Source organism: Siniperca chuatsi, linkage group LG8 (genome assembly GCF_020085105.1).
Source record: "Siniperca chuatsi isolate FFG_IHB_CAS linkage group LG8, ASM2008510v1, whole genome shotgun sequence".
Taxonomy (NCBI): domain Eukaryota; kingdom Metazoa; phylum Chordata; class Actinopteri; order Centrarchiformes; family Sinipercidae; genus Siniperca; species Siniperca chuatsi.
The window spans coordinates 24497046-24638619 of record NC_058049.1 but is presented as its reverse complement, the minus strand read 5'-3'; the positions used below and the strand labels follow the sequence as shown (position 1 = coordinate 24638619).

General features: G+C 40.7%; 9 protein-coding genes and 3 non-coding genes across 22 annotated transcripts in view; 7 read left to right on the top strand and 5 right to left on the bottom strand.

The window, feature by feature from the left end:
- st3gal5 (ST3 beta-galactoside alpha-2,3-sialyltransferase 5) overlaps positions 1 to 12743 on the bottom strand; it is a 14266-nt gene extending 1523 nt beyond the window's left edge. Inside the window, exons 1-8 of one of the 2 annotated variants that reach the window (XM_044206263.1) lie at positions 12174 to 12743; positions 9742 to 9770; positions 9171 to 9287; positions 5867 to 5990; positions 4026 to 4235; positions 2950 to 3080; positions 2502 to 2688; positions 1134 to 1292 (exon numbers count right to left, since the gene is read on the bottom strand). In XM_044206263.1, coding sequence (XP_044062198.1) covers positions 1134 to 1292; positions 2502 to 2688; positions 2950 to 3080; positions 4026 to 4235; positions 5867 to 5990; positions 9171 to 9202 — 843 coding nt within the window. In that variant the 5' untranslated portion in view covers positions 9203 to 9287; positions 9742 to 9770; positions 12174 to 12743. The remainder of the gene's footprint in view (positions 1 to 1133; positions 1293 to 2501; positions 2689 to 2949; positions 3081 to 4025; positions 4236 to 5866; positions 5991 to 9170; positions 9288 to 9741; positions 9771 to 12173) is intronic. The other variant, XM_044206262.1, reaches the window with a different exon arrangement.
- Positions 12744 to 12881: 138 nt separating this feature from the next.
- polr1a (RNA polymerase I subunit A) lies at positions 12882 to 37481 on the bottom strand. The gene is given in 38 exon segments (XM_044206254.1): positions 12882 to 13309; positions 14086 to 14250; positions 14360 to 14477; positions 15329 to 15529; positions 16199 to 16480; positions 17419 to 17526; positions 17704 to 17833; positions 17995 to 18149; positions 18462 to 18493; positions 18496 to 18596; positions 19065 to 19232; positions 19526 to 19725; positions 19881 to 19981; positions 20485 to 20608; positions 21732 to 21897; positions 22569 to 22651; positions 24689 to 24841; positions 24969 to 25067; positions 25974 to 26132; positions 27286 to 27368; positions 27536 to 27719; positions 28029 to 28178; positions 28366 to 28557; positions 31226 to 31372; positions 31507 to 31614; positions 32359 to 32586; positions 32748 to 32870; positions 32960 to 33121; positions 33283 to 33424; positions 33732 to 33849; positions 34403 to 34483; positions 34702 to 34790; positions 35294 to 35379; positions 35588 to 35698; positions 36032 to 36181; positions 36359 to 36454; positions 36675 to 36783; positions 37258 to 37481. Coding segments are annotated over 38 exon segments (5082 nt in total). The 5' UTR covers positions 37335 to 37481; the 3' UTR covers positions 12882 to 13208.
- LOC122880903 lies at positions 21248 to 21384 on the bottom strand. Its single transcript, XR_006379058.1, has one exon. It is a non-coding gene; the product is annotated as a small nucleolar RNA SNORA5 (small nucleolar RNA).
- Positions 23776 to 23912, bottom strand: LOC122880902. Its single transcript, XR_006379057.1, has one exon. It is a non-coding gene; the product is annotated as a small nucleolar RNA SNORA5 (small nucleolar RNA).
- On the bottom strand, positions 26945 to 27081 carry LOC122880901. The gene has a single exon (XR_006379056.1). It is a non-coding gene; the product is annotated as a small nucleolar RNA SNORA5 (small nucleolar RNA).
- Positions 37482 to 37546: 65 nt separating the features above from the next.
- ptcd3 (pentatricopeptide repeat domain 3) lies at positions 37547 to 48844 on the top strand. The gene is made up of 23 exons (XM_044206261.1): positions 37547 to 37770; positions 38202 to 38254; positions 39084 to 39123; positions 39324 to 39369; positions 39489 to 39557; positions 40149 to 40253; positions 40700 to 40823; positions 40928 to 41031; positions 41474 to 41638; positions 41779 to 41839; positions 42221 to 42303; positions 43006 to 43150; positions 43292 to 43342; positions 43454 to 43543; positions 43725 to 43753; positions 44130 to 44236; positions 44450 to 44528; positions 44935 to 45025; positions 45272 to 45357; positions 45522 to 45667; positions 45966 to 46007; positions 46501 to 46659; positions 48694 to 48844. Exons 1-23 carry the CDS (start codon positions 37682 to 37684, stop codon positions 48737 to 48739), a joined length of 2010 nt encoding a protein of 669 aa, XP_044062196.1. The 5' UTR covers positions 37547 to 37681; the 3' UTR covers positions 48740 to 48844.
- Positions 48845 to 56552: 7708 nt separating this feature from the next.
- LOC122880325 (plastin-2-like) lies at positions 56553 to 69189 on the top strand. Of its 4 annotated transcripts, none has more exons than XM_044205341.1 (16): positions 56553 to 56658; positions 60686 to 60754; positions 61451 to 61602; positions 61961 to 62090; positions 62204 to 62336; positions 62565 to 62646; positions 62990 to 63155; positions 63440 to 63579; positions 63777 to 63872; positions 64655 to 64841; positions 64963 to 65041; positions 65161 to 65281; positions 65368 to 65501; positions 66040 to 66163; positions 66384 to 66508; positions 67303 to 69189. In XM_044205341.1, exons 2-16 carry the CDS (start codon positions 60694 to 60696, stop codon positions 67433 to 67435), a joined length of 1863 nt encoding a protein of 620 aa, XP_044061276.1. In that variant the 5' UTR covers positions 56553 to 56658; positions 60686 to 60693; the 3' UTR covers positions 67436 to 69189. The 4 variants fall into 4 exon arrangements, with proteins under 4 accessions (XP_044061276.1, XP_044061277.1, XP_044061278.1 ...); XM_044205342.1 differs by having other exon boundaries at positions 56590 to 56669; XM_044205343.1 differs by lacking the exon at positions 56553 to 56658 and adding an exon at positions 56743 to 56763.
- A 2087-nt stretch (positions 69190 to 71276) lies between these two features.
- On the top strand, positions 71277 to 80541 carry LOC122880324 (cyclic nucleotide-gated cation channel-like). The gene is made up of 11 exons (XM_044205340.1): positions 71277 to 71412; positions 71883 to 71972; positions 72847 to 72957; positions 73143 to 73334; positions 73449 to 73559; positions 75449 to 75555; positions 75678 to 76165; positions 76302 to 76580; positions 76735 to 76833; positions 78627 to 79004; positions 79113 to 80541. Exons 2-11 carry the CDS (start codon positions 71884 to 71886, stop codon positions 79296 to 79298), a joined length of 2040 nt encoding a protein of 679 aa, XP_044061275.1. The 5' UTR covers positions 71277 to 71412; position 71883; the 3' UTR covers positions 79299 to 80541.
- Positions 80542 to 80675: 134 nt separating this feature from the next.
- On the top strand, positions 80676 to 83907 carry LOC122879931 (calnexin-like). Of its 2 annotated transcripts, XM_044204559.1 has the most exons (6): positions 80676 to 80789; positions 81192 to 81278; positions 82038 to 82157; positions 82293 to 82395; positions 82539 to 82612; positions 83691 to 83907. In XM_044204559.1, exons 2-6 carry the CDS (start codon positions 81207 to 81209, stop codon positions 83697 to 83699), a joined length of 378 nt encoding a protein of 125 aa, XP_044060494.1. In that variant the 5' UTR covers positions 80676 to 80789; positions 81192 to 81206; the 3' UTR covers positions 83700 to 83907. The 2 variants fall into 2 exon arrangements, with proteins under 2 accessions (XP_044060494.1, XP_044060495.1); XM_044204560.1 differs by lacking the exon at positions 80676 to 80789 and having other exon boundaries at positions 80796 to 81278.
- Positions 83908 to 85455: 1548 nt separating this feature from the next.
- On the top strand, positions 85456 to 92513 carry fgl1 (fibrinogen-like 1). Its single transcript, XM_044204558.1, has 7 exons — positions 85456 to 85682; positions 87750 to 87918; positions 88064 to 88223; positions 88336 to 88424; positions 90204 to 90292; positions 90996 to 91183; positions 91324 to 92513. The coding sequence occupies exons 1-7, from the start codon at positions 85617 to 85619 to the stop codon at positions 91520 to 91522; spliced, it is 960 nt and encodes a 319-aa protein (XP_044060493.1). The 5' UTR covers positions 85456 to 85616; the 3' UTR covers positions 91523 to 92513.
- A 939-nt stretch (positions 92514 to 93452) lies between these two features.
- snx25 (sorting nexin 25) lies at positions 93453 to 133073 on the top strand. Of its 6 annotated transcripts, none has more exons than XR_006378815.1 (23): positions 93453 to 94659; positions 95411 to 95495; positions 99137 to 99353; positions 100090 to 100262; positions 101434 to 101620; positions 102157 to 102227; positions 102911 to 103101; positions 103375 to 103506; positions 103877 to 104026; positions 104262 to 104387; positions 104515 to 104679; positions 105284 to 105415; positions 105992 to 106132; positions 106691 to 106804; positions 107395 to 107472; positions 108107 to 108190; positions 108308 to 108425; positions 108694 to 108760; positions 109238 to 109419; positions 109521 to 109621; positions 109736 to 109831; positions 130886 to 130907; positions 133026 to 133073. XR_006378815.1 is itself a non-coding variant. In XM_044204556.1 (23 exons), the coding sequence occupies exons 1-21, from the start codon at positions 94309 to 94311 to the stop codon at positions 109799 to 109801; spliced, it is 2931 nt and encodes a 976-aa protein (XP_044060491.1). In that variant the 5' UTR covers positions 93453 to 94308; the 3' UTR covers positions 109802 to 109831; positions 130886 to 130903; positions 133026 to 133073. The 6 variants fall into 6 exon arrangements, 4 of the variants coding, with proteins under 4 accessions (XP_044060491.1, XP_044060490.1, XP_044060492.1 ...); XR_006378814.1 differs by having other exon boundaries at positions 130886 to 130913; XM_044204556.1 differs by having other exon boundaries at positions 130886 to 130903.
- LOC122879927 (centrosome and spindle pole-associated protein 1-like) lies at positions 111977 to 128508 on the top strand. The gene is given in 29 exon segments (XM_044204553.1): positions 111977 to 112116; positions 112932 to 113052; positions 113325 to 113397; positions 113634 to 113737; positions 114050 to 114115; positions 115285 to 115610; positions 115745 to 115845; positions 116132 to 116228; positions 116621 to 116678; positions 117101 to 117378; positions 118289 to 118407; positions 118566 to 118707; positions 119321 to 119432; positions 120710 to 120857; positions 120976 to 121104; positions 121662 to 121774; positions 122057 to 122206; positions 122405 to 122548; positions 124452 to 124519; positions 124521 to 124563; positions 124754 to 124820; positions 125091 to 125217; positions 125804 to 125928; positions 126010 to 126141; positions 126763 to 126803; positions 126943 to 127003; positions 127228 to 127337; positions 127525 to 127681; positions 128046 to 128508. Coding segments are annotated over 28 exon segments (3363 nt in total). The 5' UTR covers positions 111977 to 112116; positions 112932 to 112953; the 3' UTR covers positions 128219 to 128508.
- Positions 133074 to 141574: the final 8501 nt, after the last annotated feature.

Below are 141574 nucleotides of genomic sequence, written 5' to 3'. Positions count from 1 at the left end.
CCTAAATACATTGTACATTTTAAATTATATTTTTCTATAGATAAATAGATCGTTAGTCCAGATCCTTCACGATAAGAATTAAGCATACACTATACTGAGTGATTCTTACTGACTTTTTGAAATAAAATCCACTTCAGCTCTATAGTTTAAAAAGGAAACGTTAAGTCATTTCAAATGACAGATTTCTGGCTGTTTGGATTAAAAAGGGAAAACTGCTACAATGCAGAAAAAGGTGATACAACAAAAATGTACAGAGGACAATGTATAAATAAATTTGGGGTTGCTCAGTAAAAATATGCTTTCCCACTGAACACGGTTTATGCTAAACCCCTAAGAGACAAATATTCTGTTTCAGAGACGCAGGTATGATCTTATGATGGCTCCCCTGAGCTCTGCCTTTAAACCTTCAATATGAATACACATACTGTGAAGCAGGGAAGGGACCATTACTGATATGAGTTTATAGTTATCATGGGGACTACAAAACTGGTTGGATTACTGTCAGTACTGCAATATCCAAAACCAACACAGGGGGGAGCCTCTCCTACACAACAAACTGCAGGCACGGCTACATGTGATGGGGAACTCACATGTATCACAGTGGCAGGTAGAGAAAGTAACGTTTTGTCTGCAGAGACAGAAAGACAACTAGTAAACAGAAACCTCCTAGAAACTGTTAAAATGTTGTAGCAATAGCCAGAGTTCATGATGTCTCTGTCATAATTTCATTTAAATCGTTTAAAAAGCAAACATAAAAACTTGCAAGAATTCCGTTTAAATTATGACTCCTGAATGATGAGTTGGCAAATAAATATAAAACTAGGTGACCCAGTTGAAGAAATTCTATTTTTCCCGTAAAGAAAGCAAAGTGTGAGGGTCAATTTATTCATCCATAAAAATATGGAGGTGAAACCAGCGGTTGGCAGCATGAGCAGCAGCTGGAAGAGGACCGGTGGTAATGTAGGACATGACATTTTGATGGGTTTTAAATGAACATGCTACATCTGTGTCCAAATAAGCATCAATAAAAAAATAACAGACTGAATTTTACACAGTTGGCAGTGTGTTAATTCAGCAGTCACTTGGCCTCGGTTATATGAACACACAGACAGATTTCATCCCGTGTGTATTACCTGGTCGCTGCCCCACAAGCGGGGTCTGGGTGGAGGATATTTCAGTAGGTCCAACGCAGTCTCTCTGATGACATGCGGGTTTAGAAGTCTGAACCTGTGCGGCTCAAGAGGGATTTGATCTGGAACCTTCTGCCAGAAGAAGAGCCAGTCCCACAGAGGCTGCAACACAAAGCGCAGATGTGTCCGAGCTCTGATCTTAAAAAAACAGTGCAACAAATAATTCTGTCTCAAGACTACAGGGCAGCTGTTGAATCTTGGTCACACAAAGACTTTATTCTGGCATCGAGATTAAAACCAAACAGGAAGAGCAAGTCAACATGGAAGAGGAGTGAGTGCAAACTCAGAATATTCATGTAGCTACTCAGCACACACGGAGAGCCATTCAGAGAGAAGTTATGTCACATGATCATCTAAGTATTACGTCTGAGTGAACACATCGGTAAATGTCCGTAGGTAATTACATCAACTTGCAGCCTTGCTTTATGTGTGAAGAGGAAGTTTGCAAAGAGCAGAGACCACAAGTTACCACAAGTGGAATATTTGGCAGTTAAGTTGGCAACATGTATTGATTTATGCAAGTTTCCTTTTCTGCTATTTGCTCAATTTTTACATTTGAAATGTTTGCTCTTTAAAAGTTCGTCTGTCAGTGCAGTCAGTAGTTTCGCGCAATTCCACGTGTTGTATCATTTTTCAAATGTTTCCAAATTCAGATTAGATTTGAAATGTATATTCATTTGACGTCATTATTTTAGGAGATTGGTAAAGTATTTGAATTCTTGATGCACGATTTTTCATCAGTAATTCAGTTCACCGTACAGATGAATTGAATAGTTTTGCTCTAACATGTATGAATTGCTTGATATCTGATCAAGCAAAACCTCTTGATTTCTGACCTAAAACCGATTAACAAAACACTCTATTACATCCTTGAGCTTTTAGTGGTACAAACTGTTGTAAGACGCTGCTACATGCAAGGGTTCAGCCAACTTAGTGTAGTTTTATGATGGTCAAAATTAGTGCTGAAATGTCTTGATGATTTTGTGCTGTGTTTAAAAAAAATGTGACCATTTTCAAACCACAAGTATTCAGTTCTTTCTTTAGGACTGTATGTGTGCCAAGATAGAATGCTCTCTAAAAATACAGCAAAAACTAATTCATAAGATATATTTGATTCAAATGCTGCATTAAAATGACTCCGATTAAAGCTCTTCCTATAGACAACAAATGTAGTATTTTTCAGTTATTGAGAACTTATGTTTCAATAAATTGCATCATAGTTGGATCTCTTATATTTGAGACACATTTTATCAAATCAGCACAACACAGAGACACACACACACACACACACACACACACCACACTACTCACCACAGTGAGCTTGTTGATCATAGCGGAGGTCCAGCTGATGTCTACACCTTTATACACCACAGATACAAACAGAGTGTGTGGGTCTGTGTCGACCCAGTGGGGCGGCGTGCCCTCTGGGTAACTCATCCTGATGGTGGTTCGATTTCCAACATCAACACTGAACTCTCCCAGAGGGCCGCTGTTTAACCTGACCGGGGGAGAAACAGAGGTTTTTAATGTAAATCACATGGCTTGGTTGGTTTTACACAGTGGGAAGTGAGAGTCCAACTGAAACTCGAGCATGGATTCACAACACGCCTTTGTGTTTCTTTTTTTTTTTAAAGTCAGGTAGGTTTTTGTTAACTCAACATGTCATCTGCACTGATCTGGTCCCGCATCACTACTGCAGGCAACATCGCTAATGACCATTATGTGTAAATTGTCATATCATCGCATGTGTGTTTCTAACCTGATAATGGTGTCAAAGCGGTCGATCAGTGGGCCCAGCTCCAGGCCTCTGAGAATGCCTCCATTTCCCATGACCACACAGCGCCGACATTTATCTGATGGCTTTCCTGGCTGGGACGTGGAGTCTGGCAGCTTTAAATCACAGACAGAATCATTAGGTTTATGCTCCGAAAAGTACTGTACTTTACACTTTTGTTTTATTTATCCCGCAGAGGAAAGCCGTGTAGATTCATCTTTTTTTTTTCTTTTTAACTGGGCTGCACAATGTAGAAATCTAAATTAAATTAGCTTAAACTACATTTACATGCTCCACTCTTTTCTCAGTCTGTCAGTGCCCAAACATTTACAGCCCTCTTGCCTAAACTTGTTCCAAAACACAGCAAGTTTTTGGGCAGCAGCGAAACATATGAACCACGAATTTGAAAATAGCAGATGGAATCCATACAATTCTATTAGGGTCCAATACAGCCTATTAAATACTTCAGACTGGATTCATTGGGATCTAGCATCTCTCATTAAGTGCATTTCCATCCACCTGTTTTTTTTTTTTGTATGTAATCAGAGATGTCATACATCTTTCTTTTGCTTAGTCATAAATGAATTATATATTTGTAATGGGAATTCAGTCAAGCTATTATTGTATCATAATAGCCACTGTATTCTAAAATGTTTTTATGATATCTATAATGGCATTATAGGAATTTGGAGTAGTAAATTAGTATTTGCAGATATTTTGAATTATCAGTCGTACTAGTCAAACTGCATTATGCAATATCATCATCATAACTGCCAAAAAATATCTTGCTTCATCATTCTGATCGGTCACATTGTAATTATTACTAGTCAAAGTACACTTGTGGAATTCATTAAACAGATGTACCAACTGCTATGGTGTACCGCTACTATATTTGCATGTGATATGTCATAGGCTCTTCATATGACACGCAAAGCTTTTGGCATGTTTCCCTTTGTCACATGGCCAGGAGCATACAAGGTGCCATTAAATGAACATGGCTACACTATATATAATTATCATCAGAAATAATCGAATGACAGAGAGGAAGAAGTTGCATTCACCTGCTTCAGCAGGTCCTCTACTTTGCCCTGAAGACCTCTGAACCCAAACGGTGGTGGATACAGGAAGAGGTCATCAGGGAGCGGCACGTCTTTCCACAGGAAGGGCTGGGTCACGTGACTGGCAGCGGGGAGTCGAGCTAACAGGCTCTGCCTGACGCTGCCGGGACGACACCGATCCTCCAGGACCCTGTGCACGTACTCATGCACCTGCTGCAAGTAAAACTAGAGGTTATGAAAATAAGATTCAAGCTCCAAGGCGGTGGCATTATTATTACAGTGCCAAACTCACTGCTGCTTCACTGAAGAAGACTATCTTGTTATATGATATCTTTGGGTAATTTATGTTCATAGACAAGTGGGGCTGGCCTTAATTAACCCTGTTATTAGTACAGTACTTGTTATGTGATCCATGGTGCCCTGCTTAGTTGTATCAGCAGGCAAACAGATGCTTAGTGTGTAAATACTGGTATTGAAGGTTTTATGTTACACGTTAAAGTCGCAAAGAACAGTGCTCAGTGCAGGTGAGCAGTTCTTTTTCCCTCGCAACATCAATCTGTAACCAAATTTTAAAAAAAGTGATTTTCTGCACAGCGTTAAGGCAGGTAGAACCATTTCTGTGGCAACCTACAGTAATATTTGTTTGTTTGTTTTTCTAACACTTGATGAACACACAGAAACCACTGTGTTGAAATTAGCACCAGGTGCCGCTCCCAACATGGTGGAAAAATACAGGAACATTCTTTGAAAAGCGTCTTCGTATCCGAGTTTCATTGCCAATTAATAGAACCCTTTTCTCCATCCGACTAAGTATCTTCTTGTAAACTTCTTAAATTGATAAGTTTTTAATGTCTTAATACTAACAGCTGTACAAGTTTGTCAAAAACTTGTAGAAAAATAATATGGTAAAAACTTAAGTCTATATTTAGTAACATCATATCAAAGAATAAGTAACGAAAAGTATCTAAGAAGCCCGACTGGTGTTATAAATAATTATTATAAATAACCATTATTCACTTGAATAAATAAACAATTTCTAACATTTGCTAATTAGCACTGAACAACAACCTGCTGAGGCTGAATGGAACATCATGCGTTTTGCAGGTATTCATCCAATATTTGGATGGATCGCATTCAAAGACATTTCACTAAAAGCCAAAAATGTCACCCTGACGGTGCTGCTGGAGGAAAGGTCAGTAGGATTCATCCTCTGGGGAACACGAATGTCTGCACAAAATTTCATGGCAATCCGTCTCATAGTTGTTAGCCAAAGTCACAGTCACATTTCAGTCTGGACCAAAGCCAACGAGCCGACATTGCCATCCCCATGGAATCATTAGAGCTTGAGTATAGATACAGATACTGGGTGCTCCTCCCTAACCATACTAGCCAAAACCACCTATAATTCAGTTCCTACTGCTGCACTATTCATTTGAGGATATCAATTAATTTAAAAGGAACAAAATAAGTCGTTTGACGGTGTGAAGTACTCTTTGGAGGGGAAGAATTTATCTACCAGCCAGGCTGTGTAGCAGCCCTTCATCTAAGAGGAAACTGATGTGCTTGTGCAGGAGGTGTGAAATCGAGGGGGAAATACACATGTTGCATTGTTGGTTACATTGTTCAGCATCAAAAAAACAAATAAAAAGAGCTCATGTGGTTTGTGACAGTAATTTGGTTTTCTCCTGCTCCATTGTATTGTTGAGTATCTGGTTCAAAATGGTGGTTTTAGGCCATTATAGATAATCTACACCACACTGTCAACTTTTTTTTTTCCACAACTGAATACTGCTAACTTTCATTACACAGTGAACGTGAAAGCCTGAACACTCCCTTACTCTCACCTTCTTATGTGCAGTGTTGACGTGCCAGTCCAGATGTTTGCTTGTCTCTGTTTCAATCAGTGGCAGTGAGATCATCACCAAACCCAGCAAACCTAAAACCACACACAGTACTAGCAACATACGCCTGGAGGCACACACACACACACACACACACACACACAAAGGAGGGACAATTATTTCTTTTGAAGTTTGAAATACTGTGTACACTACTACTGCACATGAACCTAATTCACAGCAATGTTCTGTAAAAAATAGAGCAATTACAGTGCATCCGAAAAGTATTCGCAGCGCTTCACTTTTTCACTTTTTGTTATGTTACAGCCTTATTCCAAAATGGATTAAATTCATTAATTTCCTCAAAATTCTACAAACAATACTCCATAGTGACAACGTGAAAGAAGTTTGAAATCTTTGCAAATGTATTAAAAATAAAACAGAAAAAATAAATAAATAAATAAACTTCATCAATTACAGCCTCAAGTCTTTCTGAGTGTGATGCTACAAGCTTGGCACTTTTGGCAAACTCCAGGCGAGCTGTCATGTGCCTTCTACTGAGGAGTGGCCTGACTGGTGGAGTGCTGCAGAGGTGGTTGTTCTTCTGGAAGGTTCTCCTCTCTCCACAGGGAAACGCTGGAGCTCTGTCAGAGTGACCATCGGGTTCTCGGTCACCTCCCTGACCAAGGCCCTTCTCCCTCGATCGCTCTGTTTGGCCGGGCGGCCGGCTCTAGGAAGAGTCCTGGTGCTTCCAAACTTCTTCCATTTACGGATGATGGAGGCCATTGTGCTCATTGGGACCTTCAGTGCTGCAGAAATGTTTCTGTACCCTTCCCCAGATCTGTGCCTCGATACAATCTGAGGTCTACAGACAACTGCTTGGCTTGGATTGGCTTGGCTTGGCTTGTGCTCTGACATGCACTGTTAGCTGTGGGACCTTTTATATAGACCGGTGTGTGCCTTTACAAATCATGTCCAATCAACTGAATTGACCACAGTTCGACTCCAATCAAAGTTGTAGAAACATCTCAAGTACGATCAGTGGAAACAGGATGCACCTGAGCTCAGTTTTGAGTGTCATGGCAAAGGCTGTGAATACTTATGTACATGGGATTGTTTTGGGGTTTTTTTTTATTTTTAATACATTTGCAAAGATTTCAAACAAACTTCTTTCACGTTGTCATTATGGGGTATCGTTTGTAGAATTTTGAGGAAGATAATGAATTGAATCCATTTTGGAATAAAGCTGTAACATAAGAAAATGTGGAAAAAGTGAAGCGCTGTGAATACTTTCCGGAAGCACTGGATATATTTTTACATCACTAAAAAAAACAAAGATTCTGTACACAGGAAGACTAGAATTGGCTCTAACGAACAGCTGCAACTCATGAGAGCAGGCAGGAAAACCACACGTTCTGTTTGCACAGTGATATATGAATTAAACTTGAATCTGGAAGTGTCTCCTACTTTGCACTGTATTCTTGGTAAATTATTAGCAAATTTCATTTTCACAACAACAACAGATCTCATTGGGTTGACACTTCCAGTCCTTCCTGCTTCACCAAGCAACGTACCGGGTGCAGCATTTGGTGTAACAATTGGCGTTAAAGGGGCAATTTAAGACGACAACCTTAAAATGAGAAAGGATTGAGACTGGTGTGTGTAACAATAAGCGGATTGTTAAGTTACAGCAAGACTGCCACGTCCTGCCTCCGTTAGTAAAGCCAAAGCCTTTATTCCCGTGCACTCTCACCCTGTTCAGTCAAGCAAGCTAGTCAAATCAGGAGATGCTGAAGATAATCAGGCTGGTTTTTCAACTCTCCAAATCACCACAAACATCACTACATCACCACGCCTGTTATTTATTCATCTGCACTCTTCCTTCTGTCTTTTCCTACCCACATATACTCTCTTAAAAAGGTTCTATATGTAGAACCTATATGTAGTTTTCTTTCAGAAAACCCTTGTTAATAATGACACCTTTGGCCTTTGACCTTGGCACCGTCCGAAAGTGACATGCACGATACCGAACGCTGAAATGAACACTGAATGCTGGGAAATAAATTACAATCATATTTAGAATAACGTTACTATCTGTAATGTTCCTATATTTTATTTGGGCCTCTGGCTCCATGATACTAACTAGCTTGCCGTTTGCAAATCACTCATCAGCAAACAAGCCAACACCGCGAAGCAACCAATGCCAGACCCACACCGCGCAGCCAAGCCGCATCCAGCCGGCCAGCCCAAGCTTAGTTTAGGTTACAGTTAGCTAGCTGGTCGTCCCTGCCTTGCAGTGTTCTTGGCTAGTAGAAAGCGATCGCGCTTTGTAGTAATGTTAGCTTTGACTTTGGGCTTTGTGTTGGACTCTGTGTTGTAGTGGGTTCCAGTCATTTGTTGATGTTAGCGGACTCCATGTCTAAGCTAGCGTTAGCTAGTGTCACAGTCACACACTGTTGACACTGTGGGGAAGTGGAGAGAGAGAGAAGGCCCTCGGGAGCGCACATAAACGTCACATCCAAAAAGCGACTCGAGTCCTTTACATAAAAATCAGTCCACAGGCTGTTTCAGGCAACCGAAAAAGTTGTGGAATGTCTAAAGTTACATTACAACCCGTTGACAAATTGGCAATGAAAAGTGATTAATACATAAAATGAATATGTAAAATGCCCGATCCGTTCCACGTGTCAGTACCATGGATGTATAAAGATAACCTGATACAGCGTCGGGGGCGGAGCCCCATTCCTTCCTATGAAAGTTTCTCAGTGGCGTATGAAGCCAAAAACGTTTGACTTCCGGCTATAAAATTATCTTCTGCACTGTGTGGCCCCATAGGAGACTACAGACTTCCTCCGCCGAGCCAGCTAACTTTCGGTTTAGCCCTCCGCTAACTTGAATGGGGATAAAACGATTTAATTGTGTGGCTCTTCTAGACTTTCAAAATGTTATCGGGCCGAATGGATCAAAGTCTTTTGGGGCCAGCATTCATCATGTGACGGACCCGGAAGTTGTTATTGCACGGCTTCAAAGCACTTCCTGGGGGCTTGGTCAGTACCCGTTCCGTGACCGCTGCCCGATCCGTTCTGCACACGTGCGTACCTAATCCTGCCCGATTTGTACCACGCTTGTTTGAACATTGCACTTGATGGCAGCCAGCCAGCGAGCTTATTTATTTTGATTTTACCTGATCCGTGCCAGCTGCCTGATCCGCTCTGCACATGCGCAAAAGCCAGCGCATTTGTGCCCATCTAACCCACTACAGTTCCAAGAGAACAGTAGGAGTCTTTGTTCTGTGTTATGTAAACCTCACCTGTGTGCTATCCAGCGTTTAGAAAGCCTCATGTTGTTCTCATTCACACTGGATTCTGGGAATTTCTCTGGTTTCTCTGCTGAAACCTGAAGCACTCTGGCTCTCAGGGGCTGTGTCCTGCACACACAGGGATAGACAGATACAGTCGGTTAGCCACGTTATTGGCGGTTGTGTTGTACTGTAAAATATTGTATTGTAATTTGGATGTGGTTTTGCTACAGCTAATGTCTGCACATTATCATAAGGGTAAACCTATGGGTAACTTAGAAAAGGGTATTTACAAGTAAATAGTCCACAACTTTACTTGTGAAAAAGTATTTACGTATTAACAGTAAACTATAATTAAAGTGTCAACAGTAATAGTACTCGTTGTGCAGAATGGCTCCTCTCAGTGTTATATAATTGTTATATTATTATTATTATTATTATTATTAATGCATCCAAGCAGCCTTTTAATGCTGTAGCTTTATATGTGTGTGTATTGGATAGTCTAATCTATAGTGTTAATAATACGTCATCATTTCTAAGAGATTCGTATGTGTTGCATGTAATTTCTTAGTCTTTAACGTACCTAGTAACTCCAGCTGAGGAAAGATTTCCCTAAAAAAAATGTAGGGTAAATGTTTTTATTGTTTAATTTGTCAAAACGTGTCAAGAGTCTGATTTGTTGAGATATCTATCTATCTATCTATCTAAACAATACAAACTTTTCTATTCACATCTGTAATTTCTTAGCTTTCAATAGCTATTTTCATTCTGTCTCCACTCCTGTCCTATGGCCTGTAAATGGCTTTTGAAATAGGCGTGACCAGCCTTTTTACTGTGCTGTCAACGCAGAAAAAGCTACAACTTACATGTCTTCTTTGAAATGTAGCCAAAAAAACTACTTAGAAAACTACTACAGAATCAACTACTACAGAATCAAAACTATAGTGGAAATTACTCTTCAATACACCATTTTTCAATAAGTGTTGTCATTTCGTCTGTATCTATATCCTATGGTGTGCTGTTGGCTTTTGAAACTGGCCATAATTTCTGGTCCAGCCAGCTGGTTGAAAGTGCAGATGTTTTTGAAATGTTTTGGAATTTTGAAGCTCATGTACCATTAGCCTATAAGTTAAGCAAAATAAACAAGAAAGATGTCAACATTTCTGCAATTTCTACTTTCTCCTAGGCTAAATGTAGGCATATGCTCTTTGAGGTGATTGTATGTAATATATACAATCACATATATAATATATGAATAAATATGGGTATTAATTATCTGAATTATGGAGCTAATTTATCAGGTGAACAGTCAAAATGGAGAAAATCCCCATTGAAACACAGTGGAGTGGGCTTAATGGGAGCAGATGGGCTTAAAGGGAAAATCAGTGTGTTTAGGGTTAAAAGACTATATTTTATTCTATGCAACATGACATTTAAAAAAAAAAAAAACTACATGAAATAAATCTATATATGGTGCTAAAGATAAACATACACATTCACTGTCTATTTAACGGTATAATAATATAAGCTGCATACAAAAATGTAAACTAAAAGTTACATGCTTATCACGCTTTATGCCATTGCAATGGTAAATTGACTGTACTTGTATAGCGCCTTTCTAGTCTTCAGACCACTCAAAGCGCTTCACACACCACATACCACATTCACCCCATTCCCGCGCGCACACACACACACACACACACACACACACACACACACACACAAAAGCAACTAATCATTGCATTGATACAGTATGTGGTCTGTTTGCTGGCATCCTGAAACCCATATTTTCATTTCAAAAGAAACAATATTTTTTAATTCAAGTAAGATTGTAACCTATGTCTTATTTAAAACACTAATGACTTAAATTTTGATAACTTATCAAAAACAGGAGTAGAAATATGCAAAAAAAAAAAAAAAAAAACTTTTCTTCTAAGGATAGCAAAATCACTAAAGTGTTTTTCTTTGCAACTTCTTCTGGGATCTGCAGGCACATAACACATGTGCTTCGATAACTCAATATCGACAAATGTGATTGGCTTACAATAAAAAAAAGTGTTATTTATGTAACAAACAGCGTCATTGGAAGAAACATCACACAGCAAAACTGGTGAAGTAAATTCTTTTTTTATTTGATTTACAAGTTGCAAGTGGGCTTATATGGGACGTTTACTTGTGGACTAAAATAAAAATACTAAAGTACAGTAGGCCTACAGGCACCAAAAAACATGTTCTTAAGTAACTTACAGTACCGTTACATGAGTAGTTAAATGTACTTTCACCACTGCGTGTGGGTCAATAACATAACGTTAGGTTAACTAGTAACGTTAACTCGCTCCCAAGACATCCGTACCTCCATCTCTTTTTATTTAAGTAAGTATATAGCTAGCTTGTTGTAGTTATTAGAACATAACCGTTGCTACTACGGAATGTTTTTGGCAGTTTTGGCTCAAAAGCGGCCCATTAAAATAGGCCTTAGCTAACGTTTTATCTATAGATTAATTACTGTAGAGCCCTCGTGGCTGTACCACGCAGTTTGGAGTTCCAGGCGAAGCATTTCAGAATAAGTTAAGGAGTTAGTGATAATGCGCATTTAGTTAGCTATCCTACCTTAGTTTAGGTTAACTGCTGCTCATCACCTGCTGAATAAAATAGTGCACTTCTGCCATATTTGTGGCTGATTAACAAGGAGTCGGGTAACGGGTAGGTGCCATATTTGTAATAATGTGGCCTTTAAATATGTAAGAACGTCACGCTTTGGGTCTCGACAGTCAAATAACGTTACCGAACCAGACCGCCCCAAAGCAGGGAAAACGATAACGTTAGGTAGCAGCAAAGACAATTGTTAAAAATGTCTCTCGCGGACTTTGTCCCTTGGTCGTTTCATGTAACTATCTGGTGACACAGAGGACCGTTAAGTTAACGTTAGTCGTTTAATTGCTTTACTTAACCACAACAGTAACCGCGGTTCTATCTGTTATTTCTTCTTTGTAATGTATTGACTTATTTACTTACCCTTCCATTGATTCCACTGTTTCGTCATGACGACTCCTGTCGAGAGACTAGAAATGATGAGCTATTCCCAGCTCTTTATCCCAGCATCGCGTCTATTTCTCTTATGTGAAGCAGCGGACTCAACACTAGCATCCTCCCCTTTTTTCTTCTTCTTTTTGTTTTTTTTTTTTTTTTTTAACGGCGGTTGGCAACCAGCTTAATGGTGCATTAACGCCACCTTCTGTTCTGGAGTGTGGCTCATTCAGTAAAACATAATCTACAATTTCCCAGGGATTGAGGGGTGAAGGAAAACAAAACAAACAAACAAAAAAATGAAAAAAAACCCCTTACCTTTAGATCCTATAATAAAGCCCAGTACCCTTAAAAAAAAACAATTCTCTCACCTGTGCTTTATCATTCATAGTTAATATTGTTTTTAAAGTGAGTTTCTGCACCCCTAGTTCCTTTAGTCTATTATCCATTATCACTCTCTCCCTCTGATATTTCCTACAATGTAGAATTACACGTTCCACCGATTCCTCTTCCTGACACTCCTCACACATACCCGTCTGATGTTTCCCCACCATTTTTAATGTTTTATTTACAACACTGGCATCCATTTCCGCTCTTTCGTAATAAGAGCCTTCCCCTGACTTTTGTCCCGTGAGCTAATCATAATACCAGCAGTGTGTTCGCTCTTCACTGTCAAACAAAAACAATAAGATACAATTTTTTTTATACACATTTCAACTTTAATTCTATTATTAAATACAAAAATAACAATAATAAGGTTGTTTGTCATCCAGATTGAATGCTTCTAGGAGAGGCACCATCAAAACACCAATTTTAAAGAACATTTGTCACATCCACCGCATTAATTTGGGACTGAGATAACTGTTCCTATTCCTATTAATTTGCCAGAGAACATACGTGTCTCGTAGGAGCTGGAGTCAGCAGTACTGAAAGTGAAGCCACTCCGGCTCTGTGATCATATCAGTCCATGCGAGGTGTCCTCATCTGTCACATCCAGCTAATTTGACTGCAATATCTCCTCTCCTACTGCAGAGGCTGTTTCAGTTCAAACAGTCCTGTTCCACCTTTGACTACCTTCCCCACCACCAGGCAGGCCGAGGGTGACGCCAGCTGATCGCGTGACCCTGAAATAGAGAAGAAGAAACTTTCAATTCTATTTATAATTCATAACATAAGTTATCTCGTTCCACTTTTGCTATAGAGCAGATCTAGACCGTACTCTTTATAATATTATTTCCGGACAGCCATAAACACAAAGACAAGGGCTCTAAGGTTCAAGGAAATGATGACCTGTGACAAAAATCCAAAAAGGCTCCAACTCCCTGAAGCCATCAACCTTCACTGACTACATAACTGTTAAATTGTAGTTACTATTGCCTTGAATTAGAAATCCTGTTCAAATTGGATTTTATAACTTTTATAACTTAAAATTTTACATGTATTTTATTTGTTTTTAGTAAAACCACACAGGCCCCACTTCCACTGCAGGAACGTAACGTGTGTTGTATACATGCACACATTACAATCGCAATCAGCACCATTGCCAACAGTTTTAGTACTGGGAATGAGTTGTTATTCTTTTATATTTCCTCATATCTTAGCTACAGTTTAAGTCATGGGTACTGGAGTTCCAGCAGTGGATAAAAGTCAAGTTCAACCTCGCCCTGTTATGCATCATCAGACCTGAATAAACAATCCACTGTGGCACTAGCTGACTCTCGAAAACATTCTCAAAGCTTTGTTCACGAACCTTGATCTATAACTACCCTCTCCAATCTCTACGATACAGAGAAATCTTTGATTTCTGATGCCACAAAGAACTACAAAATCAGCCCACGTGTAGAAATCGCTTTGCACATAATTTTTCTTGGCATTATTATCATTATCATCTGTTCCTCACCCAGCATGGTGGCCTGTTTGAGGAATTTGTAGCTGGTCTCGAAGGTCATCTGCTGCAGAGGGGACGAGTTGGACTGGATGGCGTGCCGGTTTAATGGCTTATATACACCCTCAAAACACATGTAATCTGCTACCAGTGACAGATGTCTGGGGTCTACCTCGATGCCTAGAGACGGACAAAGAAATACAGACAAAAGCAGAGTGGTTCATACAGCATTATGGTCCGCTATCTGGGGTTTGTTTGTGTGTGTGTGTGTGTGTGTGTGTGCGCGTACCATAGACAGCAAAGACGTCTTTGATCTCCTTCTCTATGACCTTCAGAGCCACTTCAATCCCATAGGTGTTAGCCATGGCATGGACCTCATTGGAGTACAGTCTGTTGATGTCCAAGATCTGGAGAGAATAAATACAGTCTCACTGTTGGGATCATCGCCAGACAACGACAGAAACGTGCCGCCTCGTAATATACGATAACATCTCTTGAGCAATTAACCCTAACCATAAACTCTGTGATTGTGAAGTCACAGAATGTTTCCCACTATGTTGTAATCCAAGTCTACGATATTCTCTCTTTTTTTTTTTTGCAAGACTTGAATCTACTACAAAGACCTGCACGAGTCACATCATGACCAACAGATCTGAACAGTCACACGTCTAAATCAGATTTCTGAAAATTTTATTTCAAACTGTCAAAACTGAATTAGATATGTCCAACTGTCAGTCTAGATCTGTGACATACTGTCATGTGACTACTAAAAATATTTTTGGCAGTATCTTGAATCCTCGCTGGATGATGATTTCACAGCGTTGCGTTGTAAATATAACTCCCCAAAACAACTTCCCAAAAGTCTCCTGAATATCTGGTGCCATCTATAATGTCTTATATGTTTATAGAAGACACATTAAATATCTATTTAACATTGGCGGTGTGTTGGGTGAAATGAATAATTCACATTTTAGATAATCAACTTAACTGTAGATGTCTTAAACTGGAGGCTCCTTACAACTTCATGTCACAAGTAACTTAAGGAGGCATCTTAAATTAACATTTTTTACCAAGTGATCTCAACACAGATGACAGTACTGCAAAGTGCCAGAAAAGAGAGAACTCAAAATAAAACTCATAAGTGCTTAGTTATGCTTGTGTGTTTGGCTGTATTTCATCATTTAAAAAAAACATTCAGCAACCCTTAAAGCCACGGTGCGGTTTCATGTAAACGTGTGAACCGATATGACACACATACATCACTGTGCCTGAACATTTCGTGCATGTTGATGCCCTCCGTGTTGAGAACAGTCTCTTTCCTTCCAGTCTTTGTCGTGGTTTCGCCCAGCAGGCAGCGTGTCAAGCCTTTGGTCTCCATGATGACGGCGTTCTGGGCCAGTGTTGACAGAACTGAGGTAAGGTCGAAGTGCACCTTGCTCACCGGCAAGACCAGGTCAACCTGTGATTGGGGGGAGACACAAGGTGGATGAAGGTTCGAGGATGGAGGTTTAAACATTAAACTCCGTATGTCCAAAAGAACAGCTGGGGGTCGGAGGAGGAGAGTGGGGCCTTTTAAAATGGCTGCAGCAAAGCCAGACAAAGCAAAGGTAGACTGCAGGGTGGTAATGGGGTCAAAGCAACGCAGGAAATTAAGAAACACACTCGCATTAGTGTGTGTGTGTGTGTGTGTGTGTGACAGGATGCTAGATGAACAGTCTTGATAACATTGCAAAATAGGATTCAGTGTTTTAGCTTTTTTTTTGTTTTTGTAGTTTGACTGTGGCCACAATTAGACTGCAAGCTTAACCTCCCCTTATTTCAAAATAGGTCAGGGTTAGTGTTGATAAAATCGCTTTAACAAAAGGACTTTTATAATCAGAGGAACCACACTTTGATGTGTTTTTAATAGGTTTGGGATGACAGAGGAATAAGGTTGTGGCTACAGAGACAATACTCGTTAGTAGGATGAATCCTTGTTCGTTTCATCCCATTCACAGCTTTTGTCGCAAATAATAAAAAGATGAACTATAGCCTGCCTTTTCCTTTAAGTCTAATCTAAAACACAAAAGTTCTAGAGAAGTCCCCTAAAAACCTTTTTAATCTGCTTGTGTGAGACGTACAAACTCACCTCACACCAGAGTTCGTGCTGGAGATCGTAGCAGTATCTCTCTATCGCCGGGCTGGACTCCAGAACAGAGTTCACTCTCATCTGATTCAAGGTCTCCTGTCCTTCTCCCCCCCTTCTTTTTGATTGTTTCTTCTTCCTCTCCGCTCTGACTCCTGCAGACTCTGGCTGAGAATCCTCCAGAGTGTCCTCCACGTTCTCCTTCCCCTCCTCCTCTTCGTCCTCCTGATCTTCTTTATCCTCGCCTTCGTCACCTCCGTCCTCCTCCGAACTCTCATAGTCCACCTGCAGAGACGGGCGTTAGTCGTTTTATAATGGCTTGAGTGTGCTGGAGTTAGGAATCTTTTTTTTTTTTTTTTTTTGGCAAACTGCAAATATTTAGTTTTCTTTGCAAACACTTCCACAACTATAAATCTGAGTAAGTGAAATCATTTTCCATTCAGATTTAAAATGTAGTTTCCTAGTGGCCCAATTTTTATGCTAGTTTCAAGAAATCTTTAAGAAATCGAGTCATATTTGCTTGTTCAACTTGTAGTTGTTTTTTTTTTTAATTTGACTAGATATATAGAATATTTTGCTTGTCTGGGGAATAGGATTTTATTTTTTGCAGAACTGTTTTATCAATGATGTGAACACCGTTCTATATAAATTCGTCGGTTCATGGTACCCAGAGGATGAACGCTACTAACGTTGGTGATCCCCTGACTTTTCCTCTCTCTATATAAATATCTCAACATCGACTGAATGGACTGCCACAACATTTTGCACAGACAGTCTCAGGTTCCAGACCATGTATTCTAATGAATTGGGTGATACTGTGAGTTTTCCTGTGGCTTTGGTTGAAATGTCTCAATAACTATTGGATGTATTGCCAGGATATTTGGTACACACATTGTAATAACTTTGGTGATCCCCTAACTTTTCATCTAGCGCCATCATCAGGTCAAAAGTTGCCCAATACCTTGGTTTATGTCCAAATAACTGCAAAACTAATACCATTCCCATCATTATCATTCTCAGCTGTAATTTTTGTGTTTAGTGCTAATTACCAAATGTTGGCCTGAAAACGTTCAGACAAGTCCACCCACAAGTACAGACAAGTACATGAGACACATTTCCAAGGTTTCCATTTCCAGGAACATCAAGGGATTCAGCTTTAACCACAGGCCACAGCATGAAATAGTATTTGCATTTAATATAAAGTACTTCTTCCATCTTCATACCTCCTCTTCCTGTTTGTCTCTGCGCTTGGCGTCTGAAGCATCAGCGTCTCCTTCGTTCCCCTGGTCATCAACAATCTCTCGTTCCTCCTCTCCCTCCCCATCATCTAACTGATGAATGTCAACAAGACAAAGATACTTCAGTTGGTTTTTTTTGGTATTCGAGAAAGGGAAAGAAAGGTTCAGGTAAAAAGATTCAAAGATGAGTGACAACACTAATCCTAAAAAAACAAACAAAAATAAACTATAGGGAATACTGAAATTAAGACAAGCCAATTCAAAACAGACCCCTGCTGTGTCAGCTGTTCCATCACCATCATTGTCCTTATCTCTGAGGGTGGCCTTCCTTGTTTCCACGGCGATGGACGCCAGCTTGGCACTGCGCTTCTTAATCCCTTCAAGGAGGAGACGGAAAAACCTGGCAGGACAAACGAAGTGTAAAAACAGAGAAGACGAGTGGTTAATATCAGTTTGTTTCTTAATGGATTCTGGTACAGTAGAAACTAACAGCCCTCACATACACACACACACACACACACACACACACACACACACACACACACACAGACATAAACACACCTGGTTTCCATGTAGTGGAGGATCTGTTGGGGTGATAGCAGCTTGTCGTCACAGTAACGGTCAGGAGACAGGAAGTGGAAGGTGACTTTGAACGTCCGCAACTTTTCGTGATTTTGGATCCGCAATGTTTCTACTACATCCACTTTTTGCAGCACCTGTTCTCCCACACACACACAAACAAAGTTGTGGTTTCAGTTCCCCACACTTCCACCAACACTTCTCAAATGCAAAAGTTTGAGTTAAGCACACAGGTAAGGACATGCCCCCCGAGTGAGAATGAAAGAAGTCGCAAAAAGGGGAAGACGTGGAGAAGTCCTGGCATGACAAAACAAGACAAAAAGACACCCAACAAGCCACACACAGAAAGTGATAGACAAGGGAAGATGAGTCAAGCAAAAAGAGATAATAGAAGATGAAAAGTAAGAAGGCAAAAATGGCAAACAAACACAAGAGAAGCTGATCCTTACCTCAGCCAGACAGACTCTGGTGAGTTTCTTACGAGCGTCTTGGCTCTCTTCAAGGCTTTCTTGTTGTTTAGCACTGGAACGCTCATCATGGGGGTTTTAATGTTGGAGCCGGCCACCATCAGGATCTCTCTCAGTCTGCGAGACAGATATACGTATAGAGAGAGAGAGTGAGACATGCGAGACATGACGAGTATGGTGGAAGGCTTGGACGGATGAAGCAGGGAACAGAAAGTGTGGATGCTGGGAAGGGTGTTTTAGGAAAGGCATTGTTTGGCGATCAGGCGTCAAACGCGACAAATGCACTGACTCCAAGTTCAAAACACTGGCAGGACAAATACGCTAATGTTTCTCAGCGAAAGGGAAATTCAAAGGGAATAAGAGACAAAGATCTAATTACATTTTTATTTTAGTTAAAATATGCATTCATGAGCATGTAGAATGGTAATTTAAAGAACTTAAAATGTGAAACCAACAGTCTGAAATGGGAAACCAACTTCTAGGCACTAATCAGTGATCGTCACAGGGGCTGCAGCTCTGAGGGGGGGTTTCATAAAGGTGGGGCTTATTGTGAAAAGCCTGTCTTAGGCGCAGAGGTGACTTTACCGAGGTATTCCCAAAGTGACGTTCATCTCTCCTCTGCCGGCAAAGTGGAAGGTGTTGAGGGTCATCTGGGTGGAGGGCTCGCCTATGGACTGAGCTGCCAGCAGACCCACTGCTTCACCTGGATCACACAGTGAACGCTGCCACTTATAGTGCAACAGCTGGCGAAGGCTGAAGACACACAGAGAGAGAAAAAGAGAGAGGTTTATTTTCCCCCTCACACAAAAGGCAAAACATGCAGAGACAGTGTCAGTCAAATCAAACAAAGGCCTGAAGCCTTCCTATTATTTAAAGTAGGGAGCACTTGTTGCAGCAGTACTTCCTCTATTGGTTGTGAAGGCTGTATGGTTTCAACTTCCAATGATCCCTTGACCATTTTACCTTGCAGCGGAAGTTGGATTTCATTTCATAGTGCGGACTGTTTTTTTTTTTTTTACCCATTTGAAAACTCTCACATTCAGTACCTGTGGGGGTCCAGGCTGTCTTGACTCTTCGTGCCTCTGCTCTGCAGGTATTTGTCTGTGACGTCGTGAAAGTTTTCAGACACTGATCCGAAGCAGACGTCAGGCCTTAACAAGCCAAGAGATGGGTCAGGGCAGCGGGAGGACTTCCTGCTGTATTTTGATCTGCTGGACTCATCCAGAGAGTGCCACTGCTGTACGAGCTGTGGACGAAGCAGAGTTCAAATTACAGTTTGGTTAGACTAGGTTAAAAGTCAGCAGTCCACTTTATACTGTATGTACTGCGGCTGGAGGAACAGCGCGCGACACCGACACTGACAAATCTTTTGGACATTTTACTTTTGTTATGCATTAGTACCTGCAGTACAGCAGCATTTCTGCCGTAGACGTCTGGCTCTGTTCTTTGTTCCGTCTGTTTCAGTTTGGCCAACTTCTTCTGGGAAAACAGCAAGAACGCTCCTGACACAGATTAAAAACACACATACACAAACATTACGTGACAGACATTCACATGCAAATATAGCATACAACATTTCACTGTCCATTTCCTGGATTCTCCTGATCAAATTAACGCTCTTCTACTGATCTAGAACAGCTCAAAGTGGGATTTCAGACCTATTTTATTGAATTTTAGGAACTGAATTAGATAGTTTACGAAACGCACAGTATAACTTTAAAACACAATGACCAGCAGCTGCTAAGATGGCTGCTCTAACAAGATTATATTTCAGCAGTTTGGATATCATAGAGCAGTTAGTATACGCTTCAGGTCGTATTTAATACACTGCATGTGGTTATTTTCAACAGCACTTAAAGCCAGAGAAACTATAGACACTTTTGCTTTGTAGCAAAGAATGTGACTGGGGTTAACTGTTGCGGGAACTGCGATGAAAAAAAGCTCAGATGTCTGAGCAGCAAAGATGTAACATCATTTTACTGCCCAGCCAGACTTTGTTATCTACCTCTCCGTGGACACGCCACCTCTCTCTTTGCTCTCCAGCGCTGGATGGCCGCAAAGTGTCGATTGGCAGTCTGAGGGTCCAAACGGGCCAAAACCCCATCCAGGCCCTGGGACCTCTTGATGACCTAACAGGAATGGGGGAAACACATGGCTGGTTGAATTTGACTGTGACTGTTGACGTGTGGTAATCCATATTTCATTCAAACACTGGAGACGTCGACATTTTTGTAATCATACGATACTATGGGCTTTTCTGGGTAGGAAGATAAAATGTGCTTTAACAGAAGGGAAGATTCAGCTTGAAATAAAAAAAATGGTCTAGATTAATTGTATTAAAGTTAAACATTTTAGTATACTTATTCAGTGTAGAGATTTAGATGAGAAGCTCGATATCACTCATGTCTGTGCGTAGTATGGAGGATGAGCCAGGAGACTATTAGCCTAGCTTAACATAAAGACTTGAAGCAGGGGAAAACAGCTAGCATGGCTCTGTCCAAGGTTCAAAAATACGCCTGCTAACACAGGCTAATGCAGACTAATCATCTGGTTTATTTAATCCTCACACAAACCAAACTGTGTAGATTCAGGGGGAGTTACTTGCTGTAACTATAAGTAAGTAACAAGTAAGACACATCACATCATATGCTGGCAGGCATATGTTTATTTAACATTTATTTTATTGAACTTCAAATCTTGGGACAGGCTACAGCTAATAAAAGCTAAGAACATTTATATATCAGTCATGACAGCTCGTGCCGCTCAGTGTTTGTGTGTAATACATATATATCCCCAGTGGCCATGTTAGAGCGCCATGGGGCCCATGAACTACACCTTCACTGTGGCAGCCATTTTGGCCAGTGGCATCCACTGAGGAGGAAGCACTGAATTTGACAAGGCTGCAATTTATCCAAATAGTTATGTACTGTGGACTAGTAGCTCATGGAGCTGTTGCTCTGTCATTAGCTTAGCTGCAGTTTAAGGTCTATAAAAGCAAGCCAATTTAGCAAGCAACCTGCTCTAAACCCCAGCTAAACTAATCTGATGTGACCCAGCAACAGACCCCCATGTTCTCCCTTTCATCTTTAATAACAACAGTCAAAAACAGATACCACCATTAAACACTGAGAAAAATAACAACCATACACAATGCATTTAAATCATTTTCTTATTGGCCAATATTTCATCAGTATTATTTATGTACATGTAATTATTTATCATCTTCACAACAACACCGTGTTTGAGTTTTACCTCATAGTTGTCCTCTATGAAGGGGAACTGTCTTGGCTGCAGGAACTGAGTCTTGGGGATATCCAGCCCGTCTTCACCGTACAGGAACTGGACCACAGATCCATCGCTGTCCCTCACCGTAAGATCGTACTGCACCACCAAACCCTCCAGATGCTTTATGACACATCTGCAGAGGAGAGGGTGTGAGGGAGGGTGGAAGAAACGAGGGACAAGATAAGTAGAAGGAGAGGACAATGCATCCTAGGATGAGTTTCTTCTTTCTGGGGTGGTTTTGCTTTGGTTCACATCATGGACAACTTGTTACTTTGCTCCACTGATTCAGATATATTTCACACTACAAATATTATGAGTAAACCATTGCTCATTTGCAAAAGCCACATGGGAGCAGCCCCCCCCAAAAAAAAAATCATCGAAAATTTGGTGCAAAATATGTTTTTGGTGAAACTTGGCCTTTAATTGTCTATGTGTTTAAGCCAAAACTAATAATACTTCCTGCAGCTGAGTGGAATCACGCTATTTCACACAATAGTGTTTGAAATGCAGTTTGCTTGTTTCAGAGAAGCTACTTGCACATTTCCATGTTCCTATTTACTATCCTCAGGCACCAGACCTGATAGGAACGAGTTTTACTGAAAGTGTGTAACTCAAACAGCATATACTAGTGAACTGGGCCTGCACAGACATGCAGTGACATCAAAGTGTGTGCTTTTCTGTTTGTAAGCGCTTCTGAGAGAAACTGGAAAATATGAAAATCACACCAAAATGAATGCCTCTGCACACTCATGTGACCACACTTTAAAGATTATTATTGCTATTAAGCGGTAAGTTTTACGTTACCTCTGCAGGTATCCTGATCTAGATGTTTTCACAGCTGTGTCGACCAGTCCCTCTCTGCCAGCCATACAGTGGAAGAAAAACTCCTGAACACAACAAGATTACACACAGACAAGGAAAGAAATGTATCATGAAGTGAAAAGAATCTTTATAAACGTCTAAAGTTACCTACTTCAGGATACATCGTGTTAATTAGAGAGTTTTAGACGTGCTGGTAGGCATATTTTTTTAATTTTGGAGAGAGACAGGCTAGCAGTTTCCCCCTGCTTCCAGTCTTTATGCTAAGCTAAGCTACTAGCCTTCTGGCTCTTGCTCCGTACTTGATGCACAGATGTAAGAGTGCGCAGGCGCCAACGTGCATGCTGCCTGTTGCCGTAGCTCCGTCTCATCATCTTACTTTTTCCAACTTTTAGCTTTCTTTTTTCTTCCAAACTTGAGTAATTTGAGTGTAAGTACTTCTATTCCTGTGTGCACTGACGTGATAGTGAGCAGCTGTAACATATGAGTTTCCCCTCGGGGATCAATAAAGTATTTCTGATTCTGAATCAATATTCTCATCTGACTATTGGAAAGAAAGAGAATTAGCCTATTTTCCAAAAAAACTAAAACTATTCAGTTAAATAAGATTTATTTGAGGGAAAAATGTTAATGTATTTGACATTATTTACAGTTAAAAGGTTAAAGGTTATATTGATAACATTTTTTATGTAGAGGAATCTTATATGTATATATATAAACAAGAGGGCGACTGAAATGCTGCTAACAGAGTCTGTGGTTCTGTCACAGAAAGAGCAGACAGCACTGAACCACTTGCAGAGATACGTCAGCTTTTTGTGTTTTTGCACAGGGTCTTCTGTTCTTTGCACAAAACAAACTGAAGTAACCTTTAATGCTGAAACAGGTTTTGGTAGAAGGCCTGCTGCTACAAGTGTGGAGCAACAATTGATGTTCCTTATACATACAGCTCCCACCCAGAAGTCTGACAACATTCTATCTGAACTCGACCATAAAATATGCAGCTTGTGCAACCAACTGGCAACCACTGGAATGGAATGGAAGGGGCTGAGGGGGAGTGTGTCATCTAGGGGCTGGATGTTATCAGTGTTATCAATAGTGCCTTTAACATTTATTTTCAACGATGAACAAGTGGATAGACTAAAGCTAATAAAATAATTGTATGTATCAGTCATGACAGCTCGTGCCGCTCAGTGTTTGTGTGTAATACATATTTATCCCCAGTGGCCATGTTAGAGCGCCATGGGGCCCATGAACTACACCTTCACTGTGGCAGCCATTTTGGCCAGTGGCATCCACTGAGGAGGAAGCACTGAATTTGACAAGGCTGCAATTTAAAAAAAATATTTTATAAAAAAAATATAATTTCTTTCTACCGATAGTTCCTACATTAAAACTGCTCACAAGAAGGCCTGTGGATTATCTCAAGTAACCGGGTCATGATTTCTGGAAAGAGACACTGCAGTTGAGTTTTTCAAATGGATTTATTTTTGGCAACACAAGCCGAGGGCCATCTTGTCCCATTATATTAAAAAAAAAAGGCAGACATCTCTACGGCCGATATCACACCAAAACAACCTAGATGGATAAATAGCTCTACAGGTAAGAGGAAAAATATGTATTTCTGATTTTGGGGTGACCTGTCCCTTTAAGGTTTAAGTCAGGTTTAAACCTCGGCTGTCAGGAGCAAAAATCACGTGTTGTCTTACAGCCCATTGCTATATCCTCAAAAGCTGTGGTTGAAACTGCGCCTGTGTTTAATCTATACCTCATCCCTGTGTTGTGTAAAAATCACCTAAATCCCACTAATGATCACCGTATCTGAGGCTTCATTTAAATCTGCTGCTGGTTTACCACAGTTTTAAGGTCACAGAATTCAGTATAGAGGCAAATCTCTACAGCCGAGGTTCTAATCTTTTACAACATATCATTGTGTGTCAAACCAATGTAATTCTGTAATTACAGTCATAGCAGCGGTACGCATAAAAAGGACTTATTGGAACTAGAGAGTGCTTTCGTGTGTGCCATTTGGCATCCAAGTCCTCAACAGGAGCTACAGCGTACGAGTCCTCTACACAACACAAACACACACAGTTCTCTCCATGTACCTGTGGTTTGATGCCTGTGAGGAACCTTCCAGAAACGAAGCCCCCGGCACTGGGTGCAGGGTCATATGGCTGGAAGCACGGCAAGGATTTCCCAGAAGGCATCAGTGGAGGCCTACGGCCCTCCAACTCGATCTGACCTAGCAGACACGAAATCTGAAATGCGCACAAACACAGACAGGTCAGGGTGTTTGTAGGTTAACAGCCTAAAGTTCATGAGGTTTTATTGAAGTCGGATGCAAAATCAAATCAGCACAGTACAATGTGAGTGTGTAGGGGGTACCTGCATGGTGTTTACAGTAGATCCCTTGGCTCCTGATTGGACCATCAGCTGGAGGTTGTTGTCTGGGAAAGAGGTGTGGAGTCCGACTGGCATGCACACCTACGAACACGCGTGACAATATTTCATCGCCATCATCATTAACATCCGCGCAACATGAACTCCTCTTTTGAAAATGTGTATTTTTGGAGCATTTTGTTCATTTATTGGATCGCGCTGACAGGAAAGCTAACAGGAAATGAAGGGAAATCACATACAACAAAAGCCCCCTGCCAGACTCAAATAGGGGACTTGCGAGTACACGGTCAGCGTCTGTAACTCCCAGGCCACCAGGATGCCCTGACATACACTTCTAACGGGAATATAACAAGGATGAAGACTTTCTACTTCTGTTAGTCTTTCGTTGCTGCTTAGATGTACTTGCCTCTTGACCTGGTAGTTCCCACCTGCATCCTGCTGTTCATTGCGCTAGGCGCTGAATGGCTGCCAGTACAGGAGCTAAACTAAACTAAAACGGTCCAGCTCAGGAAATAAAAAGTCCCTTTTACGCATTACTGTTTGCGTTCCCACCACATCTGAAAATCAGTGAAGATTGGGCAAAATTGGACCGACGAGGAATTAAAAAACAGTGGTGGCATTTAAAACGTAATTTGAACACACATGGAAACAACAACAGAGACACTGTGTTGTTGAAGTGATGTAATGAATCTGAAAATAAATATGAAAATATTTATAGTACTACCCTCTCGGAGCAGGGACATTTTTAACTGTCCTACAGGAGCTAAATTAAACACAGGTTAAGTTCCTCAGCTCCTCAAGAAGTTCTCGGTTCCCTGGGAAAGATCCTGTGGAGGAAACCTATGGGTTTCATTTTCCATGTCACCATGCTGGCATTATGTGTGCCAATAGGAGTAATCAGAGGTGGTGTATCATCGTTCACTGTACTGAATGTCAGTAGGTGCAGTAGTGGGGGTGGTAGTACTACTAGTAGTAGTGGTGGTAGGTTACCTTGTTAATGTCATTGTTCACTTGGTTGGCCACTTCTTTGAACTTGTGGTCGGCCATGCTGAAGTCTCTCTGGTCTGGGTTGAGGTGAGCGTCCTGCCAGCGGCTCTGAGCCTCAGCTTGATCCACATTGGAGGGCAGGTTGAAGGCTGCCTGGAGGGCCTTAGAGACAGAAAGGAAAAAAATATGTTTTCTACTAGATAAGAACACTGCCACTCCTTTCACCAAAAAGTATTTTAATAATCGGTAATCAATACCTTTATATTAAATGACAATATGAAAAACACAGTGCTCGTAGTGATGAACCTACAGAGAATTATCACCTGAATGTGCAGCTCCCCTCGGCTTTACGGAGCTTTATAGCGAGTTTCAGCTCATTGCTTAGCTGTCCGGCCCACAGCTTTACTGTTTTGGTTCACTCTCAGCACCCTCATAGCATCGTTTTCGGCTGCAGCAGGCAGCTGTTTTCAGCAAAAGCGCTCTAAAACCCACTGAAAACTACCTGCTCAGCACCAAACAGCAGACAGACACAAACGACTAGCTGGTGAACAGCGTGAAGCATTTAGCAGCTAAAGGGCCAGATATTTCCCTCAGGAGTTGGTGGGCAAAAATGTGGCAAAAAAAACAAAACAGTTATTGCGGGTTTAAGGTTGTATTTCAAGCCACAATGTGTAGAGTTAGAAATATTCAGACTCTGGCGCCCTCCAATGGCAGGATAAATAAAAGACACTGTGGCAGACAGCAATGGATGCCGCCACCCCACGACCTAGGAACACTGAGATGAAGACTTAAAAACAACAAATGGACTGCACCAGCTGTCTGTGAACATGCAGTTTACAGAGGTTCAGATTTTCCGAGACTCGATGAAAGCAGCTCAGCGGGGCTGTAGCTGATAAAAGTGAAGATACTCGACTTTATTTGCAGCAGCTGCAGAGTAATAATACTATTCACTGGTTCAGTTCATTTCACTCAGTGTTTGTGTGTAATACATATTTATCCCCAGTGGCCATGTTAGAGCGCCATGGGGCCCATGAACTACACCTTCACTGTGGCAGCCATTTTGGCCAGTGGCATCCACTGAGGAGGAAGCACTGAATTTGACAAGGCTGCAATATATCTAAATACATATTTACTATGGATTAGTGCCTTATATGTTTTCTCTTTGTTTATTTGTTGGAATAACACAAAATGTAGTCAGAAAATCTATGAAGATGCTCTACACATGGGCATCCAGGGCCTTCGATGTATACCATGTTAGATTTTACATCAATAATGAAAACGCCATCAGCCAGAACAAGCTGCTGCTTTTACTCACTTTGGTACCAATCTTCAGTGATTCTTTAATTATTTTTTTCCTCTGCTTGTTGGCGCCCGGTTTCACCAGGATGTCTTCCACACCTAAACACAAGCCCAAAAACATAATAAAAACATAATACATAATAATAACAAACATAATACCCACTCCTCCTCTATCTTCAGTAATTATACACAAAAACCGACTGACTAATAATCTGTGTCAGCAAGGCAACTAATGTGCGTTTTATTTCCTGTATCTGGGTTCTTACTCAGAGTAAAGCCTCTGTATAGCTGCAGGTAAGCAGTGAAGAGTCGAGCCAGACAGCTGAGCAGTTTGCCACTGGTCTCCCCTCCGTACAGCTCATAGCAGCAGTGGACCAGGCCGTAGGCTGAGGAGCCGTAGTGAGCCTTGTCCAGGACCCCCACCAACAGCTCCCCCTGACGAATAACCACCTGGGAAACAAAGAGAAAGGGAAGGAAGAGGGGTTAGTAAATAAAAAAAAACAGTCAAATACTGACTCCCTTTGGACTTTGGAAAAGCAAATTGGGTAGAGCTGGGTGAGGAGCTATGTCATTTTTGGACAATGTGTTTTTAACATTGTATGAGTCATTTTTTTATTCTTCTGGAGACACGTTTCAGTATGCCAAACAAAGGCATAATAATGCAGAGCTTGTATAAAGCTGTATCATTGACACATGTTGATTTGGATTGGACAGTGAAATCTTTCCACCTTGTGTGTGTGTGTGTGTGTGTGTGTGTACCTGTGAGTCACACATGCTGTCAGGTCTGTATCCTGGAGCAGCTCGTGGTGGGACTTGGATCCATGCTTTGCTGGGGATTTTTGATTTGCCAACCAGGTTGAGAGGCACAGCCTTCTGTGGGATTACATTCAGCAGGAGCGTGGACACCACCTACAAGAAACACCACACGAACAGCACAATAGTACAACGGAGCTTGCAGATGCATTCAATTCAAGTACATTATAGACACAGTCATGTTTTCACAAGACAAAAGCTGAACACCGTGAACTTCTAACTGATTCTTTCGCAGCGAGAGTATCTACTGAAACATAGACTAAAATGTCACAAGTTCAATTACCTGCTTTCCTGTCCATAGTTGCTGTGGTTTGAGTATGGCCGGCGGCAGCAGTTTAACCCTGCCCGGTTTGTCAGTCAGTCCTCTGTACACCAACTCAGTGTACTGGAATCTGGTGAAGAAACAGCCTCGTATCGTCATCCTCGTACCCGATACCATGTGGTCCTGGATCAGACCTGCTAAAGGTTTACCATCCTAAAGATAGAGAGAAAAACCTGAGTGCTGACCTGTGTGTGTTTATATGAATGTATAGGCCACCTACAAGAGGCTTCCTGTGCTTGACGTGGGCTGCCTGCTACTCATCAGTACCAACGCTTTTGCCCATGTCACTTCCTAGTGTGTATGGTTACTTCTTAAAAAGGTTCTGTATATCTGAACATAAATAACAGCAGCAAACAACTATTTGCTATGTAAAGATGTAATGGAGTAATGGCGTCCTGAGCAGAGAATGACGTCACACTCTCTCTGTTTCTGTTGTAAACAGATCTTCTGTGTTCTTTGCTTTGGCAGCCCGTCCAGCTGCTCTTGCATGTTAGCGCAAGTGAGTCCCTCCCTGTGAAACTGTTGGCTTTGGGGAGAGCGACATAACGGCTCTTATTTCGGGTTTAAGGGTTTATTTCGACCAAACCAGAGTTGGTGATTGTTGGAACAGTGGAAAGACTAACAAAGATGGTTTTGGTGAGTTTTATTTAGTTTCTGTCCACTTTGAATGAAGTGTGTTTTACGATGATCTGTACGGTCTGGTGGGCCGTAGCGGCCATTTGTTTTGGTCTGAGATGCTGGTGCTCTAGTGCGACATTTAGTGGCAGTGAATGTCGCATACAGCTCCTTTAATATATGTACTTCTGTCACTTACTGATGAGCATACGCTCTGAAACAGCATTTAGACCATCAGACAGGTAATTCCTGGCATATATTACTATATATTACTACTATTTAAAAAAACTATGCATTTTATTGTATATATAATATTATTAATAATTCATAAAGAGGCTTTACCACAAAAGATAAAATGCATTATGCATAAATCAAACTAGAATTACCGCCCCGCAGTTGTATGCCTCTGCCAACCAGTCAAGTTGCAGTTTACATCCATGTCTGTCCAGACTCATATGTTATGAATACTTGGAAGGAATTGAATAAAAGGTATTTTCTGGCTAAATGGAAGTTACCATTATATTGATGATATGATTCCAGTGAATACACATTATCATTATCATAGATGTATTGGCTAAACAGGTACACATGTACTTAATTACTATGTAAAGATGAATTCTTAAAAAGTATAGCTACACATAATGTGGCGCTTTTGTTTTCTCCTGGTATTTTTAGATGCGAAGCCTCTCTATGAGCTGTAGGTGAAACTCACTCACTCACAGGGTCGCGATTAGCTAGGCGCGCTCCAATACGTTGTTTGCAGTGACGTGATTCCGATGGCGCTCAAAATTCAGAATGAGGCATTTCTGACAAGGTCATTTTGAGGTCACAGTGACCTTTGAGTCAAAAGTGTCACCAATTCATTGTCTGACCAACTGTGAAATATGATCATCAATTCTTGGGTTATGGCCAAAAACGTGTTTTGTGAGGTCACAGTGACCTTGACCTTTGACCACCAAATTCTAATCAGTTCATCCTTGTGTCCAAGTGGACGATTGTTCAGAAATTTGAAGAAATTCCCTCAAGATATTCCTGAGATATTGCGAGAATGGGACGGACCATAGACTGTACAGAAAAATGAATGCAGTGTCTGTGACGTCACCCATAGGTTTAAAAGTGGCCGGCTCCGGCGGTCACCATCTTGGCAGTCCCTGACGCCGGCTAATCCAAAAATGGGCAAAGAGGTGGAGCTGAGGCGGGCCGAATGAAGCCTGGTTGATGAAACCACCAAGCGGCAAGCCACCTGGATAGGGCACCCACCTGTCACTCAAAGCAGCCAGGTCCTTAATTATGCATCATTTTAAGCCTAAATATAATTTAAACGGATATAATTTCCCCGCAGTTGTCATGAAGGTGGAAATATGCAAACATGTTTATTTCTGCTGTAAAGTTGGGCATTTTAACATGGGGGTTAATGGGGATTGATTCGCTCCTCAAGTGGCCATTCGAGGAACTGCAGTTTTGGCATTTTTCAGCCAGGAGCTTGCCGCTTGGTATGGACGTACGGACAGACAACCCAAACAAAAACATAATAAAAAGTGAACAAGCTGGGAGAGCATTATGTGAAAAAAATCATTTTTTCTGAATGGTTTGTGTCGACTAGTCATCATCTAGTAAACATTAGGTCTATTAAGTCATTTGTCTTCAAATCAAATCAGACAATGTACAGTTGCTAGTTTAGTGTCATGGCACCTTTTTTTCCCACTCGGGCAACCTAATACAGGCAGAAAGAGAAATAGAAATAATCTGATCCGGAAGTTTTGTATCTAGATTAAAGTTACGGCGACAAGAACCTCTGGTGTTGTTTAGTCTGGCCTACTCTACAATAAAACATTATAAACACTGTCATGAAAAGAAAAGTCAGCTCAGTTAAAAAGAAAAAATGCTCCGTTTTGGGCTGTGTCAGATAGCTTACCAATTAAATAAGCAAAATGTTAATTAGTATGCAACAACTAGCAACAACTAGTAATATTAATTAATGTGTCACAAAACAGTATTACTAAGTTAGTTGGCTAGTTGCACTCAGAAAAACCCACAACAGCCCACATTCCAGATTTTAGGAAATTCCACATTTTACTCATTTTACACATTTTAATCCTGCTTTCTGAAACAGGCCTCTGGTCTAATGAAACTAGACACATAGACCGTATGTGTTATACTGTGTTATACTCTATGAATCTGCTATCTACAGTGTGCGTATACCCACCTTGGGGACGAGGTACTGCTGGTCAGTGCTAACTAACGTGTAGGCCTCTGCTCTGCCCAGCTCACTTTGAGGGAAGTGCGCGTTCATTTCGTCTCCATCAAAGTCAGCATTGTACGCCTTGCAGTTGGCATAGTGGAGCCGTAGTACCTGTAACATCCAATTAAGATCAAGTACAGTTTGTTATGTATCATATGTTTGTTTCAGGCACAACAGAGTAGTTCCACCCTGCGTCTATCATAAATCACAATAAAACAAGTTAGCCTGGATCGGTCAGGTCTTACCTTCTCTCCTGGTAAGATACGTGCGCAGTGGGCTTGTATGGAGGGTCTGTGCAGAGTCGGTTGTCTGTTCAGCAACAAAACATCTCCGTTCTTTATATGACGATTCACCTGGACAGGCAAAAGGAGAAGAGTGAGTGTGCGATGGCCGCACCCGCTGCAGATTTGAATGTCAGTAACCGCCCTGCACTCACCTTAGATTTAGTTTATTTATAGTTTACACTTAACAGCATTTAGTTATCCTCTGTACAGTCACACTTCAGTTTAGTTTAGCCATTAGGTTAAGTTTAAATTAATTTGTTCTAATTTATATTTCCTGAGTTACCAGTGCTGGGTGCTGCTGCTGGAGGGACATCGTGTCTGGCTGGAGCAAAAGACACGAACACGGAAACAGAGCAGCTAAATACAGGTGGACAAACCAAGTGCCTGCCACGTCATGGGGGAGACTGGGAGTTCTAGTTTAGAGATTTTGTTTATTTCTTTAGAGTATATTAGTTTGTTGGTGCTTTTGTTTAATTGCTAAACTATTTATACTGTATATGTTCCCCTCTGCATACCTGCCAACATTTAGGTTTCAAAATACAGGAGCTTTTTTCACGGGCGGTGGCGGGGGTGATGGTGGTGTTGGAGGAACGCTGTCCCGCCCTGACATTTTGACAACAGCTAACGTTAACTTAGCTGCCCCGTATGCCTGCGCAGAGAGCTGCCGTATGTAGCTGAGGGCCATGCAAATGACCTCTTTTATGGGCCCAGAACTGCCAACTCGGCCCCCGTCACAGAGAATGAAAGGTTAACATACACTGCACGGTGTACAAGGGCCTATGTCTGGGAATGACCAAAGAGTATCTGACTTACTATCTTCATGGACATCTTCTGTGGACCAGGACAGGGCGTCAGCAGTTGCTTGGCAACAGCTTCTCTCTGTGCAAGGCTGCTAGCTGATAGGATGGTTCTCCTGCCATCCTCGTTTATCACCATGGAAGCACCGGGGTGGACGTTGGGCCCATTCAGAACGGCCTGACGAAGCTCCTTCACGTTCCATGGAGTGACGGGCTGCGGGTAAGTCAGCTTGGTGGCAAACACCTGCACAAGCATGGAAGAGACATGGAGAGTTTGTTTCATTCTGGATCAAACTCGGAGCTCTGGTGATCAATATTTGTATTATTTATATTTCCCTTTCTTCAGGAAAGTTTGGTACCCTCTCTTTAGGGGAAAAAAGGAACCAGAAACACAGGCAGATGTACCATAGGTATTCCTATCTCGTTGGTCCCTATGTACATGTCTGGACAGATGACAGATCGTGCAGCGTAGTCCACTCGTTTTCCCATCATGTGTTTCCGGAACAAGCCTTCCTTCTTCTCCAAGATCTGGCGGGGGGAAGGAGACAGTTAGGCAACTGGAATGTCTTTATCAGAGAGAAAAGGAAAAAAAAAAAAAGCATCTGTGTATATGACACCTGTCTGATTCCAGGGTATTTCTCGGTCATCATTTTATCCATGTCACTGTCAAAGACGATGTTAACGTGGGTCTGTAGTCGGATCCAGATGTTGTAGAGTTTATCTGTTAATGTCAGCCCAGGGATCCCCGACAGAAACGCCTGGTCTGTCTGTTCGGGAGCCTGAGAGGGAAAAGAGAGGACAGGTTGACATGTTCTGCTCACAATCACTATTTGGCTGACTGTACCGCAAAAATAAAAATGTTGTAACTGGATCTACTGTATGCAGCTGTATGCGTATAGGTATACTCGAGACACACACACACACACGTATGTCATCTTACCTCTTCCTCCTGAGCAGTTTTCTCCCCTGCTATGAGAGCCAGAAGTTTCCTTATGATTCCGCAGTCCTTCATGACAGCCTGCATGTTGACTGTCTGACCGTTTGTAAACATCTGGTCACCCAGTCGATTGATCGGACGATACCTGACAGGGAGAGGAGGAGGGGTGTGATAAAGCAATGAGGTCACACAACCTCTGCTAACATCAATAGTTTGGTATTCAGCTTTATTATCGCACAAAAAGAATACATCTACTATATAAACTTGGCATATATTTAGGTTTTTATTCTGACTGTGCATCCATCCCAGCTTGTTATGCTTCTATGCTAGCTAAGAAAGTCTAGTCATATTTGTTGTAGCGATTGCTGAGGAGGCCGCTACTGATATTTGTACAATTTTAAACTTCCAGTGGTGCAAAGTACAGTATGTGAGTGCGTTTGTTCACACTGTACCGGCAAGGTGGGACCACCAGTAGATCCAGGAAGAAGAGGTCTGGATAGCAGCATTTCTCTCGCTCCTTTGTCGCCGTCCCCTCCTCCAGCCCAGAGAACAGACACTTTAAGAAGAAACCTGGATGAAAAGAGAGGAGATAAGAATTCTAATTTGGAATTAGGTTTCGAAAATGATTCCTTCTCACAGCTAAAACTGAATGAGGTTTTAGCTTTGTGTTCTTGCTGCTCTGCCATTTTGCATTCTCAAAATATTCTAACTTCTACTTTCTAGAAAAAGGACACATCATTAGCACAGCACTTTTTTCATAATGGCTTAACGCACTTCAGAAAAGGTTAAAAGTGACAGTAAATCAATGAAGACAATGTGAGACACAAAAATAAGTTATAAAGGGGGGATCAAAAAGACAAAGCAACAGTCAACATGTCATCCATTACAAATGATTCAGTACAAAATCTTAATTATTGCATCTTTAGACATTTACAACCTATAATTCAGTTTTTATAGATCTTGCTTCTTTTCAAGTGAGATATTACTCGTGTCATATTGACCCTCTGATGAGACCGCTCTTTATTCAAATGTTCATCATTAAATATGATGTAATCTGGCCCTTAAACAGTCCAGTTTTACGCACATGGTGGTGGGACGTTGTTGTTTTTTTTTTTTGTCCTACCTTCTTTCTCCCACAGTTTGTTGGTGTGCTCTCTAGCAGTACTAGTCGTCATGTAGGCTCTCTTTCCGGCCATCAGATCCTCTGCAAGAAGACAAAAACAAAAGCCAGGTGAGATCTCTTTACTGTGTGTACATGTGTAAAGGCAGGGTTTGCCCAGAATGTACAATGGGCACCATGTTGGCGCAGAGTTACAGGTTACACACCACGTCCACAGAAACAAAAGACACAAATAGGCTCTTTCCCACAAATCACTCAAATCACTACAAAACATAATCTAATTTCTTTAAACTATTACTTACCATCGGTATTGTCACTGGTCTGTGCTCCTGATGGCATTGTGACAATCAGCTTACTGTTGTGTTCACGACGGACTGTAAACCTGCCACTCCTACACACACACACAAACCGTGATTAAAGCATAGAATTTGACTATTATCAAAGTCTAAGCAAAGAGGCACTACATCATTATGCCACCTACATTTTTAGCCCTGTGGTCTGATTTTTGAGTAAAACACCCATTTGCACTAGTATGGTGATTTCATTATAATCACAACACAAATCAAGTGGACAATTGCAGACATTTTCTCCTGTGTGCTTAGTCGTTCAATGTAGAAAACAAGGCCTAGAAATCAGAATAGTTCCCTGAGGTCATAGACACCATTTTACTTATGGTGGCCAATAGGAGATTAGTCCCTGGTTTGTACACCCCATATTTAAACCAAAACCACCACAGATGGTATACAGTACTGTATATACAGTAAAATACCTCTGAAGTATGGCTGGCTCCACACGACTTATAATAAGGTGGTAGATGGTTAAGCTTTAATATAGGAAGTATTTGAGACCACCATTAAATGTAAGTTCATTGCATCATCATTTTTATCAAGTTACCCGCAGTAAGGGCACTTCCTAGATTTCGTGTGGATCTTCCAGAAGTCATTTATCAGACTGCTCTTCTTTTCAACAAGGTGTTTAATCTGAAAAAAACACACACACAAACACAGAATTAGGCCAGTGTGCCTCCATTCGGGCTGTAAATGAAATGACGGCACATCACAATACGGTTCCATATTTTAAAATCATACTAAATGATCCTCAAGGGACTTTATGCGTGTGTGTATATGTTTCTGTATTTGAGAGCCGTGTGTCTGCATGTCTTACATGTGTGTGCGCGGGTGTACTCACCGGTTTGGTGTTCTCTGACCTTTCAGTGTTCACTCCAACTATCGTGTCTGTAAACGTCTTAAGCACCAGCTCGATCTCATCTCCAGTGGCTTTGGGATTCTCCTCCAGGTGCTAACACACACACACACACACACACACACACACACACACACACACAGAGTTCACACAAATTAATAAATAAAGTATAAACAGAGAACTGTTGGTCTGTGATGATTACAAAACACCATGAAGCTACATTAATTAGTAGAGCAACCTAAAAATCTGATTACTTACGCATTCACAATAAATAAAAATGTATCCATCACATTCACACAACATCCAAAATGATAACATCGCAGTTCTCTCCTCCACATCGATGGATAAGTATTGCGTTGATAAATAATGGTTGCTTCAGTCTGTACATAATCCTGCCACGGTTCGATTCCACGGCGAGTTTGAACCCACCTGGCTGAGAACTTGTTCTGCTTGGTAGACCTCCTGCATGGCTCCATGGTCCACTAACCTCAGCTGGTTCAGCAGCAGGTGGATGGCGGCTCGGGGACACGTTAACATGTGACACGCCAGACAGGAACCACGAATCAGCAGGTAGAGTTTCTGACGGAGGAGAGAGGTGAGTGAAAAGGATTCAAAATATTGGTAAAAATGCATAGATTGGGACATGTTTGCTGGTCCATCATTACGAGCATCACACCTAATAAGACTGAGTTGCAAACGTGTGTACTACGTGTATATATATATACGGTTGCGTGGTGTATTTGTGGACATGCTTACATCGAAGAACAGCGGGTTATATACAGGTAGAGGTAGCTCTACATGTCCCAGGTGTCCTGGACAGTTGTTGAAGTCCTGGCAGCAGGTTGAACACACCTGGTGAAAACAATAACAGAAAGTAACGTGAAAACAAAAAATATTAAGGACTTGCTGAAAGTTACAATCTTAATTTTTACAAACAAAGAATGGTGACCCGCAGAGGTACAACCACAGGTCAGGTGCAGACTGATGTTACAGATGTGTCATTACACATCTGGTACATTATTGTACAACAAACAGAGTGTGTGTGTGTAATATGATTTCAGTGGAGGTGTACCTCTTTGCTGTCTGCTGGTCCCAGGGCCAGATCGTACAGGCTGTTCGGGGCCACATTCCCAACAGCATCGAGGAACCTGAAGTTAGTGATCGCCTTCACGCTCAACTTTCTGGACAGGAAATGAGAAGAATGCATAATTATACTAACTGCTTCCTCAATTCTACTGGATTCTTCACAACTCTTCAGTCATTTGACTACTGCAGCAAATAACTGGTAGTTTTATAACATTGGTACAATATCTTGTCTGTTTAGTGTGATCTTGATAGATCCAGGGATCACCCTCATCCTCAGACAAGTGAGCCAGATCTCACCCCAGTTCTTACTAGACTAGAATGATTTTCTGCCCCTATCTAAAGAACATTTCCCATATTACAGCATTCTTACTGTAATACGTTATTTCACTTGATTGACATTCACAGTTGCTGCAAGGGAATCAGGTTCACAACAAAATAAATATGAAATATTTATTATGAGCGTCGACACAGCAACTCCTAGCTAAAATATGTGTATAATTTGAGCAGGCATGTTGTTTTGAACTCATGTTTAACGTTTAAGCCAAAAGCTAACAAGCGGCCTCTCTCACCTTATCTCTTCGGCAGAATACATGCCAAACGACATGCCCTCCAAACGCCGCCATGGCACTTCTTTTCCAAACAACATTTTCGAGAATTGTCTAAACTTTGGGGTGTTTATTAAAATAAATTCATGGCGTACAGTTAAACCACATGCAACGCGAAGTTGCTCCTTTTTCACACGTGGGGTCGTCAGACCAAGTTTAAGATTAGAGGGGGGGACACAATTACAGATGACTAGACCTTTCCACAAACTCAGTGGATATTATACCCTTTAAATAACTGATTAAATATTAAAATTGGAGCTGGCCCGATAGTAAGTGTGGATAAAGAGTAGTATTTCTTCAAAATACAAGTTGTTATTATTATTTTACCCTTTCTCTGAGCCCACATGGTTTCTCCCCCCCGTCCCAGAAGCCTTCAGTCTGTATCAACATGGCGGCGCCCGGCAGGCACGTAGGGCATTATATCCAGAGAAACAGCCGATTTTTGCTAAATAACTTCGAGCAGTTATGGGGTCCCAGGTAGGCCATGCTTTACAGCTGTGTTTTAAACCAGAATATTATTCAGTCGACTTTATTGTCATTTAATTTTGGTTGCTACATGAGTCTTAAACCTGCAGCTAGCATCATTTGACAGGAGGTCATGGCTTCGTAAAGGTAACTTTCATCACAGTAGCAAGTGTCGGCAAACTGTTTGATATTTAAGCAGATGTGAGTAAACGATGCTTTGCCTCAGAGGTTTCACGCGGTTTATCTTTTCCCATTGAAATAACATGGGGCCTGTACAACAGTACAAATACTGTCTGTCAGTTATCCACTGTGCATTTCGACTGATACTGATCTCATACACTGTTGAATAATGTTTGCAGCCATATTGCCTGTAATCTTGGCCACGTCCTCCTTCAACAGGTTTAATGTACTTAGATGAAAGTGTCTTTTTTTTTTTCTTCCAGGAGTTTTGGTTGGACTCCAGCTCTGCGACAACAAGCTGCAGAAGCTAACAGAGGTAATTTGGAATAAGATTTTTGGTCATGACTGAAACACTCTTGCCAGTACAGACATTATCAGTGTGAGAAAATCTTAACTGCTTCAAAATATAAGCTAAGCCCAAGTGTGGTCCTCCTTGTGTCAAGGGCTCATTAATAAATGCATTCAATCAAGGGAGCCAGATATTTGTATCATCATGCTTGTGTCATCTGCATCTAAAGGATAACGTTATTGACAAACATCTGTTGCCTGTGTAATCGAATACACGGATGATATTGATGATGTTGCACAGGGTGACATGTTCCTACATTAAGATCAACAAGGACACCGCAGTTTATATCGAGTTGATCCAACATACACCGTCCTTCAGCCATAAATACTTACTAGAGCAATGCGTTAATTCATCTGCAGCTGAGATTAGTCCCCAACAAATGCACTATTTACTCCACTTTGAGCAATATTTGCTTAAAACTACAGTGTCCAGCTGTTTTAAGAAATAATTTAGCCTTGTTAGCCGAAAAAAAAAACAACCCAATATACATCTTCAGTGGGAACCCATGGGCTTGGGGATGAGTGCCAGAGACAGGGTTGGAAAGTATTGAGAGATGGACAAAGGCATTGTTAGTTTTAATCTTCACATGGGATTTGCTGAAGAAGAAAAAAATAGACTGATCCTTCAAATAATTAGATTTATTGGAAAATGTCTAGATTTTGGAGAAAGTCTGCCCCTCCTGTTAAATTTCACCAAATCACCCTCAACCAACAGAGGACATCAGTTACATCAAAGGCGACGTGTTATTTATAATTGATTGTAATAAATTAGTGACCTTTTCTCGATGTCGTTGCAGAATCTACAGAGACTGTTGTCATCCCCAGGAAGAAAACATGGTATGTGTCCATATCACTGTTGTATGAAGTCTTGAAGTTTCATTCAGTGCAGGCAACGCTGTGTACCTTATTGTGTACCTCCGAGAAACCTCATTTAAATAGAGCTTATTTACATCGACCACGCTGTTTAAAATCAAGTCAGCCAAGTATTTAAGTTTGCATAAACGAGACTGTGAAATGGGAAACTTCCTTTTGAACAGGAGCAAGGAGGCAGTGCTGGAGGCTCTGGCTTCGACTGTCAGCAGGGTGAGAGCTCCTTCACGTCTTTCTGATGCTAGTGTGGATCTTTCAGTGTGGATGTTTACTTGTTTATCTGTCTGTCTGTCTGTGTGTTACCCCCCATTTTTTTTCTTTTCTCCCTCCAGGATCCTACAGCGTATCCCTACCAGTTCCAGGATGATCCTTACCTCTCTCCCAGGACCTCTGCTGAGTTTGTGCGTCTAAAACATGCTAACCTTTCCGCTGACATTACTTTACTCAGCCGTCTCATTTTTGTTTTCGATTTTTTTTTTAATCCCGAAATCAGTCATCTGTCATTTATATTGACCTATATAGGGACATCTGAGTGGTTGTAGTTTAAAGCATTGTTAGTTTAGAATGATTGTCTGAAAGGTTTTATTTTGTGGTTATTTTTAGGTAGTGTTACTAATTCTACCTGTGGTTTTCCTTCAATGGCAAGTCAAAATGTGCTGTGAGAGAGGCCTATCCTTTTACATATATTTCTAGTTTATTTATTTACTTTCACAAGTAGCCAAATTTATAACATCGTTTTTCACACCCACATGTATTTATGATAATACCCCCAATGAGAATGTATTAAGATGTACTCAAACCCAACAATAAAGCAGTACTGATGTAGACATAATGAATCAGTGCTAACAGTTCAGATCACTGTTGTATCCGTACTCAAAGTAGAGAGTGCACTCTGCTGTAATATACATCTGATGCACTGTTTCACTGAGATATTTTCATTGTTCCCCACTCTCTCTCTCTCTCTCTCTCTCTCTCTCTCTCTCTCTCTGCAGAAGCTGTACTCTCTCTCTCAGGAGTCCGGCAGAGCTGCAGCCAAATACTTTGTCAACAGCAATCCCAAGTTCTTCACCAAAGACTTTGCTGAACCACACATACCAGTAAGAAACACACACACACACACATATATAGCAGGCTAGAAGAGTTAAAGTGTAGCTTTACTCTCTCTTTCACTTTAATGTTTAAAACATTGCTGATGTAACCTTTTCAGAATCAGAATCAGAAATACTTTATTGATCCCCGAAGGGAAACTCTTTGTTACAGCAGCTCGCCTTTAGGTCAGTGTACACAGGAGAAAGCACTAGCAAAAAAACATAATACAATACACTATAAAAACTATAAAAACAGGTCAGAAAATAAATTAAGTACCAAGTGGGTATAAGTATAAAATAAAATAAGTGTGAAGTACCAGATATTTTACAGAGTAAAAATATCTAGTGCTGTTTTGGGTCTTGGACAACAATATTGTTTGATTCTCTTTACACTGGTTGATCTGTTGTCTTTCGATGTGTGTGTTGTGTGTACGTACGTGTGTGTGTGTTTGCAGTGTCTGATGCCAGAGACTGTGTCACTGCGTCTCGAGGAGGTGAGCGAGGAGGCACTGAAAGAACGAATCAACTTAAGGAAAGTTACAGCTGCTGTTGACATGTACGATCAACTGCTGCAAGCCGGTGAGCGCACACACACACACACGCACGCACACACACACATTCTCTGTTTTAGGAATGTTGCTTTAATCCTTCTACATCATGTCTCTTTAATTAAATTCCTTCAGGCACGGCAGTCTCTATGGAGACGACCCATGAGCTGTTAGACCTGATCTGTCTCTATTGTGACAGAGACCCTGTACAGGAGGGAGGACCACAGACTGAGGACACGGTGAGTCATCCCTGAGAGACCAGAAAAGAGAGACACAATTAGGGCTGCAACTAACAATTACTGTCATTATCAATTATCTGCTAATTATTTTCTCAATCAATCGATTTGTCTCTAAAATGTCTGAAAATAGTGTAAAATGTCAATCACAGTTTCACAGAGTCCAAGATGACACCTTCAAGTGTCTTGTTTTGTCCAACCAACAGTCCAAACCCCAAAACTATTCAGTTTACAATTATAGAAGACTAAGGACAGCAGCCAATAATCACATTGGAGAAGCTGGACTCGTTGCAGCTCTAGACACACTAAACTCAAAGTTGGGTTTTTGCTGCAGCAAGTAAGATAATACATCATCAGCCACATTCAGCTTCAGAGACTTAGGACATCATATTAATCCTGCAGTATGAATGTATGTTTACTGTTGTTTGTCTTTGTGTGTTTTCAGGAGGGTTCGGGAGAGGAGGCGAAGAGAAGGAAAGGGAGGCTCCGTCGGGCGTCCGACGTCCTCAAGTCCACCTGGAGAGAAAACAACAACGCGGAGAGAATCTTTAACCTGCTGCCAGAGAGAGACACGCAGTGTTACTCTGCTCTGATCAGAGGCATGGTGAAGGTGTGAACACACGTTCGTTACTGACGTTGCTAGTACAGGAAGTGCTTCCTCGTGTTTGTATGGACTGGGAATTGTAGTAGCAGTAAAATGGACATTTTGGAGCGTCTGGATTTAGTGCTTGTGTTCGTCTCTCTCCCCAGCATGGAGCTTATGCAAAGGCCTTCAGCATGTACACAGACCTGCTGAACAACAGACAGACCGGTAGGTTGCAAGAGACGATAATATAAAACTACAATGTACAGTATGCAGGGCATTTGAAAGAATATATGTTTTTAAATCATTTTAATTTCAGTGACTAAAAATATACATATTTTTATTTCAAGAAGTGGTTACAGATTCTAAGTATGTTCAATTAAAAATACAGTGTGTTGGTTTTGGGCTTGTGTTTTGCTGTCAGTCATAGTGTTATTCTTGATAGTACCATTAGGGGGTGCCAAAGAATTACATTTTCAAAGCCTAGACATAGTGGCTTTAAATATGCCCCTCTAAAACCTGCAGACCGATCTAAACTGTAATTGGCTTGTTAGTATTCTTTTCCTGTACTGGAAGCAGATGACTAATAACCCGAGCTTCTGTTTCCAGCTGACGTCCACATCTTCAACGCTCTGATCTCAGCCGCTCCAGATGTCAGAGATAAATACAACGAGAGATGGGACGTCATCGCTGTAAGCCCCTTTTCACTGTTACAGAGCTTTCGTGCAGATCTGACGAACACATCGCCAGGTTTCCTCGTAAAAAGACCTTTTTTTAAAATGGCATTGCATGCTGTTAATTTAGAATGTCATGTTCTAACATCAGTTAGTTACATTTATATGTTTGTGGAGCCCCAAAATGTTCAATATTAAATAAATAAAAAAGATATTATGAAATAAATACTTGTGTAAAATATATAAATAAATGAAGTGTGAAATAATTTAAGAAACTATTAAAACCTCATGATTTGAAATCAGATCATTCTTATTGTGTTTTCTATGACTTTTGAAAACTCTAGAGGGAAAGTAAAAGTTGATTTATAATCATTTCTTAAATTATTTCACCAATTACTGGATCATATGTGTATTGTACACAATTTATTCATGTGATTATTTCAGAAGTCTTTATTTATTTAACACTGAATACTTTGGGGCTCTATATATGTTCACAAAAATATGAAAAGAATAATGTAAATGCTTCTGATGAGACATAATGACATCATTTGGAATCTCTCAAATGAATGCAGTATGCTTACATACTGACATTGATCTGTCAGAATAATAATATGCTGTGTCCATTTTTAATTTGCAGTTCTTTTAGCCATATGTGGCGGTGAAAGTCGCTAGACTGCATTTTCCTTGATTGTGAGATTGTGTTTGTTTGTTTGTCTGCAGGAGCTGTTGAACCAGATGAGTCAACAGAAAGTTCAGCCCAACCTGCAGACCTTCAACAGTGTTCTCAAAGCTCTGAGACGCTGCGGCTCTCTGGCCAAAACACAAGCTCTACACACTCTGAACGAGATGAAGGCTGTGGGAATAGGTGACTACAAACACACTCTCTCTCACACACACATACACAGGGGTACAGTAGTAAGATGACAGTAGTCTTTTGTTAAAATTCAGCTTTGTGTGTGTGTGTGTGTGTGTGTGTGTGTGTGTGTGTGTGTGTGTGTGTGTTCAGCTCCCAGCCTGGCCTCCTTCGACCACATCCTTGCAGTCTTTTTCAAAGCAGGTAAACACTGAACGTTACCGGTGCGACCTTTGGTGCCTTTGGTGCCTTTGGTGCCTTTGGTGCCGTTGTCTGTATGCTGAGTTGTATTAAGTGCTTTTGTTTCCTCTCCAGCCTCCTCTGGCCAGGGCAACACTGACATTTTACAGGAAGTGATGTCAGAGCTGGCAGGAACCAGCTTCACCTGCCAGGACCCTGATGATGGTATGTTGTGGTGTATGTGTATAATATGTTGATCGTGCAAATTTGGGAAATAAATCTTTTATTTTTATATAATATAAAAAACACATGAATAATTATGATCACCATAACAAAGCAGAGGGATTTATCCATTAGAATTGGGCTTTTAATACTGACTTTCTATTCTCTCTCTTTTTCCTTCCAGTTCTATTCTTCTCGAGTGCAATGAGAATAGTAAGTATTCTCTCTACTTGTTTTGTATAAATATTTATCACAAATGTGTTGCAAGGGTTCAAGTGTTGTAAGGGTTACTGTTAAAATATCTATCACACCTTCTACATCCAATTCAGTCATCCTTTTTTAATTCCACATATATCTTTTTTTTAACTAGAATTAGCTATTTTTAATCAGATATAGGCTGGTTTTGACAGCTTTGTTTATTTCACTTGATAGATTTGTTTAAATTTAAATTCCCACTAGCAGTTTAAGGGTTTTTACAAAGTCTTAAATTTGTCTTAAAACATGCAGACACCCCGATCCTTCCCATTCATTGTTAATGTGGAGCAGGTGCGCATCTGTTTGTCAACCTAACCTGGTTTTGTCATAACAGTGTCTGGATAGTAAAGATCTGGAGCTGGGTTATAAGGTCCAGAGTCTAGTAGAAGTGGGGGAGAACTGGAGGCTTCTGGGAGATTCCTACCAACAGAGTATTTACTAGTAAGTAAACCTAAAACGCATCCAGGCCTCGGGGTGGCAGGAAACATCGGAGAGGTTGTGGGGGATTTTGGTCAATTAATTAACCGCACGTAAGTTATAGAACATATTTATGAGCCTCAGCTTAGCCCGAAACCTGAAATCTAGTGATTCGATCCAGTTATGTCGATGAATTTCCACAATTTTGTAACCGGTCCTCTCCTCTCTCCTCTCCAGCGGTCGCTTCTTCAACCTGCTGTGTATGATGGAGCACATTGACGTGGTGTTGCAGTGGTACAGACGGCTCATTCCCTCGGTCGGTACATCTCTGCATCTCTCCCCCTGTTCAGTGGTGCTGCTCCAGACCGTATAATGCAGAAGAATCTATAATACCTTTTTAAGATATTGTAAGATGCAGCTGGTACTCCACTGTGTCACCGTCACTACCATAGAAGTTACACACACTTTTCTACAGTGTGTGTGACAGTAGGGTATTACATCTTAACGTTTTTCTTCTAAAATCCATGACTAAGATTAAAATAAGAGAGTTTTGGACTTGTCACGTAGATTTCTCTAAGCTGTCTTTGGACAAACTAGATAATCTCGATCTAACGTGTTTGAATGTTTTTCTCAATAAATCTCCTCAGGAGGAAGTGAGGTGGTAAAATGACCCCTGCTTTATGGAAATGAGCAGCACTTTTGATTGTGTTCTGTGTTTGTAGTTGTACTACCCGAACCCTCAGGGGCTGAGGGACCTGCTGCAGGCTCTGGACACAGACAGCCGCCTGGACTTGCTGCCCACTATATGGAAAGGTGAGTTTAAAGATAATGCCATGGTTACGGGAATCTAATCACTCAGTACAAGTCTTAACTGGTCGATCGCTCACAAAATCTGACCTCCAGTTAATGACATAGGCTGTGTTTATATTGTTAGAAACCCTGCCCCCGTTCGGTTTTAGACAGACACAGATTTAACGTGGATGAGTTATAAAAAAAAAAAAGTGAATTGAACAGTATCTGTCTAGGTTCTAAATCTGCCGTGCTCGACCCGTTTTCCAGATATCCGCTCTCTGGGTCATGATAATAAGTCTGATCTGGTGGAGGAGCTGCTCACCCTGATGGCCCGAGACAGACACAGTGCTGAGGTCAGTAAGGCGTGGACATGATGGCTGCTATCAGTTCTTCCTCAAGGAGACAGTGATGTTTATCAGTTTTCCACCATTTGGAGATAGCCAGGTTGACAGAATTACCTTCTATGCTTTACTGTGTTCATGAATATACATATATATATGTGTGTGTGTGTGTGCAGGTTCAGGAGGCTTTTGCAGCGTGTGCTCTGGATGTAAAGAGTGTGTTTGATGGAGACAGAGGGAGGCCCAGTCTGGAGTGGAGCACCTCCTCCCTCTCACACATCACCTCGCTGCTGCTGCGAGCCAACAAGACCCGACAGGCCTGGTAAGAGAGACGTCTGTCTGTCTGTCTGTCTGTCTGTCTGTCTGTCTGTCTGCCTGCCTGCCTGTCTGTCTGCCTGCCTGCCTGCCTGCCTGCCTGCCTGCCTGCCTGCCTGCCTGCCTGCCTGCCTGTCTGCCTGCCTGTCTGCCTGCCTGTCTGTCTGCCTGTCTGTCTGTCTGTCTGCCTGTCTGTCTATTTACAGGAGAGCTTTTACTGTAGTCTGACTCGACTAACGCTCACTGCCAAATGACGTTAAAGTGAAATGCATCTGTCTCCTCCTCCTCTCTGTTTCTCTCTGCAGGGAGATGCTGCAGCTCTTCAAATCCAAGAACAGAGTTCCTTCGTAAGTCTCTGCCCAAACTGCAAACATAAAGATGGAAATAACTATTCATTTTGTCAGTGAAAGACTTTCTATTTGCCTTTTATAAGTGACCACAGTGCTTCAATTTATGACATGTTTATCATTTCGCATGTGAACAGAAAACTCTAGTGCTGCTAGTATCACTTAATAAAAGGCTCCATCTGGGGAAATGTGTTCATGACATCCTCTAACTGGCAATTACACGTAGTAAAATAGGACTTGTTTTTGTTGGCTCCAACATCTCAAACTTGTCATGACAGGAGGTTTCAACAAAAACAGTAAACATGTCACTAGCACATGTTAATAGTTAAGTGACTCTGGGTGTAACTGGTCCGACAGATGAAACGTTGTAAGTGTAATCCCATTTTAGCACTTCTGATATGGCACAAATTTGGCATAAACGCTCACTGTCACTGAGCTGTTTGTGACCGTGTGTTTCCTGCTGTGTTTGTTTGTTTTTTTCCTTTCTCTCCAGTGACTGGCTGTTAGAGGACTTCCTGTCGGTGTGTCGCAGCGATGACTCTCCCCAGAGAGCAGTGGAGCTGGTTCAGCTGTCTGCAGCCTTCTGTCTGCCTGCAACGCCAAGATTGGCAAAGCGAACGTTGGCCGAGTTTGATCTGACTGAGGAACAAAGGTGAGGAGGAGAGGAATTCTAGTACGGCAGCAGGGACAGTCACTAACAAATGTGCCTTGTGTAATGGGTGAAACAACAATAACCGAAGACAAACTGAAACATTTGCATTTATTTTATCATTAACGGATGACAGGAAACACGTGTTAATAGCATGGAACTGTACAAGGAAGTCTGAGGACATCTCAAAACTTAGTTGTGTGGTTTCCAGATGTCATGACATACTAAGCTGGAAGAGGAAAATGACTACACACGCATCCAGGGATGTTTTTAAGAGACAAAATTGTAGATATTTAAATTTTTTTTTAAATATGTATTTTCACTTGTAGCACCCTTGGGCCGATCACTGCCATTATACAAACACCAGGGGCCGGTTCCACAAAGATAGATGTTGATTATGGCTTAGATCTAACTAATAGTCAGACTTCAGATAGATGTCTAAATTGATCTGTTGCATAAAGCTGTCTACTTCTTCACTATCTAAAATTGGACTCATTTGCTATGAATTCTGCGTAAATTAAGACTTTGTCAAACCAAAAAACATGACTGACAACAGTAACAATTTGAAAAACTTCCAGGAGCATAAAATCTCAGTGAAGTTCAGACCTGTAGCTGAGACGCTGTGGCTTCTTCTTCTTTCTTTTTTTGGCATTTTTTGCCAAATTATTATTGGATATTGACAGGTAGAGGCAGACAGGAAATGGGAGGGGTATGACATGCAGCAAAGGTCGCCAGTAACCATTCGGCTAGACCATAGGTGTCAAACTCTGGCCCACACTGTAATTATATTTGGCCCGCGAGGCAATACCAAATGACTACTAGAGCTGGCCCGCCGGTATTAAACAACGCATTCACCGCTAATACTACAAATCCCGTAATGCTCTGCTGTTGTTTTGGCGCGTCAATCATGACAGGACCCAGAAACGCCCTCTCCACTGTGACAGTAGTCATAGCGACCTCATGCTACAACTGTCACCGTGCTACCCCTTCCCAAAAATGGCGAAAAGAAAGGCAGAAAACAGGAGCTTTTTGGACAGGTGGGAGGCAGAATATCTGTTTACATGTGTAAAAGACAGACCTGTTTGTCTCGTATGTGGAGCCAACGTGGCTATAACTGAGTACAACATTAGACGACACTATGAAACGGTGAGTTTCAGTGAAAAGTCTTGCTTTTAGCATGCCAGATAGGTGTTCATATGTAATTCTTGGGCACGGAAAGTCAATAAATTATTAATTACCCTATATTTTTGTCAGAATAAAAACATTAAAAAAAACATTTTTTGGATTTTTTTTTCTAAAAGAAATTGCATCATATAGAAAACTAAAAAATACATAAAAATAATATCAAAAATAAATATATTTTACGTTGAAATTTGGTTCAAAGCAAACGTCAATTCAAGTATTTTCACTTCCCTATAATTTTGTCGGGGACTGTATATTGTATGGTAATAAGCGTTCCTTGTTCCATATTCAAAGTTAAAGCAAAACTTTTTTTTGGGTCCATATTAAAAGGTTCATTTCACAATGTTGGCCCGCGACTTTGTTCAAATTTTAAATTTTGGCCCGCTGTGTATTTGAGTTTGACACCCCTGAGCTAGACTAACTGAATTAGACTAAGCAAAGCAAAAATAAGACTGGCCTAACACTACAGACCAGTCAAAAATATCTTTGTGAAACCTGCCCAGAGCTTTGGTGCAATGTATTATCTTCGTCAGAATCCCATCTGTGGAGATGGCGGGTGTGATGGATGAGCAAATGAAAAGAAGATAAAGGAACAGGGACCAATCCGTAGTTTTTGAGACAAAATTAAGCAGAGCAGTTTTTCTGTTACAACTGGAAAGAAGTTTTCACCCACAGCAGCTCCACATCCTGTCCTTTTAAACACAGAGGAGAAGCATCTTAGATTAGTGAATTACATGTTTAGTTACACTGCTGGGAGCTACAGAGGAAAAGGTTCTAGTAGCATTTGATCTCGATATGATGTATCATGTGTGTTTTTACTTTTCTGAAAAATCTTGTTATTTCTGTCCCATCCAGAGCCGTATTATCTGAACTGGAGTCTGCAGGAGAGCCCTCTGACTGATTTAAAAAAAACAACAACTGCCAAATCCACAGAGAGTGTACTTGTTTCGTTATCTGTGTAATAACAATGTATGTCACATAAATAAAAAATCAAAACCTCTCCTAATACTTTCTTGCGTGCGTCAGCCAGAGGCCGCTGTTTCTCCTTGTTCAGGGAATTCTCAAGTAGCTCACTTTACAGGATTATACCACTGTGTCATATTTTACAGTTTCCCACTTTTTATGCATTACATGATTCTTTTTAGCTAAGCTATGGGGAAATCAGATTGTTGATTTTCAATAATAAAGCACAGTTTAAACAAAAAAAAAAAAAAAATCTGACTGAGAACATGAATGTGAAACTGCAGAATCCACGGCCATAAAATATGTGGCTTGGAGGAAAAGACGCAGATGCAAATTTGTCTCGGTGATAACTGACCCAACTTCCTCAAATTACTGATAAGCTACTTCCCCAAAATGCTACATTGCGTGTCACATTTAAGTGGTCTGGAATGCTGGTTTGAAAATTTCAGTGTGCCGTTCCATCTGTGCAGACCTCCAGCGGGGTCAGAAGGAACAGATAGTGGTGTGTCTGCAGATGCAGGTATGCACTGTGTGTGTGTTTTTGCAGACTCTGAGGATTTTATGGACAGCATGTCTAGACAAGACGGGTGCCTGAGGTGCGGGGACATTTTTTAATTACATACCTAATGACGTATAGAAATTGTGTTTATTGTATTAATTGAATGGCATTTTTTTAGCAGCAGCCACACTCAGTATAAGTGCATATAGAGGAAACATTGGTACTGTGTGTGTGTGTGTGCGCATGGGAGATGCTGAGAACAAGCAAGGCTGGGTGGGTGTGTATGTGTGTGTGTGTGTGTGTGCAAGCCTGCACAGGTGTGTGTCTCAATCAAAATGTTTTTTTTTCTTTGACCAATCATCAGCCGAGCTGCCTGCACAACCAAATAAGGACAAGTGGGCTGAAGTGAGTTTGTGTGTTTGTGTGTGTGTGTGTGTGTGTGTGTGTGGGTGTGGGTGTGGGTGTGGTCTGGGGACAGAGTGTATTGTTCTCCAGAGGACCTGGCTAAAGACACACACTCACACAAATAGACACTGATAAACGTAACAGTGTAGCCTTTCAAACTTAACACACAACACTGCTTTCACGCGCACCAATTTTGAGAATTGTCAGGCTCCTCATAAACTGCGTAAAGGTTGTTTTTTTCCTCCCCGTGTTTAGGAGGAAACATCCTACATTTGTTCTACTATTCTTTTTTTTTTTTTCTCTTGGACCAAATTTGCACGTTTCTCATACATTGTGTGGTTTGGGTGAGGATATACAGTTGTTCCTTCTATGAGAAGTACTGTAGGTGTAGGTAGGGGTTAGAGATGCCCTGAATGGACAGCCTGAAAAACCTGAAATAAACAACAACAACAACAACGGGGAGTTTGATTCGCCTGGATGAAAGGCAAACACGTCACAAAATAGCTCGTCTTCCGCAAGCTTCCAAAAAAAACAACAACACTGGAAGTGGCCGGTCACGCACATTCCTTTCTCCTACTCCTTCATGCAACGTGAATGTACTGTACTGGAGTGGAGGTCAGAGATGTGATGGTACTTTTAATACCTCTCCCACATGTTGCCTTTTAACATTTCTTACTTGATGTAAGGTTAAAATAAACTCCAGTTTCCTGGGCTTCCAGAGTAAGAAAGGGATTGTTTGTCTTCTCTTAAAAGTAACTTCCTGAAAGCAGAAGAAGAAGAGAGGGAGGGTGAGGGAAGAGGATAAACAAGTGCCAGTTGGTGGGAGGAAGGAGCAGAAAGAGAAGGCGACGAAAGGAGAGCAAAGGGGCGTTAATGAAACTAGCAGGTCAGCGTGTATAGCTCTGTTGCACTTATTTCAGACAAAGCGTGCTGAGATAAAAAGAGGCTGACAACTCACATAGTTGCGCAATCTACCCACAGCAAGATTTCATGGTGATTGACAGCTAGTAATTGGCAAGCAGCACTGCCAATCCCACACACTGGAAAGAGCAAAAGATGAAAATTCCCCAGACCTCAAGTCATACTGGCTTTCGGTCTGGGCTCACACCGTTATTTCATCTCTGACTGGAGCTTTCAGTCTCAATAACCACTTAAATCCCCCTGTTATTAACCTTTAAAACCACAGTCCTTTTACACCTACCGACAGCGTGTTACATCCACTAATCATAGAAGCCGTGGAGCCATGTAGAGCCGGCATGTAAGACTCTTTTTCAACCAGAAGCACGTACGACTTGCTAAAGGATACTTTGGCATACGCAAGAGGGACTGAACCCCGGCGCTCCGATTAGGGTAAAGGGGATGACTTCACTAACCACCAGGCCATCTTGCTGAGTTTGGCAAAGAAATACTGCCAAATATATGCTCTTTCGGCAAGCCTGAGATGGGATTTGATTTAGGGACTCACCCGCGTTAGCTTCCTAAATCACAGCTCGGGGCTGAAGCAGAGAGGAGTGTCCCATTTTCCAGAACTGCGATGGATAAAGCATGAGTCAGCACAACAACTCAACAACCACCCACACTTTCAAGTGGTGTGAGATTTACTGTGTGCTCTACCCTTACCAGAGAGGATCACATGGATACCTTATGCTAGATGACTGAATTGAGGGTCTAAATGCAACAAAGGTTTATAGCGATGTAATGTAACTGCTCCTGCCGACATTCTCAAACACAGCAGAGTCCAACAAGAATGAAAAATATTGGCCCGAATATAAGATGACCCTGATTATAAGATGACCCTCCCTGCTTTTATTATGGATTAAGACTTTTTGAAGCTAAGTTATGTGTGTGTGTATCCTAAACCTGATGTAGCTTCTTCCTCTGTTCCACAGAGCTCCGTTGTTGTCCAAAAACTATTAAAAACACATCAGTGAGCCACACTGTTGCACTGGGTGACATGTTCCTTCATTCCCATGAACACACACTGCAGTTTATTTTGAGTCAGTCCCACATAGACTGTGCTGCTGCTGGAAATACTGACTGGAGCACCAAATGTGGATTAATCCGCAGCATAAAATAGTCCCCAACAAGTGCATTGTTTACTCCTGTTTGAGTAACTTTTGCTAAAAACTACAGTGCCCAGTTGTTTTAGGAAATTAAAGTATATATTTTTAACTTGCTCTTTTAATGATTGAGGGCTGAGTGCCACTGACAAGGTAGGGGAAACTTCAATGATTGACAAATGGACTAACAGCGTTGTTGGTTTTGGTGCCATGTGATTTGCTGATAATATCAAATCAAGAAATGTTTGCTTTAAACCCTCCTCGCCTCTAACCAGAAAGCATGTTAACGCAAGTGAGTTGGTTTACCAAGTTGTAACATATTGCAGACTCAGAGATAATCATCCCAAAATCATGTGATTAATAACATTCATCATGGCCGCATTCCATTTGTGTGTGTACGTTTCAGGACCCTGGGATTGTGCATGCTGGCACAGTGACATTGTTTAAGGGCCACCTAAATGGAACTGAGTCATCATTATAGGTATTAATTACACCTGTGCTTGTCCTGCCATGACAATAGAAAATGTCTGCTGGGGAAAAAGGTCTAGAGGATACTGTTAATTTACGTCACCTAGAATTTGTGGGTATTGAAGTCCAAAAAAATGTGGATTTGGCCACCAACTTGCAAAGTTGCCTTGTCATCTTCAATGTTATGTTCATCTCAACCTGAAACTAGTCTCCACGCATTATAGCATACCTGCAGATGGCGTTGAGTTCAGGCAGAGTTGTGTGAAAGTTTCATTTGAGGTTAATTAAATGTAAACTAAATTATCACCACGGATTAGATCACAGAGTGTGATAAGTCATTATACAGTGTTACCTCAGTGATTCATGGCAGTGTAATGTAGCTTCATAGTTAACTAATGCTTACCTGGGTAAACACACACCACAATCAAACATGTGTACTACTTACACCCAGTTGCCTACATCCACACATAGCTAATAATAATTTAGTCTTATACAACAGCTCTACAATAAATCCTACTTTCATGAAGGTTATGATGTTCAGTCTTTGTCCAAACTGTTTCAGAGAGGTTTTGTTCAACTTTATGGTCATTTTGGAAGCTGTAAATTGTGGTGCTGTTGAAGTGTATTTGGTTATAATGAGAAGCGTTTCTAATATTTATCCTACCCTCACTGATATAAACATGGTGGACAGAATATTAGAAACGCTTCTCTGTATAATCCAGTACAACTCGACGGCCTCCAAAGTGACCATAAAATTGAATCAACATCTCTTTAAAGCAGTTTCAACAAAAACTGGACATTATAACGTTCATGAAGGCAGCATTGATTGCAGGGCTGTTTTATTAGACTGGTTTGAGTTCAGCAAGGTGTACCTAATAAACTGGCAGTTCTATAGAATATTAAAATGGATGGGAGTCACACTTTGCACACAGTATTAGCTTCTGTTTTGTGTTCCTCTGTGTGTGTTTGGTTTATGAGTCACAGAAGCGCGTGTTTAAAGCATTCGCCGCATCCTGCCAGAACTGCACAATGGTCCGTCTTTCAGTCTGTCTGTCTTACACTCTCTGTCTGTGGCTCTTTCTGTCTCCATTTCTTCCTATCCATGTGTGTCTCACACACATTGCTGAGGGGCAGAGGAGCAGCCAACAATTGTGAAACTGGCCGACAGTTTATTTGGCTTGTTGACATACTATCGGCGGTGTTATCACATGAGCCAGTTGTCAGCTTCCAGCGCCGGTTAAGCACCAGCAGACAAAATCCAAGGTCCTTCTGTTGCCATATTCACATGGGAACAGAAATCATCAGCTGTGGCCTTTGTTTCAATTTAACATTTGACTGCATTCCATTAGTCATTGAATTATATGTGTGGGTTATTTTAAAAATTGAACTTGAAGCAATTTAACATCAGTTGTTACCGTATTACAGTAATATTACAAGATGCGTGTATTACTTTTTTAAAAGATTTTTTTAGGAGGACGAATTTAATATCAGAATCAGAAATACTCTGGAAATATGATAGCTTCCTCGATTTTGGACTGTACTGTCAGGACAGTTTGCTATTGGTGAAGGGCGCAAACTAAAGTTCACAAATGTTGCAAAAGCTCTGCAGGGTTTACTTTGCCTCCCCGAGCTAATCCACTGATCACGGCACTTCCACAGAAATGAATTGATTTTGGCCTCAATTTCACTGTTATAGTCAGAACAACTATAAAAAAGCTGTGTGGGTTTTCAGGGCCTTTGAGACCGACAGTAGGTAACTTACAGAAATTCTACTAACATATCGAGAGCTTTAAAGAATAGTCAATTAACAGATTAGTAGATGGACAAAAAATTATTAAGAACAATTTTGGTAATTGATTAATCATTTCATGCCAAATATTTGCTGGTTTTAGGTTCTACAATGTGAGGATTTTCTGCTTTTCGCTGTTTTATATCACTGTAAGTTTAATAACTTTGGCTTTTGGGCTATTGGTAGGACAAAACAAGACACCTGAAGACGTCAAACTGGGCTCTCAGAACACGTCATGTGCCCTTTTCTATATCATTTATTTGTTTGACATTTCAAGACTCAGTGATTAATCGAAGAAAAATCAGCAGATTAATCAGCAGGCAGGCAGGCAGGCGGTCAGTAATGAAACAGGCGGTAGTTGCCCTTAACAACGCTGCTGTAGCTGAACAATGGCAACTGCAAAATATGCTTTTATATACTAAGATCTGTTATTGAATGTGGCCTTTTCTTTGGGGATATTAATATGTAATGAGCACATTAGTGAGCACTTCTTTTTTTTCTCCACATGTTTTATCTTTATTGGACAGTTAATAGTGTAGAGAAAGACAGGAAATAAGGGGACAGAGAGGGAAATGACATGCAACAAAGGTCTCTGGCCCGGGTTCCAGCCGAGGACGTTGCAGTTACGTGGTACGCACCCTAAAGATTCACCTATTAGGGTGCTCAACACTTCTGTTCTTTTTTATTCTATTTCTGTTTCTTGACTATTAACAGTGGTGGGAAAAATGTCTGGTCCAACGTTTGCCTGTCAACGCTCACTCTGTGCCATTCAATGACATCACGCTCTGGTCCTCTTTTTAATAGTTAAAGGCAAATCCACAGCTTGGCTGGAGAAGGATTTTCATTTGTTTCATTTGTAGGTTAACAGAGCGCGCTCGCGTTTACCGTCGAGCTCAACCAAATCCAACCACAGTGTTTTACTGCTTAAATGAAGGTCTCTAATGGAGCAGTTCAGGGCAAAACTGCAGGAAAACACACACACACACACTTGAACCTGAAACACACTGCGATAAATAAAGGTTAGAAAAGTCTGGCATTTAAATAGTCATCAAAACTGGGGGAACTGACACCTTTCAGATATGAAAAGCAAAATTTCAGTGCCAAGCTATGTAATACTAGCTGAAACCTGCTGCCTCACCCTTTTTGGGGCCAAATGTCTTATTCATTACAGTAAGTAGTATCTTATCTAAATTATGACACGGCCTTTAAGGGGTGTAGGTGAATTCATCCTTTAAGTAAATATTTTTCCATCTATATTTGTGGTCTTTACTGTGTGATAATACCATCTTTTAATTCACTGCAACGTCACTAATGTTACAATGTCAGCAATCAAGCGGCGTGAAAAGTTAAAACAGTCAGACGACCGTGAGCAAGTTTGTGCAGGACACTATCGATTCAAGTCTGAATCAAAACCCACCACTCCCGGGTTTCTGCCACTGCGGAGGAATTTACTCTGACAAGATTCAGCACATCACGCCAGAGGTGGGGGGGGACAGAAGAGAGGAGAGGGAACAGAAAAGGTGGAGGGATAGGAAGGCAAGGTATGAGAAGAGGAGGAATGAGAGGAGGAAGAATTCCTGCGTGTAGAGACCGGTAGCAGCAGCAGAGCTCCGACAGTTCTCACACAAAGTTCCACTCACTGATAAAGCATGTTTGCAGAATGAATAATCAGTAATCTGCTGCAGATGACTATTTGAACACAATCTACTTTACCAGATGGTGATACATGTTTAGGTTGACATGATGTGTTCAATTGCTTACTGTAAAGAAGGGCTTTTGTGTAAAATGTACAGGTAATACATTATTATTTTGCATCTAAACTGCTCATATAGAGAAACTAGTCATTACAGTATGTCAGCAGTAAGGTTCATTAAGTGGTGGGTGAGGCTGGTGTAAGGGACAATGAAATAGTTACTGAACTGAATGAAACATTGTTCAAAGAGTTGCTACTGTGCTGAAAAAATTGAATAAAAATAAATATAAAATAATAAAAATAAATAAATAAATTAGAAGCGAAGGCAAAACTTACATTAAGCAGCTCATTCACAATAAGGATTTTCAGCTTGCTAGCTCATCCCTTTAGCTAGGTGGCATCTTGGCTACAGTGCTATCTTGAGGCTAAGTCATAAATATATGGCTTGTGACTGAAAATGTAAAAAAGCAAAAAAAAAAAAAAATTAATACAATTGTTATACACCTAGCCATCTTACTAATTAAGCTAGTGCCTGAGAGTGTTTTTGCATTAAAATTGGTTAGCAATAGCATAACAATTGGCCACAAAGTGCGCAATTTTAGTTAACTGTTTCAATTTTTTTCTTTCCGTTTTATTAGTGGACATGTTTTTGGAAAAGCAGGGTGAAAACAGAAGTTGTTGTTCCTCCACGCCACGACAATGCTATGTCAGTCTCCACTAAAGACGTCTATGTATTTCTTGCTAAGTGGTCAGACATGACTGCTGCTGGGGGGGAGGGCGGAGGCAGGTTGGTTTGGGAAGGGGGTGGCGCGGAGGGGCGGAGCTTTCCCCCCCTTACCGGGCGGTGTCAGCTAAAGAAAACGGGACAGAGGATGAGTGAGAAGCCGACACAGGGATTCATTTCCCCGGGTGATTTTTACTGAATTGCACCAGCGGACTTCAGGTAAGAGGAAGGTGCGTCTTAGGGCGTTTTCTCGTGATTAAGGAGAGGGAAGTGTTGTCTTAGGTTTTACTGGGGAGCAGAAAATAGGATTTATAACTCACTGCGGTACGTCTGGTGTTCTTCCATTCAGCAGAAAAATACATTTCATAGCATTTCTCAAGATATGTTTAGAGTTTTCAGTCAAAAATATGCTAACAGTAGCTAAAAATGCGCAGTATTTCTGCGGTATGTAATGTAGCATATGACATGCACTCCAAAGCTAGTTTGGACCTGTTTTTATACACTATGGTTTGTACACTGGAAATACAATTTTCTCCCCACATAAAATTTCCAGTGAATTTTATTTAATGTACACATTTTTATGAATAGCCTACATCTCAATATATTATGAATACTATTTGACATTTTTTAAATTTGCAGTATGCTAGCTGATTTACTAAGGAGCATGCCATGTAGCTAGCTAATGAACCATCTAAAAGTAAAACAAATTAGAATTATTGTGCATAGTATTATTACTATGCTTTACAATGCTTTCCAGTAGTTATTGCTTGCAGCCTGTAATATAAAATAAATAAAATAACACGTTTTAGGGTTGTTTCCAAATACAAATAGCTGAAGGTTGCTTTTTTTTCTCAATGAATAATCGAAATGAATAATACTGGAGTGTGACTGGCAGACAGTGCAGCAGCAGCCATGTGTCAGGATGAATGGTGATATGACCTGCATCATCATTCTTAACACAGACGTGTGTGTGTGTGTGTGTGTGTGAGGGTCCATCAGGACTTATAAACACACTCCTTCAGTCATGTGCCTCACCGCTGGTGTGACTGGATGAATGATCCTAGGACTCTACATCTGGAGGACAAATAGCATCCAGGCAGTGTCATTGAGTCAATGTTAGATCAACCAGGAATTATGGGAGTTTAACTACATGTATGATTGATGACTGATTTATGTTTTTCTCTCAGTACAGTTTGATGTTTAAAGAGCCAAGAAGACTAACTTAATTTGTTAACTTTATCAGCTGGCATTTTCCACCAAATAGATGCAGATATCTGAGACATTTTCCAAACATGCTTTGTATGATCATGTAATGTTATTTAATAACAGATTTCTGTGATTTGATGATCATTGTTGGCATAAACAGACCTCTGATCTACCTCTATGTTAAGAAACTTGCAAATACAGCAAGGACAAACCTTAAAATCCTTCAAACTGAAGGTCCGTTCTTCCTGAAGTAGTGACATCTGGTGGCAGTAAAAATATATTGCTTCTGTAATCCAACAATTCTGCATGAACATGAGTTATTTCGGACTGAAAATGTTTATTGCATTTATTATGGATCAGAAATTGCTTTAAGGTCTTCAGATGTACAGTATTGTCATGAGGAGGGTACTGTCTGTATTGTATTAGGAAGAATACATGTCCATTACTTATTCAAATAACCTGACCGAAATTAAATAGCTGGCATTAAGTAATGTTTCTTCTGACCGCTAGTGTTTTCTTTAGAAGTGTTTTTTGAGACATTAATGGCCCTGTGATTTCCTGCCTGTATCTGTGTTTGCGTGTGTCTGGCTGACTGTGCAACCACTATGTTTGCATGCGTGTGCCGAGGCAAAGCCTATTTGTTTATTTGCCAAAGCTGTAACATGATCACGGCGCATGTGGGAGGCTAATACACTCAGAGAGTAGTCCAGATTGGAATGGAGTGAATTGTGACGTGGAAAGGTGATTTGAATTAAAATGCACGATCAAAGGCATTCATTTAAGAGGATTCTCTTGCCAAAATCTTTTTAGTTTGCTAATGTCTCTTCAAGTTCACAGGTGGAAGACATTCATCTCTTTAAGTTAGAGCTGGGCTTCTCATCAAATCAGATCTTTTAATGGATGTCTAAATAGGGAAAAATATGATTTCGTTATATTTTTCTCAGTTCCAACAGCTATGAGCGGATCAGGGTTTTTTTTCTATATGGTGTCTGGAGTTAGATGCCATATCTCAGGCTTATAATGCTTGATTCGTCTGAATGGCTTTGGGTTCCTAGGCTTGTATTGATTATCTGTAGATGGAACACATCTAGTTGCTGTCGTCTTGTCTCAGCTAGCAGGGCTCTGCTCTCTGCAGCAGAAAGCTCTTTCTCAAAATAAATCATATACAGCACAGGCTAATCTCACTATGTCTTATTACTGGTACTGTATATGTAGGCCAATATTTTCTATAACATTATCTGATATATTGTGTGATCCATTAAGCTGCCAAGCTACTACAGAGCTCTGCTTTTTGCTATTGAAAGCATCATCCTAGCCTAAGATGCTAAAATGGATATATTCAGCTACCTCATTTCATTAGCCAATTTGGTGGTATTAAAGGGTAAGCTCGCTCAAATTACAAAATCATTTTCTCATACAGCATGTCTCCAATGACCTTTACTAGATACCACCTTCAGTTTGTTTTGGAGAAGTTTTGAGATCTCAGCCCGCTACAAATGAGGTGAACCAAGTACGGACAGAGATAGACAGTCTGTGTGAAAATAATGTTCACAGTGACGTCTGTGGATTACCAGAGTACTTTACGATGTTGTTTCTCGAGAGACACATTGCTTTTGATGCTTTTTGATGCTTTGAGTAGCCAAATGTCATTAACCAGCCATTGGCGTTGGGTGGTAGAGAGGGTCTCGATGGCAGAAGTCTCAAAACCTATAAGCAAAAAAACCCCCAAAACTGCCTTCAAGCTAGATGAGTGTATCCATAATTAATTATAACGTATAAAATCATTGTGATTATCATTTTCAAGTGGAAGAGTATGTTTTTTTTGTGTGATTTGGGCGAACTGATCCTTTCAGCCACTGTAGATGCAAATATGCATGTTTACGATTCTATATACAACAAGCTTAAGTGGATCAAATTCATATCATACCTGTTTTTGTTCTAGAGAGAGCTACTAGATATCTATATATATAGTCGCTGTAATATAAATGATCTATATAAGCTATAATACAAACAATCTCCACCCTCCATTACAGAATCATATTACACCAAAGGCAATCTACATAAATCTATTAGATGTTTTAAGGGTCTCTGGACTGATGTAACTGTAATGCTAAATGGCTCTTTGTATAATAGATCAAGCTACCTTCTATTTCCCTGGCTGAGTTAACAGAGCTGTGCTGTTTGAGAGCTGCAGTATGGCTCCAGGCAGAACCAAGCATTAAATAGAGGCATAATGAACACGCCTGAACACGCATCTACCCCTAACCCATATTTAACAAAAATGTGTTTATTAAAGTAGGACACATAAGAGTATTGAAAATTTCCCTTCATAAACAGTAAAACACTGCTCAGCTCACTCAGGGGTTTTGCTGTTACAGCCTTGGTCTGGTATGACCAGTAGCTTATGGTGGCTAATGTTAGCAAATTTAGCAAACATTCACTGACTTTATGACTATTTTCTACTTGTGCTACCGGTACAGTAAGTTTTAGCATTTTTAGTAGTCCCATAATTGTCACAAACGTTACAGTACATAGGGTCACTTTAATGCATGGACATTTCAGGCAGATGCTCTTCCTCAGCGTGGCACCAATAATATAAGATAATGAAAAGCACCAATGTAGCCAAACAACAATCATCCATACAAAGGAGCTCATAACATCAAACCATTTCATCCTGATGACTGAGATGAATGTACACAGCTGAAGAGAAAACTTTCAATGAAGGATTTATGAGAAATGCTGCCTTATTTATTTGAGAAACACTAACTATAATATTAGCATGCGATCAGGCTACCAATCATCTCAACTGTGGTTTCATTTGTTTGCCTCAATTACAGTGAGGTGGTGCAGATAACTGGTGGTAAAGTATCAGTGTTGAAAATGGCAGATGTAGGATCATTTCTGATTATGTGTGTAAAGAGTTCATCACCTCATTTGCATTTTCCACAGCTAAAAACATATCGGCTCTCATTGCTGAAATTGCATCACAGTACCTAAATGCAACATTTTCTTGTGTTCTGCTGTTCTGTTTTTTATTTAGGTGTCAACATGTCAACAAAGATCAGCGCTGAGGAGATGGAGGAGATCAGGGAGGGCTTCCAGAAAGTGGGTGAGTAAAAATGTGTGTGAGCACATATTGCAGACACCCGTCAGACTATGATGAAATAGTCAGTCATGTTTGAAGTGGGGTAAAGCAGCTGACAAACACATGTTCTTATATATTGTGTGTGCTCCTGTGTTTGTGCACCATCTTACAAACAGATGATTTTCTTGTGATTTATGGAAAGAAATGAAACCTTTGATACACCCACGTTTCAGTTATCGCTCAAAGGAATGGTTTTAGACATTAGACACACGCTTATTGGATTTCGTGCAGAGAGTGAGATGAGAAGATTGATACCACTCTCATATTTGTCTGTTAAATGTGAAGATGGCGCCAGGTCACGGTTCGCTTAGCTTAGCATAAGACTGGAAACAGCTAGCCTGGCTCAGTCCAAAGGTAAAATAATCCACCTAACGGCCCATAAAACTGCAAATTGACAATTTTTCACTTCAATTTACTTTAAGTGACAATCCTATTTTACCTACGAATAGTTATTCCTCTATTGTAAACAATTCTGAACACATGTAACTTTGACAAGCATAGAGTCAAACGTTAGAACAGTAAATGTAAAACATCATGAAGATACTGACTCCTGATCCTCACAGTGATCCTCAGCATGGGCTCCAAATACAATATTGCTTGAATTTTGCCATTTTCCCTCCCTCCTACCCCGTCCGTCTTGCCTCCACCCCACTTCTCTAGATGCGGATGGTAACGGGTACATCTGCGCCTCTGAACTCGGCAATCTCTTTCGCGAGGTGGGCTGTCCTTTGCCTGGATACCAGATCAGAGAACTCCTTCAGAAACTGGACAGAGACAACGACAGCCGTATCGACCTTACAGAGTTCACGGCTGTAGGTAACACTAACTAACTAACTAACTAACTGATTCACAACTCTACTAACAGTTTACTAACTATCAACTAGATGTTGACTAAGTAAAGTCCTAACTCGATGGCTGAAAGCCATTCAACTGACAAATTGGATGGATGACTAACTGACTAGATTATATTAAAATCAAGTGATTACTGTCTGTGTTACTTGTTTGTTTCGAAACTTAACTCAAGAGGCGAGTGAGTGACTAACTGGGAAAAAGACAAACCACCAAACTGAATAACTGGTAAACCTAAAATATTAATCAGTATCTTAACAAATGTAACCCCAGTTTCATTGGCTCTAAGCCTTGGTGGTGCGTTTTTGTGTGCACATTCAGATTTTCCAGGATATGAAGGACGACCGCATGGCCAAGGGTTTCAGGAAAGCGCTCAACAAGAAAGAAGGCATCGTAGCCATCGGGGGCACCAGCACGATCTCTAGTGAAGGAACTCAACATTCAATCTCTGGTTAGTAAAGCTCTAGTAACACTTATTACCTGTAGAATGACATGTCAGTGCCATCAAGCCAAGACAGTATCCGTGACAGAAGGGACGTGACGCCTGCCTCAACTGTATTTCAGAGCAGGAGCGCTTTGCCTTTGCCAACTATATCAACACTTCTTTGGAGAAGGATCCAGACTGTAAACATGTCCTGCCCATCAACCCCAACACTGAAGCTCTGTTTAAAGCAGTGGCAGACGGCATCATGCTTTGGTAAATCTCAGTAACATCAAAGCACTCAAAGCATATGTTCTTCAGTATGTTGATCACTCACTTTGTAATTATCTGTACTTGTCTATCCATAACTGTTACCCTTGTCCTTAATTTTACCTTCAACCCCGCTGGCCCTTATCTGTTAACTTTAACCCGTTTCCAGTCTGTTTTTTAGGCATTGTATCACTTCAGCGTGCTACAATGTTTTTCTGCCATGTGTTTTTGCAGTAAACTCATCAACCTCTCTGTTCCCGACACCATCGACGAGAGAACCATCAATAAAAAAAAACTCACGGCTTTCACCACACAGGTTAGTTAGTTAGCTTAATTAGTTAATCGTGTGTATGTGTCGTGTTTAGTGTGATTTAACTTCATTGCATAAATCCGAGAAAACAATATCAAATGGATTTAAATTACAGTTATATATAGGGATTTAAAAAAAAACAACACATAAATGAAAGCCATTTTTCAGGGGATAGCACCTTCAAATCTAAAACTACATCACTGATTATACATATATATGTTATATTGCATGAATCTGACCTCTATTTTGGCCTCTGTGATCACTTGTTTTGCTGTGAGACTTAAAACTCATTTAGTTTATCAGTTTCCTCCTGACTTTCCGTATCCAACTTTTTTTTTCCCCCCAACAGGAGAATCTGAACTTGGCTCTGAATTCAGCCTCGGCCATCGGCTGCCAAGTTGTCAATATCGGCGCTCAAGATCTGAAGGAGGGAAAACCTCACCTAGTGCTTGGACTCCTCTGGCAGATTATCAAGATTGGACTGTTTGCTAATATAGAGCTGAGTCGCAATGAAGGCATGTACAAACACACACACACACACACACACACACACACACACAGTCAGACTTGTCTGTAGATATAAAACTAAATGTAATGTACCCACGCAGACAAACTTCACATGGCAATATAACACATATCAGATTGTCAACACAAGACCATAGTGGCATAAAAGTAAGATGGAACAAAGAGTTATACACTTGTATCAACACATGCAGACAATCTCTATCATACAAACATTTTTTGCTTTCAATGAACTTTTATTCACCAATCAGAGTCATGCTTGTCTTTCTGTGTACAGCTTTAGCAGCGTTGCTAGAGGAAGGGGAGAGTCTGGAAGTGTTGATGAAACTCAGTCCTGAGGAGCTGCTGCTGCGCTGGGCCAATTTCCATTTAAAGAAAGTTGGCATGACCATATCAAACTTTTCTGGAGATATTAAGGTAAGGAAATGTAACTATTATTCCACTGCTAAACCCTTATCTTAGTTTCAGGGACGCAACATAATGCTGGTGAAATCAACCCACAGGAGATTATATCTGACATTAGTGGTGGGGAGTAACTATCAGTGTGGTTCGGTGTTTCATCACAGCTCACCAAGAGTCTCTCTGTGTGTTTGTGCGTCTCTGTTTCTGTGCAGGACTCCAAGGCGTACTTCCACCTGCTTGAGCAGATTGCTCCAGACGGCAGCAAAGAGGACGTTCCACAGGTTGAGGTCGACATGACTGGTCTTTATGTAAGTTGTTAAAGCGACAGTTACAGCTAGAATATGCAACCTTTTGTCTTACGACGGCAAGGTGTAATGCACTTATTGCTTTCTTTCTTCCATGTTGTTTACCCTTTATATTCTATTTATTTAGTATTATTTCACTCAGACATTACAACTTAAATCAGTGAGACACTGAGAATCAAAGTTTCAAACGTACATAACCACATAAACAAGCCCATACACACACATTGGTATGTCATTAAAACTGAACAACCGTCAATGTGCCGTCCAGTCTAAACTCAGTTGATGCTTTCCATTTGGCTATCAGAGGCTGAATGGTAGCTGACTTCCTGTTGACCTTCTTCCTGCTTCCTGTAGGACCATATTAGGATCATGATATCGTTCTGACTCTCAGTCATAAGATTTTTTTCTAAGCACTTTTTGTACGCAGGGTTTACATCTCTCTTTTCTCTTTCTCTCTAGTATCTTTCATGTAACGGAGAAAAAGTGACATAGATTCATCTTTACAATATTACAAGTTGTTAAGTCTACATATGTCATTGTTTTACATGTCACAATCATCATCTCGGCCCTTGCCAATGACATCTACTATATATGGATGATGTCTTAGTGAACCAGTGATTTCTTAGTTAGAAAACCATACAGAAAATCTGGATCTGTAGTCACACATGTGTTTTTCAATGTGATTTAGTGTATGGGACCCCTTTAAGGATGTTCTGTATCCCAAATGTTTTCCCCAACAAAATGTAAATCTGTGTTTGTGTGCGTGTCTGTGTGTGTGTCACCAGGAGAAGGATCTTACGAAGAGAGCAGAGTGTATGCTCAAACAGGCCGACCGCCTCGGCTGCCGACAGTTTGTAACTGCCACCGATGTCGTGTGCGGAAACGCAAAGCTCAACATGGCCTTCGTAGCCACGCTCTTCAACAAACACCCGGCTCTCACCAAACCAGAGAACCAAGACTGGAATCTGGAGAGTAAGCATGGATGAATAATCCCTCTGTCACATATACTTTCACCCATGTAGCGTCCATACAAACCTCCTGTGTGGTCCTGTGTCTGTGAGGCTTACCTCTCTCTCTTCTCGTCTCTCTCAAGGTGAGACCAGAGAGGAGAGAACTTTCAGGAACTGGATGAACTCTCTCGGAGTCAGTCCACATGTTCACCATATCTACGGGTCAGTATCTCTCTGTCTGAAATGGCTTGCTGTAGTTATCATGTTTACTGTTTATTGCCACGCTGATGCACAAGTCACTGTTTCAATACATGCATGTGTGTATATGTGTGTTAATGCAGTGATCTGCACGATGCCATAGTGATTCTGCAGCTTTATGAAAGGATTAAGGTGCCAGTGGACTGGGACAACAGAGTCAACCACCCTCCATTCAAGGGAGTAGGAGGAGGGCATTTAAAAAAGGTAACTGTACATACTACTTTCCAAACAGCATTGGTATGTATCCTGTATCCTAACTGAGTTTACTGTGTGTGTGTGTGTGTGCGTAGATGGAAAACTGCACCTACGCTGTGGAGCTGGGTAAGAAAAGCGCTGGTTTTTCCCTGGTGGGAATTGGCGGACAGGACCTCTACGATGGAAATCCAACTCTAACTCTAGCACTTGTGTGGCAGCTGATGAGGAGGTGACTCACCCGTAATAGCGAAACTTAACGTCATTACGTAGTGATTCTGAGATGTTAAGAAAATCATCATAAACAAGCAAAAGCACCACTGAGAAGAAAGACAGCATCTACCGGCCTTCAGACTGTGGATGTTGGAGTAGCCCAAAACAGGGAGAGGGCGCTGTTCGTTCAGCACACAGTTAAAGCTTTCACACTTTCTCTCAATGTCACATAGTGGATCTAAGATCACTTCCAACATGTTTATTCCTTTTAGTGAAGCCATGGAGAAAACAGACACCAGGGGAAGGCGAAGCTAGATGAATTACCCCTCTTGGTGACTGAAAACAAAGGGGTTTATGGGAAATGTAGTATTGGTTTTGCAAAATATTATCATTTATTTCAGAATCAGAAATACTTTTTGTTGCAATGCAATGCAATTTTGGATTGAATTAGATCTTACAGTATTCACTGGTTGTACCCCAAGCTCTATACTGTATCTAGGATGTGATGTGATTTAATTGTTGATATTCATACATTTGGTGTTATAATCTATATGCAGGTACACTTTGAATGTTCTTGAAGACCTTGGACATGGAGAAGTTGCAGGAGATGATCTGATAGTTTCATGGGTCAACAAGACTTTAGCTGGGGCTGGCAAGAGTTCCTCTATCAAAAGCTTTAAGGTGACTTTTACTTTAGTTATATTTTAGTTTAGTGTTTAATTAGTATAATTTTACACCACAACCAAACTGTGTGCAGTATCATTGTTGTAAGAGAAGGTATGCATTTCGATCTTCCTTTGGCAAAGAAGGTCAGTTCTGGACTTAGTTTTTACAGTATGTTGCATATATGTTGTGTGATGTGTGTGTGTGTGTGTGTGTGTGTGTGTATCCCTCTGTTCAGGACAAAGCGATCGGTACCAGTATTCCAGTTCTGGACCTGATCGATGCCATTCAGCCACAGAGTGTGAACTTTGAGCTGGTTCGAAAAGGAAATCTGTCAGACGAAGACAAACTGAACAATGCCAAGTAATCACCTACCTGCTTTTCTCTGACTGTGTGTTTACCCGCAGCTCCTGGGTTTTAGTATGGCATTAAACAGTATCTGTGTCTAAATTCTGAGCGTGTAATGGGACATCTACAGCACAGGAAAATGTTTTGCACACACATAAATTGTTTTGTTGTGAAAGGATTATCATTCAAAGACTAATTTAATTTGAGCAATATACCTGCTCTATGCGCTCTCAAGTTTGCCTGCACACTCAGCCTGACAGTGTGCCAGAATTCCAGCCAATCAGAGAATTACATTTTTTTATTTTATTTCTCCAATGTGCTGTCTCCAATGCGATCGCTAGAAGGGTTATCAGTCACTAGGGAAGCAGGGAAGCACTAGGAGAATGGTAGCTGGAAATTAATATATTGAGCAAAAAAAAAGTTGTTTGGTTGTTTACTCAAATGAAATTAATCTTTGCATGACAACAATTTCACTACAAAATATCATTTATGTGCTTGCAAAAAAAAAAAATTGTATTCAAAATGTCCCATTGCATTTTGACACAATCCATACTTTAGGTGGTAAAAAAGTGATTAAATAATTAAATGTCAGACTTAAAACATCAGAGAAGACTCACAATAACGTTTTGCAGATATTCTCAGTTGCTACAACTGTAACTTTCAAAGCCCACAGTAATGTTGGTAAACCAGTGAAAAGAAAACATCAAACAGAAATAAATGCATTTCTAAGTAAATGAAAGATACAATTTTGTGTCACAGATCTGATACGTTGCCATTTTGATTGTAACTATGACCCTTTCCTGCACCAGGTATGCCATTTCCATGGCGAGGAAGATCGGGGCGAAAGTCTACGCCCTGCCTGAGGACTTGGTAGAGATCAACCCCAAAATGGTGATGACAATCTTCGCGTGCCTGATGGGGAAAGGCATGAAGAAGGCTTAGACGACACTCATTCATACACACACACACACACGAGCACGCACACACGCACTGACTTCGCCTGTTTGATGGGATGAGACATGAAGAGAGGGAATATAGCTGTATTGTCTTGTTCTTTTAAGCTGTTATTCTGCGTTAGCCAAAATAGAAGTGTCACTTTATTCATCTATTCTGCATTCAATGAACATTTGTGTATATTAACACAAACCAAAAGTGATCTTCTTACGGTTCAAAAGGAATTTGAATTCTCTAAATGGTCAGACAGTTTGCAGTGAAGTGAGACTTCTGTAATGGCTACATGGTAAATATTTGGGGTTTGGGGTTTTTTTTCTGGGTCTCGGTTTTGTTTTGGGACACTACGGTGGTTGAGCGATTAGCGGTGTCACATTAAGAAAGACTCAACTTCCCATACTGCCCACAGATATGAATATAAGTGTGAATGTGTGTGTATAGACTGGCGACCAGTCCAGGGTCTGCCCAGTTCATGCTGGGCTAGACTCCTGCCCGCCCGTGACCCTGATGAGAAAATGAATGAATAAAAGGTTTTGTTTCTTGAAATGTTAAGGCTATGATACATGGGAAACATTTAAAGGCAATGCCCTGGAAAGCAAACATTCAAGGCGGTGATTTTTGTAGTTCTTCCTCAGCATTTCAGTTATCTAATGATATTTCACTACAGTCTTACCTCTGCATTCCTGCTTTCCCCCCAATGACTCACTTGATATTTTCCCAGCTGCATTGCCTCAAAGTTTCCCATGTGTCACTGCCTCATGATATACCGACTAAGTTCTGCTGTATCTTCCAGGTTGCCAGCCACAGTACGATCATTTATTGTACTTAAGCCATAATATAATCTTTACTGAATACCTTTTGGCCTTTTTTATATGACCAACGCTGTAGGCAGTTTATGTCTTCACATAAGGTATACATTTAGGGTTGTAATGTTCTTTTGTACATTTTACGGATTTTAAAAACACCATAATTTATGCAGAAAACCCATTAAAATCCCTAAATATATTCATCTATTAAAGTATTGATTATGAAACCACATATCTGTGGTATTAAATACCCAAACACTGCATAAGAATCCCTTAACATGTCATTTATTTGCACCTGAAAATATTTCATAAGCGTAAAGTTAATCAAAACACAAGCTTAAAAACACCTTATATTGATAAGTAGTCACAGCTCCCTTTTTTTAATATTTTAAATTGTGGACATCTGAAATTTAACATGTCTAAGCTGCCTCTGCTTTCATATGAACTCAACAAAGCAGAAGATGATATACGCCTGTATTGTACCTGGAGATGATTCCCAGACTCTTCATACGGGAACAGAACATCTGAATTTGATGTATTGATAACGTACAGCTGATTCATGTAAACAATGTCAAAGAACATGAATTCTTATTTTTCTGGTGCTAATTAAACAACCATGATTGAAATATGACTTCAAAAACATCCAAAGACAGATTTCTAGTCCTGTATTAGTCTAAAATATTATTACATTTTGTCTTAATGCTGCAGTTGAATATGTGGATAAGTTTAAAAGTTGTCCAGGTTAGTTGCTGCTGATGTTAACATTCCACTATCGTTATGTTTTTTCTTTTAAGTAAAGCACTTTCCAATCAGCTGTTTATCTGTATTGGCCCTTTGGAGTGTGACCGTGGCCAAAAATATTGCTTTACATGCTAGCAATACTTCCAAAATTAAGTGTGCAATCAGATCAGTAATGTTAAATAAAAGCATTTTTCCATATATTGTTTGAATTCTGTTCTGTTTGTTTCTGTCCTATATGGAATCTTGGATGTGCCACTGAGTTAGTAAAATATTTAGTCAGTATTTAATTATAATCAAAAAAAATTGACTGGAATTGAATGAATGAATTGGAAAATAGAACATTATAAAGTCAGAAAATGTGCTTTTAAAATAAAATAATAAATAGTTTAGAGCCATACGAGCTGTTTCCCCCTGCTTCCAGTCGTTATGCTAAGCTAGGCTAACCAGATCATGACATGAGATGGATTTTCTCATCTCCCTCTTGGAAGGAAAGTGAGTTTCCCAAAATGTTGAACTATTCCTTTAACAGACCGCATTTACAGTACTCCTCATCATTAAGAGACTGCAACTCTGAGGACATTTTAAAAACTATCTCAAATTTTGGACCGGTATAATTAGAATCCTTAAACACCTAAATGAAGCTACTTGGGGGCAGAGCAATAAGCTATAAACACAACCCTGACATATTATCACCTTATAAGGTCGACATGGCGGACGTGTTAGCAAACAGTTGCTTATGTACACATCTAGCAGATACAGAGCAACATTAGCATTCATTTGGAGTTTTGTGTCCAATATTCACCGTCCTTTTAGCTGTTTTGCTGTCCACCAACTACACCACCCAATATCTGGCTGTTTAGGTGCTAAATGCTCCACTATGTTCACTAGCTAATCGCTAACTTTGTCAGCCATTTGGTGGATTCATCAGAGGGGTTTTTTTTTTTAAACCAAAAACAGCTGTGGCTGAAAATGAGGGCTGATGAGAGATGTGAGAGTGGACTGAACAAAAGAAGTTCCAAAAAACCAAAACAAAGAGCTGAAAGACACTAAAACACTCAGTAGCGCTGAGGGGAGCTAAGTTGGGTGAAGACTCTGTGAGCTCCTCACTTCGAGCGACTAATGTTCGTACATAGTCATTTATGTCAGTGTTAATATAAAAAAAAAAGATTAGTGCATGAGACCATTATGTAACAGTAGGTGACATAACGATGATAGTTTTGTGTTTAATCAAGGACAAAACAGCACAACACAGGAAAATAATTGGGACAGGTCAGTTATAAAAATCCATCATTAGTCTTATTTATTATTATCATTATTATTCCCATCATTATTCTTCTTCTTATTGTATTAATATTAATATTACCACTACCATTCCATTGTAATGTAGAGTAAAGTACATTTTAAAATTTTACGTGGACTTTGCATTGTGCTACTGTATGCTCTCTCTCTCTCTCTCTCTCTCTCAGCAGATGGCCGCCCACCCTGCGTCTGGTTCTGCTCGAGGTTTCTGCCTCCTAAAAGGAAGTTTTTCCTTGCCACTGTGGTGGGAATTGTTGGGTCTCTGTAAATGATATTATAAAGAGTAGAGTAGACCTGCTCTATAGGAAAACGTCTGTTATGAATTGGCACTATTTGAATAAAAATTTAATTTAACTGTAATAATAATGCAATGCAGTTGCCAGGCCGTTACTGAGTCAGCAGTGTGGTTGATATGTATGGATAGTTGTAATCAGTGTTGAGCTTGCTGGGTCTAATCATGTGTGACATGCAGTCCCAAAGAAATACTTGCTTTTACCCTGCACATGCTTTAATGTTTCCTGTGTGTGTGTGTGTGTGTGTGTACCATAATTTGGGGGTGAATTGTGTTTCATTTCGGTAAATTCAGAATACACATAGAGCACACTTTTGGCTATAAACACATTCCATCTCCACTACTGATTCCTGGGCTCAGCGTGATGCTTATAAGGGAAAAATCTCAGTGGCATTTTGGATTCAAATCCAGTTTCTGAATAGAGCTGACATAAAAGTACGTCTCAATTCACGTGTGCAGGTGTGTGCATAAAAACACTTCTCTCTCGGTTATCAGGAGAATATATGCACACAAAGACACACTTGCGGCTCGGAGGCCACTTCAAACAAGGTTCTTGAATTCAGATGAGCTTGGTGGTGAAAAGGAACACATCCGCGCACACACACACACACACACACACACACACACACACAATTTGCAATTTAAACGATGCTTTTGTGTAGTGCCATGTGATCATTCCTTTGATCGGTTACATTTGTTCACTCCATCCATCCCATGCATCCCTTCATATGAGCGTTTGTCTGTCCTTGGTGATTAATGTCTTGTGAATCTAACTAAATTGATAGAGACGGATTGACAAGCTAGCGTTGGGATATCGGGAAATTGATCAGGTTCGTTGATCTTTCTAGCTCTAGCTCTTATGATCTGTTTTCATAACTACTATACAGCTTGTTGCCATGCCACCTGGTTTCTGTGGTGATGCCTGATACAGGATGACCTAGCTCGTACTGGATGACCTTCCTTTTCTGACTGTGGGTCTATCGTTGCATGTGTGTGTGCTGGTTAGTGAGTTGTGTGTGTGTTTGGCAGTCTGCGCGAGCCTCTCTATGTTTGTATGTCTCTTTAATGTGAGTGTGTGTTACAGCTTGCATTTTATTGTGTGCATGTGTGTTTACTAGTGTATGTTGTGACTGTGTGTGCATTTTAAGTTGGGTATGTTGGTATGAGTCCGTCTGTCTGACAGCGTGGTGCATGTGTGTGTGTGTGTGTGTGTGTGTGTGTGGTGATAATGTCTTTGTTTTTTTTTCTGTAATGAACAAAGTGAAAATGAATTGAGTGTTGCTTTGGTGTGTGTGTGTAGTATGACAAGTCCAGTGCAGGATTCACACAGGCTGTCTGTGAAGACATGGACAGAGGAGGAGAGCGACCGAGCTGACAGCACACTTAGCAGGTACACACAAACACACACACACACACACACACACACACACACACAAAACTTTAAATTAATCATAAACCATTAGACAACATTAATGACATATTGAGAGGTAATATTGAGGTGTCATTTGAGAGGTGTTGCTGGTGGTGACAAACTCTGCAGTTCTCCTCAGCTCTACAGAGCGTTTTAGCTTCTTTCAGCTCGTTGTTTTGGTTTTATGGCCCGCAACTCAGTCTCACAACTCTCATCAAACCCAGCAGCAGCAGGAAGCCATTTTCACCTAAAAAAAAGCTCAGACAAAACCCCTGTAAGCTACCTGCCCAACACCAAATGATAGACAAAGTTAGCGACTAGCTAATGAACATAGCGGAGCATTTAGCCACTAAAGAGCCAGATATTTTTCTCAGGAGTTGGTGGAGACCAAAGCAGAGCTAAAAGAAGAGTGAATATTGGGCGTACACATTCATCAGGTGGACAGAAACATGACTCTAAACGAATGCTAATGTTACCCTGTGTCTGCTGGATGAGTAAATAGGCAACTGTTTGCTAAAACGTTCACCATATCAACTTTATAAGATGATAATCCGCCAGTGTTGTGTTTACAGCGTGTTGCGCTTCCCCCCAGTGGCCAAAAAAGTTATTGATTAAAAAAATACATTAATAATGAATATATTTCCTTTTTTTTAAATCTTCAGAATTGCAGTTGTCTTGACCATTTTTCCTACTGTCTGCTACTGTGACAACACTGTTCAATTCAAGTTTCACTCTGTAATCTAATGGAGAACGTTATCGCCTTCCTATGTGAAGGAGCAGGAGTTTGTAGCTGTTGTCGCAGTAGTCACTGAATTATTTTTATTATGTATTTGCGATGTGTTTATGTGTGTAGAGCGCAGTCGATGTGTGATGACACTTCTTCAGAGCTTCAGAGAATGGCGGCCATTGACAGAAGAGATGTTAATTCCCAGAATTCCTTTCGTGGGCGAGGTGCTCTGTCCAGGTATGACAGCTGATAAATGAACTAATCCCCAAGTTGACTGTACTCTTTACTCTTAAATATTCAAACGTATGTATTCAGACGTCATTTATATCCAGTGTGTGACAATGTTAATTATTGGAAAAAAGTTCATTATTGGTGCCGTGCATTCTAAACTTTTTTACATGTGTGTGTCTACCTGTCTTCAGGATAGTAAGCATGGTGATGACTCTGAGAGAATGGGCACAGAAGAGTTTGGCTGAGGAGACGGAGCGACCGGATTCCTTCTTGGAACGTTTTCGAGGCCCCGCCCAAATGGACACGCAGGCCCCGCCCAGCAGGTTCAGCCACAGTCACGCTGGCTCTGATGCAGATAACGAAATCAGACGTTCCAGACGCACGTAAGAAAGCAAAAAAACAAAAAAAAAACAAAGAAAAAAGGACAAAATGCATAAACATCAACTGACACTTACATATAAATCTCTGCCTTTCTGTTTTTTGCCCCTCTCTGTCAGGAGGAGGAAGTGTAATGTCGTGGTCTTATCACCATCTGATGATGCATACTACCACTGGCTGATGGTGATTGGTGCTGCTGTTTTTTATAACTGGACCCTCCTAGTTGTCAGGTTGGGAACTACTTTGCCCATACAACAATACTAGTGCAAGTTCTAGTACTACTTCTTGCACTACTATGAATTCTATTTCTTCGGCATGCCACTGACTAGAACTACTACTATTACTACTAGTATTACTACAACTTCAGCTACTGCTTACTGTAGAAAAACATGGGCATAGCGATTGTGATGTCTCCCATAGCTTTCTGAAAGGATGTTCAGAAACATTTGGCTGTTTTAGTCAGTTTCTGGTGCAAGAAATCCAATATTTGGGCTTAGGGGAGGAGGAGGCAGGACTGGTATAGAACAAGCTTGTGTGTCAAGCACACTAATGGGCTGACTGAGATACCTGCCAGTCAAGCAGACATGCTCCTAAAACATACTTATCTTTAAAGCTGCAATAAGGAATATTTTTACATTGACAAAATGACTACGTGTATGCATGGCCGTACGCAGGGTTTTAGAAATACCGAGGTCCAAAAACCGATCTGATGTAAATATGTGCATTTTAAGATGTTTGGAGAGCAAAAATCGGATAAATGTATCTTTAAAACCATGCCAGTGGGCAGTAGCATGAGAATCAGGTTAAATGTTGCAATGAATGATCCACACTACAATCTGGAAATACAGAAGAGGCTAAAATAAAATGATCGCGAAACATCTGAAAATGAACGTTGACAATGTTTAATTAAAGTGTTCAAGTGAAGGGAAATTTACACTACAGACACCATCTGCTCTTTGTTCTCTCTCACCCTCTGTATTCACTGTCTGTCCCTTTCTCTGTGACTCCTCACTTGTCTCTCCTGCCAAAGTGTATAAAAATAATTGAGTCAAATGATATACACCTTCTTTATTTCACCTTTGTGTTTGAGTTTGCATCATTTTGGATTTGAATTATAGAAATGTGTCTCAAATAGTAAATAAAGCAAAATGTGAGTTATGCAATAATATATTATTACACTATAATTATGCTAGTGTTTGTGTTGTTGTTAAATTGAGCCTATAGGACCCACTGTAAAAAACGAAGAACATACATATCTCTGTGGTAATTACATGGTTTAAATTGGATCAGGTCAGTTTTTGTTGAACAGCACAGGGACATGATGCTAATCCTATCCTGGGCACAGTGGGCTGTACCTGATCTTCCTCTCTCCTCTCCATCACCTTCTCTCTTTCTTTTACATAGTGGAGCATTTAGCAGCTTAAGAGCCAGATATTTCCCTCAGGAGTTGGTAGAGACCAAAAACAGAGCTAAAAGGAGAGTGAATATTGGACTTACATTCATCAGGACGGAAATGCATCTTCAAATGAATGCTAATGTTGCTCCGTGTCTGCTGGATGTCTAAATAGGCAACTGTTTGCCAACAGGTTAGCCATATCAACGATACCGGGTGATACAAATTTCACAGCTTGTTGCACTGTCCCCAAGTGGTAAAGAAATCAATGAATGCTGTTTTAATGGAACACTAATTCTGAGTGCCAGCAGCAGCTTTGCTATCGAGAGCCTCATTTTTTTCTCCATTGTGGAATGTACAGTTCCCTTGTACTGCAGTGTGTCACTGCTAACTACACATTGGCCTGTCAGGGGGATGTAGCTACCTGCTTCCTCGAATACACATGATATCACCAGCCACTTTTTTTTCCACTGATTTGATGTGGACAAAAATGATTGACTTTGCATTTTGAAAGAAACCTTAGTCCCAGGATTTTGGTATTAGTTTCATTATTCGGCAATAGTGGTGGACTACTTAGACTACCACGACTGCTATTTCAGCGGCCAAAAGGGGACACTGAGATTCCTGTTTTGTTTTTTTTTTACTGGGGCATCATCATTTGTTCGGTGCAGCATGCTGCTGTGATTTTCTTCATTTGCCAGCTTCTCAGCGTATCTGTTTCTGTAGGGCCTGTTTCGATGATCTCCAGATGAAGAATGTGTTGGTGTGGTTGGTACTGGACTACATCTGTGATGGAGTCTATATCCTGGATATAGCTGTTCGTCTCCACACAGGTACTGAAAAAAATTTAATTTCCATTACTGCATGAAAATGTTTGATTTGGTTTTAACTAATACATTTGTCATCTGAGAGACACCTACATTCATTCATTTATTTGTCTATTATGTATATGAAGGTTTCTTGGATCAAGGCTTGATGGTGAAAGATGTGCGGCGTCTGAGAGAAACCTACGTTCGAACCCCACAGTGTAAAATTGACATTTGCTCCATCCTTCCAACTGACCTCCTGTACCTGACCGTTGGAATCAGCTACACTCCCCTTCTCCGATTCAACCGGCTGCTGCGTCTGCCACGTCTGTTTGAGTTGTTTGAACGTACAGAGACGCGAACAGGCTACCCCAACGCTTTCCGCATCTGTAAACTGGTTCTGTACATCCTGGTGATCATCCACTGGAACGCCTGTGCATACTACAGCTTCTCCAAGGTCCTGGGACTGGGCTCTGATTCTTGGGTTTATCCAAATGCATCGGATCCTGAGTTTGGTTCCCTGACCAGAAGTTACATATATTGTCTGTACTGGTCCACTCTGACACTGACCACCATTGGAGAGACACCTCCTCCTGTAAGAGATGAGGAATATTTGTTCCTGATATTTGACTTCCTGGTAAGTCCATAGCAAAGGTGTAACCTTAGCTGATATTGTCTTACCTTGAATGATTCATAAAAAGCCTTATATCCTATATGTGGATTCCAGTTGTTCCAGTCCATCAAAACGGCTAATACTGGTATTTCTGTCCTAGGTCGGCGTTCTGATTTTTGCCTCCATTGTGGGTAATGTTGGAGCCATGATCTCCAATATGAATGCCACGCGAGCAGCCTTTCAGAGCCGTGTAGACACCCTGAAACACTACATGCACTTCAGACATGTAAGCAAGGTGCTAGAGCAGCGCGTCATCCGCTGGTTTGACTACCTCTGGACCAATCAGAAGACAATAGATGAACAGGAAGTGCTGAGGAGCCTGCCCAATAAACTGAGAGCAGAGATTGCTATTAATGTTCACCTGGACACACTGAAGAAGGTAAAGACACTACATAGACTGACACTATAGACAATATAACCCAAATTCCATTTACATCTCTAAGCCTCTTAACTCCATTAATACAATGTATTTGTGTAGAGGTTATTATCAAAAGGTCAAAATTAATTGTGTGTGTGTGTGTGTGTGGACATAGGTGCGTATTTTCCAGGACTGTGAGGCAGGCCTCCTCGTAGAATTGGTATTAAAACTTCGACCACAGGTTTTCAGTCCTGGAGACTACATCTGTAGAAAGGTTAGTATTACTTTTACTTATATAATGGTGGCTTTTAAATATGTACTGGACCTAATGGTCCAAAGTCTTAATACTCGTAGTAGTTGTTGAATGTTTGTGATGCTCAGGAAATGTCCTCGTAGTTTCTTTTGTAATGGATGTATATGCTAAAAAGCTAAATGACCAGCACTTCAGACTGTGGACATTACACCCAAATTGCTGCACAGCGGTTCCTGGGCTCTAACTACATAACAACATAAATACAATACACGCATTACTGGACAGCAGGTAGGGAGACATCTATCCAAACATGCTCATTTCGCTACATTCTGCTATCCATCAAATCTGGATGATGAATACCAGCCCCCTCTAGGTTTGTTCTATGAAGCAATCCCTTAGATTTCCCAGCATCAACTGATCATTGATATATTTAGCAATAGCTACATCGTTCACAAGCACTGTACTGGCTTATAGGAAAGGTTTACATTTTACCCAGAACTATCATTGTTCAACTGCCAGTTTTATCACCAGTACTCCTAGTTAGGGTGCCCTGTGGACTTCATTCTTGTAAATGAACAGTCATGCTTACATTCTGTGTAACTCACCAAAGGCATTTTGTGTATCCATGAGGCCTTACAAACACGTTGAATGCATTTCCGTCTGCATAAAACATTTCCAAAGCAGTTTTTTTATAATTAGGGTTCAAAGCGCGACGCGGTAGAACCCTATTGAGTTGGTGCCGGTTTATTATTATTATTTGTTTTATGCCGCGGCTCAAATTGCCATGAGCTGGAATGAGCTAGAAACACGAAACTTGGCCCAATAACTGGAAATGATGTGTAAATGCTTCCACTGAAATTTGAGCCCAATCAGCCACATGGTGGCGCTGTAATTAAGACCCAAAAATGCAATTTTGGAAAGGCCACGCCCCTTACACCGTGACTCTGATTGACTTGAATCTGATTGTGAAAAACAGTAAAATGAATAGAACTTTTGGAATTTTGACTCTACCGACACCAACATTTTTATACAACATTGCGAGACTGAGATACATGTTGCTATTATAAATGAGCAAGATCGGTCAAAAAACATGGCCGCCATCAACCAAAATATCTTCGCAACGGGACTTAGCACGAAATTGGCCATAACTCATTTATGATTTGTCCAATCAACATTAATCTTTTCTTATATCTTCAGGCCGTGTTTGGGAATAGGCTTACCAGAGCATTTGAGCTCGACCCATAGGGGGCGCCACAAATGCCAAAAAACTGTACCCCAAAACCCAGTGGACAGAATTTCACCAAATTTGGTGTGCATGTTCTGGGGGCAAGTATTAACCAAAATCTCAAGTTTCGTATTGATTGGTGTGAGTGGGCGTGGCCTATCACATATAACTCAAGATGCCTTTTTTGGTGCATTGCTATGCTTCTTTGCACATTACTGCTGCTTACTGTCAATCGGTGGCATTGCGTGAAACAGGCTGTGTATGTGTCTTGTATCGTGTACGTCCTTGTGTGCATGCGCGATGCAAAGAATAATGGACCTACTTGTAAAAACATTGCTCCATAGCACTGCTAGTGGTCAAAAACTTCACAGGGTACCTTTAATTCTTCCAGTTTTATAAATAATAACTGTTTATTTACTGCTGTTTCTAGGCTACATCACTTTTAGTGCTATACCTACAGTAATGCTAGGTATAGCACTAGTAGTAACACTAGGCTACTAGGCTAGTTTTCAGTTCTCTGCCTTTTTGTTGAAAGGAAAGTATGGCTGTTAAAAATACTGATTTATATTCTCTGTCTGTTTTTTCCAAGGGAGATGTGGGTAAGGAGATGTACATAATTAAAGATGGCCAGCTGGCAGTTGTAGGGGAGGATGGAGTCACCCAGTTCGCTGTTCTGACCTCAGGAAGCTGCTTCGGAGAAATTAGCATCCTTAACATCAGCGGCAGCAAGATGGGGAACCGACGTACGGCTAATATTCGCAGTCTGGGATACTCAGACTTGTTCTGCCTTTCCAAACAAGACCTGATGGAGGCGCTTCAGGAGTTCCCCCACGCCAGGGCCCAGCTGGAGCAGAGGGGGCGGGACATCCTGCGGAAGGAGGGGCTTCTGGAGGAAGTAAACGTGTCTGCAGGGGAGCAGCTCGAGGAGAAGGTGGAGAGGTTGGAAACCAGTCTGGATCGGCTACAGGTCAGTACCATTAGTCGACTTTTACTACTACGGCTGTTGGTGCAATTGCTACGTTCGCTGTCAACAATATACAATATTGATAATAACTAATGATAACCATGTTTTCAGACGTGTTTGGCCCGTCTGCAGAGTGAGTTCAACTCTTCCCAGCTTCGACTGAAGCAGCGAATCACAACCCTCGAACACAACATCACCACAGTAGCCACAGGCAGCGGCTTCCTGTCAGACGCCGACGGCAACGAGAGTGTTTCTGGTGGTGACGGTGTGCGCAGTGAAATCAACATCCGGCTCTGAACGACATACTCTTACCGTGGGAATGTATGGAAATAGCACACAGCATTGCCATTGTCACAAAATATTTAATGTGTTATTTTTATTTAAAATTGAAACATGGAAATGCACAAGAAAACACCATAAACCTCTCATTTAGTTTGATATTTGACATAATTCCATGTAAAATGTGTTTGTTTGTATTTTATTCTTAATGTCTTAACTTTCTAAAACATTCTGCCTCTTACCATTTTAAACATTTTTAAACAAGGAGAATATATAAAATTGCATAGAAAAAAACCATCTAAACCAACAAACAAATTCAAACTTTGCAGACACTGAATATAATAAAAAAATACAATAACACAATGAACCAGTTACTAATGATTTGACTGAAGAGGAAGGTGTACACAGGAATTCACTAATGGCTAACACAAATCTTAACCAATACACTGCTATGGGAACATTAGTCATTTTCATTAGGTCAAAAAACTGTCCACCTGACTTGTGTCTGAACTGGTGTCTTCAATGATGTCTTTTTCCACTAGGGGGCGTAAACTCTCTGTGAATGCTAGTGACTACCTGCCTGCTGTTAGAACTGAATGTGACACTTAGATGCATCAAAGCATCTTTAACTTCGCAACACAAGTCCAGTGGATTGTTCTATATATATCTATGGGAAGGTCTCGCGCTGCCTGAATAAAACCGGTTTTCATACACTTGTCGTCCCTCATAACTGCTTCAAGCTATCGCACAGCATGTAAAGTTTTTTAGTTTAAAGGAATAGTTCGACATTTTCAGAATGTCAAACTCCCAAATTTCAAACTATTCCTTTAAGCACATTTTCTGCCACAGGTTTAGAGTTCTCTATTGAGGTCATTTGTAAGATCTCTCAAGCTGTTCCCTTTCTTTTTTCACAACTTATCCACTAATTGAAAAATAAAAATGCAGAGAATGTTTATTTTTATGTAGGGTTGAGTACTGACTACTGATGATTACATGCATTATAGCCTTAATGAATGCAGCTGATATAACAAAAGCAATTACAGTAATATTTTTCTTCAGGAAAGGGTGGAGTTTACATAACCTAAACATGGAAACCTTTTCTTTTTCTTTTTTGAATAAATGTCCTTGCTTTCAATCTGTTTCATATATTGTTTGTAAATGCTTTTTACTCCTTGTCATACTTTAAAAAAAATCTATTTACTTCATTATACATCATCAGCTTTATTATGAAAATACTATTAAATACTACCCAAACAAGGACCGTTTATTTTGAGCATAACTAATGTGTAACCATGAAAGGCCGCGTGAATGTGTGTGTGTGTGTGTGTGTGTGTGTGTGTGTGTGTGTGTTAATAACCAAGTCACATCCCTCGAATGTGGCCACTGCATGCTCCGCAGCCATGTCAGCAAGTGAATTGGGACCAAAGTCCAACATCACATGACTGTAAGGTTTCAGGAAATGACTTTTAAGGAACTCGTGGAAAGCTGAGGAATCACTGCGTGAAAAAGGTAGAAGCATACTGTTGGGTCCTCTGTAGCTTCCTCTGTGCTTCTCTTAATTTTACTCTCACTTCTTTCTCTTTAATTTTTTAATCTTCCTTGTTTTTTTGTCCCACTCTGCTTCCCCTTGCACTCTGTGCATGTTTCTCTCCTTGCATCTCTAGTTTTTGTTTCCTTTCTCAGAAGTCTGTCTGTGTTTGTCATCTTCTTCCTCTCCTTCTGTGTCCTTTATTGTTCTCTCTTTGTAGTAGTTCTAGGAGGATGGATTACAATGGAAAATGTCTTTTTTCCCCCTGCTCCTCATTGAGGGTCTTTGAGTGTGAAATATTGACTGTTACTGTGTGTATGCGGACATCTTTGTGCATGGCTGTGACTTACTGCACGTACTTGTGCGAATGTGTGTGCGTGTAGGTGTGTGTTTCAGACATGGAGATCAACTTTGTGCTGGTGTGCATGATGCTGGCAGCCAGCGTGACACCAGCGTCTGCTGCAGCACAGGTAAGACCCGCTTCTATTGCAGCTGAACTAAGTCTATTAATCATTGTCGGGAATCATTGTATTTTTATTTTCTTTTTTCAGGTCTTTATTGATGCCAACACAGGTACACATAGACATACAAACACATATAAGACATAAAATATATTTTAAAATTAAACAAATAAATAATGGTTTTCTAGCTGATTCCAATTAATTACCGTACATTCAAATGTAGTGACCATCTTTCGGATACACTCGGATACAAGTCTGCCATTAAATTTAAAAACTCAAGTGAAATCAGTGTTTTACTACTAAGCTATTGCTCCACAATCCCCAGGTCAGGTTTCTACAATTTCAAATGAACCAAAACACGATAACACACACACACACACACACACACACACTGACTTCATAATAGAGTAATTCAATGCTGCATATAGTCAGATATTACACGGCAAGCATGAGTAAAGCAGAAACTATGCTTCCCCAAGCGGCAACACCTGTTTCTACTTTTAATCAGGCTCCATGCACCGGCATTATTCATACACCACCTAGTGCATAGAAATAAATTACAGATGAAATTGCTCCTACAGTCAGCATGTTCCCTATAGCTCATCCAGTATATTCTCTCTTCATCTCTTATTCCAATTATTTTCCGAGCTTTTTCTTTCACGTGATCACTTTGTGGTCATAGTCTTATTATCCAGGCACTGTGGTTTTGACCTTTGACCTCGATACATTTAACAAGTGACATACCGTGTCTGTATACGTGTATTCTAGCCGGGTATCATGGAGAGCCTCCTATTGGCCGCCCAGCAGCGTCCCTGGCTCTGGAGTGTCTATGTCTTCACTGTTGGACTTCCCGTCATTCTCTTCATTAGCTTCATGTGGCCTGACAAGGTAGAATATGTGTGTGTTATTGTCCAGCATTAGAACTATAAGAAGCGTGATGTGTGAGTGTGGTTTGGTCCTGTAGACAAATGGTGCAGCTACACTACAAGAAGTCAAATCATGTGTGTGTGTGTTTGCATGTAGAGGTTTGGGCCCCCTGATCAACCCTATTACTATAAGAAGTCTGATGATGCTCAACCAGACGATCTGGAGTTCTCGCAGCGGACACAATCGGTGGATACCAAAGGTAATATTTTATTTTTTCGATTATTACCAGTGCTACATCAGCAGCTGTAGTACTCCAGGTGGCAGTAGTAATGGTAGTAATGACAGTGGTGGTATCAGTAATAGTATTATAGTTTCAGCAGCACTCTTCTCTTCTCTGTTTAGGAAAGGCCGGCAGAGCTGTAACAAGGAGAAGAGACGCTCGTTGTAACCAGGGGAAGTCCGACTTAGACCTGAAGGTGAGATTCAACAGACAATCGGAAGATTCTGAAGGCGCAAAAGCACATTTGAAAGTATTGATGTATCACAGAGAGACTAAGAGTATTTGACTGCCAGCCATCAAATGAAATTTAATTTGTGTGATGGAGAGGATATGAAGTATTTGCTGGTTTGTAATCGTAATGCGCTCAGTAATACACAGTATGTATGATTATAAATAACCACATCTTGTTCTGCCGCTGTGCTATCAAGCAAAAAAAAAACAAACAAAAAAACCCTCCCAAAAAACAGCAGAGTCCAGGAAATGTCTGGTATAGAGTCAAGTCAAGTTTATTGGTATAGCACATTTCATACGACAGGTGCTTCAAGGTAAAAATGATGTATGACAAAAACATAAAAGATAACAACATATAAGATAAGGAGGTATTACATATATGGAAACATGTAAGATATGATAAAAACAAGATAAAATGCTGTTACAATACAAATGGAATAAGATAAGTATGAACCAGGCTCAAAATACTGATTCTGTGATCAAAACATTTACCCGTTAACCACACACTTTCAACCTAACGTGAAAAAAAGATTTGTTTTTAGTCTTCTTTTAAAAGAAGACACTGTTGTAGCAGACCTTAGTTCATGTGGTAGAGAATTCCAGAGAGAGGTCACACTAAATACTGGAATACTAATAACACTGATTTCTAACATATAGCTAGATATTGTAGATATGAGTAGATATGGGTCTATATTTTCGTAGCTAAAGTTTTAATTTTGCCATTAGCTGAAATGTCTGGCAGCACCAGTCCTTTAATAATGAATCCTTTAAGGCCATAATCATTTACGTACATTTTACTTGTTGCCTTGCCAAATTTGCATATTGAATTTTCTGTATGAACCAGACCTTTTATGATAGAAGACACACACACACACACACACACACACACACACACACACACACACACACACACACACACACACACAACTCTTTTAAAGGATTTTGAATATCAATGACTAATAAACCCATGATTTATTGTTATAGCGCCCTTGAGCAGGTCCTTGAAACTGACTGTAAATGTTTGTGTGTGTGCGTTTGGGTAGGATCATTGATCAGCGCAGGAAAGCACCGCCAACTCGCAACAGGATGCTGATCGATCACATCTACGGCCAGTCGTGCTGATGACTGGATACAGTGTGAGCACAACAATGCCTGAGGAATGACTTACAGAATCTATTATGGCTTTGCTTAATTGACAGTGTCAGAATAGTCACATTTGAATTATTTATACATCAATATTTATAATAATTATTTCTAAATGTTCCCATTGAGGGGTGCACGGTGGCAGAGCGGTTAAAGCTCCTGCCTCCCAATAAGGAGATCGTGGGTTCGTGGGTTCGATTCCCGGACCAGACCAACATCACGCAATCTCTCTGGGTGGAGTCTGCATGTCCTCCCCGTGTTACCGTGGGTTCTCTCCGGGTTCTGGCTTCCTCCCACCGTCCCAAAGACATGCATGTGTAGGTTAATTGATAACTCTAAATTGCCCGTATTGAATGAATGTGAGAGTGAATGGTTGTCTGTCCTTGTCTGTGTCTGTGTTAGCCCTGCGACGAGTTGGCCACTGTCCAGGGTGTACCCTGCCTAAGGCCCAAAGTCACTGGGATAGGCTCCAGTCACCCGCGACCCCTAACGGGACCAAGCGGTAGAAAATGGATGGATGGATGGATGGATGTTCCCATTGAATCGTGTTATTTTTGGTGCACACAGATTGCCAAGAAATATGAAACATGTAAGCTGGTACATTTGGAGTTGGATTAAAGGATTTGGACTTCTCTCAGGGTAGAGCACCATTGTCTCATCATGTCAGGTCTGTCAGTTGGTTGTGTATGAAACTAGTGCCACCACCTTGTGGCTGTTGAAGGCAGATGGAAATATTAACTTACTGTATAATAAAAAGCTCACTGTGACACAAAATGGTTTTGTTTTCTTTTTCATTAATACGGTCAAAATACTATAACTGGGCACTATTTAAATGGGATGTGCTAGATTCTTGTCTTTATTAACTCTACTTGATTTGGATGTTATTGTGGCATAATTGAAACACACATCTAGACTTACCATTATAGCCAAGGATAGTTGTGGTATTTTGTTAAAGGAATAGTTGTACACAGTTTGAAATATGCTTTTTTTGCCTCCTTAATACCACTCTCATGTTTGTAACTAGCCAGCACCTGGTTGACTTAGCATAGCACAAAGGCAGGTCAATACGTCAAAGCATTTTTGAACACCCATCAATCATCGTCAGTCATTAGAAATCAGTAACAGCTTCTTCACTCAAGTTCCTTTGTGATCCTTTAAGATGAAATGTCTTCCTGCGTTGTTCAGAGCTGACCCTCAGTGGCATTTAGCTGCTCGGAACATTTCTTTGAAATGGCACAGTACTGCTCATCAACAAAATGACTACTCGAGTCTTTTAATGCCACTCGGTGAGATTACTAGCTGGATAAGTGGCCATTAAAGAATGGGGAAAAACAAAGAGCTGGCGAGTGAAGAACAGAAGAGAGTGATGACAAAAAGAGAGGAGAAGACAGACGGCAGATTGCAGACAAAAGGAGAGAGGTTTGGGGATGTTTTGGGAACACTTGATTCATTTTTGTCTCCTCTGATCAAGTGCAAATGTTTGTAGAGGAATATGGCTATAGTTTTTTTTTCACATTACCTTCTGTTAATATAACAATGCCATACCTCTATTCTCTATTCAACAAAAAATATTTTCCCGAAAGTCTACTTTTGGCAGGTGTGCATCTGTTCTCGACACTCCCTGCATATTTTCTGTAATTTATGACTGTAGAGAATCTGGTATTTCGTCAGTTTCTCCTTGGACACAGCTTTCCTTGGATCCAGGTGTGGGGAACATTTTAACAATCTGACATGCTCACGGTGACCAGACCCAACGCAACTCTGAGAAGCAGAAGTCTCTTGACTTGTGATTTTTTAGTTTTGTGCTATCTAAAAAAGAGAAGAGGATGGAAGGCCCGCTGCTGCTGCTCACAGCGCTGATGGTCATCACAGCTGGCTCTCAGTCTCTCTATGTAAGTACTCTACAAACAATCAGCTAGGCTGCTTTGCTACTTTACTCTTAATTCAGAAATATTTCAATTCGAAGCCACAGGTCTTCTTCTTGACTTAATTTTTTGTATGCTTAGGCAAATGTGTAGTAGTACATTTACTCAAGTGCTGTACTTAAGTACATATTTGAGGTAGTTGTACTTCACTTGAGTATTTCCATTTTATGCAACTTTATACTTCTGCTCCACTACATCTCAGAGGCAAATATTGTACTTTTTACTCCGCTACATTTGTCTGACAGATATTGTTAATATTTACTTTTCAGATTACGATTTTACACGATTACATACCCTTCCTGTCCAGTGACAAATGGATGGTGATTTTGAATAAGAATTTTTCTGAGCAAACTGAAGGATTAAGTGTTGCTTTATGGGTTGAGGAAATTCTCCTACTTCTTAAAGCTAAATAAACTAAAAAAACAACAAAAAACCCATTGCTGTAGATTAAGCTACCCAACAGTATATAAAGTAGTTAAAATGAGTGCAACCTTAAACATCTACAGCAGTAAAATGCAACATACACATTAATTCACCAGTAATATTAATCCAGCAACATCATATATAATAGTAAAACACTGACAAGGACCATTTTACAGCATACGCATGACTACTTTTCCTTTTGATACTGATAATACTTTGAATGCAGGACATTTACTTGTAGTGGAGTATTTTCACAGTGTGGTTTTGCTACTTTTTTAAGTAAAGAATCTAAAAACATCTTCCACCACTGGTTATGGTCCACTATCTTCATGTATGGCTGTAACTGTTGTTGACTACATAAAAAATAGTGTTGATCAATTTGGGAAGGTCTGATTAGCATTTTGAGTACATTTCGAAAGAGGTGGTTAAGAGATACGTTTATGAATTTAGTTTTTTCAAATTGCAGGACTAATTACAGTGAAAGTGATAAACGGTGGATGTTACTTTTCACACTATCTAATGTCCAAGCTCAGTTTTAATATTCACACTGTTTTAACAGCAATAGGGATAGTTAACCAATGGTAGGTGTGATTTATTTGTGTCAGGGTGTTCTTGTATTTCTGTACCTGTGAACACCACATTGCAAGTAAAAAAAAAAACCTTTAACCTTAACATTATTGGAAATAAACGGACTTGCTTTCTTGCTGAACTTTAGAGGACAAGATTGATACCACTCTCATATCTGTAGCCTACACAAAATATGAAGCTAGAGCCAGCAGCCAGTTAGCTTAGCTTAGCATAAAGACAGGGGGAAACAGCAAGCCTGGCTTTGTCTGAAGATAACTAAATCTGCCTGCCAGCTCCTCTAAAGTTCACTAATTAACATGTTACATCTCTTTTGTTTGTGCCTTCACTGTAAAGAAGTCACTGCTCCCAGCCAAGAAATAGTCCTGCGCATAACCCCCATAAAACCGTAACTTGACATTTTTACACTTTTTTGGTTTTTGTATGGATTGAACAAACGAGATATAATATTATGCTTAGCGATCTTTAGAGGTATTGGCAGGCTGATTTTGTTACCTTTGGACAAAGACAGATTAGCTGTTTCCCCCTGTTTCAAGCTAAGCTAAGCTAACTGTCTGCTGGCTGTAGCTTCATACTTACTGGACAGATATGAAAGTGGTATCAATCTTTGGAACTCTCAGAAAAAAAAGCAAATAAGTGTATTTCCAAAAATGTCAAAATATTCTTTAAGGGTTAGTTGTAGGTTTAGGATCTTGGGTCTATGAGACATAGTGTATAAGTTTTTATACTCTGTTGCTGATTGATAGCATACAATAGTGATCCACCCTGCTTTATATCCAAATATTTTACATTTCCTGGGATCCACCTCTCCTTGGAAAAAGTACCAGTACTTTACAGATCAATCACAGGAAGAGCAATTTGATTAAAACAAATATAAGAAAGTAGAAGAAATACTGTAGTTTTCTGCAGACTACTCTCTTTCTTTAATAAATATGTTTCACTCTATGCATATTTTGATCTCAGAAAATTAATGAAGGGAATGAATAAAGTGAAGATCCTAACTAATGTAGCAATCCAAATGTGTAGGCGTCAGACAGTTGCCATGAGGAGTTTATTCGTCTGCGGGAACAGGAGAAGCTTCTGAAGGGCCAGCTTCAGGAACAAGAACTCCTCCTACACAAACTGAAACTACTGAACCAACCTGGCAACAAGGACAAAGCCAGATCCGACCAGAGCCAGGACACACAATACACAGGTCAGGGCCAAGATCTCAGGACTGGAAAACAACATTTGAAAACATAAAACATCTCATTTCAGGTCTCATATTGCAGAAACACAAACCAGATGATGTACCAAATGCAGAGTGCGTAATTGTGTGTGTAATTGTGTGTGTGTGTCAGACTGCTCCCAGCTCTTTCTTTCTGGCTCCAAATCCAGTGGTTTCTACAAAATAAAACCACACGGCAGCCCTTTTCCATTCAGAGTCTACTGTGATATGAGTGATGGAGGTGGTTGGATCGTCATTCAGAGACGGATCAATGGAACGGAGAGGTTTAACAGGTGTGTCTGTGACGTCTGATAAATATTAGTGTAAAATAATGAAATCATACGAAAAGCAATGCATCCTATGTATGTATGTATGTCTGACACCTGATATCTATCTACCTATTAGGTCGTGGGCAGAGTATAAGGATGGTTTTGGAAACATGGATGCAGAGTTTTGGCTCGGAAATGACAATCTGCATTACATCACTATACAAGGTCACTACTTCTAAAAAACATTTGTTAAATTTTGTAATTTAAAGCTGCAGTAATTGACATTCATATATTGTCAATGGATCAAATGACTATGTGTAATGTAAAAGGTGGCACTCATAGTGATGAACTCAAAGAGAATTATCACCCATCTCTGCAGTTCCTCTCAGCTTTACAGAGCGTTTTAGGGTCTTTCAGCTAATTGTTTTGGTTTACCTTACTGTTTTGTTTCACTCTCACTGCTCTTATCAGTCTCATTGCCAGCAACAGCAGGAAGTTGTTTCCAGGAAGAAATATCAGAATAACCCGCTATATGCTACCTGCTCAGCAAACAGCATGCAGACAAAGTTAGCGACTAGCAGGTGAACATAATGGAGCATTTAGTAGCTAAAGATCCAGATATTTTTCTCAGGAGTAAGAGGAGACCAAAAACAGAGCTAGGAGAAGAGTGAATATTGGACTTGGATTCATCATGTCACCAGAAACATAACTCTAAATGAATGCTAATGTTGCTATGTGTTTGTTGGGTGTGTAAATAGTTGTAGCTGTTTGCTAACATGTTCAGCAATTCAATTCAATTCAACTTTATTCATATAGTGCCACTTCATAACAGAAGTTATCTCATTGCACTTTTCCTATAGAGCAGGTCTAGACCGTAATATTATTTACAGAGACCCAACAAATCCCACCATGAGCAAGCACTTGGTGACAGTGGCAAGAAAAACTTCCTTTTAACAGGCAGAAACCTTGGACAGAACCAGACACAATGGTGGGTGGCCCTCCGCCACTGCCGTGTTTTTTTTTTGAGAGAGAGAGAGAGAGAGAGAGAGAGAGAGAGAGAGAGAGAAGGGGGGTGGGGGAGAGAGAAGCACAATGCAAATTCCACCTAGAATTTTAAAATAGTAATAATGTAATGGTAATGGTAATATTAATATTAATAAAGTAATAATAACAGGATTGATAGTCATAGGAATAGTAATGACAATAATCATAACACGACCAATAACAACAACTGTAGTAGCAGTTGTCGAGCAGGAACACGGGGGCAGCAGGTGGCCCACAACCACAGATCCAGACTCTGCAGCTCCAGAGGCAGACAAACCTGCTGAAAGCGACAGAAGGAGAGAGGAAAGAAACGAGAAAGCACAAAACTGCGGGAGAGAGAAGATGTCGAGTTAGTAACATGCAATAATGGGATAAAAATGCATACAGATGGAGAGAGAGAGGAGGAGAGAGGAAAGAGGTGCATCATGGGAAGTCTCCTGGCAGTCTAGGCCTATAGCAGCATAACTAAGGGATGTTTCAGGGCTCACTCAAGCCAGCCCTAACTATAAGCTTTATCAAAGAGGAAAGTCTTAAGCCGACTCTTAAATGTGGAGATGGTGTCTGCCTCCCGAACCCAAACTGGGACCTGATTCCACAGGAGAGGAGCTTGGTAACTGAAGGCTCTGGCTCCCATTCTACTTTTGGAGACTCTAGGAACCACAAGTAACCCTGCATCCTGGGAGCGCAGTGTTCTAGTCGGGTAATAAGGTATTATGAGCTGATTTTTGCAATGTTACGTAGGTGAAAGAAGGCAGTCCTTGAAGTCTGTTTCATGTGGGAGTTCAAGGACAAATCCTGATCAAAGACAACTCCGAGGTTCCCCACAGTGATGCCGGAGGCCAGGGCAATGCCATCCAGCTTGTTCTGCTGCCCCCAAGTAGCCAAAAAACAAAAAAAAAAAACACCAACAATTATTATTCTTGTGTTGATAGGATATGCTTTATTGTTTGTCTGTTACAGGGAATTATTCTCTGAGGATTAACCTGGAAGACTTTGATGGTTACCAGCGCTATGCCGAATACAAGAACTTCAAATTGGCCAATGAAAAGGTGATGATGCTGACTGGCCACTAAAATATAGAGAAAAATTAAATATTAGACTTAATATTTTTAGGGGGTAAAAATATACAACAGTGTGATAATTCTGAGGAAATGAACCTTAAATCTGGTGTATAGTAACTACTTGGTGTATCTAATCATCTTGTTTTCATGTGTTTACATAAGGTAGTTTCCGTCTTTCTCCCTTGTGTGCAGGCTTAAAGGAATCGTCAACATCCTGGGAAATGATCTGCTTTCTTGCCATGAGGTAGATGAGAAGACTGATACTACTTTCATGTACTCTAAACATTTTCTACAGCCAGCAAACTGGTTAGCTTAGCTTAGCATAAAGACTGGAAACAGAGGGAAACAGCTAGCCTGGCTCTGTGCAAAGAATAAAAATTTGCCTACCAACACCTATAAAGCTCAGTACACAACACATTGTACCTTTTTTTCTAAACCCTGCAAAAACAAAGTATTAAAACACATTGTGGTTTACTGGGAGCTAAGAGCTAATGCTATTTCTTGGCCTCCCCAGTGACATCCTGAAACTTAACATTTAGTGCACAGACATGACGCAGACATGAGAGTGGTATTGATTTTCTCATCTAACGATCAAGAAAGTGAATAAGTGTATTTTCCAAAATTTCAAACTTTTCCTTTCATTTTTAAGCTCATGCAAGTTGACCAGCTCTCCTCGTTTCTCTCACTGCAGGACCACTACCGACTTACCTTTGGAACCTATGTCGGTACAGCTGGAGATGCCCTGTCTGGAAGTCATCAGGTTGATGTGTCAGAGTGGGCCAGTCACCAGGGCATCAAATTCAGCACCTACGACCAAGACAATGATAACTACAAAGGAAACTGCGCCCAGGAAGACAAAGGAGGCTGGTGGTTCAACAAGTACGGGTTTCATGATAAAAGAATCTGCCCTTCCCCTAGATGCACACCATATGCATTCACAGCCACAGTCTCAAGCACAGTCATTCATTAGAGTAAAAAATGACTAAATATTCTTTCCTCTTCATGATATCTTTCTCTAGGTGTCACTCAGCCCATCTTAATGGCATATACTACCCCAATGGGCACTACAGTGCGTTGACAGATGATGGTGTAGTCTGGTACACTTGGAGAGGGTGGTGGTACTCCCTTAAGACCAGCATCATGAAGTTGCGTCCCACTGACTTCAAAACTGACCCCACTGACGACCCCAATGCTGTTCATCGCAGACCACCTTCCTAGATCAGACGCAAGCAGAAATCAAATCTTCTTGGCATGAATATTGTGGGAAGAAACGGCTTGGCAAACATGTATTAATTGGTGTGAAGTCATATTTCAAATTTAAAAACACACTTAAACATAAATCTCATTTTATAATCCTCTCAAATCCCGTGTGGACTTGTTCGTACACTAAGCACTAATCAACCCCACTGACACCTAGCAACAAATATCCTGTGCTATCAGAATGTCTCTGGATGGAGGAACGTAGCAGTAACTAAGAAGAGTAAATACAGCCAAGATGAGTCAAAGATCACCCAAATTTCTGGTCATAAATGAAACTGCACACTCCAACAATATTGTGCAATCTTTAAAGACTTAAGTATCTTATATTGCAACATACTTGTAAAAGGACTCATGAAACTTTTTGCCTATTTTAGAGACATGAATGTTGCAAGGGGAAGTAGCATGCACACACAGCTGTCTGTTTTGGTGGAGAAAAGGGAAATCTGATGTCAGTGTGTGTGCGAGACACAGGCAGAAAGATTGTACTGAAGGCGGTGAAAGGAGCCATTATCATGTCATCGAAAATGGCTGTAACAAGAACTGAAGAAGTGTTAAAAGTGATAAAAGGAGCAGCTGAGCTCAGTACTGGGAGTTTGCCCAAATGTTATGAAGATTAACATAAATTGCCCTTGTTTCACAAACAATTGAAATAAAAGAATACCATGACATGACTGAAAACAGAGGACGGTACACAACAATAGTTATTTCTTAAGATGTTACAAGTGACTTGAGGTTAAAATTATTATTATTATTTTTTAAACAAAATTACAAATATAAAGGATTCTTTTTAGGGTTTTAGTATACTCTATACTTCATCTCACACTTACAGGTTATTATTAACAACTCCGCTTGTGAGCATACATCCAGCTTTATTTCTCTGCCATTTGCAGTATAACCATGATTCATGAAATAAAACAAGGAAACACTTCCTCTTGTCCACTGAATTATTTCATATTCTTGCATGATCACCTTTAAGACCTGACCAACTGTAAATATTACACAGTCAAGGATATCTATATTTTAACCTCACCCATAAGCTTTTGCACACTTTATGTATTACTGATCATGTGTGATTTAACATAAACACCACCTGCCAAGTGGCAATGCTTACATCAGCCTCTTAGTTATAATCACAAGAAGGATATGGGGAATGTTTTGGACTTTGATATCTCCCACTTGTTGTGTTGAAGGCAAATATTTGCATGTCAGTCCAAAATGAACATAAAAAACCCTGATATATCTGTCATATTGTTTTATATACTGAAACTACTGAAATGTAATCTGCTGCCATTCATTTATTTTATTATAAATTCATAGATTAAAATAGCTGTATTACTCTCTGAGGAGAGGAAGCTGTTTTTTCCTCATATAGTTTCCTTTATTAATATCAAGCCTTTAGGGATAAATAATGGCCAGTCATTTTGTGTCAGTCACAAGTTTTCTACTTTAATAATCTTTATTTATTATTATTATTATTTTAGAAAATATAGAAGGAGAACACGAAATAATATCCAGTAGATGTCCAGAGTAATATGTGTGAAATTATCTGAGGTGGATATGGCTGAAATATGATTTGTCATTACTGTAAAAACATTATTTTGTATTTACACTTTATGATGCCATTGTACCACAAAACGGAAAGGAGTTTATTTTATAATGCCAGACAGCAATTTAAACCAAAATCAATGGTCAGAGAAACGAGGGATGATCCTTTATCTCCTTGTATGCTTTATTACAATCTGTAGCCCAGTTGATTGGCATTTTTCCCAGTACATCCACAGCAACGTTCAAACAAAACCCCCGTCCACTCGGGCTGTATTGATTCTTAAAACAGGCGCACCGTCCGTGGTTAACACAAGCGCTGATTGGCTGCCACCCTTTCACGTTCACAGAGATTGTCAGTCAGCTGGCGCTCGAGGGAAATAACAGTTGCTTGTTTTTAGCTGTCGGGGGATTTTTGGACCAGACAGATTTCGTCGGGTTTATGATACTTTTAATTCGCCATTGCAAAGCATCCGATACATTATTTTACAGAGAGGAAAGCGAGAATGTAACAGTGTTGTTATCGCACACCCTTTTTAACGATATGTAAGTAACGTTAAGCTAACATTAGCTGATGTTGCATTGGTTACTTAGCAAACAAGCTAGTTAGCTAGCTGTCGATATTGCATTTGGTTTAGTAGCCAAACCACACAGTAATTCGAGATTATTTGCTGGCTCTTACTTGTATATTATGTATTTTCTTGTTTTAAAGCAGGTTACAATAACTTATATTGGCTTCCTAGTTTAGCTTCCTGCTAGCCCAGTTGTTTAGCAACAGTCACTAAGCTACCCTTCCACCTATTTGTCTCCAAGGTGACGGTGGATGTTGCTCCATCCATCCAGTCACCACGGGTCTCTCTCCGTCTGTTTTCTGGGTGACTGTCAGCTCCTATCGCCTATTCCAAGACAAGCCTGGTGCCCTATTGTGTTGTCCGGAGTAGCGTGTTGTCGATGACTAAGCTGACGGGGCTCCGTGCCTGTGGCCGCCGGGCGGGCCGATGCTAGGAGCGTGGAAGACGTAGCGGTGTGGGTCGGTGAGGAGATGTCAGAGCGGGAATGCCTCGTCTTGGAGACAGTGCTGTAGTCGAGGGCATACACGAGTGTACACAGTATACCTACCTCTCTGACTTGGCATATAGACTAGCGGACCAACTTTTCAGCCTAACTAGTAGCGACACGTATATGGATGGTGGGGTCGCAGTATGCCCACCCCCTCAACTACCACTACACCACTGGCTGGAGGGAGTAGCAGTACCGGAGGAGAAGAGGGGCCCATGTCTGCCCCCTCCACCGCTTCTATCGGCTCCTCTTTCCGGTTCGTCCCGGCTTTCTGCCTGGGCGTGGTGGCAGCAGTAGTGTTTCAGCTGGCCTGGGGAGGCCTGACTCTCACCTCTTTCTTCTTGAAGTTGTTCATCTATGTGTCATTCGCGCTACTGTGTTTCCTGGCTGGGAGCTTTGTTCTGCTAGTCATGAAGAGTCCTCTCAAAGTCAGCTGCTTTCACAGAAACAGGAGGCAGTCAGCTGTCCGGCTGGAGTTCTTCAACAAGCTCATGGTAAGACGCTGGTATCTTCTAGTTTAAACTCATTACTCACATATAGTAACACCTTTGGCAGCCACAAACTCTCTACCAGCCCCATATGATATTAAATAAGCATGATACTATGAATTATAACCTGCTGGAATTCATTGATATCAAATGGCACCTCTGTCACATCTAACCTTTATTCCATCAGACTGGAGAACATGTAACACCCACATTTAAAAAAAAAAATACAATGTTGAACACATCTGAGTTTCTCCGCTCTCTCATCTTCTCTCCCTGCCCCCAGATCCTCACTGTGTTGTTCTATAATAGATGAGGCGGAGTCATGCTGCTGGATTTAGACACACTTAAACACACACACGCACACACACACACACACACACACACACACACACATAGGGTGATTTTATTCTTCAAGGAAAGTGATTGTATCCTTGCAACCGGCCGGTGGTTTGCTTTAACAGGCTGCCACAGCCCAGCGGCTGCCTTTCAGCAGGGTTTGTTTGCTGCTGTGCACTGATGACTTATTGATGTTGACAGTGGAGAAATATTGTCACAAGCGTTTGTCTGGTCGACATGCTGTACGAGCGATGACAAATTTGGGCTGCCTTGTTTGTCCGAATTTTAGGCTTGTTAGTCACACAGCTCTCAATCTTCTTTTCCTTCGCTTCCTGTTCTTGCCCAATATTTCCTGATTTTATGCTGTCGTCCCCATCTTTGATGTGAAGAGAAGTGATCTAATACGCTTGTTGTTTTTCAGGCCCGTTTTTTGGTGCCAGTCCAGGAGTCAAGCCAGAGCAAGAGGGTGGTGGTGTCGCACAATGTGGACAAAGCTCTGAAGGAAGGTAATGGATCACCTTTGCCTAAGAGATTTTCTAAGGTGTTTTATGACCATCTTATGTCCACTGCAGGTTTCAGATCATTGTGTAATAGTTAGCTGAAATGTCAGAACAATAGAAAAACATCTACACCTCTTCCACTGAGGATCTATAGTCCACATCAGCCAGCAGTATTACCGTTACTGCAAAGTGTTTTGTTTTTTTTGCTATTTGTTCTTCACAGCAAGCCCCTAACACCCGCAAGTCAGGGCTCTTAACTTCATGTGACAGACGTTTACTGCTCACACTATAACGATCAAATGTATAGGACAAAAAGATGCATTTTCACCTTCATTTGCATTTAGGTTTGCATTCATCATCAAAGCTGTGTCTGAATCCACTTCCTATATGCTATCTAGTACACTGTAGTTCCCTTCTGCCATTTTATTTGAGTGTCTGAACTCTAAATCTAAAATGTATATATTAATATGATGCCCTTAAAAATTCCCTCAATGGATTTTGCCTTTAGAATAATATCATGATACTGCAAGGGTTCGGTTCCGGCCCGGGCCCTTTGTTGCCCCTTTTCCTGTCTCTCTTCAACTGTTCCTGTCTAATAAAGGTAAAAAAGCCGCCCCCCCCCCCGCCCCAAAAAACAAACAAATTATACCTGTCTTATCACATACAATATAAAATGGCACACCCCCACTACTTTTGGAAAACCCCCACAGTGCAATGCTTGCCTTTTAAGTTAACAAATGTGTAAGTTACAGTTACGCAACACTACTACACTTTGACAGTGTTAATGCAAAATGATGATAATTAGGTGTCCAAACTCACAACTTACTCCTCACTATAGAGTACCCAATTTTGAGAAGAATGTTTTCCTCACTTCCACACTCACAAATTCAAAATGGAGTTTACACATCCCTCAAAAATCAGTCTCCATTTCAGCGAGTGTCTTGGCTGACTGATTTGCATCATTGGGAGTCCCTTCTTGAAATGTGTCTGACACTACTGGAAAAACTTGTAAGTTCTGTTTTTGAGAAAACTGCTGACTGATGGAGCTCACCATGGCCTGTCAGTGATCCCTCCCACTGATAGTGGATTACAACAGTCGAACGTCCTAATCATAATGTCACGTTCAAACACACACACATCTTTGTACTTCTATCTTTGTGAGGACCGTCTTTGAAATAATGCATTCCCTAGCCCCTTACCCTAACCTTAATCATCATAACTAAATACCTAACCCTCACCCTAACCTAAACCTAAACCTAAACCTAGTTCTAACCTAACCCTTAAAACCAAGTCTTAACCTTCAAACAGCCCTTTGAAGTTGTGAGGACCGGCCAAAATGTCTTCACTTTCCAAAAATGTCCTCTCTCTGTAGGTAAAAAATGTGTTTCAGTCCTCACTATGTAGCAAGTACAAGTACACACACACACACACACACACACACACACACACACATACATATAAAGACAAAGTCAGTGGAACTGTATGTCTGGCTGCCAAGTAACAGATGGTTCCAGGATTTACACCAAGGGCGTGTATTTGCACATGCTCCCGTGTCACTCACACTTTTTTCCTTGTTTACCAGTGTTTTCCAAGTTAATATTTTTAAAATTGTTTTCCAAAGTAAAAGAAAATGGTGCTTGATATTAATATAATTTGATAGGTGATATTTCAGTAAAATAATAAAATTGATAATTGAGAAATGGAAATGATGTACTAATGTAAAATTTGTACAGTCACGGTGGCTGGAGGCTGCACACATTTGACAGGTCTTCAGTCTATCACAGGACTAACTACAGGCAATAGAGTCACCAATTCACCTAACCTGCCTGTCTTTAGGCTATGGGAAGGATAAAACCTGTGCAGACAAATGGAGAACGTGCCAAAGCTGAAGGCACGTCTGCCACATGGTATATTGGCGACATACTGTACATAGTGACAATGTATACAGAAGATTGATTTGATTCACATCTTTTATGGAGTTTTATGTTAATTACGATTCAAAGAGGGCAAAGTGCCATACTCTTTCCTTCAAAGCGATTGTGATTTAGTAACATATCAATATCAGAAACAGAATCAGAAATACTTTAAACTCTTTTGTTACAGCTGCTCACTATCACGTCAGTGCACACGGGGATAGAAGTACTAAGCAAAAAAATATAATACACTATAATACAGGTCAGATAAATTAAGTACCAAGTGGGTATAAGTATAAAATTAAAGTAAGTGTAAAGTACAGAGTGGATTACCGGTTGACGATAAGTATGTACGTTAATATGCAGCTATTACAGCGCTAATGTAAATTTCACAGTTGAATTTCCCCTTTAATGCATAAATAGTGCTGGTCCCTTTAACAGTTACTTATGATACTCTACTGCAGTGATTTTACTTCTTGTGCAGTAAATTTGTTAAAGCTGCTATCAGTAAGATATGTCTTTATAAGTAACATCTACTTGCAGCCGTGGAAAACTCCAACAGTATGTTTCAAGCTTACCACTGATAGGTTACTCATGAGATAAAACCTCATGCTGTATATTATAACAATGTTAGGTTTGTCTACACAACCGAGCCAAATTTTACAGTGACCACTGAGTACAAACTGTGGTCTTACACTTAAAGGTTCATCTACAGCAGTGGTTCCCAACATGTTTTTGCATGTGACCCCTTAATACGAAGCGGTGTACTATTGAGCCCTCATAAACACATTGCATGTCTGTGTGTTGTGAGGAATTCATTCAAATAGTGACTTTTCCATTCGCAGACTGTTAAATTTTAATAATTTTCAGAGGCTTAAAGAGATGAAACTGCAGTATTTTGCAAGAAAAGGGTTTAGAGAGATTAGAGAGAATTTTTGTGTAGTACATTTTTCTTATTTTATACACTGGTAAATCAACTTGTGACCTTTTGAAGGGATTCCGACCCCCAGGTTGGAAACCACTAATCTACAGTAGGTGTTTAATTCTGTGTAAACACAAACTTCACAGTGTTGCCTCTTAGGTCTGAATCCACCATCCAGTTGTGTCCTTTCGGTGTGGAGTTTGCATGTTTTCTGCATGAGTTGTGCATGTATTTGCGTGGGTTTTCTCCGGCGGCTCCGGTTTCTTCCAACAGTCTGATGAAATTCAGGTCAGGTGAATTGATGACTCGGAGTTGCCTGCAGTCACCTCGTCTGAATGTGAGTGTGAGAGGTTGTCTGTCCGTGTGTCTTTATGTGTCAGCCCTCTGGTGGACTGTTCAGGGCCGGGGATAGGCTCCAGCCCCAGTGACCCTGCACAGGATAAGTGCGTATAGAAAATACATGGCTGGATGATGCTTCCTCCACCTTTCAAATGCCGCACCAGTGTTTTGGGGGAATGAAACCTAGTACAATGCTCACAGTGGGTAGTTCAGGTGGCCTGGGATATAAGAGCATTCACAATGAAAACAGAGCTGGGACAACTCTTCTTGTTTAGAAAGCTTGAAATCTCAGCAGCCATTTGGTAACAGAGGACTGGCACTGATCAGCAACACGTGTTGGTGCACAAAACGATGGTCATTTTCTGCGTCCGTCTGTCTCTTTAGTATTTATCTTCTGGGAAAAATTCTATTCCATTGTTCTCTCTCTCTCTCTCTCTCTCTCTCTCTCTCTCTCTCTCTCTGTGTTTCCCCAGTGTTTGACTATGCCTACAGAGACTACATCCTATCCTGGTACATCCCTCTGAGTCGTGATGAGGGTCAGTTGTACTCCATGCTGTCAGAGGACTGGTGGCAGATGATTGGGCAATTGAGATTCAGGCTTGCTGACATTGACCTTGTCAACGTGGTGTGTTATGACACCATCCGAATCCTACACACACACTTCACTGACCTCAAGGCTGCATCTGCAAGGTACACAGTCTCTCTCTCTCACACACACACACACACACACACACACACAAACACACACACACACAAATATAATATAATTGTAAATAGTTAAAGTTGCATTAGCTCAGTTAATGCTTAGGTGTCCCCACAAATCATTTAAGTAAAATAATGTGTCCATACAGCTTCCATTGCACAGCCTTCTGACTCAATGTTGTTTAACAGAAAATATGTTTCAGCTTTCATTTGTAACTGGACAGATTTCCCTTCCCACCAGTGTCCATACCCAGCACCATAAATGTATGTGTGCAGAGGGGCTGAAATTATGGCAATTCAGTACAGCGTAAATAACATTAAAATCCTCCACACTCACTTCCTTCATCTCCAGGCAGCATCTGCCGGGTGCACTTACAGACAGAGTAATGATTCACACATCATCTGGTTCCATTATCCTGGCAAGTCAGGCGAGACTTATGATTTGATCACACCACTGCGATGTCTGGCCTCCCTCGCAGGGAGCTTAAGAACAAAGTAGCAGAGCGTGTCTGTCTTGTTCAGTCAAGTTTTAGAAGCAGAGATGGTGAGATGCGACACAGCTGAAGGATGAAAAACAATGGCAGTGTTAGCTATGTCAATGAAGTTGCATCTCGTATAATATCATCTGACATCTAGCTCTGCCAGAATAACATTTCAAATTCACCCTGTCTCTTTCTGTTTATATCTCAGTCTTAATCCGTGTCTCTTTCATGTGTGTATCCAGACCGGAGGAGTGTGCTCGGCCCTTTCCTCTCCATCCCTGTTTGGTCAGTCCAGACTCAGAGCTGGCCTTCCTCCGCTGTGTAGCCAGAATACTGCTGCTATGTCTGCTGCCACAAAAGGATGCCAAGTCACATACACTACGCTGCTGCCTCACAGAAGTCATTACTACTAAAGGTACTGCGAGTGTGTGTGTGTGTGTGTTTGTGTGTGTGTGTACAAGTACTGTATTAGACACTATATTGTACCTGTATTTGGGGTCACCTGGTGAACACAAACTCTAAAGACAGACATCCGTTGTTCTTGCCCCACTATAGTCCTCACAACTTAAGGGAATACTATGGTGGGAAAATAAAGAAATGGACTGAAGTTGATTTGAAACAAATCAAAATTTGCTCAGGACATCCCAAATTACAAGTTATTAAACCTTTTTCACGGTAGACATTTTGATAGCAGCAGGAGAAGCACAGGTGTAATTAACAATACTACTACTACTAATAATAATTTTATTTATAAATATTTACAGTAAAAACAATAATACAAGTAAAAAAAAATACAAAATATAAAATACAAAAATAATTTAAACAATTACAACAAATTCTATTTTTTAAGAAAAAGCCATAAGATAAAATAATAACATGACGGCTGCATTCCATTTAGGTGTTCCAGTTACAAGGCCCTGGTATTTTGCATGCTTGCCTTCTGGCATGGCTTTTATGGTCACTCAAATGGAATGGAGCCATTGTTAATGTTATTAGCTGCACCTGCTAGGACAAGCGATAACGTTTGCTGTGGAAAAAGGTCTATTGTTACCATTTAACTGTTGACAATGATGGATGGAAAAGTGGACATAGATAACATCATGACGCTTACAGTGTCTTCAGTTATTTTGTGATAAAGGTAAAATGTCTGTTGTAACAACTGAGGCTAATTTAATAAAACTATTTTATTGCTCATTTGCTACAAATGCAACATCTCTGTCTTCAAGATAAGAATATGTATTTAAGAAATTAGACAAAATATGTTTTCTACTTTATATTTTTAATAGTCTTGTCAGAAAACCACTAATGTTGTCCGTGCATCTGTTTTTTTTTTTTTTTTGTCGCTGCGTGTGTGTGTGTGTGTCCTGTCCTCCTGTGTAGTAGTATTGTGTCATCTAAGTCAGTAATAGACCTTTTTTTCACAGCAGACACTGTGACTCGTCAGAGCAGGGGGCGCTCAGGTGGAACTAATAACTGACGATAGCTGCTATTCTGTCTCTAGAAGACTTAATTACCAGTATTCCGTCGATTTCTCCATTTATACGTAGCTTTATATCTTTGTGGTGGTATGTGTCTGTGTGCTGCAGTGTTGAAGCCTTTGGTAGAAGTGCTGAGCGATCCAGACTCCATAAACAGGATGCTGTTGTCTCAGCTGGAGCAGAGGGAGCAGCAGGCTGAGCAGCAGAAGAAAGCCTACACCTACGCTGCCTCCTATGAAGACTTCATTAAACTCATATCAACTTCTGCTGATGTCAATTTCCTCAAACAACTCAGGCGAGACACTAACAGCACACACAGACATGTACACCTGCACCTCACCCTGCACTGCCTTATTAAACGGAGACTATCCTGTATTTACAATGAACCATACTGTGTGGATATACAGAAAAAAATGTTAACCAGACAGTGTTAACCACCTGTCTATTTGCTACTGTGGGGTTACCATGGGAACAGACAGTGTCTCTGCGGCAATAAATCTAAATGCAGGGTAGATATGATACTGCTGTATTGTCTTGTGATTTTGAGAAATAATGGCTCAACACTGACTTGTTCCTGATATATTTTATCAGTTCTGTAAACATCAGAACTTCAGACTCAGTTACCTCCATGTTTACATACTCTACTATATGTTGTGCTTGCTTTAGAATTACTGTACACATACAATTTTACCATTGTGTCACAACATACTGTATTTATATCTTGTTTACTTAAGTAGTATTCTGTTTATTCATCCTAAGACAGCCCATTTGGATTTTATTGATTGATTCCAACAACTGATGGAAATTTAACATCTCTATCTCTCTTTGTAGGTATCAGATAGTGGTAGAGATTATTCATGCCACCACCATCAGCAGCTTGCCTCAGCTCAAGAAGCAGAAAGGTACAGAGACACTACAGTTCTCACCATATGACCGAAAGGCCAAAAAGTGATTACACAAAACAGAAAATGTGGAAATTTAAGCATTGTGGTGTTAGCCAAAAATTGGCTCCTTAAATCCACTGCAGCTAAACAGCTAGTTGATCTGTTGTTAATACACCATGTAGGAAAATATTCATTATAGTGACTACAACAGTGGTGCAATTCTCCACTTTGTTGCTGCAACGACTTTGAAGGTCCCTTGTATAGAACTGGGTGGTCAGGTCTGACGTGACCTTTGAGCTGTGTCAGTCACTTGCGAGGTGGCCTTTAGGCACAGAGTTTACCCTCATTTCAAAGTACCGGCATTGCCATCCATGGAGCCATGCTGCTAGTGTGGCTGAAAACAAACAAAGACCTGAGAGTGAAAATAAGTTGTTGTACATAGATATATTAATAGAGCCAAGATAATTTAATCCATGACTTCACCCTTGTTCACCTTTCTTGTTCACAGATTATGTTTTTCTATTACAGTATTACTTTCTTACTCATTGAGATTTACATTCATTTTATGGGTATCAGGTTTACAAAACTTTGCTGAAAGTACCTATCAGTGGCTCCACACCAGGTAATTGTGCTCTTGTGTATTACTGTGTGACCAATGACTCACACTTTTCTTTCAACCACTGCTTTCCCTCTCTCTTAAGAGCGAAAAGGTAAAGAGTCTGCAGCCATGAAGGCAGACCTGCTCAGGGCCAGAGATATGAAACGATATATCAATCAACTGACTGTTGCTAAGAAACAATGTGAGAAACGGATCCGCTTACTCGGTGGACCAAACTATGAAAACAATGAGGAAGGAGGGGCCGACGACAGCGATGAGCCTCAAAGTCAGAAGGTAAGACTCATAATGTGGACTGTGAGACAGCTGGTGTGGTCCTGGATTGAAAAGAAGCTTGCAAAACTTCTGTCAAGTTGCCAAATCATTGAAAATCAGATTTTTATTTATTTTTATTATTTTTTTAGAATATTATGTCTGATAGTTTTGAATGATACATTCTTTGTAAGGAGCATGGCTTTAGCATGACTTTGCTTGAGGGTTTGTGCTTGGATTAAAGCATGCTCCGCATGGCTGATGTTTTGTCATTTTCTCTCTCCCCCTCACATCCAGATTCTCCAGTTTGATGACATCATGTGTAATCCAGGTTACAGGGAGCATTTCAGAGTTTACATGGAGAGAGTCGATAAGAGAGCTTTGATAAGCTTCTGGGAACTGGTGGAAACACTGAAAACTGCCAACAAGGTGACGTGTACACACATTCCAGAGGGCTTAGCCCAACCCTGCTTATAGTATATAGTATTAGGGGAATAGTGATATACTAATGAGTGTTTTTCTACTACCTGAAGCAGTGTGCTGTACCAGTGCTGAGCCTGGGTGTTGTTATCACACAACATTGCACAATGTTGGTACTGATGTTCCTTTACATCAGAATACACATTGTGTCAGCTGTTGTCATTTGCACTTGGATACTGGATATTTCTGTACTGTGACATCAGTGGTATAGTGAAGCACATTAATGTGTGTAAAAAGTACATGAGTAACTGGTAATTTGTTTATTAATGTGTGTGTGTGTGTGTGTGTGTGTGTGTGTGTGTGTGTGTGTGTGTGACAGAATGAGGTGCCCCAAATCGTAGGGGAAATCTACCAGAAGTTCTTTGTGGAGAGCAGGGAGATTCCGGTGGAAAAGTTTCTCCTTAAGGAGATCCAACAGAGTCTGGTGGGGAACAGAGGAACACAAGTCTTTGTTAGACTACAGGAACAGGTAACTGCTGTCTTTGCTTCTAACTAACTCTAACTAACTGCAGCCATAGTGGAAAATGTCTTCCTCCAGAAATGTCAAAAGAACTGGTGGGAACACTGCTACTAAACAGAGAAAAGGGACTTTGAGCTTTGCTTATTCAGAGGTGCAAGTAACAATGGTATGCTTATGTTCCACATTGTCAAAGTGTTCTACAATGACAATAAAGCATTTTCTGTTGCTCTCATACACCCTCTAGGTGGCTGAGACGATGAGAGAGCGTTACTACCCCTCCTTCCTGGTTTCTGACCTCTACGATAGGCTGATCAGACGAGACGAGCACCATAGCCAATCACAATGTAGCACGGAGGAAAAGGAGGAAGGGGTCAGACATACACAATGTTGATTAAAAATGGTCATCCGTTAAGATACTCAAATTGATCATTTGTATGTTTGTATACCTCTGCTATTGCTATCCATTTGAATAAATATATATATTTTAAATTCTGTAGTGTCAGGGTCTAGACGCAGGAGAGGAGGTGTGTGATGAAGGCACTAAAGGAATCAATGAGCAGGCCAGCTATGCTGCTACGAAACTCCGCCAACTCTACGACAAACTGGAGTACAAGCGACAGGCCCTGGGCTCTATCCAGAATGCACCCAAACCAGACAAAAAGGTAACACATTACAGGCAAATGTGACAAAACACACCCTGGGGTCAAATCAGAATTCAATTTTCAGTTCAGTTCAATTCAATTTTATTTATATAGCGCCAATTCATAACAGAAGTTATCTCATTGCACTTTTCCTATAGAGCAGGTCTAGACCGTACTCTTTATAATATTATTTACAGAGACCCAACAAATCCCACCATGAGCAAGCACTTGGCGACAGTGGCAAGGAAAAACTTTCTTTTAACAGGCAGAAACCTCGAGCAGAACCAGACACAATTCACTTCTAACGTTTAAAAGCAGGACTTTAATTAATTAAATAGAATTGATCCTCTCATAAAGAGCCAATTTTAGCACATCTGATTTGCTTAAAAGCCCATATACCTGCTCTTGTACGTTTGTGTACTTTGTGTTTTTGAATCTGAGTAATGTGAAAGAATATCCACAACACTCATGACACATTTTTGATGAGGTTTAAAAACATCTTTGAACTGAAAACCACCTTACATTGTTATTCACCGTAATGTTGTTTCTTCATTGAACTATGATTTGCATGCTAGTTAAAATCTGTCTCTTGTGTGTGTGTGTGTGTGTGTGTGTGTGATTGCAGATAGTGAGCAAACTAAAGGAAGAGATAGGAGCCATGGAGAGAGAACATGGTGAGCTCCAGCAACATATCACCAGGACTGACTGGTGGTGTGAAAACCTGGGCCACTGGAGGGCTACTATTACTACTGCTGAGGTAATGTTTTTGTTTTTTTTGCTGCATTTCTTTTTATCACAAAAAATAAAGGGGCGATTCTACTAATGCTAAAGAAACAAGCTAACCATAACTAGCCGGCTGATTTCCAGTGGAGAACATGAGCTCCTGGAGTGTTCTGATGACTTCCACTTGGCATCAACATGCTTTTTGGAGGCGCAGAAAATACATGAAATTTGAGTGTAAAAGCATCCAGACTTTTAAGATGCAGCAACATATTTACATATAAGTGTGCAGGGGTGCATTTGATCTCATTAACAGCAAAGCGTAGTGTGCCTTCAGTCCACACAGAACAACTATAGTATAGAAACATTCTTGTGTATGGATCTAAGCGTCGTGCGTCTGGGATAGTAAAAATTAAGTACACCAGCACATGCAAACACAGCTAAATAGAGTATCATGTAACGAGAAAGTCTCCACCTAACTTTCACCTTGCTACACCTGATGTGGCAGGCATTATTTGCATTCATGGTTGTTAGATAGATAGATGACGCTCATGTTAATTATGTGGTCATTTAGACATTTGTGTGTGAAACTATGTGTGTGTGTGTTTTCCAGGCTACAGAGGAAGGTGGCGAGACAGTAGCTTGTTACAGTGTGTGTGTTAGCCTGGCAGAAGGAGAGGAGACAGCCATCAGTCGCTGGAGCGTCCAGAGGAAACTCACTGAATTCCAGATGTTGCACCGCAAACTCACTGAGGTAACACCAAACACCGAACCTGCACGTGCATGGGTATGTTTTCTTTCTGAACATCAGGAAGCAGTTATTCCCGTGTTTTTACGGTTATGCTGCATTACCACTAGTTGAGAAATGTCTTAACTGTTGCCTTGCTGTTCCAATACTTCACCCCCCCCCGCATTAGAGCAAATTGCATGTCACTGCAGCATTGGGGAAGAAACTCCCCACTTCTACTGCCGTAGAAAGACTTAAAAAAAGAAAAGAAAAGACATCTCACAGTCTCTCCTGATTTGATGATGGATTTATTGCAGATTACACACCATACAAAGCAGAGACTGGAGTCCGTTTGCAGCATTTCCAGTCCCCCACTATGAGTTCACTGTATCAACATAAATTGGTTTAGATAAAATCTGATGGCAGTGAGATCTGGAGAGGTGCCTGAAGTGTTGAAGTCAGTAAATATTCTGTATATTTGTTAATACACTATACTATGTTATCTAAAATGAAGGAAACCATATGGAAAACATATCTCTCATTACTGTGAAATCACATTTCAATCTCTGTGTCTGTCTTTCTCAGTGTTTTCCATCATTGAAGAAACTCCAGTTACCGTCACTCAGTAAACTGCCCTTCAAATCCATCGACCAGAAATTCTTAGACAAGAGCAAAACACAGCTCAATGCCTTCCTCCAGGTAAACATGCAAACAGTACATACTGTAAGGCAGTATTACACTTGACTAATATTACTATTAACTTGACAAGACGATAATTTGGTGCTTCGTGCCTTTTCCACTGTCTGCTGTAATAGTTACACTTAAAAGAGCTTCTCTTTATACTTACAAGTAAACCCTTGTTAACTTGAACATAAAGTTTTTTCAAATGTGAATACCCTGGAGCAGATGTTCTGGGGCACTTGTACCCCAGGGGGTACTTCTGCAGTTGCTAGCAGGTACATGGAATGACTGTGAAGTAGTTCAACTAGTTTGGAAAAATAAAATTACAATTTGATTTAACAAAAACATATGGAGTCAGCTACAACACCTAAACACCATGTGTTGCAATTAAGAGTGCATGAAAGCTGAAAGCATGAAATTGCTGAAAGTAATGGAAAACTGGCTGAAATAGCTCTGACAAAAAGGTGGGGAACCACTGCACTGGAGAACAACACCCAGCTCTATGCTCACACTGCCTCTTTCTAGTTTATGATACCTGCCATGCCTACCATGATGACGTCAGCTCTCTCTGTGTGTGTGTGTGTGTGTGTGTGTGTTCGTGTTCGTAGCGTCTGCTGACAGATGAGCGACTGTGCCAGTCAGAGGCTCTCTATGCGTTCCTCAGCCCGTCCCCAGAGCACCTCAAGGTAACCAATTTCTCATACTTGCATTTCAAATAAGACACGGCTACTAAAATTGGCTATTTTCATATGTCATACAAACATGTATAATATAGAATAACTCCTTCCTTCTGCCTCAAAGTTACCACATGATTTGTTGTCATGTTTTTGTGCTTGATTTAACCTTATATTCATCACAACGAACACGTGCAATAACAAGCTTTGTTTGTTCCTTCAGATCAGATTTAGTAGTTGAGGCTTTGAAATTCCTTCCAGTAGACCGAATGGTTAAAATACCTGCATGTGACGCAGCGGCTAAGGGAAACTGTGAAATGTATTCATTATGTATTGAGCTGCTTTTAACTCAATACATGATGACGCATTAAGATGTGATTATTTAGTCCCTTGCAGACTCTCTTGACAAATACCTATTCTACTGCATCAGACAGTTTCTTATTGTTACTTAAGCCTGAAATCACAAACCTGTGAATGTAATGAGTGATAATATTTTATTGTGTGGGTATATTGGTGTATTGTAGATTAACAGCAACGATACAATGACCTTCCTGAAGGTTGTATTTGTCCAGATGATGTCATTCATTGCTGTGGCCTATTAGAGCAGTGTATAGTGATGATATCTTATTCAACGTTTTCAACGAAGGTGATGTCAGTCCAGAAGAAATCATCTTTCTCTCTGGCCTCCTTCCTGGAGAGGCTACCTGGAGATTTCTTCTCCCATACTGAGGTACACATTCATTCACAACTGGGAAAGCAACAGGAAATTGTGGAGCGTCTCAGCGCTCGAGCTGCCGTGCATCCTCACCCGGATTGTGTGTGTGCTGTGTGTAATTGTTGTTTATAGGAGGAGGCTGACGATGACAGTGACTTGTCAGACTACGGTGATGAGGCAGACGGGAGGAGAGACGCCCTGGCCGAACCCTGCTTCATGCTCATAGGAGAGATCTTTGAGCTCAGAGGAAGTGAGTAGCGCACTGTTGTGCTGTTAATCACTGTTGCATTTTCCATTTTTATATCAATATACAAATACAAAAGTCTTGCGTGAAAGAGACAGAGGCCTATATGAAGAAACTAGAAATCTATCTCTGTGGCAGACAATGAGGTTACACCTTTCGTTGTTTTTGTTTGAGGTGCGTTTTGGGACCAAATCATGAATTCTAACTGCATGTGAGTGAATTTATCTGATCAGTTTCCTTCTCTCACTGTCTGTCTGTCTGCCTGTCTGCTCAGTGTTTAAGTGGGTGAGGAAGACTCTAATTGCACTAGTCCAGGTGACATTTGGACGAACTATCAACAAGTAAGTTCTAGCAAGTTGGCATTTTAATTAACTATGGCTTTGGGCGCTGTCACATTTAAAAATAAATGAATAAATAATAAAAAATCCAGTTTTAATGAATAACAACTAACACATAATTTGTTTGAATCATTTGAATGCAGCCTACGAAGCGTTATCACAAAACACGTTGTAGAATTGCCTTTGTTCCGTTTGTTCACGGTGCCTCTGCCACCTCATTTGAGTAACAAGCTGACTTGAGATTTGTTGTTGTGGTAATGTTACTGCAGGTAACAAACAGCCTACCAGTTACAGCACACGAGAGACCTCCTGGTATTGTTTTATTGACAGATTGGAGACTGGATCTCCAGTGAGCGTGTTGGTGTGTTTTATTAACCTGTTCTACGATGCTAGAGATCGTAACTATGTGATCACTCGTACTTGACTGTATGTTTTTCTGAGATCAGTCGTGAGGCTGATATCTTCTGTGCTTTCTTTTAGACAGATCCGGGACACCGTAAACTGGATCTTCTGTGAACAGATGTTGGTGTGTTACATCAGTGTGTTCAGGGACACCTTCTGGCCCAACGGGAAATTGGCACCACATGTCAAGGTCCGAACGGACACTGAACGCAGTGAAACTAAGGAACGGGCTCAACAGAAACTACTTGACAATATCCCAGGTGGCAACGTTAACACGACCTGTAGATCTTAAATTTATCAACACCTGAAATGTGAATCGTCTGACCTCTTTACTTTGTTTCAATATGATCTTTTCTATCAGATGCACTAGCGAATCTAGTTGGCCAGCAGAATGCCCGCTATGGAATCATCAAGATCTTCAATGCCCTGCAGGAGGCTAGTGCCAACAAACATCTTCTCTATGTAAGAATAATACATATTATGTCAAACAATATCTTTGTTATAAAAACAGATTTAATTATCTAATATGTAACTACAGCCTCAAACTGAATTATTTTGTCTCACTGTCTCCGTTAGGTACTGATGGAAATGTTACTCAAGGAAGTATGCCCTGAACTCAGCGCGGAAGTGGACAACATCTGAACACACACACACACACACACACACACACACATATCACTTAACACACACGGAGTCTTTGGATCTTTTAGGCCTCTCTGTAGCTGACCAATCATAAACTGCCAAGCTGGACAGGGAGACGGCCTTTTGGTGAAACCTCAGACAGAAAGCAGCTGTGTTGGTCAGAACGGAGACACGTGCTGATTCTGCTGGTAGAACTCTGCTGTGAAATGATGAAAAGCCGGGCTGACACCAGACTGGAAGGCGCTGATGGTTGACGTTGTTGTGGTACAGATCTGAACTTGTCTGTCTGAACAGGGAGAAACCACAGTCTGACTTCTTCCTATTTAGGCAGCAGTCTAAACAGATCACATTTGTACCTAAAAGTCCACATTCACACAAGAACAAATTGTATTTTTGACATTATGTGACCCACTTCTACTGTTACTTTTCTTATTTCAATGGCACAGAAACGTCAGATCCGTGCCACAACAAATTGAGATTAAATATTTTGTTCCCGTGTAAATCATGGCGGTCTATACAAGCAGAGTAACAGTTTGTGAAAGTGAACAGCTTGATTGTTTGGTCATCAATTTGTAGAGCTGATCATCTAAAGACCTCAATTGCAAATGCAGCAAAGACGGGTGAAGTTCAGATTTTCTGTTGCCCTCTAAAGGCAACCAGTGTGAACATTCCTCCTACACACAACCTGAGCAACAACACTTGTGTTCTGTGATTCTTGTTAAGGCTTATCATTGTGCAATATAATGTTATGTAAAAGTCATTGTGATGATTTTATTTATGATTGTTATTGATAGATTTTATTTTTACCAAAAAAAATGTTTAGAGCATTTATATAAGCAATAAATTGCAAACAAAAGGTGGATGTGGCATTTTGAATTTCTTAAAATTGTCTTTGAAACTACAAGATTGACTAGAATTAAATATTAAACATAAATATTATAAATGTAAAATATGAATATTTAATAATATTAATAAATATAACACTGAACAGCATAAAATTTAGTCAGGATGTACTTAAGAAAAGTTCAAATACATTCATTACACCTCACTGTAATCTGAAGATAATGCGCACAGAGACAATTCCATAAAATAAATAAATATATATATTACATTTTAAACAATTGAATGCACAAGAAAATTAGTAAAGTCAGCAGCAGTGAAGACATTACTGCAATTTGAATTAAATTAAAAATTTTAATGATTGAGGCGCCGTTTCTTTTTTTTTTCTTCTTCTCTCCAAACAACAGACAAGTGTGAATGCAAAAGGTTTCAGGCTTTAACCTTTTTTTTTTTCCCAGGACATGAATGCAACATGTGTTCCGGGCGTCAGCAATGCTGCGTTACCTCTCGCTAACAAGCTATGCTAGACAGCTGAGCCGCGCTATGTCAAGCTAAAGAGAGTACGTCAAAAGACAGGAAGTGTAGCAGTTTGCCTTCAAAATAAGAACATACAATGTTCCGTGTACGTGAGACAGATTGATTGATTGACTGACATGCAGCGCTGTAGTAGTAAACAAAAGCGAGGGTAAACCTTATCGTCAGCCTGAAAGGGCATGTTGAGTGACAGATGTATTCAGGTTTCTAAAATGGAAATTGTTGTAGCATCATGTAGCTTTTCACATACAACAACTGACTGCCTGAGTATGCCTGCTTGAACAGAATATCTGATATCACGGGGGAAACATGTCCCCCTACCCCCAATGGAAATCACATCTTTGCCCACATAGGTTTGTACTTACTGAAATTCCCACAAAGTCATTGACACACACAGCAATGGGGCTACATAAAGGTCCAGCACAGTAGCACTGAACTTCGGGTGGGAATGGATAATCATAGGGTAAGTCCCTGATAGTATCATGACACAGTATATTGCCTATGATATGCATGTCAAAATGAAGGTGATGCTGCAATAAGCCACATATGTCACACCAGTCATCTAAAATGACAAATCACAATATCTGTGAAGATGAAGAAGTATAAAGGAATGAATGCATTGTGAAATACCTTTTTGGTTTTTGGCTGAATTCCAGTTAACTGCTGTCTGGGCCCTTTTAACACACAGACACATCAAATGCTTTCAGCGTTGCAGAATTGTATAACCAGCTGAGATATGACAATGTTACAACGGTGGGCCCAAGGACACTGGTTTTCTCAAACGGGGGTTTATTTTGATACAAAACCCGGAAGTAGTACAATATTATGATCCACTTGCTTGTGATGTTGGGCTCAAAGAAGACGACCAAGGCGCCGCCAACATTTGCAAGCTAGCAAACATTGCCTTATCTAGTAACGTCACATTCGAGCAGCGCTCAATGGTAGGTTTTGTTTAATGCTAACGACAAAAAAAATGATAATTACTTTAGAAAGCTAACGCTAGCTGGGCGAGGAGCTAGTCATTAGCTTAGGTTAGCTTTCCTAGTTTTTGTGTCATTCTTACTGGCTTTACTTTGGGTTTGCCTTTCCTTCAGTTAAAGCTAACAAGCTAGCTAACGTAAGCTATAAGCTACTTTTAACCAACTAAACAACCATTATCCCAAACAACGTGTTAAGCTTATTGTTATTCGTCATACTCGCAATAATTGTATTGTTATAATTATAGTCACTAAACTAATACAGTTACCGGGGTAACGCTATATGTAAGGAATGTGACGCTGTCATGTTAATTGTGGTTGCCTGACAACGGAAAATTAAAGAGACAGTAACGTTACCGACATGGCCGTTAATCAATATGAGACGAAGTGCTGTAGTAAAAAAAATGTAGAGTCGACTTATGTGTAACGTTAGCCCCTCAAGTGCATATGTGTATTTTATCCACTGCTTTAAAAACTAAATGTAACGGCACCCAAGACAGTGTTGAAAGGCCCAACTTGGATTCATCAGCTCCACAGATAATGCACCAGTAAAGTCAACTGCAAAGTGTCTCACAACAGTACAAAGCCGATAGTGTGTTTTCAGTCCAGCTCGCGAGTGATTTGAATTGATTAGCACTCATGAGACCAGATAGGAGGAAACAAGTGAAATCACCTGCTGTAGTCTTTGGTTGTGATAAAACCTGTATACAATTGGCTCTCTCTGCAGTAGTGATAAATATAAGCAATCATGGCATTTTGTGTTCTCAATTGGGTTGCAGCTTATAACTTTGCCAAAAGGAGATGGATGACGAGCTGGAGAACTTCATCAGGGAGCGGAAGGCCAGAGTGGCTGAGGATAAAGCCAGTTTAGAACAAGACCCTCCCTACATGGAAATAAAGGTGTGTTGGAATGATAGTTGTTAAGTTATTAGTTCTGAACTGGTTATGAATAAATGGCTACTTACTATATAGATAGACACCCCCCCAAGGACACAAGTGGAAACTTATAAAAGCTTTAGACTGTAACTGATAAAAAGTATTGAGTATTTGACCCCTTTTAGTATTTGTTTGCAAATGTGAAGTTATAAACCGAGTACTGGGATGACCCTTTCGCAGTGATCTTACTGTATATATCTTTTAATGCGTGACATTCCTCTATTTTTGACTGACAGGCAAAACCCCACAGAGGGTATGAATCCGCTGTTAAGGAGAACATCCCTCCCAAGTCCATCGCACAGGGGAAAGGTACAGTACATGCCCAAATTTTCCTTCTTTAAGTATGTTTTTTTTTTGTTTGTTTTAGATTCTTTTCATTAAAAAAATCTGCAAGTACCTTAAGTTTATCATTAATAGTAACCCATGTCATGTGAGCAATGTTTGTCAGGGTAGATGTTGTTTCTTCAAAGTGGCAGTTGTCTTGTTTTGGCACGAAACTCTTCACCTTGTGTCTCTATTAAAAATTGATGGCTGTGTTTTGTCAGAGGAGAGCTGCGGTGTAGGTCTACCCCTCGGTGTAGAGTATGAGCGGAAGAAACAGAGGCTGCAGCATGAGCTCCGTATGGACTACAGGCGCTACATGGCTCAGGTGAGTGACACGGACTTAACCTGTTTACTCATGTGTTTGGCTGTAGCAGACGAGAGCTGTGTGTAGTGTTTGCAGTCCATTACTGAAACACAGACAAAAGCTGCGATCCAGGCCTGGATCCACTGAAGTCAGCATTTCTAAACTGAATATGTTGTATATGGCTAAAAGTGGTGGTCCCATTTCAAAGACCAGAAATGCAGTTATTAGCTTTAGATTTTAGCTTTAGCACACTGCTTTTTTTGTTGAATTAGTGTTGTAGGAAGAATAAAAGTCACTATGTTGGAATCATGACAGTAACATTTTATGTTACAGAAAAAACACTTTGACCCTTCCGAGCCTGGACCATTAATTCACCTTGATAACAGGAGGTCTGTCAAGGTAATGTCTCTCTTTGATGACTTCATGATGTCAGTTGATTTGAAAATGATGTCTTTGACTGGATGGATAATTATGTTTACAAAAATCTGACTCTTGCTGGCATATCACGATTTTAAACTTAAAAACCTTGACTGTTTTAGTAGCCAGCTTTTAATGAAAGAAAATAACTGAACTTCCTCCTCAGTACTGGATGAATGCCAAAATCTATGGAAGAGCAGACTAACTTGGAAGGAATAAGTGGTACAGAAACCTAGTGCTAACTTTCTCATTCATTCTTTATGGATAAAGATTTAATAAAAGGTCCAAAGGGTCTCTCTTTGTTTCCCAAAACATAGACAAAATTCAATTAAAGTACATTGTGAAAAAGAGCAGTAACTGCTATGGTTTAGATCAGTGATTCACCACCACTTCTGCAGTTTCCAAAGGGTACATGGAAAGATAGTGGAGTAGCTCAAATAATTTTACAAAGTAGAAATTACGATTTGATTTAAAAAACAAACAAAAAAACAAACAAAAAAACAACATATATTGAGTCAGTGATAACACCTTAACTCTGTGACTACAAGTGTCACATAGTGAAAACTAGTTAAATAAGTGAAATAGTTAGCTAAAAGTAATGCATAAATGGATGAATGAATAGCTAAATGTAATGGATAAATGGTGAAACTGGATAGCTGAAAGTAAAGAGATAAATAGTTAGCTAAAAATACTGGATAAACACTTGAGACAGTTAGCTGAAAGTAATGTAATGACAGTTGTAAAAGGTAGCTGAACATAATGGATGAACAGTTGCAACAGTTTAGTAGAGAAATGGTTGATATTGCTAACAGGAATCTCTAAATGTTTGAAACATCAGCTTCTGGCATTTTAAAACACTGACAGTTTAATTGTGTGGAAAAAAAAAATCAACTTTTGTATCTTTAATAGATAATATCCAGTTTCAAATCAGTTGAAGAACATCACAGGTAGTGTCGACGAAGGGGTACTTGAGCTCGTCTGACATAGCTGTGGGGGTAATGTCTGACAAAAAAAGCCTGGGAAACACATCAAACCAAACAAACTAAATTATAGCTTTGATTGCTCCAAACTTGGCATTTATGCTTAAAATGGTCGATGTGGACGTGATGATAGCTTCACACCCTGTTTTTTTACGATCATGTTTCCTTTAGCAGCACCTGCTTGAAGACCAGGCAGGTGCTCTTCCCAAACAGCGACCCCCGTCACGTAGAGATGCAGCCACTCTAACAGAGGACAGTAGGGGGTTTCACAGGGCTTTGCGCCTCGCTGAGGTTAAGACCCTCTGCCCCGAGGAGGATGAGGAGCAGTCGTCGGTACTTCCCAGGTATCGTGACCGCCTGGGGAAACCAGCGGACCAGGAGTCAGAGGAGGAGGGCTTCAAGGAGGAGCTGGAGCTGATAGAAGGCAGGAGGCGCAGACATACAGGGGCTGAGGCCAGTTATGAGAAAAGACGACCCAATAAGACGGCAGATGGCAGGTACCTGGAGAAAATTGTCCTTTTTGTGTTGTTCATTTATGTGTGCACGTTAGAAGAATGTTATACAATAGCTGACTTGTTGTTGTCCTTATTTATCCTTTTCTTTCAATCTGTTTTTATTTGGTTTTTCCCAGGGAGAAGAGGGAGAATCCAGAAAGTGCTGCCAGAGAAGGCAGGAGATCGAGAGCACTGAACAAAAATGAGGATGCTGAGTTTGCCACTGGCCTTATAATAGGTTAAAGGATGTTTTGCATTTTGCAACCGAACATTTTGTTTTAAAAAAATCAAACGTCCAGCATTTGATTTATTTATAAGAAATGAATATGCACAAAATCAATTTGAACATGTATTGTAACCTCTGAAAGGATGGTTCCTTTCAGAGTTATTGGTTGGTAAAGGAAAAAAGATATTACTTTTCTGAAGTGATGGATTATGAAACCCATTTAATGGCATGACAAGTTCAGACTAAACTACTAAAAAGAAATGATGGTCTCTTTTTAATTGGTATCCCATCTTTTCAGGGGCAGCTGATACAGAAGATGTATTACAGAGGAGGAAGATGCGCTACAGACAAGAGCTGCAGGAGCAGATAGCTGAACAGCACAGGAACAAGAAGAGGTACATTGTCAGTGATTCTTGTCTTTTCATGTACAATGTAACACCTAAAATACTAACATTTTAGGCCGGAAGATGACCCATTCAGAGAGACTTGCAGTTGCTGCAACAATAGATAAAGCTCAACTTTCTAGTACTACAAGCAACTGTCTTGTGTTTGAATCATCATGTATGATAGATAAACCTCCTGAAAGACTGAATGCACATTAAAAGATATGGGCAGCTAGCTACCATCCTGGCAACACCTAATGTGTCAGTCAAAGGCCTTGTGGTATTGAGCAAAACCCTGAACCGCCACTTGCTCACTTGTTGAACATCCCTGTGGATGAGTGTCATTAAATGCTTAGCATTTGTAACAACTGTGTGTGTGTGTGTGTGTCCGTCCGTGTTTGCAGGGAGAAAGATTTGGAGCTGAAAGTTGCTGCGACGGGGGCAAATGATCCTGAGAAACAGGTCAGCTGGCAAACTCTCATTTAGTTTGGCTAAAGAAGATTGTTGATTATCTTTAAGGTCACAGGCGGGTGGATACAAACTCCCGAATTCACTGACCATATTGAGTATTTTGCCCTCCAGCCACATTTGTAGAACATAATCTGTGAATGATGGTTGTGTCTCGGCCAACATGGACAATATTTTTGTTCATAGCAAACAGTGAGTGCAAGTGCAGTGCAAATTTTATTTTTATTCCTTTTTTTTTATTTGAATCACCAAAAGGCGGGCAAAGTGCCCTGATAATATCAATATAACTGTGAAATGCATGTGCAGCATAAAATGATGAAATTAGAGTTAAGGGTAGATAACAAAGGGATTTTCAATATATATCGTTTACAGTATATTTGTTTATCTTTTCAATTTTGTCTCTATCCACAAATCAGCCGGACCGAATCAGACAATTTGGACTGTGCAGAAGAGAAGATCATCAGGTTTTGGAGCCTTCAGCAACAGGAGAAAGTGAAACATCGTCCAGACGTCTACCTGATAATGCGAAGATAGGTGTTAGAGGCGGAGAGATGCTTCCTCCTGAGCAGCCCCATGTGGCCTTCCAGTCCCCAATGCTGGAGTACAGCTCTGCCCTGGGGCTGGGGGGAGGAGGCCTGTCTCCCAACAGCCAGCCTGCTGCCCCCTCCTTCCCCAGAGCCATGGACACTCCCAGGTTTCCTTGAACTTAATCCTCATGTACCATATATAATCCTCAAGAATTCAGTCCTGGTCAGTCACTGTGGTAACAGCAAGTGCAGGTTAATACTACATAAGTCCTTTTTTAGCAGCTACATAACAGAAGAGCAACTGGTGTATCTGTTCACAGCGCAGCCAGACGAACTCACATTGTTTTGATAAAGAAGTCAATAATAAAGCAACTGCGAACTGATTTATTTTATTTTTTTGCTGCGCACAGTGCAACAGGTTTTCCACACAACAGCAGAGAGTTGGTTCTTTTGCTGAGGAGTTGGAGGTGTGCAGCCTGTCGCCTGTAGCTGTTGAACGATCGTGGTTAGCGTTAACTTTAGTGACAAATACATTGCGTTTCCTATGACTGTTTCACAATAAAAGCCACCCTGTGTTTTGCCAATTTAACGCTTTTAATGTGAAGCAGTAGGAAATGTTTGGTTTGCATTAGAAGTGACTTATTAAAGCGCCAATATGGCTGCGGCAGAGTGAATACGGAACAGTGAGGGTGATATCAGTGAGATAAAATTAGACATGGAAACGCTTGATTGCATGCATGCCTGTGGATCTCCACAATTTGAATCCAGCACAGGGATGGCGGACATGAAAATCTTAAGGATTATAACTTGAAACTCTGTAGTGTGGTCACAGGCAGTTTTGACAGGTGGTTATTTTTTGCCATGTTTCTGGGCAGTCATTTGACATGTAATTTTTGATATTGTGAAAAATAAAATTCAGTATAAAATAACTTTCAACTACTGTGTAAGTCTTATTATAATACCGAACACCTAAATCTTCAGCCAGAAAAGTAGGACCTGCAGAAAGTTTTAGATTTGCAATGAGACACTGTTATATAACAACAACTGATTATTTGATATCCTGCCTTGTATCTCCAGAATCCCCTTGTTCCTTCCTCATCCTCCTTCAACTCTCAGTGAAGCCTACAGGAGCCCGTATGGAGAGCCTCATCATTACTATGGCACCAGGAACCTGCTTGACCCAAACATGGCCTACTGTAAGCACTAGTCTCCTCTGTTAAATGGGAGTAAAACAACTTTCTTTTTCTACGGTATACGTCACACTTAGTGAACATATTGGTAGTAGGCTATACAAATATGCTACATTCAGCATTATCGTCATAATTCTAACATGCGTTTTAATTTTTCTGTCCAGATGGTCACTTGTCTGTTCCTGGTGCTGGCCCTCCCATGTCCTACTGGAACGTACCACCGGGGGGAGCTGTGCCCAGCCAGTTTGGTAACCACAGCCCTCACAGCCAGCACAGTGGAAGCAGCTTCCCTGAGCCTCCAATACAGTAAATATCTCCTTCGCTTTTTAGTACTTTTGATGTTGGCTGCTAATCATTTTCTGACCCTGCTTTCCAAGCCAAAGTGGCAGGAAGTGTATCTGCTTTACCAGGACACAGGCATCTTATTAATTGCCATTTGGTGTGGTTTGGTTTCCTGTCAACTTAATTCACTGAAACAGTGTTTTGTTATAGGTTTTGTTAGGTTATAATTTCTAACCTAACAGAATGGACATGGCCTTAGCACCTGCTTGTGTTCTGATAGAGAAATTGGCTTTTAATGCCCCATTAAATTGGACAATTAACTAGTGACGATAATGGAATTTCTTGTGTCTGGTAAGTTTGAATATCATTTTAGTGAGAGCTGGTTTCAGTCATAGTCATCTGGACACTGTTTTCAGAATCAAGAAGCTCCCATCCGGAAGTCCGGATGGGAGCCGAAACGTCTTGATTCTGAAAACAGTGTCCAGATGACTACGACTGAAACCTTTTCTATGATAGAACACTCCTGGACGAATGAGGGACTACACCGTCTTATTTTAGTGAGAGATGTAATAAGACACACAACAGGGCAGAAATCCTGGTCAGATCCGAACAGTGTGTTCTGCATCTCTCCTGTCAGGCCTAGCAATGAGGCTGCTACTGTGGACTCGCAAGTCAGGGTTTTCCCTCCAGAGAGATCCAGATCAACCAGGGAGAGGATTTTGAGCTACAGGGAGGCTTTGAAACAACAGGTAAACACATTTTTAAATCTACATTTAAAACAGTCTTTTCCAAGATTGGTTCAACAGATAAGCCTCCCTACTGCCATCATCATCCATTAGAACTATAATTTTCCTCTAAAATGCAAGCAACTCTAGTCCTGATATTTAGGTCTAATGACCTGTATTATAATAACCTAACCAACAAGTATATGGATTAAATGACCAATTAGTGCTTGTAGTAGAATAAATCCAAACAATTACTTGGCAGTGGTTGCAAGTAACTTTTAACTTTAATTGCATCCTAGTCTGTTATATGTTGGCAGGAGGCTTCCAGGAGAGGGAGCAGTGAGCTTTACAACAAGGTAAAATGGATGTAGTTAAGACTAAAAGATATAGTGTAAGTTAAGTTACACCCTTAGATCCTCATAAATTTCTTGATAGAGTCGGCAGTAGAAGTGTTTGTGAGATCTCCCCCTATTCAGGTGGTAACTTCATACCCCAGTGCCACCTCAGTCCTTCATCTTTCTCCTCTAGTTGCTCTATGATACTGAAGCTACAAAATTCCTCTCTACTTCTCCCCTCAGCTTGCATTTTCTTTTCTTTTTTTGCCACATGATCGCCACAGGCTCTTTACCAGGTGGCTCATCACTGATGTACTTTGGTTGTTTGTCGGGCTGATGTTGGAACTTAATTCTGCCACTGTTACTCTAAATCGCTGTGGTCAAAGTATTATTATTATTAGTATTAGTATTTAGTATTATTACCAATTCCTATTCCATGTTCAGGAATTGTGGTGCCTGAATACTCTGTTTTACCCTTCCGGGATACATTCATACGTTTTAGAACTGATAGCTCAAGAGTTACACCTGCAACCTAGATTTGACAACATGTGATAAGTTGAACTAATATGTGAAAATGAACTTGCTACTCATTAACTCTCAAAATTCAAATCCAGTTACCAATTGTTTTGGTGTCCCGATAATACCATATTACTAAAATGTATCTCATCTTTATGTTTGAAAGGTTCTGGCTGTTGGTTGCAGTATTTTGTATATATTTGGTTTCGCACAGTAAGCATATTGATAAATTTGAGAGTAATATGGTTCACAAAAAAATAAATGTAATATATTTTAATCACAAAGACTTACCCAATGTTTCACTGGGTCAGTTGGAAATAATTGCGCTTATACAAAGCACTGAGAAGATGTTGTCGTGAAGAAAATTAGCTGCTGATAAAGAATATTTCGTAGAGAATAACGGCTGTCATTTGAGGATTTTGATGTAACCTAGAAAATACTGTAATATAGATCCAGGAGCAACAGGAACGGAGGTGTCTGGAGAGGGAGGAGATGGAGCGTTACGAGGCCCAGCTGGAGGTCGACATGAAGAACCACCAGCCCTGGGGTCGAGGTGGAGGAGGAGCCCCACTCAGAGACAGCACTGGAAACCTTATCGGTATGTCCCCGAGTATAGTGTCTGCTTTATATATAATACTGTGAAAGGTATTTTTATTGTTTTACAACTTTTTTTCACTGCGTAATTACACATACTTACCTCCTATTCATGTTGCCAGCTGACCTCAACCAGATGCACAAGCTGAATGAGGAGGCCTACAGCAACCCGGAGCAGTGGCAGAAGAGAGCCACGGCTGCCATGACCGCCCGCCGGGCAGAGCTCCCTGACCCCAATGAGAGGGTCTCTGGTACTGTAGCAGAGTGCAGTATCCATGACACTAGTGACTCTGGTAATGTAAACACCTTTCTTCTCAATGTATTGTAGCAAAACTGGGGACAAAAAACACAAACAGGCATAAGCTGAGATTTCAGTGAAAGTCACTGAGGAAAAATATGTACAGCAGTAGGTCTTGGAGCTTTGGTAAATGTAATATTTGAATGGTGATTTAAAGAGAACAATGGGACTAAAAACAGACAAAACAAAGTAAGAGGACTGTTTTAATCATATGTTCTACACAGCCACAAAGCACTGTAAAATCTAAAGAAAACAGAGGGACATAAACTGCACTGCTGACTCCATGAATGCCTAGAGCTCATTGAGGTTTACATACAAATACTCTATTTGCTTTTCAATTGGGGAAATTAACACTACAGAACACTATATTTGCCATAGCATGGCAGTAAAGATTGGTACTACTGCTTATTGAGATTTATCAGAGACTTGAAAGAAAATGTATTTAAAAAAAAAAAAAGTGTTCTTTGGTCCAACTCGTGTAGAATTTCTTCATGTTTTCTGCTTTTGCAGGTTTCACCCATGTCCAAACCCCCCAGTTTGCCAGAGGCAATGTGTTTGCCAACCAGCCCACCCAACAACAGCTCCATGAGCAGGACAAGTACAAAGCTTACCTTAAACAGCAGGTACTGCTTTTAAACAGCTGGTGTTACTTCTACCGGCTATCTTTTATAGTAGGCTTTCTTGTTGAGCATCACTTCTGCTGGCAGACGACCAGCCTTTGGACATTCTGTTCTCTAGAAATTTTGCTAGCTGCTAGAATAGTGCAAGTGAATTTCAGTTTATCAGCACAAATCAGAAAGAGGTATATATTTTTTGTGCCTTGCTAGAAAGTTGCTTCAGCCTTCCACCTGCAAGTAAAAGTTGTTTGGGGTTTATGGGGTTCATTAACCTTGGTTTGTTTACAGATTGAGGAGAAAATGCGTAAAAAAACGGAGGAGAGGGAACGGACAAGACTGGAGGAGGAGAAAGAGGAGAAGAGGCTGGTGGAGCAGAGGGCTCGCATCCAGAGGGAGTATGAGGAAGAACAAGAGAGGAAGAAACGAAAGGAAATGGAGGTGAGGAGCTAAAAAAACCAAACTCCTCAGTTATGGGCAGGGTTTACACTTGTTTTGAATAATTGTACTTGATCATGTAATTATTTAAAAAATAATAGACTACAGGGAAAATAATGTATTGGATAATGTCTTTCCCTCCATCTCCTCTCGTACCTCCCTCATCTATTGCTGCCTCGCTCTCTTTCCTCTGTCTCTCAGCAAAAGGCCAAGAATGAAGAGCTGATTCAGCTGGCTGAACAGAAGAAGAAGGAAGTGGAGAGGAAGAAGGCGGAAGCGGAAGAGAAGGAGAACGCAGTACTGAGGAGGCAGTATGAGAGGGAGAGGCAGGCTCGGGTAGAGGAGGTTAGTTCACTGACGGCTCCACAACCACTTGGCAACAAGCACCATCATGCTGCAGTTTAGACATTAATGCTGTGTTCAGACTACCGGCGCCAAAGCTACAAAACGGCCGAGCGTGGCCAGAAGCTATGTCGCCGTTGAAGTGTTGCTCAATCTCTCGTTGACGTAGCATAGCGTCAGCTAACTTACAGCTAAATAACACAGTACCACAGCTAGCCATTGTGCGTTTAAAAATGCACGTTACATACCTGCTGCTCATGTAGCCAGCCTCTGCCAAGGTGCATTTATTTTTGTTACTGTCGTGGTTTTAAAAAAAAAAAAAGGGTAGGGTTTGTAACTTCATGTCACCGGCTTCCATTGAAAATGACTTGTAGCCTATGCTTTGTCGCCGATAGTCTGAACACAGCATAAAAGTTACAAGTGTAAAATGGGAAGTTGTGAAGTTTTGACAATGTAAATCTCAATATCATTTAAATTATGTAACTATTACATATTTTACCATGCAGTTATAATTATTATACAACAATTATCATACAGTAGTAATCTGCAAACTTCCAGTACTAGCTTTGTAATCTTAGTGAGCATGTACCTGTTAAGAAATGGTCTGATTTTTATTGTCACTGGCTGTAACCACTCAAAGACTGGAACTTATCGTCTTTCCTGATAACGCCATTGAATGTTGTCCAAAAGATAATTTTACATGATGATCCACATGATGAAATGTTGCCTCAACCGTAGCTGCTGGTCAGCTGGCAATCAACTGGCATGTATGTTCTGCACATGAGTGGGGGGGAACCTGGTCAGTTGTCTGTATTAATAATTTGAAAAACACTGCGGATAAGAAACAAACCAGCTACCTTTTTCATAAGCGGTCTCATGAGAATATTGATGTTGCAGCTGGCGCTATAAAGTTCTGCTTTGCTCTGCTTTTCACTGGCATTGTCAGCTTGTGGTCTTTTGCTTGTGGAAGAAGAAAAGGCGCGAATAGTTGGCACGAAGTGGCTCGAACACTATTCCAGCCATGATTTGTGTGTCAGGTAACGTTAAATGACTTGCCCACGGACATTCAGCTTACTTTCTAGTTTGCCAAGATATGCTGTTGTTGTGATGTGAGCTATAGTAGCAGGAGAGTTGTGAGTATCGCTGTCTGGAGCTGCTGTGCTGGCTCTGGGAAACCGTCTCGTCCTCTCTGGCTGTTAGCTTGACAGCAGCAACTGTAGGGACGGTTTGCTAACCCACAACCTAGCTAACGTTAGTTACATTACTTGCTTGTGTCTTGTTCACTCTATATCATGGTATTTGTCATGGTATTTGTCATGGTATTGGATTTCTCCAGAATCGCATACATCACCTTTTTAGTAGTAATATTTCTTCTGCTTTGACATTCTATATTGATCACCCCAGTGGGAAATTCTCTTTTCCACCCCTGTTTAGGATGCAGGATCAGTGGCAGCAGTGTTGCTCCGCTGAGGCAAGACAAGAGTTATTTTATGAATTTATGAATTATTTATGAATTTTAAGAATTATTTTTCTTTGTTAATTTGAATGAAAACCTTTTGTTGTTGAGATCACCTGCCAAATTATACTAACTACAACACTTGATTTTCCTTTTTCTTCATGGCTGAATATGGGGTGAAATCACCTTTAACTGGCAACACTTTACTTGAAATTCCCCTATTTAGCATTTGTAAGCAGTATATAAACATTTAACAAATGGTTTATAATGTAGTTAAAACACGCAGACTGTCCTGTAGCATGTCTGTTGTTAACCATCTGTAGCCATCTTAATATTCCCCCTTTTTCTTGAATTACACCAAAACACAGACAGTGGGCCATCAAGTAAAATTTAATTTAACCATCATTTTTATAACTTTTATGTAGTGAATGGGTGGCTGTGTGTTCTTAGGTCCACAGGGAGCCCTCGCCTCCAATCCCCACTCTGCAGAAGAAACATGGGCTACACCAGTACACCCCAGGCCCCCACTGTTGATAGCCAGCATTCTACTGCCCCCCCGTCTGTGAGTCTCTCTCACACTCACACTCACACACTCACACGCGCGCACACACACACACGCACACACATTGATTTGACAAAAACTTTTCTTAGCAACTTCTTCCCAGGATAAATAAAGGTTAGTAATGTGTTCTCTCTCCCTCTGGGTGTCTCTGTTTTCACACCCTTTTCACTTTTCTATCTCTGTCTTTCAGGAGCGCTCTTTGTCTGGTCTCCAGTCCCCTCCTGTCCCTGCTTGCAGGAATCAGCTCCGAGCTGCAGGTACTGTAAAAGCTAGGCAGTTAAAAATGTAATTTCAGCAAAGAAGTTAAATTTGACTTTCCAGGTGTTTGCCAAATCTGCAGTGTCTTAGTGTTTGGTTCAGTCAGTGTTTAAATGTTTCAACAGGCAGTTGTTCCACAATTCCCAGACCATTGACTTAATGGTTCACTGTGATATTATTTAGTAGTTGAAGCTTAGTACTGAGAATTGGTTTTGGTAGTGACAACACTGTATCAGATGTAGACTGTGTGTGTGTATGTGTGTTTTCAGGTGACCAGCACAATGTGTTCAGTGAGCTGTCAGCGTTGCGTCGGCAGCTTCGCAGTGAACAGAAACGGCTGGAGGGTCGTCTGCAGCAGGGCGACTGGGAGGAATCAGACTCTCCTCTGAGTGACAGGTCAGCCCCAGGCAGATGCATCACTCTTACTGTAACCTTATAATATTTATCACAAAAAGCAAGTATATCACAAGTATTTTACTGCCATCTTCAAACGCCTGCTATTTTTTTATTACCCTTTAACCCTAATTTTTTAATCAGCTCATTAACTTATTTTTAATTTATTTTATCTTTTTAATGAATGACCTTTTCACTGTGACATCAGAGCTCACCTGAGCGACTGCAGTTCACCTGTCTGTGTCTGCTGCTCAGGCTGCTGCTGACAGGATTCTCCTGACAAAATTATGCATGACATTCACAAACAAACTAATCAGATGGACAAGCTGTAGCCAATTTACCTTTTTATATATTGTCCATAATATAATGATCTATATTATAGAGGTTTGTGGATGGCGTTAAAATTAACGCCGTTAATGACCTAATTAACGCTGTTAGTTCATGCCATGATTTGTAAGGATTCTGCTGTGCCATATGAGTGACTGATAAATTGAATATATATTTTGTTTTGTAAGCATTTGTGTGTGTGTGTGTGTGTGTGTGTGTGTGTGTGTGTTTGTTCGTGTGTTCTTGTCTTTCATTTGTCCAGACATCGGGAGCGTCCCCTGGTGGACGTGTTTGATATGGCCAGGCTGCGGCTCCAGGCTCCGGTCCGAAGGCCGAACTCCAGAAACCTGCTGCGAATCCATGACTCCCTTAAGCTCAAATACACAGGTAATGCAGTCTTACAGTCACAATTGTACTTACTGCAAACCAACATTACTGTGACGGTTTGTATGTGTATGTGTGAGTCAGACGGTGAGTCTAGGCTGGGCTTCAGTGAGGTCCCTAAGCTGGAGGAAGTGGGTGTGGCCAGCAGCAGCAGGAGGCGGGACTACAGGGATCCATATCACCAGCTCAGCAGCCAGAGGTCTACCGTCCAGGATGGTCAGAGCTCACTGCATTTTTTTTGAAGACCTATTTATCTCTTTGTTCTGTTCTATTTATTGTCGTTGACTTACAGGTATATTATGCTAGGTCAACAGTTAGCGAACAAAGTTTCTAATGTGGATGTTGATTGTTGTCTTCTGTATGGCCCCATTTACACCTGATATTGACGTGATCTGTATCTGGATAATGGAATTCAATTCACGGGTCTTTGTATTTGCACCCGGTATTAATAAGCGTTGTTGTTATCTTGATTCTGCACGCATTGTGATTGGATCTCAATATGCTAATATTAGTTAAACTGGGATGACTGACTTGTCAACAAACATGGGGAGTCACAAGTCAAGAGAAACGATGCCATGGAAAGGAATCATTCATTTTTAATTTACTTTATACAAGGAAAGACTTGCTAGCTGCCGCTACTATGTGGCTTTTGCAGTACCTGCTTAAGCTAGCAGGAAGAGGCGGAGTTAGGTGACCTTATGACTTGCTGGGTGGATTTTTGGGCAGATCACATATTAATGCCAGTTGTAAATGGGCTCTATGGCTTTTGATATTTCTGAGGTAGTAAAAAAAAATATATAATAAAATAAATGAAATAATGTCCTTGTTGTGTTGCAGACTATTTTGACCTGTCCCCACCACAGCAAAATGACTATCTGGTGAGTCGAAAAGAAATAATGGTTTGGTTTTAATCAAGCACCTGTGCTTCAGCTACAAATATATACAAATATATGTACTGTAACAACTAACTTGTAACTATTGGGAGTGGAGTTTTGAAAAGAGTTGTTTATGTTGCAGAGGAGTGTGATGGGGGGGTCTGCAAGAGGTTCTCTGCTGGAGTCAGAAAGTGCTTTCATTGGTAAGAACACAATGGTACAGATGTTGTAATGAAGGCATTTTTACTGTCATTATTTGAATCAAGATTCACCTTGCTAGATGTGAAAGCTCCCAAACTCCATATTATCGTCAAATGTCTGCACAACACACAAACAGCCAAAACTCTTAAGCTACTACAGCACAGTGTATCCTCTGTGGTTGAGATCCCTGGGGCTAATTTTGGTTGTGTGTGCGCGGCGTGTTGAGACCCCCTAGGCGATGCCTTTCCAGTGCCGTGCACCCCCGAGCTTGAGAAGACCCCTCTGCTGTCGGCCAGGGAGAGGAGGAGGCTGGCCAAACAGTCACAGCGTCCCCAGGTACAGGCTTTACACACCTCACAGGTTTCTGACGTGTTGTGGTGTAGCTTAAACAACCATGTGAGCTCAAAAGCTACAATTATGTTAGTGAGTTACAGCTTTAATTGTTTTTATTTTTTTGTTTTTTTATTTCCTTTTTTTGCAATCACACATTCTTATTTTCATGTCCTCTGGTTTGTTGGTTCAGGATCGTGCTGCTTCCAGCCCGCCCTTTGGCCCACATGATGACGACTCTGCCCACACAGGTAACAGACTGCAGCAGGAAGTAGAGCCCAGCGGTGAGGGGAGGAGCCGGGACAGGACAGGTCGACTCATGGCTCTTAGTCGCCATGGCAACACAGCCAGTAAGACTTGAGTTCTGCTGGTTATATTTTATGTAATTATTGCAGTTTTGTTGGACGAATGCAAATATCAGCAAAGCAGTTTTCAGGAACGAAGTAGAGTATTTTTCATGTGCAAATTAAAATTCTACATTTGAATGTGTTTAATGGGTTTCCAAAGCCCAGGGGTCATTAAATTTAACCAGTATTCAAATAACCATGGAAACAGTTGATTCAAGATGGACAAAGAATAACATTGCCATTTTTCTGCAGCAAATATTTAAACAGAGTGAGTTCTGTAGCTGTTTTTAAGACAAGGTTGGTCTTACGTTTGGTATTTACATTTTTTTTTAATGTTTCACTCTGTCTCCCTGCTCATGTTCTTCAGGGCCACTGGATCTGTCTGATGACGACTCCTCCCCTCCCCGGTTTTCTCATCACAATCTCAACCATCAAAGGTCCGTAGAAACCGTCGGCACGGATCGCTGGATGCGGCCAGGAACATCGGACACGCTGAAATGTTTGGACCGACCATCAAGAAGGGAGCGGTTGACGATGTAGTACAGTGTCCAACGAGACTGGGTGGTGCCTTCCTCTTTTGACAGCTCGTCTTAACCCAGACGCCCCTCTGTCTTTGAATCAAAAAATTATGGTTTGTTTTAACTCGTGGATTTTGTGACGGATGGATATGAACGTCTGAATAATGATAATTACGGGTATGTTAAATCATTGTTTACATCAGAGAACCTCAATATCTGATGTATGTGAGAACTCGCATGTTCTTGTTTATGTACATTTACTATTTTATTAATGACTAAATTATGTCTTAAATAAATTATATTTTAATTATATAAACTGTGTAATTTGATCGTATCATTTGTGCATCCTTTGACAAGGCATCACAGCCTCAAATGTACAAAACTTTAATCTCATTCACATTATTTTTAGGATTTTTAAGTTTTTGCATAGAACTCCATCTGCAAAAATCTGCCATACTTTCTATGCTCACAATGAACTCTTTGCACACGTCTAAAAATTAGCTACATTTATTCAGGGAATAAAAACCCTATGTTTCATTATCACTTACATGTACCCTATATTAACTATATTATTGTTAATATTATTTTTTTATATGAATATATTATAGTTTGACATTTTGTGAAATTCACTTTCTCACAAAGAGTTAGATGAGAAGATCCGATACCACCTTTGACTGTCCGTTCAATATGGAGCTAAAGCTTTATGCTAGTTTAGCCTAAAGACTGGAAAGAGGGAAACAACTACAACTACTGTTTCCTGGCTCTGTCCAAACGTAACACAAATTTACAGTCTATCTATTTTGTTTAAAAAACAAAACAAACCAAAGTATCAAAAATAAAAGTTTAAAAACCAAAGTGTAAAAATGACGGAGCATTTCTTGGCTGGGCACAGTGACTTCCTGAAGGAATACAATATTCACAAGTATGTTTTCATTTCCTTAGAATAAGCTGTTTTTATCTACAGAGGGAGCGGATCCCCTTCCACGGAGGCCGCCATGTTGCACCGCCATGTTTCTACAGTAGCCCAGAACGGACGAACCAAACACTGGCTCTAGATGGGGCCTTTTGTGTTTTTCACGAGTTTCGCGGCCACCGTAGTTTCTCCTACACGCTTGTAAGGGGAGGGTGAGGCGAGCAGTATTCAAATGGTTGCAATCTGCAATTTCACCGCTAGATGCCACTAAATCCTACACACGCTTTAAAGCAACAAGAACTTCCCATCCGCCGTTGGAAAATATGCCATTTGCTTGATCAACAGGGAGTGATCTACTTTATTCTGCCTTGTTTCAGCCAAGACACTGGGACTTGTTTCCAACAGAAAATGCTGAACCTGTGGTTAGGTTTCACTTTACCTGCAGAATTTCACTTGTTTTATTTAACTAAACATCAGCATGGTAGTATAATCATTTTTAGAGGTTAGTATGCTGATATTAGCATTTAGCTCAAAGCACTGCTGTGTCTGAGTACAGCCTCACAGAGCTAATAGCATGGCTGTAGACTCTGAGTCTTCTTTGAGATATTTCATTCACAGGAGTTGTAAAGTATTTGGGGCTTCCTGTTGTTAAACAGCAAATGTTCTCATATCCCAGTGAAATCTTGCGCAGTCAGTCTCCAAACAGTCGTTACATTATTCACTGTCTGTGGAGCAGCTCCAGGATTAGTCTCTAAATCACAACCTGAATAATGTCTTTTCTCTGCTGTTCAGTGAAAGTAAAGACTCACACATATTAAAACTAATCTCTTTGAATTATTGAAAGAAGAAAAGTGAAACCATTTAAGGCTGGAAAGCCTGTGGGAGCCCGTCTTCTGCATCATCCACCAAACCTGAACAAGTGAAAACAAGATAATGAAAAGCTGCAGCGCTTGTGGTCGTTTGTTTTTCATTTGATTTTCGGACAATATACTATATTGAAAGCAGAGCTGTTTCCATCAAACTTCTGGTGTTGGATTCTCTCACTGGAACATAAATGCAGCGTAACGAGTAAGGCTACAAGCACAACTAGAGCAATGGCACAAACTCAAGATGTGGATTACCACTCAAAAGAGAGAATTTCTGATGATCTGTCCACCAAATCCCATCCAAAATCTTTATTTAGACAGAAACTAAGAAGTGTGATTACTATGTGGTCAGGTGGTCTGGATTTGATGCAGTGATGGCACAGACTGGAGTGTTTGTTGTGCTTAAAGAAGCTTTAGAGCTTTTGTAGTGGTTGAGCTAGTGGCTGACAACAGTCTTCACATAAAAAAAATGTGAAAATACATGCATGACAGAAGGTCGGAGGCCATAGTTGTAGTCACCCAAAAGAGAGAATGCTCGTCTTACTTGCATGCTGGAGTGCACACAAATGCACGTTTCCCACCTCTCTCTGTCTACCAATTGTTTCTCATTCTCCTTCTGTCGTCTTTGTCCCTCCCAGTACCATCGCTCTGTTCTCTCTCTCATTCATGCTCTCTCGCTTGTGCACACATACACTCGCTTGTTCACGCTCTCTCTTTCCTGTCTGGATGAGCACTGTCGCTCGCTCTCTCTCTCTCTCTCTCTCTCTCTCTCTCTCTCTCTCTCTTTCTCTCCCTCTGTCTGTATGAGTGATGACCTTCTCCAGCATTGGATAGGAAGGAGGATAGAAGCCATCTAAACTCTGCTATGCCCCCATTACTCAGCCAGACACCCCAGTGTCAATATGCCTACACACACACACACACACACACACACACACAGTGCATCCCACTCAGCATTACACTGACTCATGAAGGCCACAGCAGCATAGCATGGCTAGCAACTTCATCCAAAAATTGATTGTCCAGGCAAACCCCCTCAGCTGGTTGAATTTATTGCTCCAAACTAATTTTATGGTCTTTAACTTTCCAGCAGCCCAACCCAAAACACAGGAAGCCTTTCGCTGCACCTTCCCAGTCAGCGTCTAGCCTGGAGCCAGCCTACTTTTCATGCTTGTAGCTTTTACGATGTGAAAAGGCATCTAAAAATGTCCGAGTTTAGCCAGTGTTTAAGGGGCACTGCACCAATTTTACACATCGAGATCAGTTAACTAATCATGGGGAGTATTACTCTAACCTGTTAAGCAGATGAATAATGGCTGCTGCACCAATGTCCCTTACAAGTCCCCGTATTTTATGGAAGAACAATGCTAAGTCGCTGAAGTACATGCCGCTGTAAAACAGCATGACATGTTATCAACTTATAAATTTGTTATGGCTAACGTGTTAGCGAACAGTTGCCTAATTACACTTCCAGCAGCAACATTCATTTAGAGGTGTGTTTCTGACCACCAAACAAACGCAAAAGTCCACAATTCAGCTCTACTTTAAGCTCCGTTTTGCTCTCCAACTCCTGAGGGAAATATCTGGCCCTGCAGCTGCTAAACCCTCCACTGTGTTCCCCAGCTAGCTGCTAACTTTGTCTGTCTACAGTGGGTTTATCAGAGCTCTTTCACTAAAAACAGCTGCCTGCTGTGGCTGGAAACAACGCTGATGAGAGCGGCCAGACTGAACCAAAACAGTGAAGTTGTGTCCTGCAAAACCAAAACAACAAACTTAAAAATGCTTATTATTATATATAATCAAAATTGTTATCCATTTTTAATATATATATATATATATATATATCTTTAATTTCTCACTACTGCATGCAGAAACATTTGAATATAGTCTCTATTAGGAACTGAAACATAAAATAAGGCATACCAGGCTAAAAAACCACCATGTTAGCAGAAAAAGACTAGTTGTTTCCAGCCCACTATGCTGGCTGCATTTTATACTTATATATTTCCTCTCCATTTACCTACTGAAGGCAATATTGCCTCAAAAATTGCCACGGAATACATCCAACTGCTGTACTGTATCTAAGTGTTTATGTGTGTGTGTCAGTGGAGAGAATACACAGTCTATGTAAATGACTTCAGTGCTTGTCTTGGACAGCGTGTAGAGGATCCCATTCATTTTGGTCTGCGTTATGAATCCTTGATAAGGCTAATGAACGCCATAGCTCACTTATGCTAATCAGTTTCTTGAATTAGCCTGCCACTGGAGTGGCCTATTAGTGGAGATCACAGCGTAATGGATGATATTAGGGCTGCACTGCCCACTACGGTTTGTGTGTGAGCGTATGTGTGTGTGTGTGTGTATATGAATGAGTTTGTGTTCTCATAATGAGTTAAGTGTCTTTGTGCAGCTATATGTGTGTGTTTGAGGGGAATAGGGGTGCTAATGAAGCACAAATAATGTCCAGAGTTCATAGAAACTGAACACAGAAAAATATTATATCCTTTTTATCATGTTCTATGTCATTGAGTTTTTTTTTTATCTTAAGAGACTGTTTGTAAGGAGGCCACTGGAAATGAGTAATACCATTGTCTTACCACTGGATGGCAGTAGTGTATTACACAGGACTACCTGAAGTACAATAATTCAAAAGTCTCTCTCCAAACAATAAACCTCAGCCTGTGAGATAACATATTCAGGCACATGAGGCAGACTGGGCTCGTTTCAGTAGCCACGGCGAGTATGATTAAAAAGAAGAGAAAGAATGTATTTAAATGTATTCAGATTGAGACTGTGATCTCTTCGCGCAGTGCATCACACTCAGTGTCTCCTTCAAAATTTCCAAAACTCACTTCTTCTTTGTTTTTTTGCCTCTCCTCTCCCCCCTCTTTCTTCCCCTCCCTGTCTCATCTTTCCCCCTCTCCTTTGCCTGTTCACGTCCCCTCCTCCCCCCACTCCTACTCAAGTTCAAGCCAGGAAGCATCAAACAAAATTTTGGATCAATTGTTTGATCATTCCATACAACATCACTGCTACGCCCAATTTAGTTGACACACACACACACACACACACACACACAAACACACACTGATACACACTTGTGTGGCCTATCCCTTATGTTACCTCTGGGATGTGGCTGACAAATGACAGCGCTACTCGTCTGCCAACCCTGAGTCTCTTGCTCGGCAGGGTGTGTGTGTGTGTGTGTGTGTGTGTGTGTGTGTGTGTTGCTGGAGAAAAAAAAAAATCGTTGAGGGACACGGGGAGATGGAGGGGAGCATTGGCAAGATTCTTGCTTTCTGATTGGTTGAAGTGAACATCCTGCAGAGTTATGGATTTTTGACTGAAAAGATAGTTTGCTTCGACCATGTTGCTCAGCAGACTATGAAAAACGGCATATTTTCTTTCTATCCAAGTACAAACCAAATATTTGTGCTGGTAAAATCTGTTATTTGGCCATTTATGGATTTTTCCCGGTGAGGTACAGCAACAGAGGAAAACAACAGCACATGAAAGGAGAGGAGGAGGTAAAGCTGAAAAAATTTCAGTCTTATCAGCCAAAATAGCTGGTATCTGGTTAACTTCAGACATATAGTAACACTTTCAAGCCTAATGCAGACTTCACGACTTTTGCCACAGTTTGCCTGTCACAGAAACATTTTTTGAGATCTGCGACAAAATTTGGCATGGAATCAGAGCTTGGGTCGAGTGGTTCCAGGACACGTCTCGACCACGCTGTGAGGTGTCCCGGACGCGTTCTATCCACCCACCCATTTTCCGTCACTTCGCAAGGTAGCCCAAGGGTCCTTCTCACTAGCCACATCCTCTAGCTCTTTCCTTGCGGGATCTCAAGGCGTTCTTAAGGCCAGATGGGATATGTAATCCCTGCCGTGTTTCCTAGGTCTGTCCCGGGTTTCATCCCAGGTGGACGTGCCCAAAACCCTTGCACAGGGGAGACGTCCAGGAGGCAACAGATCAGGTACCTGAACCACCTCAGCTGGCTTTCTACCATGCAAAGGAACAGCGGTTCTACTCTAACCTCCTTCTGGATGTCTAGTAATATCTTTAAGGGTGAGCCACCCTGCAAAGGAAATTCATTTTGGCCACTTATCCACAATCTCATTTTTTCGGTCATTACCCAAAGCTCACGCGACCGTCGACCTCGTGTTTCATCTTGCCCTCACTCGTGAACAAGACCCCAAGAGAGGCGACATTCCACATCCCTAGAGCCAGGCCTCCATATTTCAGACAAGTCTGATTTTATCGTAGTCAGAAACAAGATGTGTATGTAGTTGGAGCATCTTGAAATGGGAGATGAACAGCATCCAGTGAGGAACTCACCAGGAAACCAGAGGTGAGTAAGGGGGGAGGCAGGGGACACGCACAGTGTCTTCTTGCTGGTTTTTGTTGAACATCGCTAAGATTTGCACCGGTCACAGATCCCATCCAACTTCAGTAATCTTTAAACAACCTGAGATGAGTTGTGCAGCTCTAAATTTTTGAAAGTTTTGCAGTCTGCACTCGCTCGAGCTTTTAAGGCTGGAACATGCCACGTTTTACGGTACAAAAGTACAATATTTACCTTTTGTTTTTCTTCTCTGTTTCAAACCCGCCTCCTGACAGGAGTTGGACCAACCAATCAGCGTGCTTCGTCCACACAACGCTCTGTTGAGATTCGGGAGGCATGTGTATGTCGGCTCCTCTGCACCCTTCTGTGACCTACCGTTACCCATAACGCGCTTCCCTGCGAGGTCCGCAGAGGTGTATCTTTGCAGGAGCGTAAGTCCAGCCTCAGTTTACAGACTACAGGGATGTCAACCTGCCTCTTCAACTCGGTCACACACTCAGCTTTTCTACATTCTCAGCTGCTGCATAAAAGAAAAAAAGTTAAAAATATAGGTGTATGTAATCCCTTTCAAAAGCGAGGAATATCACACGCCCATGTGGAACCCAGAAGAAGAAAGACATTTCTAGTGTTTTTATGGATGTCAGCATTAAAATTTGACAACCTCTTTTATCATATTGCTCCTTTGGTTAGCCACGACAAAAAAAAAACATTAGACCCTGGTGGATGCTTTTTAGCAGCTGGCTGTCAAGTGACAAGAGCACTCTGATAAATGCTGAGAAACCACTTATTTTATTGTTGATAATTTAACAGGATTTACTCATAAGTGTATTTAGCAGCTCTGCCTGACGTACCTGTCACTTATCACATGCTAATGTCTCATTATAAAACTAGCTAAAATTCCATTTGCTTCAGAGGAGAGTTTTCTTTTCTGCTGAACTGAGATTCACCTTCTCTGGAAGTGAGGAGTCCAAACTCCCAAAAGAGTCTGCTAAACGGCGTGCGACGTGGCGCTGGGGTCACTAAACGACGGCTGAGCCTCTTCACCAGCAGGGGGAGAGAGGGAGAGAAGTTGGGTGAGGTGATGGTGATGGTGAGGAGAGGCGGAGGAAGGACGACAAATTGAGAGGGAGAGGGGAAGGAGTAAATCGATGCAAACCGACAAACCTGAATCAATCTGCATCTTCATAGAAAATGACAGCAAAAGCAGCGTGGACTCGTAAATGATCGAGATGTACAAGTGATGAACCAGCTCCTGTCTAAAGGAAGGCTGTGGCGACGGAGTGAAAGAGGAGAGCAGGTAGAAACAGATGCTTTAATTAGAAGACTGAGAAATGCCCATAGCTCTGTGTGTGTGCATGTGTGTGTGTGCATGTGTGTGTGTTTGATGGTTTTAATTAGTTGAAGTGTAAGATGAAACACAGAGAAAAATCAACAAAGTGGCATCTCTATAAAGGTTAACAATCACCCACCTTCTTCTCTCCGCCTCTCCTCCCTTTCCTTTCTTTCCCCTTCTGATCCCTTCCTTCCTGAGTGTTCGGAGCAGAGGGAAAGAGGAAATGAGAAAGAGAGACGCAGAATGAGAATGAGGGAGCGAAGACGCACAAGAAGACAAAGTAACTCTCTTTAATCAAACCAGTAGCTCAAAGTGCCATCAGCTTTATTAGCTCCAGACACAACACACACACACACACACACACAATGAATTCAATTTGTATGCCTTCGAACAAGCATGTTGTTCGAAGGTATACAAATTGCATTTTGCCCTCCAGAAACAAGGGAGAGCTTTATTTTCAAGCCTGTGTCTCACTGTACAGATTACAGGTAGAAGCACAGAGATTACTGTGAAACAAAAATTGACTGTCTAGTTTCTGATGTCTTGCCTGCGGCCTGAATCACCAAAGAGATTCTTTTTTTTTTTTCTCTCTTTCTACTTCACTGCGAGGGTTGCTTTCAGATTATTTAGGTGGGGAGGAAAAAAAAAAGAGATTGATGGGACAGTTATGAGACAGGATGATATGTGACACGTTTCATTCTGCTGAGCCTGTAGCCCGGAGACTTTCCGATTCAGAGTTTTTCGTGTGTTGGTGGTTCCTGAGAACTGTGAGTCATTACACTGTATTGTACACCCCATTGTCCCTACTAATCGATGGTTGCTTCCTCTCTTACTTTCATCTGTCAGAATAATTAGTTTTTCTTTCCTGTGGGTAAAGAGAAAACCAATCGGTGATGATATCCAATGTTCTAGAGTGTAATATCTTAACTATTGAAAGGATTAGCATTTGGTACAGACATTCATGGTGGCCACAGGATAAATCCTATGACTTTGTTCATCCCCTGACTTTTCATCCAACGCCACCGTCAAAGTTTTCTTTTTCCGGTGAAATACCTCGACACCTAATTGGTGCACTGGCGCAAAATTTGGTTCAGACATTCATAGTTCCCAGATGACGTATCCTAAAGATTTTGATGACCAGATACTTACAAAACTAATGACTTTCCCATCATCCTCAGCTGTGCTTTGTGTTTAGTGCCAGTTAGCAAAGGTTAGCATGCTAACACGGTGAACATTGCTTGCTAAACATCAGCATGTGAAGATTGTGATTGTGAGCATGTTAGCATGCTTACCATTTAGCTGAAAGAATATCCTCAAAGCTACTAGCATGGCTGTAGACAATTATGCTGTGTCCCAATTCCATACTACATATTAATTCTATACACTATACTAAACGTCTTAGCATACTGTTTTTGCAGTTAGTATAAAAAAACCCCCCTTCAACTGTTAAACTTCACAAAATATTTAATAGTTAATTTTTTTTTGTGCTGTGTTCACAAAGCTGTTTTACCACAATCCATTTCCTTTGTGTAATGCATTATGGGACAATAGTGTCCTTCAAGAACACATTCAAAAAGAAAGTGTGTTTAGTATGTATACTGACTTTATTTTGTCATTTTTCCAATGTGAACATACATACTTAAAGCATAGGTTCACAGTTTTTCAAGCCTGTCTTAAAACAATACTCAGTTGACATACAGTTCACATACAGTGAAACAGATTTTGCTTGCTGTAATCATTCCTCCTGTTCATACTGGACATTAAGAGATCCCCTCCTAACATGCTTTCAATTAAGTGAAAATTAAAATAGGTTTTAAATAGGGAATCAAATACATCTCTGCACACTGAAGAGACTCATTACAATCTTGGATTTCCAGATAGTGTGAGAAGTGTGAAATCTTGGATAAAGGACCCAAGCGTCTTGGTCCCGCTGCTCTCTTTTTAGCCAATTCTCTCCTACTGTAAATATCAATGTGGTTAATTGATCAGAAAATATTAGAGACACTAGCAATTGTCTGCCAAACATAAACTGCAGGAAATATCCATTCACTCAGTCATTTGCTCCAATATTAAGTCTTAAATCAATTTCTTTCATTCAAACCACTCTTGTTTTTCCAATACGCATGATATTGTTATGAGAATTTCCTTGAATCATGTAATCTTTTAGCATGTTAAAACCTGGATCTAGAAAACCCCTGAAACTAGTGAAACTACTTTGGAATGGTTCTCTCATACCGATTGCAAGATTTTACACTTATTTTAAGATTCATTAAAAAAAAAAAAAAGCACATGTATCTAAAAGACCATTTAAATGGACATCCTCACAGTGTCACAGTGTACCTCACCTTGTAAACAGACAGGAGAAACGACCCGGGGCGATCCTCAAAACTAATCCCCTGGCTGCAGCCTCAAAGACTCTTTTATCAGGGCTGGAGAGCATTGTGTGTGTGTGTGTGTGTGTGTGAGAGAGAGAGATTGTTGTCTGCTTCAGTATCTGTTCCTATTTGTATTCTTCCATTCCATTTTACTGTATTATGGTTATTGATATTTTCCTGCAGACTGAAAATTACTTTTGAAACACTTCACTTACACACAATGGTAGATGTTATAGAAAACAATCATGAATGGCTCACTCTGTAATATATTTAAATGCAATTGTCCAGCTGCGTGTTTTTTATTTATCATTATCATTTGATCTATGACAGTCTGAGGAGGCTTGTGGCAGATAGAGATACAACTTGTGTGTATGTGTGTGTTATTTGGCCTGTGAGGGTAAGTGTGTGGATTTTACTGCTGTTTTATAGTCCATTACAAGCCCATTACTGCAGCCTCATGGCCCCATTCTCTTCTTTTTATTCTGTATCTCTTTATGGCGCTAAGTAGCTAAATAATGATAGCAGAAGGGGCATCAGTACTAGCAGGGCGGCTGCACACTCAAAGACACAGGCGGGCAGTTTTTGGCAGGAGAGACAGCCAACACCACTCGAGCTGCGTTCCCATCAGACTGTCAAATTCAAACTTTTGAAATGTCTGGATTAGGTTTGTTTCAATCCATTTGCTTGATGCAGATAAATAAGCTGTCTGACAGAAAATGGAAAAATCTTTCAAGAATTGATTAGCATTAGTTGTTTTCGCTCCTTAGTGACAGCTAGCGTTAGTCATATTTCACGCTGTCTAACGATGGGGCATAAAAATCACTTTTATAGTGCACACCTCTAATGGCCGTCCCTGCATCCATGATGGAAACTTAACATGGAGAACCAGCACATGGACCATTCTTTGGAGGTTTTGTTTGACAGCTGGTTCACACTAACCTTTTCCACCTTAAGAGTCTGGAATATGGAAGCAAAGAAAAGCCAAAATAAATTGAACCTGCATACCTGATTGTGAAATTGAATCGCTACTGAATACTTATTGTGAAATCAATTAATTAATTAAACCACTAAATTTACAACACTGAAATATTTTTCTATATCAATTTGTGAACCTAAAAAAAAAAGAAAGTTTTTGAACTACTGGAAATTTCCAAGAGGGGAATTCAAAGCTAATAAATGCTTTTCAAAGTGAAATAACTCTGCTATAAATTCAGTATTTCTGTATGTCTTTTTTAACATTTAACAGCAAAAGCATGTAGTAGTGCGGCGCTTCGGATCTATGTGGAGGCAGTAGTGCCATATTTAGCTATGTTGAAGAGAAACTATGTTTGTTTGGAACATACTGCATGTACATAATAATGACTGAGAAGTGGATTTTGTGGGACATATTGACGAGAAGTTTCTGCATAGTTCTGATATATTTTTACTTGGTTTTTGCCAAGATTTGGGTCGCTACTGGAATCCCATGTTACCAGGTGTTCAGACCGAAAACAGTCCTACGTTAAAAAAACAAGTTGGTAGGCATGTGTTGTTTCAGGCGCAGGTGAGACAATCAAATACGATCCAGGAAGGCCAGTATGAGTAGTAGATCCAGCAGTTTGAAAGCTTAACAGGCACCAAAACACTGCGTTTGCTGCTGTCCAACGTGAGGGCGCAAGCTACAATCCTGTCAGAGCCATTGGATATTTGATACTTAGCCTATCTAATTCCACTACTTCCGGCTACAGTCCCTTAACAAGATGATTCACTCACTGAACTGACCTCTTCTACAGTCACCACCACTGAAAGCACAAAATGATATCATTAAATCATGTGTACTTAACCACTTAAAACATGATACACAGCTGGAAAATGGCCTCTTGTTCAGCCCACAACCTTATGGCTATTAATTAAAAGATCTACCTCGGGGCCAATCTGCAGCCTCCAGCTTTTTATGGTAAATGCAGTAGCCTCAGTTGATGGGATGGAAAGAGAGCAGAGAGAGGTTAGAAGGGTTATTTCTGGTGTAAAAACTGTTCCATCATTCATTCGATTGGTTTCAAGAAACTCTCATTTTCCTGCAATTAAAAGACTTGTCAAAACAAGTCATCATTTAAGGGGCTCACGCAATGAATCCACAAAGGCGGTTTCCTGTTGATTTTAAATGGAGCAGCTCCAGATTTTGTCTGTGTGTGTCATTGTGAAGCATCTGTTCAACAAACAAGAAACAAAGGGGAGAGCATGGTCTGCCTGGCCTGGGTGCAATCCATCAACACGCATCATGAAATGTGTGTGTGTAGGCGAATGTATTTCCTGGTGATGGTGGTGGGGGTGTGTGTGCGCCTTAGAAGTGATTAGGGAGTGTTTTCAGCTCTCAGACATGTCATGAAGGAGAGGAGTCAAACGACGATCCTTAACACCCACACACACTCAGCGCAGCCCGGCACAGTTTGACCCTAGTCTGTTGTCATCAGGATAGCTTGCTAATTAAGAAGAGCTTCTCTCACACTGGCACACACAAATACACACACGGGCACACTGACAGCTTGTCGCTTGTCTCCCTACCCGGGAGTCTCGTGAGGGGCCTGTGCATGTATATCTGTGTGTGTGTGTGTGTGTCAGAGCGCTGTTGTGTGACAATTTCTGTTCTTCTGTCAAAGAGCTGTCTCCTGCTGTGAAAGGCCAGGGAGGTGATTTGTCTCCCTCAACTCTGCTCTGTGTGACAAAGTGTGTGTGTGTGTGTGTGTGTACATGTACATCTATGTAGTGCAGGGCAAACTCACATTACTGATTACAATAGAGCAAATTGTGTTCTAAAATACAAAAACCAAACCAAACGGCAGACAGACAAAGTTAGCGACTAGCTGGTGAACACAGTGGAGCACTGAGCGGCTAAAGAGTCCCGCTATGGGTGGCGATGTTGGTCTGTTGGGCCACCACTTCATAATTATCACATGGATTGCCATGAAGTTCTGTACAGACATTCATGGTCCCCAGAGGATGACGCTTGCTAACTTTGGTGATCCTCTGACTTTTTTTTCTAGCGCCACCACGAGGTTGACATTTTTGGCTTTTAGTGAAATATCTTGAATACCTATTGTATGGATTACCCTTAAATGTGGCATTCATGTCCCCCTCAGGATAAATTTGGATAACTTTGGTTATCCCTAAAAATATTTAAAGGTGTCCAATACTTTGGTTTATGACTAAATACCTACAAAACTAATAACATTCCCATCAGCCCTCAGCTAGACAGTTTTTTTTAGGGCTAAATAGCAAATGTTAGCATGCTAAACTAAGATGGTGAACATGGTAAACATTATACCTGCTTAGCATCAGCATGTTAGTATTGTCATTGTGAGCATGTTAGCATACTGATGTTAACATTTAGCTCAAAGCGCCGCTGTGCCGAAGTACAGTCTCACAGAGCCGCTAGCATGACCAAACCAGAGAGTGAATATTGGACTTACATTCATTAGGTGGACAGAAACACAACTCTGTGTACTGGATGTGTAAAAAGGCAATTTTTGTTAACTTGTTTGTCACAAGTTTATATCGGTGATA

Bases quoted from the DNA above. Each gene is read 5' to 3' on its own strand.
- ptcd3 (XM_044206261.1), top strand. From the start codon at position 37,682: ATGGCGGCGCCCGGCAGGCACGTAGGGCATTATATCCAGAGAAACAGC. The intron at 41,840-42,220 runs GTAGGTTGCAAG...TTCTGTTTCCAG, and splicing joins GCTGAACAACAGACAGACCG to CTGACGTCCACATCTTCAAC. The intron at 43,343-43,453 runs GTAAACACTGAA...TTTCCTCTCCAG, and splicing joins TGCAGTCTTTTTCAAAGCAG to CCTCCTCTGGCCAGGGCAAC.
- LOC122880325 (XM_044205341.1), top strand. From the start codon at position 60,694: ATGTCAACAAAGATCAGCGCTGAGGAGATGGAGGAGATCAGGGAGGGC. The intron at 64,842-64,962 runs GTAAGCATGGAT...GTCTCTCTCAAG, and splicing joins CCAAGACTGGAATCTGGAGA to GTGAGACCAGAGAGGAGAGA. The intron at 65,282-65,367 runs GTAACTGTACAT...GTGTGTGCGTAG, and splicing joins GAGGAGGGCATTTAAAAAAG to ATGGAAAACTGCACCTACGC.
- LOC122880324 (XM_044205340.1), top strand. From the start codon at position 71,884: ATGACAAGTCCAGTGCAGGATTCACACAGGCTGTCTGTGAAGACATGG. The intron at 71,973-72,846 runs GTACACACAAAC...TTATGTGTGTAG, and splicing joins GCTGACAGCACACTTAGCAG to AGCGCAGTCGATGTGTGATG. The intron at 73,335-73,448 runs GTAAGAAAGCAA...CCTCTCTGTCAG, and splicing joins ATCAGACGTTCCAGACGCAC to GAGGAGGAAGTGTAATGTCG.
- LOC122879931 (XM_044204559.1), top strand. From the start codon at position 81,207: ATGGAGATCAACTTTGTGCTGGTGTGCATGATGCTGGCAGCCAGCGTG. The intron at 82,158-82,292 runs GTAGAATATGTG...GTTTGCATGTAG, and splicing joins GCTTCATGTGGCCTGACAAG to AGGTTTGGGCCCCCTGATCA. The intron at 82,396-82,538 runs GTAATATTTTAT...TTCTCTGTTTAG, and splicing joins ACAATCGGTGGATACCAAAG to GAAAGGCCGGCAGAGCTGTA.
- fgl1 (XM_044204558.1), top strand. From the start codon at position 85,617: ATGGAAGGCCCGCTGCTGCTGCTCACAGCGCTGATGGTCATCACAGCT. The intron at 88,224-88,335 runs GTGTGTCTGTGA...TCTACCTATTAG, and splicing joins GGAACGGAGAGGTTTAACAG to GTCGTGGGCAGAGTATAAGG. The intron at 90,293-90,995 runs GTGATGATGCTG...CTCTCACTGCAG, and splicing joins TCAAATTGGCCAATGAAAAG to GACCACTACCGACTTACCTT.
- snx25 (XM_044204555.1), top strand. From the start codon at position 94,309: ATGCCCACCCCCTCAACTACCACTACACCACTGGCTGGAGGGAGTAGC. The intron at 103,102-103,374 runs GTAAGACTCATA...CCTCACATCCAG, and splicing joins ATGAGCCTCAAAGTCAGAAG to ATTCTCCAGTTTGATGACAT. The intron at 104,680-105,283 runs GTAACACATTAC...GTGTGATTGCAG, and splicing joins CACCCAAACCAGACAAAAAG to ATAGTGAGCAAACTAAAGGA.